Source organism: Psittacula echo (assembly GCF_963264785.1).
Source record: "Psittacula echo genome assembly, chromosome: 2".
Classification (NCBI taxonomy): domain Eukaryota; kingdom Metazoa; phylum Chordata; class Aves; order Psittaciformes; family Psittacidae; genus Psittacula; species Psittacula echo.
The window spans coordinates 137,761,798-137,905,976 of NC_137737.1; the positions used below are offsets into that span (position 1 = coordinate 137,761,798).

General features: G+C 41.0%; 2 protein-coding genes across 2 annotated transcripts in view; both read left to right on the forward strand.

Moving 5' to 3' along the window:
• Positions 1-8,727: 8,727 nt before the first annotated feature.
• Positions 8,728-68,501, forward strand: LAPTM4B (lysosomal protein transmembrane 4 beta). Its single transcript, XM_080639682.1, has 7 exons — positions 8,728-8,838; positions 25,433-25,544; positions 32,488-32,561; positions 33,164-33,286; positions 42,895-42,993; positions 50,563-50,658; positions 67,963-68,501. Exons 1-7 carry the CDS (start codon positions 8,743-8,745, stop codon positions 68,035-68,037), a joined length of 675 nt encoding a protein of 224 aa, XP_080495808.1. The 5' UTR covers positions 8,728-8,742; the 3' UTR covers positions 68,038-68,501.
• A 24,910-nt stretch (positions 68,502-93,411) lies between these two features.
• Positions 93,412-144,179, forward strand: part of MATN2 (matrilin 2) — a gene marked incomplete at its 5' end in the record, with an annotated part of 61,514 nt that continues 10,746 nt past the window's right edge. The window contains 21 exons of the mRNA XM_080610714.1: positions 93,412-93,478; positions 107,329-107,898; positions 112,105-112,227; positions 116,775-116,897; positions 121,317-121,439; positions 126,785-126,907; positions 131,276-131,398; positions 133,502-133,624; positions 135,361-135,483; positions 135,643-135,765; positions 136,115-136,237; positions 136,331-136,453; positions 136,667-136,789; positions 139,153-139,275; positions 139,370-139,492; positions 139,598-139,720; positions 139,893-140,015; positions 140,207-140,329; positions 140,470-140,592; positions 140,759-140,881; positions 143,036-143,449. Coding sequence (XP_080466840.1) covers positions 93,412-93,478; positions 107,329-107,898; positions 112,105-112,227; positions 116,775-116,897; positions 121,317-121,439; positions 126,785-126,907; positions 131,276-131,398; positions 133,502-133,624; positions 135,361-135,483; positions 135,643-135,765; positions 136,115-136,237; positions 136,331-136,453; positions 136,667-136,789; positions 139,153-139,275; positions 139,370-139,492; positions 139,598-139,720; positions 139,893-140,015; positions 140,207-140,329; positions 140,470-140,592; positions 140,759-140,881; positions 143,036-143,449 — 3,265 coding nt within the window. The remainder of the gene's footprint in view (positions 93,479-107,328; positions 107,899-112,104; positions 112,228-116,774; positions 116,898-121,316; positions 121,440-126,784; positions 126,908-131,275; positions 131,399-133,501; positions 133,625-135,360; positions 135,484-135,642; positions 135,766-136,114; positions 136,238-136,330; positions 136,454-136,666; positions 136,790-139,152; positions 139,276-139,369; positions 139,493-139,597; positions 139,721-139,892; positions 140,016-140,206; positions 140,330-140,469; positions 140,593-140,758; positions 140,882-143,035; positions 143,450-144,179) is intronic.

Here is a 144,179-nt window from a genome sequence, read left to right on the forward strand (position 1 = left end):
GCCTGTAATATGATTTACAGTCCCAACGCAGTAATAGACTTTACATTGATAACCTGTATTGGGGGACACAGCAGAAAGCAGTGTCATTGTGAGATGTGTTTTTGAAGTGATGTTTACACGGCTTTTGGGGATCAGTTGCCGAGTAATGCTATTTCAGTAGAATTATATTGGTATTTATGATGCCATTTGCTATACAAAGTGGAGGATGAAAAATTAGGCATATGATTTAAACTATCAATGTTACATCTGTCATGAGGGATCCTAGGAGGACACTGTGGACATTTGGAGGAGTCTATGATGAAGAGAAGCCAAGAGTGTCTTTGGTTTCTATAATTAGAAGAGCATTAGCAGCCTTGATCTGAGTCTCTTTAGAAGAGACAATATAAAATATACCGTACTAGAGAGCTTCAGTCTCACATACTCATGGTACCGGTGGATTCATCTTATGCAGTTTTTAATCTGAATTTCCTAGCTGCATTTCCCAGTACATACAAAAGGTTTATAAATTGGAACAAACTTCATCCAATTAAATTTTCTGCACCATCAGCACCATAAAGTATTTGCCTTGCTCTTGAAGTCTGTGCTGCATCTCTGCACCTCATGAAGGACATACCATAGGCCTGTAATTATAAATAGTGTATATAGAAGGACTGCATATAAATATATAAAATGTTGCATGTACAGTACTTACAGTTTGCCGCTGCAGGAAAAGGCAAGTACTGGCTGTGTCTGAATTGCTATCATGTGCTCAGCAAAGCAACCATCAAGGGGATTCAGGACAGGATGCTGAAGGGTGCAAGCACAGATGACATTTTTGCATTTAAAGCCACCACCTCCTGTGGCATGTTCTGCAGGCTTGGCTGACAAGGAAGTGAACATCACTGGTGACTCCATATTAACCAGTAGATGGGTGAATTGGCAGAGGATGTGGCACCTGTGAGAAAGTAGAGTGTTTTTCTTATCACAGGAAAACAATAATAATGGGTGGGACTAAAAGTTTCTGTAAAGCTCCGTTTCAAACCTCTGCCTGTGGTGAACACTGGTGAGAAATGCCCTGGAGTTTGCTCAGAAGTCCAGCAAACTTGAAAGAAAGCAGGAAAAAATAGCTCCATAGATATTCATATTAATATCTAGCAATAGATGGTGATGCTATTCACTTTCTTCCAAGTTGGTGATAGCTCAAAGCTCAGGTTTTTGGCTCATATGGCTTAATGTGCTAAACAATAAAGTGCATCTGGGGGAAAGTCTGAGCAGGCCTCTGAGTGAAATGGTGAGTTACCTCTTGAAACCTGACTAGCATCTAAAAACACAAAACTGGGAAGTGTTTGCTGTGTAAGTTACAGGCAGTAATAAACCATAAATCACAGTTATGGAAAATGTGCTGGTTTAATTCATCTTGACCATACTTAAAAATCAGTGTTGGTTCTCAATAGGCTGGAAGAAAATGATTTCTTACTAGACTGAGACTGATAATAAAAGACAAAATGATTATGACTTTTCATAGATATAAGTAAAAAAAATAATCTAAATATGTAAACAGATCATGTTCCATGAGCAAAACGGGGGGTGGGGATTATCTACCTTTTTTTAAAAATGAGCTTTTAAAAGAAGGGGTAAAACTCATACTTGCATAATGAGAAAGGAAATAAAGTCTGGCAACATTCCCAGAATTGAGCCATACTCAAATGAATCCATAAATTAAACATTAACTAATCTAACTAATGGAACTCAAAGGAAGTAAATGCTATTTGATGTATATTAGCTTTTCTTAGAAGGTCTGCCTCTCCTATCAATCAAAGACCTCTGACATCTCTGACCACAGACTCAACACAGTATTAAAATCTGTCACTGAGATTTCCTCTGCTCAAGCAATCTGGCAAGCAGTGAGACACTGCTGGCAACACAGCAGCTTCTTTATCCAGCAGTTCCATCTCATCCTCATATGCTGTATTTCATGTTCTATTAACTGGCTACAGACTATGGATAAAATGTCCCAGTTAGTTTAATCCTGTGTCCAGCGTAAGAATTCAAGCCAAAAAAACCTCCAAGCGTGACCTTCCACTGGGTCTCTATAGTAAAATGTCAAGTGTAAATCCTGGGATGTTTGAATATGAGTAGTGAAGAGGAATGGGGGGTACAATCTCAGTACTGGGTCCATTGATTAAATAAATACTGTTATGCCTGATGCCTGCCATTCTAAAAGCTTTTACAAAACTGTCTAGATCCCCACACTAGTAAGAGAAGCAATAAGCATACTTAAAGGACTGGAAGCAGTGTCTGATGAGTAGAACATTAATTCATTAGTTTACTCAAAAACTTGGAGAAGACTTCACTGTAGAGCAGAAGCTACTAGGATACAAGTTGCTAAGGAGCTTAGTAGCCTGATGGAAGAAAAGAATGAGTTTGAGTTGGATACAAGACACTTGTATTGTATATATACTGTGGTTATCAATTTGGTTGATAATGGCTGGAACCAAGCTGCCAAGATCGGTGGTGGTGTCTCTGCTTTTCAGTGTCTTTAGGCATGCTAAGCCAGTGGAGGGGAAAAGCCAAACCTCTTCTGCTCCCTTGGGCGTAAGGTGGGGTACAAGGTTCACTAGCTCTGTTCATCTGGGAAAACTGAAGTTATTATAGGAATTTGCAGACTTTTGAGACAAAAGGAGAGAGAATTTATTGCTAAGGTCCTGGTTAGTGGTGTAGAAATGCTACAAGGTAGAAAGTTTCAAAGAATAAACATGCTCTTAACACATCATACTCCATCTTCAGATGTACTTTTCACACTTTGTTTGACTTTATATACTTTAATTTCATGTATTCATCTCAAGCATTTTTACTAATATCAGTTTTCTTCAGTCAAACTTGCATTAGCACTTTTAAAATTTCCATTAAATCTGCACATTATCGCTAACCAAAAATTATTCATGAGAGCAGGCCACAGCCAGTGCCAGATGGCTCTAACTCCCATCTTCTGCACACCAAAACTTCTAGTGAGGGGAGCTTGTGGCAACCACGGCAAATGTGCTTAAGAAAAGAGCAGGGGCAAGCAAGAGGAAAAACGGAAGCGACACAAAAGTGTCACCTGAGGAGAAATGGAAGGCGACACTGTTGGCAATGTGATGTACTTTTGAGAGGAAGTGCTCCATGCTGGAGCAGGTACACCTCTGAGGAGACTGCAGCCCATATTGTGTCTGACACTGAAGGAAAGTTTCCAGTACATGTTACCAAGTTGCAAATCTGCTGCCAGACAATTAGTGAGATAATCACCTCACCTATTTTTGAGGTTTCTAGTGAATGCAGCACAGATGGCTTCTTATTATCCAAAATGTTAACACTAATCTTCAAAGCTATCATGAATGGGAAGGCCAGAAGGAAAAAGAGCTGGATCTCAGTGTACTTCAGAGTTCACCAGCCTTCTTGTGAGCCCTCTCTCTTTACAGCAAAACTGAAAGGCTTTCAAGTCAGTAAAGGGGAAAATGAAGGAGGCAATAAGATGAGCTTCTTCTTGGAGAACATTTGAGCTCTTGGCTTTTCCAATTAACACAGGCAGCTTATCCAAATATTTTACTGATATGTTGTTTTAAAATCAGCAACTTTAAAACACAATTATGAAGCTGTGAACCAAGGAAGCTAGAGTTACAACTGCAGTTTACTATCATGAAAACTAAAATGGGTAAGTATACCAGTTGTCTAAGAGATTAGAATTGCTATCTTCTATAAGGCAAATCATGACAAAATATCCCAGAAATGAGCTAAAAAGGTCCAGGCATTTCTCTCAACAACTTCTTAAAGGTCAAAAGAGAACTTCGAAAGAAGGGGAGGGGGGATAAAATAAATAATCCCAAATCCACCCAACAAAAAAGACCCCAAGCACCATTACCACTCACCCCTACCCCCTCCCACCTCCCAGTTTCTCATCCACTGATACTGAAACATGAGAATTTGACTAGCTCTGTGTAAGCAGTTGCACATCAAGCTGAGTCTTCACAATGGCTCTCTTAACAGGCTTCTCAGGCTTTTAAAGTGTGTTCTGACATGCTGGAGAAAGATACTATTCTCATCCTGATCTTTTTTACACAATCCAGGAGAATGAACGACCTCTTTAACCCATTTTGAATTGTGGCAGTAGCTCTATTCTACTGCGTGTTGGCCAGTCTTTGTGGCAGAGATAGCGTCAGACATTTACTGAAGGGTTACTTTTTTGAGAAAGCAGGATGTTTTTTAAACTCTGTTGCATTAAATGTTTCTGTAGCCCTGAATATGTGAAGCATTTGCAGCCATCCTGAAACACAGGCTCTGAAGCAAGCCAAACAACAACTTCCACTCTTAAAATGCCTCTTCGCTACAATCACAGTTTCCCAATGTTGTCACCACCCTGCGCCCAAGGACAATACCCAGACCTTGGTTTCTGGACAATGTTTAACCTTTTTCTTATCTTGTCTTAACCTGGCCAAATACAAAGCAATTAACAACTTCTTTGCTCACTCTGGAGCATGCGGCTAATTCTACAAGCAGAAGATGTTGTTCCCTTGAGCTGCCCTTTAGTGTATGTGCTGTGGGTAATGCTGGGCAACAGTGTAATTGAATTATTCAAGGCCAAATGAACCTCCTCTGTGGACTGTAAGTGCAGACAGAAGGTGGGAATGACAGGCAGCTTCCAAGCCACCAGTCCTCCTGCCTTGGTTTCAGCCTAGCCGATAACTCAGACCCACGCAGCTGCTCGCTCACTCCCCCCTTTTCTTTCTCCCCCTGCTCCCGGAGGGATGGAGAGGAGAATCGAAAGAATGTAACTCCCACGGGTTGAGATAAGAACAGTCCAGTAACTAAGGTATAACACAAACCACTACTGCTGCCACCAATAATAATAATGATAAGGGAAATAACAAGGGAAGAGAATACAACCACTCATCACCTGCCAACCAATACCCAGCCCAACCTGAGCAGCAAACTTTGCCGTTCAGGGTAACTGCCCCCAGTTCTACATCCTGGGCATGATGTACTGTGGTATGGAATACCTCTTGGGCTAGTTTGGGTCAGGTGTCCTGTCCCTGCTTCCTCCCAGCTTCCCCTTCTCCCTGGCAGAGCATGAGACTCACAAAGTCCTTGGTCAGAGTAAACATTACTGAGCAACAACTAAAAACGTCGGTGTTATCAGTGCTGTTCCCAGGCTGAAAGTCAAAAACACAGCACTGCACCAGCTACTAAGAAGGAGAAAAAATGACTGCTACTGCTGAACCCAGGACACCTCCTCAAGCAGTCTTGCTCAGATAGGTATCAAAAAGGTTGGAAAGAGGAGTACCAATAACGAATTTTAATGAAAGCACAGGAAAAAGCCAAACAGATCAGAGCATCCTCTGGCAGAGAAGTTGTACCCTGGAGTGAGATCATCATATCATCATAGAGGATACATGAGCAGCATGAAGTACAGAGCAGCAACAGGACACAGGATACAATAGATTTTCTTAACAGCTTGCAGCACAGAGAGTTAGCAACAGACCAAAGTTGGGCTGGGTCCTTCTCCAGCTGGCTAGCGCAGCTCTCGGCATGTGCTGCAGCTGTATGAAACAAGCTTGGTGATTTACAGCTCTGCTGTAGTAAGGAGGGGCATGAGCCATGAGTCTGCATTTCTCTTCTGGATGCAGACTACACAGTGACCTATGGCTGAGCAAGGGCTCTGGTACCTGGAACACCACCTCCCTCCCTCTTCATGGGGAGTCTGCAAAGCTGTTGCTGTCACATATTCCCACTCCTCTCTCCAGCTGCGGTTTCTCCTGTGCATTAACTTTTCCCCCTCCTTAAACATGTTATTCCAGAGGCGCTACCACCATTGCTGAAGGGCTCAGCCTTGGGCAGCAGCAGGTCTGTCTAGGAGCCAGGTAGCATTGACTCTATTGAGCACAGTGGAAGCTTCTAGCAAGTTCTCACAGATGCCACCTTGTGGCCCACTGATACCAAAACCTTGCCACACAGACCCAATACAGTTGGGTTATAAATCAGGAGTGTTACATGAAGCCTGATGTTTCGTGATCTTTCCCATCAGGCTTTTTGAATGGAAATTAATAATTATACGGGAAACTGCTCTGGAGTAATTAGTGTTCACCTTCTCGTTCTTCCTTCCTTTTTCTTCTAAGGATATCCAAGTTAAAGCCATTTATGGGAAACGGTAAGCAAAAGAAAACATGCAGTTAATTTCTCCTTACAGAGATGAGAGCTGTGCTGAGAGATGTTACAAGCAGCTACTGCCTCCAGCAGCTCCGGGGCCCAGGGTTCCTCCAGCCTGGCTGCTGGAGCCCAGCTTGTTGTGCCCATTCCGGGCTAATGGATGTGGCCACTGCTTTCCTGTTTGCAGGCACAGGACACCAATGGGGATGGCTACGCAGACGACCACAGGCATGGTGCTGCCTTCAGCTGGACTTCTAGAAGACCTAAGTATAGACCAGCCAGTTCAGCTTGACCTTGGCAAGTGAATACCACATACACACCCAGTTTGGGCAGGTACAGACTCACATCCCCCAGCAACCAGCCCCAGGCACACAGGCTATGTGTGACCCCTAGTCCCACTCCAGACACTGGCACTGAGCCCTTTGCTTGCCTCACACCAATGCCCGAGTAGCTGGCCCTTACTCCTTGCAGTCCCTCCACCACCACGCTGTGTGGAGAGTGAGACTGCACAGAGGAACAGTTAAGAAAGATTTTATAAGAAGAGAGGGTGATCAGGCACAGGGCTCCATCAAACAAGTGCACTTTACATGAAATTGACCCCTTTTATACCTTTTTCTGTCTGATTCCCTCCCTTGCTCCTTCCCCATTCTCTTCCTCTAATCATTCCTCCCTAAGTTTTGCAGCATATCCCTCAAGTATCTCCAATCCTCATGTTCCTCTTGTTTGGCCCTTCTTATCAGTCACAAATTCCAAGTGACACTCTCCAAAGCTGTGCCTGGAGCTCTTCAATGGCTCATCAATCAGTAACCAGAGACTTTTGGTCTTTGGCATTGTCTCAATTGTCACCTGTCCAACAGATTTGCTCTGTGTATCCTTGTTTATCGCATCCCCCTTTGCCTACTATTGCCTTTGTTTTGAAAAGGTCAGCTCCTTGATCAGATAACCTTCATGAAGCACATTCTCTTACCTTCCGTGCACATTTACAAGGTGTATATACAAGGGTTTAGTCTCTGACTTGCTTACTTTCTGGTGTGACAGGACAAGGTCTCTCAAGGTTACCAGTGAGATAATCCAGACCACATCGTTTGGGATTTTCCTTTGGTCTCTTGAATTGCTTTGCTAATGTGGATGTTTAATTTTACTAGAATTTTATTGTCATTTTTGAATATGAATCTTAAAAATACAATATTTGGCTTATGCATACAATCTAGTCAAACTCGTAACTTCAGTGCCAAGTGGCTTTTCTTTTTATGCACAAAAAACCTCCAAACAACCCTGAAAGTTTTATAAGGACAAACCAAGAAGAAAGGTTATGTAAAGTTCCTACTTAGAGTATTTTTAATTTAATTTACTATAGTGGCTTTATGTGTAGGGATAAGGCACAGTTAAAAATGTTCCTCCGTGCCAAATTAGCTTTTATCTTGGAGTTCCTGCTCTGTGCAGATATATATATGAAACAAAGAAGAGCCCCAAAGCAACCATACAGGGAAACATTTGAGTAATTTCAATGTTATATTTCGATGATAAACTCTGGGATTTGGTAGGAAGCCAAGATAGACGGCAGTAAATAAATTATTCTTAGGGTCAGGCTGGGCATACAGATCTCCTGGTAGAATTTTCTTTGTTATTTCCTCTAGAGAATCCTACAAGTCTCAGATAAATAAAGTATAAAAAAAGTCAGCTGCTTGGTAGGAAGTTTAGCTTCTACCCACACACATCAGTGCTGGAACACACTGGAGAGTCCTTCCCCCTAATGCTGTTTCCCCAACCTCCATCAGAGCATTAACTGCAGGTAGTAACAATGAGATTAAAGTTAACTTGTGTATCAGTTACACAAGGCGTTTCCAGCCTCCTTAATAGCTGCAACTTTGGGAATGGACCGGGAGAGCACTGTGAAAGACGATAAACCATAGAATCATGAAATGCCAGGTTGGAAGGGATCTCAAGGTGGTCCAACCTTTCTAGGCAAAGCACGACTTGTACTAGATATCCCAGCACCCTGTCCAGATGAATCTAAAGGTGCCCAACGCTCATGACTTCAGACTATGGGGCAAATCCAAAGCATTCCATGATCTCCTCCAATATTACCTTTCTTTCTAGTGAAATGGAGTGTTATTTCTGTTGATTTGCAGTCGAGTTATCAGATGAGCTAGAAGCTTTCCTAAGGAAGCAGTCTGAGTCCACTCTCACCACAGGAACTTCAGGCCCAGCGGTGCCTGGGAAGTGCAGCAGCACACCGCGAGAACTGCGCTATGCCACTACCGCGCCATGCCGGGGACAGGCAGGCCAGGCTGGCCGCTCCCTCAGTTCTCACAACTCTGTGTTAAATCCCTTCCGTGCTTTGCCGTGACTGCTCCCGTGCTCTGGGGTCGGTGCCTGTGCAGGCACAGCGGCATTTGGAGCCAGCACCACGCTCGGCCCTGGGCAATCCCCGCCCGCCACCACAGCCTGGGCCGGGTCCCTCCGCTGTCGGTCCCGCCCGCCGGGAGGGGCGGCCCCCGCCCGGCCCTGCCCCGGTCCCGCCTCCGCGGAGCAGCGCGGTGAGAGGTGCGGAGCGGCGCGGAGCCCAGAGGAGCCGCGGAGATGCAGAGCTCGGCCTGGGCACGATTCTACTCCAACAGCTGCTGCCTCTGCTGCCATGTCCGCACCGGCACCATCATCCTCGGAGTATGGTACCTGGTAAGCGCCGCCTTCGGCTGTGCCCGTCCCACGAGGGTCCCCTCTCGGCACCGGCTGCAGCCTCCGGTGCTTCTCCGCGGAGGAGCTACGGGGAGGGAGCGCCCGCGCTTCCACGCTGTTGTCCCACGGGTGTCCCCCGGCGAGGTGTTCAGCCTCTGCCCGAACAGGGAAACGAGCCGTGCGTCTGGTTAATGGCCAGGGGAGGGGGGCATGAGACAGAACACGGGCAGGCTCAGCAGGGTATCGTGCAAAGAGCTCTTTGGGGGATGAAAATGTAAGGAATGAAGTTCCCTAGAGAGAGAGGTTTCCCCCAAAACTTCGGAGCGGTGTTTGTCGACTGCAGCGCTGAGACCCCGCTGCTGCATGAGCCCCAGCAAGGCTGCCCGGACCCTGACCGCGCAGCGCAGAAAATGTTGGTTTATCATTTCTGGCCGCTGCTTCTTGAAGTTGGGTGTTCTCATCATTGCTGTCCCTTGGTTGTCAGATAACTGCTTGTCAGTTGTATCTTGGTCTGTCTGGCAGGGAGCTCTGAAACCTTCCAGGCAGTTGCTATTCACTAGAAAGACTTCTTTCCTCTGGCAGGGCTATAGGACATGAGTGAGGAATGGACCCTTGAGGCAGAGTTTTAGTGCGTTACCGTCGAGCTGAGGGGTTGTTCGACACCCTGTTATTCAGCCAGGGCAAAGACTTGGTGCAGAGAAGGCACATTAAGCCCTTGATTCCTCTCCTGTCTTTGACAATCATTCCTCAATCCCTTGGGTGGCAATGCAGGAAAAGCAGCTTTCCCAGCCATAGTCACAGGATTTGCAAGTGTGGCATGACAATAAAAAGAGTGGGTTCATGGCTGTGGGTTATGTAGATGCAATCCTCAGCTTGCTCAGTCTCTTGGTATGAGAAATCAGTCTCCGTCTGACAGCAAGGCCATGAAGAGCTGTTTGCCAAGCATCATTTTTCAAACAACTGCAGACGGAAGCAGATTAGACCTGGGTTTATTTGCTAACTACTGAAATTCCCTTCAGAAGCAAGTGAAAAACGCAGGGCTGCCCTCCATTGTAGGACAGCTCATTAAATAAATTAGATCAGTGTAATAAAAAGGCTAGGTTGACGTTTATGTCCTAGACATCATATAAAATGTTCCATGTCCTATAAAATACATCTTTCACCACTGAGAAAATGGTGCATTAGTCAAACCATTTCTTGCTCCTGGTTTAATAAAATAGAGTTAAATGCAATATCCACAGCCTGTGGTATCTGGAATACTGGCAGTATCAAAAAAGAAGCCCCTCTTTGCCTGACTGCAGTGAAGTTTCAATAAGTTTTAATATGACCTGAAAGGTTTTGAGCATTTCTTCTAGGATGCTTGTTATTTCTTTCTGCCTTCAGCTGAATGAAGCCCTTTCACATTGGCTCCACAAAGGCAGGGATACAGATAATTCAGCTGTTCAGTGGACCTAAAGATATTTGAGAAGAGGGAAGTGCATCAGCTGGCCTTAGATAAAAAGAAGAGACTGACAGCTTTTTAGACTTTGTTACCTATTGCATTACTAACATTTAAATACCAGTGCCCAACTTCACACAGTATTTTTCTGCAAAATCTGCTTTTAAATTCTCTAGCTAGCAGGTATTTCCTGATTTACACCTCTTCCTACTTTGCTTCTTTTGCTTTCATAACTTCTTCAGGGTGGATTTCTCAATGACCTCAAACTGGCAATAACTCATAACACGTCAAGGTGCACGTTTCTTTCTGCACTTTCTCTACTATTGCAAATATTTGTGTTTTCAAGGTTAACTATTAAGAATAGAAATTTAGATGCATATTGATAACAAAGGCTGTCTTTTTGCCAGCTTACAGAGTTAGGAAGCAGATAGTAAGGAAGGGGTAGCTACTTGAATAATAGCTACCCTGGCTGAAAGGACTGGTTTACAAAGTCACATAAAAAAATATTGCTTTATATCAGAAGAGCAATTATGATTTGATGTCATGTGCTATCAGAGGTTTACATAGAAATACATGCAATTTTTTGCATGCATTTTGGGTGGTTGTGTTACCCCAAACCACATGTGAGCTATGAACATTGCCTCAAATAAAGTTCAAACAAAAACCCCTTTGATTTTTCACCATGCATGCATGTATTCTTTATACTGTTTGAGATTAGGCTTTACAGGAAATTACTTGAGGAAAAGGCATCTGTCTAAGAGAATGAATAGTTTTGGCAGTCTTTTAAAATAACATTTTCACACGTTGACTGTTTTAGTATAATTTCAGGAGGCAGAATTTCATGTCTGAGTAAATGTGGAAAAAAATAGTGCATTTCTCCAGAATGGCATTTTCGCTCTTTAGTTTTAATGTTTTAATTGGATGTTTGGGATCCAACAAATAGTGGAGAGAGTGGGGAGCTGAGTGCAGTTGGCATCATCAGGGCTGCATGATGAGAGCACTTTCCCTCACAGGTAAGGGGAAGGAACACTGTGTGCACTTCCAGCACAGACCCAGCAGGTATGGACACTTACAATGGTCTCGTAACGTATCAATAGCTGGGAAATAAATATTTAACTTTGCTCTATTTTAGAACATAATGGACCTCAGAATGCTAATGTTTCTGTAGCTATTGTGTTTCAGTAGTTTCTTCCTGGTAGAGCCATAGCTACTCCATCTAGAATATTATAATACAATACAGCATTGGATGGTAGTGCAATGTAGTATGCAGAATACAACGTACATGTTCTCGCCAAGCACTGGGGTACTTCAGTGTCAAAAGGAACTTGCAAGGGGTGGAGAAGCCAGGGGAAATTCCCTGAAAAGAATATCTCGTCAGGTTGCGGAGCAGCCCGCACTTCAGGAACTTGTGTGCTGCCTTGAGGAGGAAAGCTTAGAAGAGAGTGCTGCAATGCTGAATGCAAATGTTATGTTGAAGGTTAAAATAGCAGTAATAAGGCTGGCTGAGGGTAATATTTATTTCAAACCCTGAGGACCAATTTGGTTCCTCTGGTTATTTTACTTTGGTCTGTATCCCATTGGCATAGACTTTAATGTATTATAACATGAAATCAAAGGTCTCAAGTAATAACAGAGAAGGCACAAAAGTCTTACAAATGTCATATTATTAAAAAAAAAATAAAAAAGGAAAATTAGAAAGTCACTTCCAGCGGCTTAGGTTTTGTTCCAGACAGTTGTATCAACATGCTGTTCCAGGCAGGGACACCACTGAAATGAGCCAGCTTCAGTTCTGATCTCCCCTGGCTGCCACAGTACGGGAGAAAGCCAGCATTTTTGTCATTTCCAAGTGACCCAATCAGTCCTGGTGAGTCAGAACAACATCCTCGTCGGTAACGGCATTTATAAACACAGCATGTCTTCTTCCTGAGGAAATGGGCTCCACAATCTTTATCTAAAACACAAAGAAGGAACAACTCCAGACATGCTGGCAGTGTTATGGAAGGATTTCCCACTCTCCTGACACATGGCAGTGGGGTTTATGCACACCCCAAGACCCCACCAGCACCACCTGGGATAATGGGAATTATTTGCCATTGACTTGGATGGGAAGAAGATGAAACTTCAAGGCATCAGCTCAGGAGAAAAACCCCAGATGTTAAGAGCTTTAATTTTTGATCTCTATGTGCCCATGCTGCTGGCTGCAGCAGTGCCCTGGGCAAGGGCTGCTCCTACCATGATGCCCCAGGAGCATGGCAGGAGCCACAGGAGCTGTGCAGCCCTGCTGCCTTCCCCAGGGCCCCTGCAGTCAGGGGCTAAAAATAAAACCCTAATGGACAGCCGAGAACCTTTTTATAACCACACGTTACAGCATCGTGCAGCTCCCTTGCAAGGACGTGCGGTAAGCGTGGAAGTAGAGTGAGCAGCAGCTCTTAGCCAGGGCAGCTTCAGCATTTGAGCTGCTATTTGTGGGCAGCTCAGCATCAATTGCTGGTTGTGGCATGCCAGTTCTGGGTTTCTCTGAACATACAGTTGAAAGTGCTCATAATTTCTGTCTGCATCCCAGGCAATTTTTAATAGAAGAATTGAATCCTAATGGGTGAAAAAATGTGCTCTCTATATTGTAAAGTGAAGGAAAAGCACTGTTTGCTGTGGCCTCATTGATTCACAGGTTGAGCACCTTGCTGAGATCAGTAAAGTACACTTGACCTGATGTCAGAAAAAGACTCAAAAGTATATCTTTTGCAACTTATTTATCTTTTTCAAGCCCCGTGCAAAGCGGCATTATGGCAATGTGTTTAAATACCAGTTAGAAGATTGCTGAAATACTGGCTTACTTGGCAGGGAGTACAGATCAGCTCATGTAAGGAAAATACACCTACGCTGGGATCCTTCCAAGTTGCTCTGTTCCTCTTTCTGCAACCTTTGCACTGTCTGAAACAGCTCACATCAGGAAGGAGCTGTAAGTGGAGGACTCATAAACAGGGAGGAAAAGGCCCTTTCAGGGAAAACAAAGAAAGTCTAAGAAAAGGTGAAGTTGTTACTTACTTTCAAACATGTGAGAATTGGGAGATTTTGAAAAATTAAAAAAGAACTGGAGTTGTGAAAAGGGAGAAATTGCAGCATAAGAAAACTTGATGTTAGAGGGAAATGGAAACTTTGTTATCTGAGAGCCAGGTTGTGGGAATTTGCATAAACACAAGTATGAAGCCTTGTGTTTTACTTAGAAAGTTAGTTTTCTTTCCTTTTATATAGAATGAAATGGGCTAAGAATAAAGGATCTCCAACTTTATCTGCATATGAATGGTCATACTATATCGGCCAGCTCACTGAAGGCTCTGCAGTGACTGAGTATTTATGTCCCAGTGCCATGTCTATACAATTATCATTACTTTTTCTATTGTCTGTACTTCCTTTCGTAAGATGAAAGCTTTAGATCTTGAAAAAACCAGTAGCATTCTGAAGTAAATCATCGGAGACTTCCTGTGCACATGCTTGCTCTTAAGGAGAGTGGAGAGAAAACTTGGAATTTATTATGAATAAAGAAAAATATGAATCCGCCTTTCAAAAGCTTCCCTGTATAATTGAGGTACATGTTGAAAATCCAACTGAGACTGAAATCAGAGGAAGTTCAGAGCATTTGCTCTTGCAGTGGATCACATCCGTTTCATTATCTTCTTCAAGACCAGCAGGAAATAAATGACTGATCCTGCACAAATATCTGCTTAGGGCCTGCATGGTATTTCCTTAAGAAACTGAAAATATTTTAGGTGTGATAGAGCAAAGAATAAAGACCTGCACTAATCATTAGCATGAACACAATGTATCTTGTCTGAAGGACCGTCTCAATAACTACATTCTGATTGTACCTTATCTAGAGGGACAGAATTAAATAACATTACAGTTAATTACTTCAAGAATGGCTTCTGGAGAACTTAAAGAACTCCTCCCCACCATGCATGAGCCCAGGTTGGTTTCTGCAATGCAGGGTCTTCTCCTGCCTCCTTTCTCAAATTCATGCTTCAGGCCCTCTTCAGCTAAATTACAAAATACAGTACCACGTGGGAGGAATGTGAATCGCACAATCAATAAGAGAGCTTGCAAAGACTGTAAATACCTCTGCATGACAGAATTGATCCATGAACAGCCCATAAAGACTATCTGGAAAAAAAAAAGGGTGGTTTCATCGCTACATTTCCCAAGTTACGTTTGTGCTTTCTGTTCTGAATGAAACCAGCCAAGTTTATACCTGCTGTGTTGCAGAGAGGAGCAGAAACAGCACTCTGTAAGTCTCCAAAGACTCTGTCATGCAGCAGTGTGTTTACTAATATTTTTGTTTTAAAAACATTTTAAGTTGTTGGAGGGATAAAATTTCTTGTAAGAATCTTCTGGACACTCCCTGCATTTACTAAAATGTTTATTAGTCTGCAGCACAACACAAGGATTTCTGTAAACGTCTTTAAGCTCTAATCCCCTTACATAGTCAGTTTTTCTTATATCCTCCAACACCGCACTGGGATTTTTCACAGAGTATATGACTCTTTGCAATGATAGCTGATAATCTGCATCAGTGGTGCAGCATAATGACACAGTTATCAATTCAGAAAATGCAAACCTTTGTTAAATACCCTTTTTTCTTAGTAAGGCCTTCAATTGGATAATAAATTCGCTGGGATCACAGGGAACAGTTGTCTCCCTCCAGTGAGAAGACAGATGGTTGGTTGTAAGAGGAGCAAAGTTTACATAAATGCTTGTTAGAGGAAAGAAACCCACGAAGAGTCCAGTATGCTATAATTAAATTTGGGGTTTATACAAAAATCATGAATGTATTTATGGAAAGGAGAGGAGTTACTGCATTAATCAAGTAAAATATGTTTAGAAGTTCTGCTGAAGGTTTAATATGTATCTCCTAGTGAGCCAAAGGAGAGCACATTAAGCTTCGTAAACTGATCGTTGATTAGACTGACGTCAGTGAAAATGCAATTAGTCTTATATATTCCTGGACGTATGGAACGGATGTTGCAAAATAGCCAGGAATTAATTTCCTTGATTGCTTTCTTTTTCTCTGGTTTTATTGTGAGGCTTACACCTTGACTCTAAAACTATGCAAGTTTAAAGTACCCAAGGCTTGAAAATGTGCACAGGAGCTACTGTGCTGTTCTGCAGGTGGGCTTAAGGTTTAAAGCCCCAAATCTCCAAACAGCAGAAGAAGAAGAGAAAAACCATGCTCGTTGCTGAAGGTGCAAGAGAGTGCTCCTGGTTGATCTGAGGTAGTGAATCTGCCGAGAAGGCATCACTGAAGAAGCAATCCAGACTTGAGCCTTCCTGGACCTCCTGTGGGTCTCCCTCTTTTGGATGCCTGCAGTCAGCTCTGACTACCCTCACCCTAGTCCTCTGCCTTAGAAGAGGTTTTTTAAAGTGCTGTGGCTGTTTCTCATTTCATTGCTGGCTTGTGCTGAGCAAGGCCTTGTTCTGTCAAGAGATATATTAAGCTACTTAAAACAGACAGGACAAATGCTTTGGCAGAAACACAGGTTTGTGTAACATTTTCACCTTGCAGAGGTGCATTTCCCAACTGTGAAACAGCTGTGCCCAGAAAAATCGGATGCATGTGATCATGTTGTTTACTCTTTCAGTAATTATCTGTACTGTAACATCCTTTGTGTGTGCCCACTTCTTCCTTGCATAACTAAATCCCTGCCTTGGGTTACAAAGTGATGGAAGGATGCAGTTTATTACTGACAGCCTGTTGTGGTTTAAACCCAGCTGATAATTCAGTACCAGGCAACTGCTCACTCCCCCTACACCCCTGGGCAGGATGGGGAGAAGAATCAAAAGAATGTAAAACCCACGGGTTGAGATAAGAAGAGTCCAATAACTGAGGTAGAATATAATTCTACTAATAATAATGATAAGTGAAATAATAAGAGGAGAGAATAAAAAACTGAAAGAGGAAAGGAAAAACAAACAATAAGCCCAAGTGATGCACAGTTCAATTGCTCACCACCAGCAGCCTGACCTGAGCTGTGATCTGCCCTTCCAGGTAACTGCCCCAGTTTATATACTGGGCATGATGTGCTGTGGTATGGAATACCCTCTTGGCTATTTTTGGTCAGGTGTCCTGTCTCTGGTCCCTCCTGGCTTCTCATGCTCCTCCTCACTGGCAGAGCATGAGACTGAAAAGTCCTTTATCAGGGTAAGCACCACTTAGCTAAATCACTGCTGTGTTATCAGCATTATTCCCAGAATAAAGCTGAAACACAGCACTGCACCAGATACTAGAAAGAAAATAAACTTCATCCCAGCTGAAACCAGGACACAACTCTGGTCCCTTACATGGCTTCTGTGGATCTTGGCTGTGGTGACTACGTAAGAATAATTGAGCAAAGGTTTGGTGTGTTTTGGTGGTTGGTTTGTTGTTTTATTTTTAATTAAATGTGCATATGCGGCTTGCAGTCCAAAGGTGGGGCACACTCCTCCCTCACCAGTAACACGTGTCCAAAGTGGCTAGAGGTGAATCTGAGCCCAGATAGCATTGTGGGCTGGTGTGGGTAAGACTGCTGGCCAGGGCCATCTGCCTTGGGCAGTCCAGCATACCCACTTACAGCTGCGTTGACTGGCCCTTCCTCTGTCACATGTCCCCACTAAGGTTCAGAGCCATGGAAACTGCCACGACTCCCATCAACGTCTGCCCTCAACCTTTCACAGTCACCTGCAAGACTCAAAAATCCCTTTTTGGAAGTCAAGGGCAAACGCAGAAAACGAACAAATCCCAACTGACTGGTCTGAACAACCCTTTTTCCAATGAGGTTTTAATGCATACCACTTCTTTGCTGTCTCTCCACAGAATCTGAACCCAGATGTGCTTTGGTAGAAATTGTGAGCTGATCTGGCAATGTTATAACTTGAACATTGGTATATGACTGTATTTCCCCGGGGCTGGGCAGAAGACCTCAGCAATCATTTTCAGGACTTTGCTCAGATACAGTTTCAGCTTTCTTTAAATACAATGTAAAAATAACAAAGTATCCACTGATTAATCTGCATAAAATATCATATTTCCTTAAACTCTTTAAGGGCAAAAATTAAGTATATAACACATTAAACTCTATCTCTAGGGAGGCAGAAAACTCTAGTGGGCATCCTGCGCAGTCGGTCCATCTATTTTTTTTCATATAAATGAAGTAATTACCATATTTCATTAATAACAGACCTCTTGTGGTTTGGGTTTTAGGGCTGTTAAAAGGCTGGCAGTAGGCAGTAGTTGAGTCATTTGTATAGAGGAGTGCTGATAAATTATGCTGGACTTCCTATATCAATTTAATCAGCATAGTCTTTAAAGTTCAATGCCCAGTGTCATTATAATAATCAAAGTTGAAATTATGTATAAGTATGATGAAAATATCTTATGCGGCTTTCTATTATATGCTCTCTGTAATAGGCTAGTCTGAGCCTGCCTGGATCGTTCTTTGACTTCTCATGAGTATAGAAAAATAAGCAACAAGAATTGCAGACTCTAGCCTGTCTTCTCCAGATTAAAGAACATGAAAACTTAATTGCTACTTCTGATCTGCCTAATGCAGTCCCTATTCCAGTGCAGTATTTCAGGTAGCAGCCAGAAACATATGCTTTGAGAAACCACACAGGTAAGTAAGAAAGAACAACTTGTGTCGGGACAACATTTTCTTTTATTCTACTGTTATTTTAAGGGTGGGCAATAACGTGAAGCAGGAAGGCTTATGTTTTGTTTTTAAGAGGCTTTGTAATACAATTAAGCACTTGCATTGCCTGAATATACAACTCATCCTTTTCTGTATTCCTCCAACCTTTTGGCTTCAGTAATAACGTCTGATAATGAATTTCACTGGTGAAAGGGATGAAAGATTCTCTTTTAACCCAACTTTATGTGGCCATCTTTCTGTTCAGTCTTCAGACTCTTATGTTTCGTTTGGGGAAAGATAACCAAGCGTGGCTGGGTTTTCTTCTTTGGACTATTTGTTAATTTGTGCATCACTAACACATCTGCTGCTTGTCCCCCAGCACTGGAGAGTTGAAGCGTTTTCAATGATATGAGGCAGAAGGCTTACATAGCAGAGAAGAGGGGAGTATCTACTCTTGACAGACAGGGTTCTCTTGCTCCTGCTTTCTAAAAGTTCAAGCCACTGGCCGAGACGTGCTCAGATGTAGCTCGGGATCCTAGTGCCCTGAAGAGGAAGGTGACTGAGTCATTGCCATGAGATCTGTAAAGAAAGCTGGGCACACAGAGGGGACACCTCGTTCCTTCTTACATTGTTTGCCTGCTCTCCACAGCAGTCAGACAGCTGGAAAACCTTCTTTGCTAAAATTGCCTCCATGTTTCCTCTTTAATCAGAATTCAGGGAAAAAAAAAAATAAATCCATCAACCCAGCAGACTTTGCCTAACAGAGAGAGAGAACAGATAGAAAAATCTGCCTATACAGGGTAATAGTTCATAAAGCTTAACTCATCATCAGTGCTAACAGAGAAGTTTGGGAAAGGCACCCCAGATAGTGCAAATCTGCTCTGAATTCTTGAGTTAAACCCTGAACTTGATATTTTTTTTTACCTTCTGTAGGGTTCTTGTGTCTTTCTGATGAACAAGTGTTCTTGCTTTTATTAGCATCTCCTATGCTAAAAGAAAAAAGCAAGAAAAATGCAAAGAACATGCCAAGTGGAAAGGCAAAGGTGCATGGGGAGAATTCAGGATGTTGAGATAGCTTAACTATATATTTTCTGTATGTTTTACTTTCTCTAACAGTAATACTAACTTCAAATATCCAAGTACTATAAAGTATTCTTCTGTTGTTATTTAGTTTCAAGGGGCAAAAATAGTTTAAGACTGGGCTTTTGTTTCTACAGGTTCTATAAAGAATGAGCACCTAGAGTAATAAACTTACCTTGAGTTTTTTGAAGGGAGATAGATGGTATGGGGATTTTGCTTGAGACTTTATTCAGTTTTATTGAAAATATTTAGGATTTCTTACTAGTAAAATTAATGCCCTTGGTGATTTGCTTCAATAATGACTCTGTAGAGGACAACAAACTAAACACTGCAAGTTTTTTTGGATATTAAAAACACATTAGTGTTGTGTGTGCCAATTCAAAACCTGGCCAAGGTTTAGGAGCCTCGGTCAGCAGCACCCCAGGATGGGTCACTGTTCAAAGTCCATAGAGAAATCTGCTGTTATTTGATTCTCAGTTACAACTGTTTTTGTTCAGAAACATCATGTCATCTTTCACCTGGTAGCTCAGATATGGGACTACAGAGTAAACTGCATTGATGTTTTTGGTAACCCGCTGTCCATATCAATCACTATTATAATTCACTAGTACAGATTACAGAAAGTTGGGGGGTTAGCCCAGAATAATTGTGTTTTCATTAATGGCTTTTTTATTATTATTGTCTGTATCATTAAATCAAAGTTTATCTTTGCAGTTTTCTATTTTTCTCCCCTTACCTAAAAGTATCGGGGTTCACTCTCATTAAGCCAGCTCTCTGTCTCTCCAACAAGGAGCAAAGGCAGTGTGTTAGTTGTCCACCAGTGCAGAGATTTAAGGAGTGTGCTTAAATGGATTTATCTTGAGTTCAGTGAGGCTGAAAATAGACTCAGAATTGAAAGTGTACGTAAATATTTCACAACAGAGACAGCATCCAGACTATTGAATGCATGGCTTCAGTTATAAGTTGAATCTTCAATATGAATAAAGTTAAGGGGGTTTCCTTACTTTTTCCTACAAATACAAGGATCTCACTTCACTACATTGAGAAGTCTTGGAAGAACCATAGTAGAACATTTGTAGAGGGGACCTTCAATAGAAACATTGGTGTATTTTTAATACAGTATATGAAGTTAAAGTAAGCTTAGTATTTTCTCTTCCAAAGCTTCTTTATCACAGCAATTTTATTTCAGCTCTTGACTGTAAGCTGGAGGAAGGCAGGGGAAAATTAAGCCATTATAACTCCTGACAATCTTTCAGTGTTTGCAGATATCTATGTAAGTTGCTGGCTCGAGCATTTCGCTGCTTGAAGTAGGAATTGCCTAAAGATCTGTCAATTGTATGCTCTTAGGAGCTAGTGGAACTAATTTTAGTTTAGATAAACTGGGATAAATACCATGCAGCTGCATTCCTGTGAAGAGTCTGAAATTACAGTGGTACTCAGTTTCTCAACACTTGTTGACGCAGTGGTTCCTGACACCTTCCTTTCCCTGCACTTTATCTCCATGGGTGACCACAGTTCACTTGTGATTTCTGGAACAAATGATATGGAAAAGACAACTCACTTGTTGGTAGCAGAGGTGTGAATTTTAGTGCACAATACAGTTTCTAAATGCTGGATGCTGTCTGTGGAAGACATGAGGTTGCTTCCTTGCATCCTAAACACTACACATTCCCTCTAGGAGAGCTGCCTCACATCATACATAAGCTGCTGGTTCTTTTTTGTGGTAGAGATGGTAGCAGCAGCAGTGGCTGGGGGTGCCAGTCGAAGGCTCAGCACCTGCTGCCTGCATGCACCTTCTTTCACACAGTTGTTGCTGTTTAAAATATCTTCTACTTAAATCTGAAATGGTGTTTGTAAGCCCACAGCAGGAAATCCAAGTAATGCTCCAGTATTTACACTAGCTATCTCCTCCATAATATTTCCTGTTTTCCCCTTTTCATTATACATTCTAGGGTCTCTACAAAGCAGAGTTATTTTCCTCTTCTATACTGATGAGAAGGTGGATGTTTTCCAGCTAGTTGCCAGACAAGCAAGATTTGGGGATTTTTAAAATTATTATTTTACTTCTGTATCAGGGTAAGAGGACAGTTGGGCATTTCTAGGGCTTTCTGTGGGATCTTTGTCCAGTCTTTTGTTGGGGCACTCTGGGCACCATTCTTCAGGGGCTGAGCCCAGGTGTAGGTCCGGGAGCTGATAACGGGGTCCACCAACAGCCCCCAACATGGCAGGTGATGAGCCAGGGCCAGGGGCCATCCAGGAGGCCCAACTGGTGCAAAAGAGGATGAGACCAGGGGCACAGCTGTAGACAAGCTGTAGAGAGGGTGCATACAAGAGGTACATCCAGAAAGCTTGGCCGGAGACTGGCACTCTCGTGATACCACTGAGACTGACCAGGCTGAGCTGAAATGGGGTCCTGGGCCATGGATAGGGGTGTGGAGAGGTCCATGGTGGGACAGGGTGGGGTCAGTAAGGCCTGTTAGTGCCCCCAGGCTCCTCTCCTATCACTCTGGGTAGCACTATGGCCCTAACAAGCAGCAGGACTCAATGGTTACAGTTCTGACTTGATTGTGCAAAATCTTGCATTGTATTCTTACCAATGAACACCACCCTGCTACATGTTCATGATCATGCTTCTGTTTCTCCATCCGTAAAAAGGAGGATGGCAGGTCTCATTGGGAAGGTATAGGGCTTAGCTGCTTACTGGAACTTTGCATAATTAAAATACTTTCTAAGCATTGTTAATTAGTTATTACAGTCCTTGTTGCTGATGGAATAAAACATCTTGAAGGGGATCTTGGCCCTGTTGAGAGAGCAGAAATATCCCTTTCCTTTTCCTAGAACAGAAATTTCAACTCATACAACTGCATATATCTTCAGGGAATCTCTTTATGCTCTCATCCTTGATTATGTGTCCTTGGAAGATGCTCTATCTGTAAGTTTTTAGGCATATTAGTTTTATGCATTAAAACATTTTTTAAAATTCAATTGTGACATCAGTTTCAAAGCAAAAGGAAAACCCTAATAAATAGAATATACACAACTGTGCACACATTTTTGTCTGGAGAAAGAGGATGAGAAATACACATGGTGTATTTCACTTGCACTGCTGACAGCACAGTTGGAAGGTGCTTGGAGATCATTATGAGGATCTCAAGAGAACAACCTGATAAAACAGAAAAGTGATGCACTAAAGAGCATTAGAGGGATTCCTACTGACTGCAGCAGACTTCAGATCAGGCAAACACAAATCTGTGTCTTAAATAGAGACTTAGAGGCAATGCTGACAAACACGTAATCTGAGTCTGGACATAGGTGGAGAAAGTAGAGTGCCTAGGTCAGTATTTTATGAATCTTCCTGGCTATGTCTGTACAAAAGATTAAACTTTTATGCCTTTAAAATAGCAACACTATATATGTTTATAGTTTCTGATTGCTGGGTTATGTTCAGTACTTAAGTAACATATTTATTACTGACATATGTCCTCTAGCTTTCCATAAAGCAAGAACTGTATCGCAATATAAAGCTGTACATAATGTTAAATAATGTTATTTATTATTTTATGCATACATAATGTTAAAAATTTGTAGCATTTATAGAATGTAACTTTGAATATTGACAATCATCTGATCTGTCTTCAAAGCCAAGATGAGCATCTATGGCTGCAGTCTTCCCAACACAAAGCCATTTAACTGTTCTGTGGAAAAATGCATTAATGAAGACCTCTAAGCCCCTCCAGACAATCTCTTCTGCTATCTGATTGTTCTTATTATTCAGCAAACTGCCTCACCTAGATTTCCTTTTGCTGTAACTTAAATCTGTTACTTCACTCATTTCCCAGCAGATCTGGAGGAAAGTCTATTGCCTCCTTTTCCTTGTCTTTCTGAACAAAAAGACTGAAAGCATCTCCCTGTGCCTTCTTCTTGCTAATCGACCCCAGTTTTTTCCCTGTCAGTCATACTTTCCAGGTGTCTGATCACCCTGTGTTCTGTGCAGGATTTTCCCCAGGGTTTTTCTTGGAACATTTCAGAAGGACTTTGAACTGGACCCTTTCTGCAGAGGCCTTGTGGAGGGCGAGTGGGAGGATGAGTTGTGTGTCAAATACCCTTGTTTCTGCAGTACTGCCCGCCACCATGTAGCTGCAAAGATGAGCTCATGGGATGGCACTAAGTCACATTCAGTTTATTCATTGTCATACCCAGACTCCTTTCTGGGGAGTAACTGAGGAATTGTTACCTACTGAGTTATTTCTCCTCTTCTGCAGCTGTCACAAATGTGATGCTCTATGCTTATTGGTACTGAATTGTGCTCTACTGTCTGAATTCTGCCATAGCTGGTCAAAATCTGTTTAATTTTACCTCCTAAAGTGCTTACAGTTTGGCATTGTCTGCAAATTAAAGAAAGGTACAAGTCACATGTGACTTGAAATACCAAGTTTTTCAATGGTACTGGAAAACCCTAATAGATACATCTTCCGTACTGACTGTGAATCCTTGACAACTATTCTTTCATTGCAACTATCCAGCTGGCTGTGCACTCACCTTCCTGCACTTTCAACCAAACCCCATTTTCATAGCTCATTTATGAGAATCTCATTATGTCAAAAGGCTTGCTAAGATGCAAAGAGATGAGCACTACTGCTTTTTCCCTGTCCACAAGGCCTCTGAGCCTGTCAGAAATAGAAAATAAAATGAATTTAATTACAGCTTGTCCTGGACAAGTCCATGGTGACTGTTGGTTATGACCATACAAATTTGAAGTACTAAAATGGGGATACTGCTTGATTGTCTGTTCTTGGTCTTATTTTATCCTTAATTGTCATAATCTAGCTAGAAATTCTTTTACATGGCCTTCCTGCATTGAAACATAATAAACTGCTTGCTCATTCCCCATCTTGTGAACCCAATCTATTCTCAACAGTTTTTCAAAGACAATTACTAACAGATCTGGTGTCAGCCAAACTTGATGGAATTTGTCTATCAAAAAGCACTTGCCTTACCCTTGAAATTCTCTACCCTGTTACGTCTTATAATAGCCTGTGTTCCTGCACCTTTCTGTTGCTGTTAGCAATCTGTGATCAGATTGGGATGGCTTCAAAGTGAGAACCAAAGCAATGAAAATCCATCTTTCCCAGCATACTCTTATTATGCCAGAGAGAGAGACTCTTCATCGGGGACTGTAGTGATAGGACGAAGGGTAATGGGTTCAAACTGAAGCAGGGGAAGTTCAGGTTAGATATAAGGAAGAAGTTCTTTACTGTAAGGGTGGTGAGGCACTGGAATGGGTTGCCCAGGAAAGTTGTGAATGCTCCATCCCTGGCAGTGTTCAAGGCCAGGTTGGACAGACCCTTGGGTGGCATGGTTTAGTGTGGGGTGTCCCTGCCCATGGCAGGGGTGTTGGAACTAGATGATCTTAAGGTCCTTTCCAACCCTCATTATTCTATGATTCTGTGATTCTATTATCAGCTTTCTTCTCTCTGTTTTTCTGTTCATCAGTTATCTTCCTAGTTCTGTAGAATAATCTTTTAGCCAGGCTGTGTTATTTCACACTGAGCAATCTTCTTTTCTGCAATTAGCCCTCTTCGCTTAAAGCGATATGAGCATTTTGTTCAGATTTGTTTTAAAATATAGCTCTTGGCTACCTCTGTGTTCGTCTCACAGCTGATACTTGACAATCCGCTTCTACTGAATCACTTGATACACAATTCTTGTGTTTAATTCACTTACTTCATTTCATAGTCAAGGCCTCAACATATGTGATTGCCTGTCTTTGCCATATGACACAGGAGCACGTGCATCAGACATAGGGCTCACATTGCCACCTACTCCTGTCCCCACAAGGCCTCCTCATTTAGCCGCTCATGTGAATTAGCTCATCACTCATTTAAATGATTTAACCTCTTAAAAAACAGCCTCTTCCATCAAATCAGGTCTTCTTTGATCTTCCTGCAATTTCACAAGGCTTGTCCCCTATTACAGCTCTGCCATGCTAATAATCCTTGACTGCAGCACTCATTTGTAATAATCTCAAAATGATTTGTTTTGATTGATTTTAGTTTTTGCAATGGAACAAGCTGAAGTGGATGTGTTAACGTTTATAATCTGAAAGAGCAGTAGTATCTTTTCTGATGCTGTGGGGAAAATAGGAACAAAAAGGGATAGTCCACATTTTGTTTCATTTTCCTGCCATGGCTTGGGAAATAAATAGGTCCTGTTTACACAAACCCAGTAAAAGTAATTGCAGCATTAGTTGCAATGTACAGTTGTATGGTTTGTACAGTACTGTACAATTGTACAGTTGTACAGTTTGAAAATGGCATTTGCCGTGGTTGGCATGAACTGTGGTGGGTATATGTTATCCAGAGTTTTTTCACAGATAACTTGCACAACCTGACCCTTTTCCCTTTTTTCCTCTCTGTAGATTATCAATTCAGTGGTATTGCTGATTCTGCTGAGTGCCCTGACTGATCCTGACCAGTACCATCTAACCAGTGCTGAATTAGGGGGTGAATTTGAATTTATGGATGATGCCAGTAAGTACAAATTGCCTGAATACTAGCACTCATTGTTCCAGTTTTATGCAACTGTCCTATCATTTCATAATTACTGTCCTTTAATTATTGCTTCACCTTGTTATCTTAAAGATATTTTCATTGTGAAAGGTGTATTCATTACCTACTAGTAACCTTATCTGCTACCTATTAGTAATCCATGTGCTCCTGGCTTGGCAGAGGCCAACCCTTGACATGGAGATGTTATCCCTGAGCATGATGCAAAAAGCCCCAGGGGGATTTTGCTAGACACAGCATGATATGGAGTCTCTGCACATCCCAGAACCATGTCCTGTAGTGCCTGCACAGGCATAAGAACCCATACTGCTTCTTATGTAACTGGCTAAATGTGTTCATTCATATTGTACATATTTACACACCTCCCATGTACACATGGCAGACTTGCACAAGCCTGTTGCAATAGATGGAAGTATAAATATTAACTGTATGGTCATAAGCATATTAGCAATAACACAGGGTGACTTCCTTCTCTCATCAAAGGCCATAATAGAAAATCTCCATTATAGTTTCCGGGCAGGGTGAACTAGGCCATTTATGTCTCCTGAAAAAACTTCCTATCCTTTGCAAATGTTTCTTTCTTCCATGACTGTTTCAGATTATTTGGTGATGTTTGGTCTGTTGATTTGCTTTAACCATTTCATTTGTATCCAGCAAAGTTCTCCCTTAATGTGATTTTGATATTTTTATTTCTGCTCACAAGATATTGTTACATTCAACATTTCTCACAGTAATCTGAAACAAGGTCTCTTGCTAATTACACTGGTGTCTTGCTGCTCAGAATCACACCCATCCACAGCAAAAGGCTCTAAGACCTTCAGTAAGAATATCAGTAAGAAAAGGAATGGCCCCACACATGAGAAAAATAATTGCACCCATAGTGGGTCAGAGCTGCTGGGTATTAGTTAAGGGCTGCTTATTTCCACAAGGTCTTTAGTGCAGATATGCCTAATTCAATTTATTAGAGGGCAATTGCTACTTTATTGTGTCTTTATTGAAAAACTACCTACGATTTCCAACTAAAAATCTTTTTATATAACTGGATTTAAGAAAGTAAGGACCATAGCAGATACAGATGGGCTCCTAGCTGATTCTGACATATTAAAACTGACTGCCTTGTCCTAATTCTCAGAGATTAACCTTGGTAATGACTGTCTGTCAGTGTGGTTTTATATAGCTGACGTCAGAGGCCTGCCAGTGCCCAAGGCTTTAAAATTGTAATTCTGTTTTGTAATGCAATAGCTGTCAGATCAAGTACATTGGGGATTTCCAGCTACACTTGAAACTTGTATTTTCTTTATTATTTTTTATTGAGGCTTCTGAAGTGAACCCTGCAAGATGGTAAAAGGATGGCTTGTGGGCCAAGTGACCTCATTTCTATTTGGTAAAGAGAACATTTTGCAGGCGGTTAAATTACAAATGAACATTTGAATTAATGTCTCCTTTTATTTTTTGACTCCCTCTGGTTTAGTGCCTTACTGAGTAAAAGCAGCTGAATCAAGTGACTGGCTTTTATAGTTACTGGAAATAGCTGTCAGGAGATAATTCTGTTCTTTTCTTCTTCAAGTATAACTATATTTGTTCAAATCTGTGGAAATGCTTTCTGATAAAACAACAGGCAAACTTCCACGTGCTCTTCACTTGTCCTACTTTTATTTGTCTTTTTTCCAAGAGTTTCCCAGGTTAGCTGCGTGTGCTGAAATTCTTAGATGTGAAACCATGTGTATGAAATACAGGAAGATACATCTATTTTTATGATAACGAATGTCCCAAAGTTGTTATCTATAGGTACTTGTGTTGACAAATAATAATGATGGAAATATTAGTAACCATTATTACTAATTTTGATGCTTCTGTCAATAGAAAGCAAAACATAATTACAATTGCCTGTGAAATTGTCACTCCCTTTCCCTCCTTCCTCAAGCAGGCTCCTTCATAACATAGCTGAAAATATGATCTGGAAATAAACTTATCAGCTGAGTCACAGTAGTGGAATTACAGCTAACTTGAAGTTTATGACAGATTTCTCTTGACTTCCAAGAAACCAGGATTCCCCAGTATTTGTATTCATATTTATTTCTGGCTGTGCTCAGGCATGGTTTATGGAAAATAGTCCATTTTCTGTTCCAGCAGTGGGAGAAACTCCTGCCATGCATAGAGCCAGAGCCAGTGTAGTGCAAACTGCTTGAAAATATCAGCGCAGCATCAGTTCTGCTAATGGCTGCTCAGCCTAAATTTCAGTATTTAGCATGGTTGCCAGTATGTTACCAGAGGCTCCAAAATGCCTGTTTCAATAAGGAGAGAAGGAGTTTACCTGAGCACTTAGAAAAAGCTGTAGGTTATAGCTTTTCACCTCTACTTTAGAAAAGGAAACAAGGCGGGAGGGAGAAGTCTGCCAAGACTTGCCATGCGGCAGATGGAGGTACTGGAAGACACCAGTGTGTGTGGTTTGGCTGGCTCTCTGAGATGTACATCTAGGAGCCAGGGAAAACGCTGGGCTTCCTCCTGTGCTGCATATTCAACTAAGCCCATTTAGTCTCATCTTTCTTTTTATTATTTCCTTAGGGCCTGGGGGAGTTTATGAACTAGAAGCTGGACTAGGAAGAAATAGAAATGTCTGAGCTGCCCAGTGTAATACTGCTGCTGTTAAAAGACTAGTAATCTCTGGTCAGGAGATGGAAGAGCCCTATAAATTGGTTTGACTCCTCAGAGGGTTTCACCTGAACCTCCTGCTCAGCTTCTCCAGATCCTGACATGTCAACAGCCCAAACAAGCAGTGAATGTTGCTTAGTTATACTTACTGCTGTCACAGTTTCACAGATGCGTGTGATACTTCATAAGCCATATGAAAAGGACTGAAATCCTATGTGTGCCCTGTCCCATGTGTGCCCTATAGAAACTGAGGGGAACTTTGATGTCAGCAACTCAGGCCAAAATCCACCTGTGTCCCTGCCCTGGGACAGGCAGATGAGACAAACAGAGGTTGCAGGGCAAGGTAGTGCGATGGTCTCTCTGCTGAACATGACATACATCCAGAGCTTGAAAAGATTAATCAAAGCAGATAAATTTAATAAGAAAACCTACAGACAGCATGCTTGGACTTGTGTTGGGGGTTAAATGGAAGTGGTAGAGGAGGTACCCTTCCTGCCCCAATCCATCACCACCACCAAGGTAGCATGAGCTCTATGTCACACACAGGGAGGGGGAAAAAACTAGTTCCCTGCTCCAGTATAGCATATTCAGGGCTGCATCTTCCTCTCTAGCTGTATGCCCTGGAGTAAATGAGCTGGGTTCAAAGGTGCAGCCAACTCTTTCCTTCTCATTGGCCTCCTTCCTTTGCTGGAGGGAAAATGCCATCACAACACGGGTTGTGACCCAGGAGGCTACAGGGTGGCTGGCAGCAGCAGGACTGAGCTTGCACAAGCAGCTTGGAGGAGAATGAGGTAGTAAGCCTTAGCTGGCAGTAAGGAGGCCAGGCTGCTGGATAAATAAGGCTAGGAGGGTGGGCAAGACTGCCTGAGGATTGCAGGCTGGTGATCAGCAGCTTTCTGGCCCCTGCTGTTGGAGCTGTGAGCCAGTGATTAACTCCAGGGCTGGGGCAGCTGATAAGCTGGAGGATTTGAGATCTCCGTCACTCTACACAGGTCCTGGCTCAGGGACTGGCCTTGCTGGCTGTTCCTCTGTGTCCCCGCAGCACTCACTACCAGCCTCCTCTAGACAAGGAGGGAGTAAGGCGAGGAAATGCTTGTGAGATGGGTTTGAGGGAGTTCCAGTTGCAGAGCTTGCTGTGCACACAAGCACCTCATGGCAGGAGCTCTGCCCAGCCCCAGTGTGGTAGGAAGGATCTCACTGCAAGGTATAAAAAGGAAAAAAAAAAAACCACATAAATGTTTTCCTTAAGCCCAAGCAGAAAACTCAAAAACTGTGTAGGACAAGAGGCTGTATAACCACTGCAGTGGTCCAAGTACAGCCCTTCTAGCCATAAGTGCAACAGAAAGTACAGCATGGCTAGAAAAGAAATCACACACCTCTGTTACTTCTCATTTAATGTGCTAAGTATCTAGTTTTGTTCTGATTAATTGGAGCTGACACAATTCAAAAATCCAATGAAGCCTTAAATAAGAAAGTGCCAACTTAAGCCAACTAGTACTTGACACGGCGGAGCACAGCTAGAGGGACAGTGGGGATGGGGAACATCAATATGTCAGACCAGATCCTCAATGTCAAGTTTATCACAGTTTGCTACGCTCTGGCTCTAAACCAGTACTGCTGCATTCATGAGCAGGGTGAGGCCTGTGACTGCTGCATCTGCTGCAAATGACAATGACAGCAGCTTGGATACAGTGAGTAGGTGGCTGGGATTAAGAAGGGACAGAATAAATACATGAGCAGTGCCTTCAAACTGGTGGTTAGAATGAAAATATTGATCCAAAGAGCCTCTTTTACAAGAGGTTCAGTTGAGGTTATTGGCTACAAGCAGCTATTTCCACTTCTCTCCTTTTCTTTCATTACCACAATTGTACTTGCTCTATTCAAAATCATTTTGATTTCACAGGATGTACGTGGGTAGCCAGAGTAAAAGACCACACAGTTAAGTGAAGAGGCTTCAGTACTTTTTATTGATACAGGTTTCTTTTGTGGGTGCTTCTTCCTTTTGAGGGCAGAATTTAGATCACCTCTAACAAGCACAACACATCTGTATAGCTCCTAAAAAGATGGCGACTGGTTATGGCAATGCAGCTCAGATGCCTGTGCTGGATTGTCTGGATTCTCTACACAGTTGAAGAGGAGAAGGAGGTGCCAGTGAAGAGCAATTTGGGATGAAGAGCAATTTGGGATACACTGAGATGTCATCCCCTCCTGACTTACGAGCAGGGAGCCCAGCTGCCTCTTAATGGCATTTCCAAATAACCACAAGCCACGCTGCATAAAGCCACCAGGTAGGAAACTGGGTGCAGGGGTGTAGCTAACCTCAGCACTGAGTGCTGATGCCTCTCCTGGGTGAGACCTTCTACTTTTGACCGTAAGACAAATATTCAAGCAAGTAAGGTCATCTGAACTTCAGGCCCTCATCAGACGACAGTGATTTAAATGTGGTCCTCCAGGGACCCAAGAAAGGGGCCCCATCCATTAAATTAGGAAGTAGCGCACAATAGGGCTTCTTCTGTTGCATTTGAGTCCCTATGCAAGGACAAAATTTGGACGCAAGAGAGAGAGAGCAAGAGGCCTGAAACCCAGACACAGGAAGTGTCTTGGAAAAGAGGAGACCTAGGTTCCTAATTCCTTGATCCTGCTATTGGTAGGCATGGTTCGCAAGGAGCCTGTAGCCCAACATACATAAGCACGTTATGCTGGATGATGCCCTTGCCAGCCTTTTGCTCGTTTTCCTGCCAGCTTCACAAGTCTCAGGATCCTCTCTGCATCAAGGGCTGTCAGAAATCTGGTTTAGTGCTGGTAGAAGCTGTAAGATAGCGCAAGGTTTGTGTACCCTCAGGCAGAGGGGGATCAAAGTCTAGCTCCTTTGCTTTTCTACATGCATGATTGTACTGGTAGGCTGGAAGAAATGACAGACAGGACTTAGGGTCTAACCCTCCTCTTCAGCCATGAGCTGGTGAACCTGCACTGCTGCCTGCTAGTGGTAGGTCCAACAGCTGCCAGATCCGGACATTCGATGGGACTTTGATGAAAGCTTCAGGGCACCTGCTCAGAACCTAATTTTGATGTAGCCAGGGAGGTGGAGGTACTGTCCCATGCTGTGAAATGCTCCTCATCATGTGCTGGAGTTGGATTTTGTGTCAACTCTGTGATCAAATGGAGGCGTCTTCACACTTCGAATGCCTCCAAAGTCAGGCAGTGATGGGTAGTGAGCAGCCCGAACATTGTCATGTATTTGTGTGTCTCAAGTCCACCATAGGTCTCACAAGGCAGGTAGTTTAAATGCACCTGGTGGCAGCAGTGTGAACAGCAGGTTCCTCACAGATACCAGAAGGTGGGATCTCCAAAGTGATGTCCTGTATACATCAAATCCTCTCTCCTCTTTGTGCACTGGCTTAGCCTCAGAAAAGTAATTGCGATGTTCAGTTGCACTCCCAAGCTCACTATAAGGTTGGACTCAGAAATATATTTTTGGTATCCTGTCTATGGCCCGTAATAATGTTATCAATGATATATGAAAAGATGAAACATAGATAATTTTTTCCCCCCAGCATCTCCTTCCAGCAGTTTGTGGCTTAGGAACTTCTTCTATCTAATGAAAAGTTCATTGAAAGCTGAGCAGCAATAGAAGAAAATCTGTCCTGTAATTACTCCAGCCAAAACCTTAAAGAATATTTTCCTTCCTCTACTACTTCACCTTTCCTGACAGTTACACATCTTCATTAACAAACTGTATATCTCTGTAGTATTCTTGGTTGAAATATAAATTTCCAAGATGTTATTTCTGCTCTAAGATGCCTCTACCTGCCAGTTTTGCTTTTAAAAATTTATTTATCCTTTTCCAGAGGTCTTAGAGATATGTGAGCAAAGATACACAGCAGCTATTAGTGCAAAACCAATTTGTAGCATAGGAAAGCAGACACTTTCTGACTACAGATATTCTCATCACCAGCAAAATAGTTTTCTTGTCAAGACTGCTGCTGATTTTTTTTAAAATCCTCAGAAAAAACAAACCATTCATGGCATCTCCACAACCTCAGAGAGGCTGCAGAGTCTTGCACAGTGTAATCGCTGTCTGTGCTTCTCATAAGAGCCACAGATTTCCTCCAGCAATGGCTGAATATGCACCTGACTCCCATCTCCACTCACTTTCCACCCTGCTCTTTGAGATGCTCTGCATCAGGTAGAGGGCAAAATAACTGAACCAAGCTCTGAATTTATCTGCAGTCATTTTGATGTGTTTCTCTTCCAGATATGTGCATTGCCACGGCAATTTCTCTTCTTATGATTCTGATCTGTGCAATGGCTACATATGGTGCATATAAGGTAATTTATTATATTTGATGAAGACATGAATCAAGTGAAATGTAGAACCCTGTAGAAACAAAATTAAGAAAATTGCTTTCTAATGATGCCTTGCTTAGTTGTTTAGCTGAAAACTGAGAAGGAAAAAAAAAGTCAAAGAGGCAGCAGAACTGATTGATTAGATTGATGGTATCCCATGGCCTTGTGCTGCAGGCAGGAAGGGTGCCCAGTTGTGTTGAGTGTCTCCAGTTTCAAGTATCAGTAAGCTCTGCGCAAACTGGGAATTCAGAGAACTGAATCTTGTACCTACCAAAGTTAAGGGATTATTATCCCCATTCACTTGCCAAGCCTGTGCTTTGTCCCAGTATTATTCCTATTGATTAGGGGAGAAAAGTATCATGTGGTTTCTAAATATCCTAGTATAATGAGTTGTGGGCTTACACCACACATATTACGGCAGTTCAGCAGCCAAACTGACTTGGCCAACCTTTTTGGCCGAATACCCTGTTTCTTTTAGCTGATCTAAGACTGCATTGTGTCAAATATTCTTCACAGTTTAGTGCAGAAAGACATACATTGTTCTATTTTAACTTGTGGCTGATTTTGTTTTATTTCATTTTTAGCAACATGCAGCTTGGATCATCCCTTTCTTCTGTTACCAGATCTTTGACTTTGCTCTCAACACGTTGGTTGCCATCAGTGTACTCGTCTATCCCAGCACAATTCAGGACTACCTCCGCCAGCTGGTAAATCGCTCGATGTTCACAAGCCTTTAAGGTGGGGAGGAGGGGGAGAAATGTGCAAGGTGCACTGTTTGTCCTCTATTTCTAGCCCACAATTTGCTGTTAACTTACTATGCAGTCCTCGAAAGTCCTCTCAGTCCTTGCTAGTGTGTGTTCAAGATCCCTTGCAAGGTTACATTACTAACTTATTACAATATTTGTGCAGAGCTCTGGAGTTCTGCAATATCGTGGAAGCTCTCGACACCACTTCATTTAGAATGAGACTCATATTGCAAGACATAGATAATAAATAATTGCTTTTGGATTCAGAGTTATTGTGTTCCTATACATGGCTTATTTTTGGTACTATTTCAAGGATGTTTTATTGCTCCTTTTAATTCATTTTGTGGCTTTAATGCAGATTTCATTAGGCAGGAGTTCATTTCAATGCTAAAAGATATGTTTGGATCCTGTCTTAGGGACAACCAGAGGCTCCCTTCTTGCTGTGGTCTGCTTTGGCCAAACATCCATAGCCATTGTGTAGACTTACAGGGTATGATTATAATCACCTAAAGTAAAGACAAGAGCCCATGACCCTCTGTCTCATCATAGGATCACATGCCATGTCTAGCAGGGTTCAGGTGATGTCTCACTTCCCTTGAGAAGCCAACACTGCAGCTGTCTCTGAAAATCTGCCTTGAGAACCTGAATACAAATTATCTTGGCTGTGAACTTAGTTATGTGGATGGAAAACTAGTTAGGGTAGTATAAAAGGTGTTCCACAGGTGTTCCCCAGGGCTCAGTATTGGGGCCAGTTCTGTTAGTATCTTCATCAATGATCTGGACAAGGAGATCGGTTGCACGCTCAAGAAGTTTGCAGCTGACATCAAGCTGGGCAGGAGTGGGCTTGAGGGTAGAAAGGCTCTGCAGAGGTGTCTGGACAGGCTGGATGGATGGGCTGTGACCAATTGCATGAGGTTCATAAGGCAAAGTGCTGGGTCCTGCACTTGGGCCACAACAACCCCATGCAATACTCCAGGCTTGGGGAAGAGTGACAGGAAAGCTGCTCAGTGGAAAAGTACCTCAGCGTGCTGATTGACAGAGCTGAACATGAGCCATCAGTGTGCCCAGGTGGCCAAGAAGGCCAAAGGCATCCTGGCCTGTATCAGCAATAGTGTGGCAGCAGGGCCAGGGAAGTGGTTGTCACCCTGTACTCAGCACTGGTGAGGCTGCATCTGGGTCCCTCACTACAAGAGACATTGAGGTGCTGGAGCAGGTCCAGAGAAGGGCAACAAAAGCTGGTGGTGGGTCAAGAGCACAAGTGTTATGAGGAATGGCTGAGGAAACTGGGGTTGTTTAGCCTGAGAAAAGAAGGCTCAGGAGGGACCTTATCGCTCTCTACAACTGCCTGAAAGGACGTTATAGTGAGGTGAGTATTGGTCTCTTCTCCCAAGTAACAAGTGACAGGACAAGAGGAAATGGCATCAACCTGTGCCATGGGAGGTTTAGGTTTGGTATTGGGAAAAATTTCTTCACCGAAAGGGTTGTCAGACACTGGAACAGGCTGCACAAGGAAGTGGTGGAGTCACCATCCCTGGAGTTATTTAAAAGATGTGTAGATGTGGCACTTACTTAGGAACATGGTTTAGTGGTGGACTTGGCAGTACTAGGTTAACGGTTGGACTCAATGATCTTAAAGGTCTTTCCAACCTAAATAATTCTGTGATTCTATGAATAACAGATAATAAGAAACAGGAGCGTGACCAGCAGGTCGAAGGAGGTGATCCTGCCCCTCTACTCTGGTCTTGTGAGACCTCACTTGGAGTATTGTGTACAGTTCTGGTGTCCTCAACATAAAAAGGACATGGAACTGTTGGAACAAGTCCAGAGGAGGGCCACGAGGATGATCAGGGGACTGGAGCACCTCCCGTATGAAGACAGGCTGAGAAAGTTGGGGCTGTTCAGCCTGGAGAAGAGAAGGCTGCGTGGAGACCTCATAGCAGCCTTCCAGTATCTGAAGGGGGCCTACAAGGATGCTGGGGATGGACTATTCATCAGGGACTGTAGTGATAGGACAAGGGGTAACGGATTCAAACTTAAATAGGAGAGATCTAGATTTCCAATCTAAATTGGAAGAAATATATAAGGAAGAAATTCTTTACTGAGAGGGTGGTGAGGCACTGGAATGGGTTGCTCAGGGAGGTTGTGAATTCTCCATCCTTGGCGGTGTTCAAGGCCAGGTTGGATGAAGCCTTGGGTGGCATGGTTTAGTGTGAGGTGTCTCTGCCCATGGCAGGGGGGTTGGAACTAGATGATCTTAAGGTCCTTTCCAACCCTAACTATTCTATGATTCTATAAGTAGCCACACATATCTGCTGGAAGAGGCAATGTGTCAAGCCAGAGAGAGCTACGATGTGTCAGAGGCCTGTTATCCTTCACCTTATTTAACACTTACCCGCATTCACAGCTGCTGGTATGAATAAAGAAGAGCAGCAGAGGAATAATTCAAAAGGTTCTCAGAGATCTGAGTGGAAAAGAGCAAATTATGGCTACATCTTGTCAAGTGCTTGAAGCTGGCACTGCCACTGGCTGGAGCCCTTCTGCCCATCCTTTGCCTGCAGTTGCTTGCTTCTGCATCAGTGCCAGCCCTGCTCCTGTGGCAGCACAAGCATCTGTTTGGCTGCAGGAATTCACCCCTCTTCAGAGCAGGAGTTGTAACCAGGTTTTACTCAGTCTTGGTTACTGTGGGAGAACATGAGGGGTGCAGGAGCAGTCTGGGAGCTATGCACCAAAAAGCCCCTGCTCTTCTGCTGAAAACCTAGTGCCACATCTAGAGCTGGCTCACTAGAAGGGCAAAAAGCAGCGGATTCTCCTGAAATGTTTGCTAAACATCAGTGTTGTTCCTGCAGATAGAAGAAATAATAGGCCCTTCTCTAGCAGACCTTAGAAGGTATTTGAAACAGTGCAGCAGAGCGCAGTGTGAGCCACGTTGCCGCTCTGGAGCATTAAAATCTCGGGTTGCACAAATCTCTGTCTTGCTGTTGTAAATCATTTTCTGGACTGGTAATGAAATGCTGCAAGACTTCAGGAGGGCTAAACTGTCAGTGCTCAAAAAGGCAAGGGGGATTTCCAGGATAATTATAGGCTGATTAGCCTGACATTGCTACCAAGCAGAATAGTAACAGGAGGGCTGAGAGGAAAGTCAATTGGTAGAGGATTAGACCAGAGGAATATGATTAATGGTTGCCAACATGGTTTCACAGAAAACCAGTCCTGCAGGCAAACTCATTTTCTTTCACTGACAGGATTACTGTCTTCGTCAATAAAGATGGGCAGGGGCATAATAGACTTCCATAAGACATTTAACATTGCAGCATGATGTTCAAAGCAACAATAAAACACTAGATCGATAAAGGATGTATCAGATGGATTAGGAAAGTTTAGCTGGCAGACTGCAATGGGTTATGGTCAAGCTGACCATCTGCCGAAGAGTTTCTATTTTGGGTAGAGGAAGGTCTCCAGGAATCGGCAGTAGATTTCATGCTGACTTCCATTAATAAAGTTGATACCAAACAGGCAGTACACAAAGGCTAACGTCAGCCTAGGGAGAGCTTCCCCACGCTCACTGTCTAGAGCAATCAAATTCTCTAGCTGGAGATTGCGAGCAGGAGCCTAATCTAACTGTTCTGCGTCATCCTCTGAAAGACCCTATCCCTGCATTGCCCGAAGTGAGCACACGGGCATTTCGCAGAGGCTGTACTTGTGAGTTTTCCCAGCAAAATCACCTCTGATATAACCCATGGCTGACACAGAGATTAATGACAAAGTAAATAACAGTAAGAACAGAGCCATTAATCAGTGAGTTAGAGTGACTGAGGGCCTGAATTCAGTCACTAATGGGTGCTATACTGCTAAAAGCAAAGAAATGTGAAAACATGAAGAATACAGATGAGCATGCTATGGCAACTGTACCTGGGATGCAGTGACCCTGTAAGTAGTCCAGGGAGCTAAGTGTCAAAACAAGAGTACCCAGGTTTTTTTTGCTGTTTGCAGTATTTGTGGACAGATGAAAACCAGCAATTAATAGTAATAGAGACGAGACTTCCTTTCTCACTTGGTGACATAGGTTTTGTCTGTCTATTTATGGTGTCTGTTTGTAAAACAATGCTTAAAAGTTAGAGAACATTTAGAAAAGTTCCTCCAAAAACTTTATAAAATCTGGATACATTGAAGTATGATGGGAGACAGTCAGCTTTTCCTGCTTCCTTTACTGAGAAAGGTGACCAAGAGGTGGTGCCATTAGAGTTTTCATATGCAGAATAATGAGGCATTAAAAGGCTGTTTAACTTAGATGTGAGGCACAGTGAGTAGCTAAAAACTAGTCCAAATTAAGTTCATTTAGAAACAAGAAGTCGTTTCTATTTTACCATTCACAGTGGAAATTAGTGATTGGCAAAAACTAACAAGAGCTGTAATGAATTTTGTACAGTTAATGTCACCTGTTAAAGTTTTAGAGCTGTTCTGCATCTTCTTTGAAGCTGTTTATGCCTCATGTGTCTTAGCTGTGGTCCCAAGCACAAGCAGCTCAGCAGGAACCCCTCATACCCTTACCTGGAAGGGCCACATCAGTTGGCAGAAGGTTGTTGTGTTTGATTCAGAGCAAATACACTGTGTCTAAGGCGGAAAAGCAAAAGGGAGAGAAGATCACATCCACCAGTATCAGATACTCACACACACAATGAGATGAAGCTAAAACAAAGCTTTTCAAACTTTAACCAGTAATGCCATCATTGCAGTCCTAGCACTCAAATGTTGTTAAACAGGCTTGTACCCATGGACTTGTTTCCATACCTTTTAGTAATGCTTATGGTAGATAAGTTTGTCATCTGAAACACCATGTTTAGAACAAGGCTGCAGTCAATACCCTTGTACCCATAGGTGAGACCTGAGTCATGCCAGTTGGGTGTGATCCCTCCTGATGATTTATAAATAAGTCCTAGAGTGATCTTGGCCTCACCCCCTTTGCAGAGATCTGCCAAGGCAGGCAGAAAGCAAGGGTTGTATTTCTTCCTGGCATTCATACAGTTTTTGTTCCTCTAAAACTGCTTTGAATTTGGTGCGTGATGTTTTAGGGAGCACAGCTTCATAAGGGAAATGAAAAATCCTGATAGTTCTTCAAATCCATTATTGAATATCTGGAAGAAGGTATGCATTATGTGATGGAATGTATTTGGCAGTCTTAGAAGAACATTTCTTTCTTGCTCAAAGGTGAAAACCCCATGTCTTTAACAGTTTCTACTTCCCTCTATTAGTGTTTGTGGTTATGTTATCTATTCACTTTGGTGCACATCTCCTAGATTTCAGTCTACCAGTGATGAGTTACAAGCTGCTGCCAAACCCTTCATGTACCTTTAGCAAGATGACAAATAAGTACTTATCAATAGGTGAGACAGAGCCCTACCTGAAAATGTTGCAAATGTAAAATATAGAACATCGTGTTCATAGGGTATTTGGTAACGTCAGCCTATACTGGCTGCTGATTTCAGAGGCACAACTTTTTGTTGCCTTTTAATACCCAATTGAACACAGGTGTGCCACATAATTCCCATAAATTGCGAAAGCATCTCAGCATGAAGGGTCATGTAAAATAAGTAGATGTTATAAACTTATAAACCTCACATTTGAAATGTGTGGCAATGACATGATGAAACTTTCTGAGGGTTATGTTGGACATCTTGGTCATTATCGCTGTCACTAGAAAATCAAAAACCTTCATGCCTGGTAAATCCAGAATGCGTAAATCAAAAATTATTTTGGTTCCTGCAGCAGTAATGGTCTAAAGCAGTTTGACCTAAAGCACATTTCTTTAGCCATGCTAAATCTTTGATATATGGGATTTCCAAAGTCTTCAAATTAAACACTTTACCTTCTGTCAACTGATAACAGTACATGAAATGAATTGAAGCAGAGATGCAGGACAGGCGAGTCTGCAACTGAGTAATGCAAACTTGGTTTTTATTAAAGTACAGGCCTATGACAGTTCATCTAAAGAAAATTTTAGAGTATATTAAATAGCTTTTCTTTGGGACTACCTCCAGTGTTACTGTTTAACAATTCAGGTGGTCTCAGTCATGCTTTTAAATCCTAGGGGAAATATTTAGAGAATATGAAAGACATTAGACCTAAAGAAATGTTTCCTATAAACTAAAGCTTAAACAAGGAATATCCTTTCTGACATTCTTAATACCATTTTAGAATTCCAAAGAAGTAACACTAACTTCTAGCAGAGCTTTAAAAGTTCTGCAGACACGCATTACCGTTTTCTTTCAGGTTTGTAAGATGCGAATACTCAGAGGACTGTAACTGTTGAATGAGAATCTGTACCATCTTTTTAAATGGATTTTTGTAGTCCGAGGGAAGAAAAGCATTATGCAAGCAGGCTGAGGGAATGACAAAGTGCTTCAGCCTTGAACTTTTCTTCTTGTGCATTTCTACAATATTGATGCTGTAGAAATATGATCCCCATGCAACTTTTAGATTCTTTTTAAGTCCCTAATACAGCTTTTCTATGTATAATTTTTTTTAATGGAACGTTTACCAGGTATATTATGCATGCTGGCCTCTTCATGTCCATGACAAGGTTATAAATGACGCTTTAATTATGAAATTAGCATGCCAGTGCCACACTACTGCAACGACCTCTTGTTTGTATGGAAAATTTCATCATGTCCTGCTGCAAAATCACTCCTATATTTCCAGTGAAGGGCTTGATTTTTCCCTCCCAGCTGTATTTCAGTCTTAGCTCCATCAGACCTTGCACAGGATTTGACACTGAGCTTTTCCCAGATGTTGCAGCACTGAGCCCTGTGTCCGGGGCCTTCCAAGCAGCAGGATTTCAAGTACTGGTCTCCCCACAGAAGAGCAAACCCTGAGCACACAGGCGGAATTTCTCTTCCCAACTCATACACCTACATTGGTGTTTAAGCTTATCGCTGAAGTCAGCAGAATTCAATGGGTCTATGTTTCATCTGAACCACTGTTGGCACCCATTTTCCATGAGAGTGAATGTTATTTTTGGAGCAGTTGCTGCTGTGGGAGGATCCCAAGGGCCTCCTGAAGGTACCATCTCCATGGTGCTGCCTGAGCCAGGTGAGCCTGGAGCCAGCCAGGATGCTTCCCACCATCTTTCCTGCTTCACAAAAGCCATAGGATTTATAAATTACTTTTCCTACTGCACTGAAGGGATTTGTAGTTGTGAATCAAGATCAGACTGCTCATAGGCCAGCCTGGGCAAGCCAGTGTTAGGCATCTTCTGGTTGGCAGGTGCCACCAGCCAGGTTAGCAAACAAAGGGAGTTTCTTCCATGTTGACCTGATGCCCTTGGGCTATTCACTGAAGCTGTGAAAGCTCTGTCTCCCACACAGCAATCTGGGAAGCTCCAGGAGGGACTGCTTCAGTTTTCCAGCCCTCACCCAGAACTCCTGGGTACCTGTGATGCAGGTGACCGCTGCATGGCTGCAGCACCTGCCACCTTGCTGGGGCTTGCTTAAACCTCGCATCACTTCAGGACAGAGACTCAGAGAGCAGAGCCTGAAGGGGACAAGCCACAGCATTTGTTCCTCATGTGCTCTCCTGGCTTGTGATTCTAGTGCTAATTTATTGTCCTTTCACCTGGAACACTGGTGCTGTAAGGAAGGGCCAGGCGCTGCTCTACAGCACATGCTGCTCCTGGCTTATAGCTCATGGCTCCAGCAGATGTTCCTTCTCTTCAAGGTAGCAGGAACTTTCTTGGTCATTTTCCTGCCCTCCTCTTGGCCCCATGCAAATCCCAGTCGAGTTGACATCTGGAAACAGGCCTTTAGGTTATGGCCAAGACCCCAGCATGCAGTCATCCAGTGTTTGACTGATGACTGGTTCCCAGAAACCAGCGTGTAGGAGGACTAAAGCCTGACTAGGAGTTTGGATTACATTCACAAACTAGTTTGACTAGTTTTTTAATGGTCAGTCAGTATAAAAAAATCATTTCAGAGCAGTTTATTGTAACTGTCCTTAACTGATTAGATTTTCTAACCACATGCATGGCCTCCCTCCTGCAAGCAGGAGGGCAAGCTGTGGTGTTAATACTTACATTTTCTGTATATGAGGTTTGTGTTTATTTTTCAGTTCATCTTTTCTTGGCATATACTCTTGCTTTCTTGATCTCTGGGTGACCGCATCCACTATATTTAGCTATAACCCTCTGTCAAAAAAAAAATAATTAAAAAAAGAAAAGCAACTTACTGAATTATACCAAGCTAATGTCTTACAAAAGCTGTAGCTCAGCAAAGAAGATAACATGATAAAAACTCCAGCCATGAAATTCAGTACAGGAACAGAAACATTGCTGTCAAGAAGTGGAAAATGTGCTTATGTAACCTTATCTGCAAACAGTTACAGCTGCTGTTGATGTTAACCACTCTGAACAGGTCATGGACACGCTAAACAAAGAGCCATTCTCCCTAACAGCTGTCCACAAAAAGAGATGATTTCCTGATTCACTGGGCTGAGTGCTGGTATAAGGGGTATTAAGGGGTTACTCTGTATTTACATCGTCTTCGCCAAGAATACAGTTATAGCTTGGTCTAGTTAATTGTCCTGACAAGGATGCAGAGCTGGCCTGGTTAAGTAATTAGACCTGTAAGGGAAAAGGGAGTTGTGCGTGAAAGGAGCTAATGCATTCAGTTATAATGAGCTACCGTTGCAGCAAAGCTATCTTTTGTGAACAATGGTTTATTCTAACCGAAAAAGGAACTTGTGCCTTGCAATATTTCAAAACGATTTGGAACATTCATTTTAAAGGGTGTTTTCTTGAAGTAATAACAAGAATTACAAGACAGTAAAACATCTTTAGAGGCGGTTTTTCAGCCAGCGATCTTAAAGCGTTTCACAATTATGAATCACTAGAGCCTACGCTAGGTGGGAAGATTAGTTTTGTTACCTGCATTTCGTGTATGAGATAAGAGAAGGACCTGGGGCACATTTCAGTTTGAAATCATGTCATTGCTCCACTGTAGGACCCATGCCTCCTTGGGACATGCACTCAGACAGCAGCACTAACAAGTGTCCTGGAGAGGCAATCCAAATTTAGCCAAAACAAGATGGAGCAGAATAGACCAAATGTCTTTTGATCAAATATTAGGTGAAAGGATTGCACTGTCCTGCTTTTCCTGCTTTGATTTTCTGGAAGGAACTGCCACGTTGGGAAGCAGTGCCAGTATAATGATTACTTAGTAAGTACGGGACTTGCCTGCTATTGCCCATCATGGCAGGTTTTCTGCTGCAAAGCTCCCCAAGAGATGTCCTTTGCTAGTTTGTGTCAGATACAAACCCAGTGTGCAGAGAGGAGAAGACAGCCCGTGCCACATACAAAGCAAAAAGTAAATCCTCAGCCCTCCAGGAAATGTTTGGCAGCTGAGCCTTCCCACAGTGTCCCAGCCAAACTCACTGAAACTGGTTTTTGGTGTGGCGAGCTCCTGATTTAGTAGATCACAGAAAGTTTTGTAAGCTGTTAATTAGAGAATGCACCAATTGAATGGCTCCTGAATGACTTGTGAGATTAACTTACAGTGGTTTGCTTCTTTTTGCTTATGCAGCCCACCAATTTTCCCTACAAGGAAGAGATTATGTCTGTGAACCCTACGTGTCTGGTTGTGATTATCCTCCTTTTCATAAGTATCATTTTGGCTTTTAAGGTAAGTACGTTACTGTGTATAATGTCTACTTCTGGTCCTGGATGGAATGTCCCTTGCTTGGGAGGCCTAGCTTTAGAAGAGCAGGCAGCCTGACAGCTGTACAAAGCATTATGGAAAAAAGGCAGAAAATCTCATAGACAAACACATGAACATATAGGCCTCAGTGGAGAAAAGTGATGCTGTAGGGGCAACTCATAACATAAATCCTTTGAAGGAGCAGGTTGTGCAGTGGACAAGGGAGAGCCTGTTGATACGGACTTCTTGTTTTTTCAAAAGGTCTGTGGCAGAGTCTGTCATCAAAGGCTTTAAAGACCACTCTCAGGTGTGTAGGGACAAGAGAGAAGGTCATCTCACAGACCACAGCTAGGAAATAGAGAATAAGGATAAATTATTGTTTTTTACAATAGCAAGACTCATGCTCATGGAAGATCTGGGAAGGGGAAGGAAATCTATAACAACACTTTTTTGCAATGTCATTCAAAACGGAGAAAACAGTCAGCCAAGAAAGCTGTGCAGAAAGAGCTCATGGCACTGAGTGACTGGGTACTGAAATGGCAGAGAAGCTCAGTGATGAAAAATTCACAGTGGTGGGCACAGAGGAAGCACAATCTTGTTTTGCAGACACTGCAGTAGACTCTAAACTGAGCATGACCACCTGGAAAAGGGATCTCATAGCTGTAATAGCTGGACCTGTGAAAATATTAGCTTACTGCTCAGTTCTGATCAACTAAGTAAATGCTAAGAATATTAAGAAAGCAATAAAAACCCCAGAAATCTGAAGATTTCTTTGCCAGTTTTGATGCCTACCACCTCTGGAAGTATGCATTTACTTCTGGTGCGTTATCTCAAAAAGGATGTTGTACAGCAGGTAAATAGATCCAAACAATCCCTGCTGGGCTGGACAGTGTAAAGGACTGTCACACCAGGCAGCAAAAGGACACAGGGAGTGATGATTTAGTTGCTGTTACATGAACCTCATGGGTGAGGCTCTAGCTGTGGTAGATACCAGATAAAGGGGAGATGTAGCATCACCCAGCACAGCCAGAAAGGGCTCATGTGAAACCACTGCACCCAGGTTTCTGGTCCAGCAAGGTCCACCCCCACCTGCTGTGCAGAGCAGAAGTCCAAAAGGAGCTCAGAATAAGATCACACAAATCAGCATATGAAAAACAGCCACCTGTGGCTCAACAAGTCCCTGAGCCTTGGACCTCCCACAAAGTACACTGGTATGTTTGCCCTCTTTTTTGCACCCTCCTGCAAGTTTCTCACAGTGCAGTGCTGCCACTCTTGTATTTCTTGTGTTGGGTTTTGTTTCAGAAGAGTTGTTGCTCTTTCTCTGAAGAGCAATTATGCATTAGACTAGAGAAGTCCCAAAGAGCCACAGTGACACCGGGGATGTTGCTTCCAGACAACACATTTGACAACATGAACAGGGAAAGTTATTGTGACAAAAGAGGTAGATTAGATTATTGAAGACACTTCAAAATTGAAGGAAAAGAACCCCAAACCAACAAACAGGGTATTTTAAGGTACTGTTGGAAGTGATCTTCACTTTTTTTCTGTCATTTAGAAATATAATTTAGCCTTCTGGCTTTATGTGTTCACAGCCATACAGCTGATTTTTTTGCACCTTTAAGAAATGCAAATGAATGTGATAAACATGCAGGTGTGTCAGGTGCCACTAGAGATGTGCTCTTAAATTTGTCAGATGCAAGCATTAGCTCATTTTTACCCCAGGCTGGTCTGGTATTTTGTTGACCTAAGTATTGCAGGGAAGTCCTAAGCTTATAAAGAAAAAGTGGAACTAAAATTGGAATGGTAAAAATACTTACTACAGAAGAAAGAAACCTAAGAAATTAATAGCAAAAAAGGCTAGTTTTGTTTTAAAGTGGTGAACGCATGTTTTATGTTTTTTCCAAGAGTATATGTGGTTCATATAATGCTCATTCTAGCAACGTATTATCATGCAAATGAGTCACAAAAAATATGACCCATGCAGAAACACATGCTAAATTATAGTTACCATTTTCATTTGAATTTCTTGTGTTCCCAGAAGAGCTGCTATGCAGATTTATGTAATCTGCTCCATGAAAAGAAAGCTGGACACTATGAGATGCATCACACTTTATCACTGATAGACTTAACAGATGGTACCACATTTATACATTGAAACTGAAAAGGCACTGTGCGTAAAAATATGCTTGAGCTCCCTCTCCCTCTGGAGTTCAACTAGAAATAAGGAGAGAAACCAAAACATTGTAGCCTAGGAAAAGCTACAGTAGTAAAAGCTGCATTCAGCTGGTGGGAAATATGAAACAGAATCACATAACTCCTTAGAAACATTTGGCATCATTTTGCTTTTGTTTTGAGTGAAGCTACATGTGAAGGAAAGCACTGTTGAGCAGAAACCAAGATATAGCAGTATAATATGGTGGTTTTGTGCTTTGCAGTAATAGGATTATGAAAAGGGAAGGGGGACAAGAGAGGGTAGCAAAAAAGGGAGTCAGCTAGCTACATATAAGCACTTGTCTTTTTAGTCCTTAGGATTTACTTCGATCTGAAGCAGCTGATGAATATTCCAGGTGCTTTCATGCAGAATCTTTTTCAGGGTAGACCAAAATGTGTTATGCCATTTACTGTGTTTAGAAACTGAACCAGAGTTACATACCATGAAACATATGTGTTTCCTATCTGGCTGAGGAAGGACATCCAGCAGCACAAATGTATTTATATACATGTACACAGGATTTCAAACAGCATATGGCCAACACAGTGGTTTTTGAATCATGCCTTCCTCTGCAGCCGGTTTGGAGAACAGGGGTTTCGTTTCCTCTGGCTAGTCCCAGCTGCTGAGACAGAATGGTTGAGGCCTCAACCTCTCCCTCCTCAACCTGGGCAAAGATCCCCAGGCCCAAATGAGCTAAGCTCTGGTGACCACAAACACAACCAGAACAGGTTGCCCTGAGTACTCTGCAGCTGCGGAGTATTGGACTCTTCTTTTCTGGCCTTTCTTTTACTGGAAAGGAGATAAGAAGTAGTTGCCAGTGGAACAGCTAAAAGGTATTCCAGTTCAGTGAGACAGGCTGGTCTTCAACAAATGCAATATTAACCCTGATCTCCATAATATGCCTATAACTTGCATGTACAAGGTGTTGAGCCTGGAGATGAGACCACTCTGCATGTTCTGGTGTCATCAGCAGATGGGAAAGGGTAATGTAGAATGAAGTTCTGTGCTCACCCTGAGACATTTCATGTCTCAGCCCAAGGAGGATGGCTTCTGGCAGGGAGAACCCTGACCTGCAGCACATCACCTCAGTGTCTGCTACCTTCCTGCAGCAATGATGGAGTAGCAGTGGGGACACAAACACAGTCTAACAGCCAACCTCTGATCCCTGCTCCCAGGAATGGCCAGCACAGAGCCATGACATTACCACCTGTTCTAAGAAAGCCTGGGATGGGTCCCAGCACTGGCTTGCTGGTGGCAGGGTTCTTATAGGAGAAGCATCTCTAAAGCAAAGGTCATTTGCTTTAAATCACATATGTGTATGTGTGACTTGTGAGCCAACAGATGATGTCCTGGCCCATAACCGTTGCATGCCAGTGGTTTGACATCATTAATTCTTGCATTTCTTTACAACTGCAAAGAAATGCAAGATTTGCAGCCTTTTTATACTCACAAGATAGTGAGAAGATAAGATTTAATTGCAGATTTCATCAGCACAGCAACCCGTTGTTTCTCCTGCAGCACCAACATGTGAAATACCCATGGCCGACTGGTCTGCCATTAGCATTCATCTGAAATCTTCATAGAAATTTTGTTTTGTGTAGGAATCTTTATCTCATTTTCACCAGTTACTGCAGACCAGCCCAGCTCTGTAAATAGAAAATTCACAGCAGATGGAAGAATAAAATGGGACTTGGTGCAGACAGCTCCAAACCCAAGGGAGCTCTGTCAGGTCTGTGGCGTTCACCCTGCTCTTGCTGCCAGCGAGGGAGCAGCCCAGAGGGCTGCTTTGACCCAGATAGGCAGATTTCTTGCTGTGTTACAAGAAACAGAAGATACAGCAGCCTCTAATTTCCACATAGATGCTGGTCAGTCATATGGGTGGACACATGTCTGATGAACAGAAGTTGTGCAGTACATTACTTCATTATGCTGCTTAACAAGTGCATATGCAGTAACAACAGCAAGAGGCAGGGTTAGAAATTTTTGTGGTTTTCAGTTCCTGAGGGGCTCAAGTCATTTCTCACCATTCAAAGGGGAAGACTGAAATGTAGCAGAAGCAGGCACAGTGCCTGTTTCCACATTTAGCCCTTCTTGTGCACCCTTCCTTTCACGTGGTTGCTGCTTGGGATTGCCCCCAAAAGGTGGCTGTCAGCAGCCTGTGCCGTGGTATGCGGAAACACCTCTAAGGGCGGATTAGGCTGCAGTGATTTAATGCCTTTACACAGGGCCTATTCCAAATGTGAATATTGGTCTCCTGAGAGAAAAATTGATATATACTGCATGTCCAGCCACACATTTTAAAGCAGTATTTGAAAGCTCAGCCAAGTTTTTCAGGAAAAAAATGGTAACTGAGCCAGCAATCCCATATAACGGTGCAGCAGCATCAGTAGAAAACAATGATTAGGAACAAGTTTAAAGAAGATACAGGTTGAGGAAAATGAGTTTCCATGACTCATGATTTGCAGGCCAAAGCACTTGGACGAGTACGTGCTCCAAAAGCTGCTGCTGCTCTCAGCTGTATGTGGGTCACTGTCTCGGAGCCAATTAACTTGGTGTGTGCTGGCTATTGACCTCTTTAATTCAAGGGCTGGAATGGACCTCACCCACTGAGAAACAACCCATGTATGCAGGAGCAGGGCTGATTAGAGCTAGTGCTCAGAGCTGGAAGAGCTGTAGGAGTTCATTGTGGGGTTAAATGTTTTATTCACCACATGTAATGGAATTGGAGCATTTAAAAATAAATCTCCTGCTAGCGTCTCCCAGATAAGACTGTGTTTTCTGAAATGGGGCTTCCCTCAGTCTGGACTTTGACAGAAGGAATATAGAAATTGGTCTGCAAATAGGGTAGGCTTAACGTAAAGGGTGTCTTACAAAGTCAGGCTATATCCCCACAGAAGAGTACTGTATTCAGTCTCTGTTCTGTACTAGTTCTCATGCCTTTCAGCACATAGTATCTGAGCATTGAAAGCTACTGAACTTCTTATTACTATTTATAATTAACAATGGCATTTTATTTAATTCTGAAAAAGATGCAGTTTTCCATGCCATATGCATTTGCTCCACTTGTTTCAGTAGCCTGGGGCAGGTTTTAGTAGTCTACGCTGTAGAGCCAGTCTCACCTTCCCTTTGGTGCTCTGCTGCTCCAGAAGCCTTTTGCTCTCCCCATTTGATGGTCAGAAGTACTGTGAAGTCTGCAACACCTCCAAGTCACCCAGGGTCTGTAAGATGCCATAGAGAAGAGGAAGCAAACTTACTGGATTTCAGCCAGCTCAGCCCTGGCTGAAAAACCTTCCTGATCTGCAAGTGAGCCATCAGTGAGTCATGTGGCGTCCTGAAAAACACAGCTCATGTGTGACAGCTCTGGAGAGGGAGGAAGCACAGGGCAGCTCAAAAGGATAAGAGGCTTTTGGAAGGTCATCAGTGCAAGTGAGTCATAGAAGTATGACTCACTCAGTGAAGCACAGATGCAAATCCAATCAGCGCTGGCAGTTTAATTTGCACGCGCTAGGTTTGTGAAAGAATTGCTATGCAGAACCTACTAAGTAATAATGTAAGTTGGGCGCTATCAAAACACGTTGTCCTCCTCATCACTATCATGTGTGACTACATGGGAAGCAGAGAGCTCCAGAGGGATCTGCTTGGTCCCATCAAGCCTTGTCTCTGGCATGCTGAGAATCTGATTCCTGCCCCTCCGCATGTGTTACTGCTTCCTGTCTTTCTTCCAGTCACTTTGCACACCTCTGCTGGCCAAACTGGAATCTCTCCTGCTGGTGAAGGAGGTGATGGACATGAGCACTTCACCCAACCAGTTCCAAAATAAGTGGAGACAGCTAGTTGTTTGCCAGGGAGCAGCCCCACCCAGAGCCAAGTGAGCTCCAAGAACAAAACCAGTGAAGTTTATGATTCTGTGGTAGGAGTATTGCTACAATAGCAGTTTGTTTTGCTTAATAGTGAGAAAAAGGACAATAATTTGTAATAGTGGTTAAAAGGTTAGATTTCAATTAAAACTTTGACACTGGCATGTTTCTCTAGACAGGCAAGAATAGGAAGACCCCTGACCATTCCAGTCATATGGAATACATTGATTTAATGTCAGATTAAGTGAAACAGAGTATTAGAATAATCAGCTGATATATAGGATCATCACATAGTCGTTGGCCAGGTCATGCCAGGCCAGAAGACAAGGAGGGTTTCCTGTAATTCGCTAGGTGATTCTTCGGTCCCCAGCATGCTTGTGCTCTTTTTACTGAGGTTTGCTTCCCGTTTCTAATACTGTTAACCCCTGGTTGATGGTATTTAAACATCCTTCCCATGGAGGAATCCAAAACTGATTTCTGTTTACTTTTTGCTGCTGTCCCTGAGAATTCTGCATCTGCAGTACCACCTCTTTTGCCACAGTCTAATTTGTGCCTTCATTTTATGTTGTAAAACTCACCCCTGATGGTACTCAGCGTCCCATGCACAGTAACACAATGCCTGACTGAACTAATCTCTGTATTTCTAGAGAGGTGTAAGAAAGAAAGACAGCATATGTGACCTGCTCATTTAAGGAAAGTGGGGGTTATATGCACAAAATGATGCTACTTTAGCTATATTCAGGCCCAAAGAAACCTCTCCTTTTCAAATCTATTAGTCTACCTGAAGAATATTACTACTACCTGTAATATCAAATATCTGGAATAGTAAATTTCATTCAGGTAAGTCTGGGTTGCTGTATCTCTGCCTAGATGGAGCAGCTCGTAGTGCAACATAAGTATCCATAATCACAGAACCATATAATCACAGAATGGCTTGGGTTGCAAGAGACTTTTAAATGTCATGTAGTCCACCCCTCTGCTGTGGGCAGGGACACCTTCCACTAGATAAGGTTGCTCAAAGCCCCATCCAGCCTGGCTGTGAACACTTCCAGGATGGGGCATCTGCAAATTCTCTGGGCAACCTGTTCCAGTGTCTCAACCACCCTCACTGTAAAAAGTTTATTCCTTTTGGCCAGTCTAAACCTTTTCAGTTTAAAACCATTGCTCCTTGTCCTGTCACTAAGGACTTGGTAAAATGTCTCTCTCCATCTTTCTTAGAAGCTCCTTTTATATATTGAAAGGCCACAGTAAGGTGTCCCTGGAGACTTCTCTCAAGGCTGAACACCACCAACTATAATTATGAGTAACAGTGCTGGATTACTCACAGAGCCCCTACACGTACTTACAGTCAATGCAACCAGTGAAGTGACTGTCCCTTGCTTCTAGCAGGCTCATATTCTTATTTATATAAGAATAGAAGTGCTGTAACAGAAAACTGCATAGTTTATTTTTCTGCACAGAATAATAAATCCCTTTTCTTTTCAGGGTTACTTAATAAGCTGTGTGTGGAACTGTTACCGATACATTAATGGCAGAAACAACTCAGATGTGCTGGTGTACATTACCACCAATGACACTGCGGTAAGGATGTTAGATCACAAACATTTGTCTAATATTATATATTTAATAGCTTTATTTTACATTAAATTCTGACTCCTTAGTTAACCAGATTAATTCTTTTGAGAGTCCTCATCTGTTGGTTATGTTTAGACTTGAGATTCAACAGACTGGTGTACTGTGGTTACAAATCACATCTACTATTATAATACTGCTTTTATTTTATGCATATAATCTGTTAAAGAATCAGTGTTAAGCATAAACTACAGTTTACCTTATGGCCACAGGAATGGCCCCCAGTTCTGAGCTCTTCAGCTGTGTGATGGTCTGGACACTGGTGGGGGGGCTGATTAGGACCCATGGGTGCCATAGTATACACGTGCTGTGAAATATGGATTTCACTGTAGAAACTGTCATTTAGGACACTAAAGATCTGATGTAGTGCTTTACACACTCACAAAGAGGAGCTAAAAGGCAACAAAAGTTCAGGGATTCATCTCCCAGCACATGATGAGCTTTGTATAGTAAGGAGGCAGAATAAAAAAGGAGATCAACATGAAAGGAATGAATAAGCAAGTTTTAACCTCAAAGAATGGAGGGTATCAGTTCATTTTGTAGTAGGTTAGTTATGACATGGGTACATGCAGAGCTTGACTGCTAAGCAAGGTCTTGCTTGTTGCAGAAGGTACTGAAGAACAGAAGAAGAAAGAGTCCCTGGAAAGGGCTGGTTCTGTTTGCAGCCGTATCTCTGTGGAGCTGCTCTGTTCCACCCAAGCTACACACTGAGAGCACTGTGCCAAATCAGTCCCTGGAGTTACTCCGCTGGCTTATGTAATGAGGGTCTTTACATCATTTACATAACAGAATGAGAACAGCATGAACTCAGTCCTTTGGATCATCTGGGTATGCCTTCCTCAGGTTTTCCTAATCATGGGTGGTCTCCACACACTGAGGTATTAGACCTCAACTTTAAACCACTGGAATGAGTATTCCTTTGCAGCTGCAAAAAAAAAAGCCACTTAGAAAACTATTACTACTTTTGCATGAAAGCTGTAACTCTTGCATAGTTTTTTGTCTTCAATACCTGGAGCTTTAAGAAAAGCGTAAAAAGTTTTACAGAATATGATCAGAGCTGCCAACCAAGACATTTAAGGATAAAAATACAGGTTTATTGAAAGCTAAGAAGTATTACTACTTTCTTTACTGGGATTTACTTTGAGTAAAACCAGGAGGTTTATGTGAAATGATTTTGATAGCTCTTTTTTCAGCTTGTGGGTAGCTGTAACTCATCTTCAAACACTGCTAACTCTACAACCCACAGAACTGGCAGGCTCGGTGGTGCGACAGTGTCAGCTGAATTATTTTGAAAACTAAATTTACTAAGGCTTTTTAAAAGCTACATTAAAACCACTTGCTGCCTTGGCAAAGGAAAATACTTTGGTTTTCAGAGATGCCTGGTTAACAAAACCCCTTTTGGCACTTCTGTAGTTAGTAATCACCAAAGTGCTCTCAGCTGCCTCCTCATCTTTAAAGCACTTGTGTTTCTGTGCGAATGGAAGCCATTTTATCCCATTTACAGATGACATATTCTTGCAGTGATAGTTTAAATGAATTTTGCTTATCTTGATCTTACAAGACAGCTACAGAAGAGGCAGGTTTTGAGAAATGTTGTGCATTCCTAGCTAGTGCCCTGACCATTTGGCTCTTCTTTGCTTAATATTCACACTTCCTTAATTTGAATACAGCCTTGCATTCAGGTATGATGCATCTGTGGTTCATTCTTTCTACATCAGTTAAATGAGATGAAATTAGGTTAAATCCTTATCATTCTCCACTGTGAATCCAAAGATTGTTGTTCCATTCCTTCGCCCCCTCAAATTAGATTCAAAAAGATACTTCTTTGTCTACATTGAGAGACATCAGCAAGAACCCCTCTTCAGATGACTGTAAAAAAGTAAGCTCAACACAATGGATAAAAATTGTTTCAAAATGAAGCGTAGAAGAATAGGGCTTTGAAAGTTGAGTGCTGAGGATCTTTGAGAGTTTAGGACTCTTGAAGAAACCTCGTGAAATTTTGAACTGCTGTGATAGGTCACTGCTGTCTGTTGAATTGTATTGACTTGTATTGTGTTGAATTGAGTTCCTCCAACACTCAATTGTACTTTTGTATTAAAACAATGTTTTCTTATTTTTATTGATGCTGGGAAACTTCTTTCGGTATGGCTCCTTCACACCGACATGCCTCTGAATTCTAGACTACTGGGTTCTTAAAAAATGTGGGTCAGTCTCTGCTCTCGTTTTGAAAGAAACGTCTGACTTTTAGATTCAAAACTGCTACGTGAATTCCAACAGAGCTGCAGCTCATTTCTGCAGGGCATATTCTGATCTTCAGGGATGTTTTTTTGATATATACTTATCATCATCATTGCTGCAGGAATACCAATCTGTACAAATGGAGGTCTCTTTCTTAGGAAAGTAAGAAACTTCTTTAATATAGAGCACTAGGATTTGGTTCAAGAGAGTTAGAAGTTGTGATTGTATATAATTGGTTCTCCAGTCCAGGAACCTGTTCTGAAAGTAGTAACTGGATTATCTTTTGGTTTACTGCATTTCTTAATTTACCACTGGCAAGGTGTGTAAGCAAATTTACACATCACATTGGATGTGATTTGATTAGGAGAATGGACAAGTCCTTAAGCACAGCCGTGCAGGCCTGCTTTTTGTTCCTTGGCTCTCTGCATTCAGGAAGTCTTTGGGTGGTCTCACAATTAGTTTCCCCCATTTCTGTCTAAAGCAAAATTGTGACTCCGTAAATTCCTGTTGGGAGCGTCTCAACAGCAGTATTCATCTGTCATCTTCTTGGCTGGTGGCGTGGTGGAAATCTACTGATACGTCCTTCCAAGAGCTGAGCTTTTGTGTTTTCTGTCCTCATAAAGCACTACTCTCTGCCAGCGCTGGTCGCTGGCACTCTGCTGCATCTGTCGTACCTTCTGTCATGCTCCTTGTGAGATGCTCTGTATAGACCCCTCTCTGTTACCAGACCCCAATTCAGTAATACTTTATTTTTAACAATATTCAGCTGTCTCTGCCTTCCTACTGACTGTCCAATTGTCATACCACTAAAAGCCATGGGAACAACTCAAGTGTGGACTGAACTAGGGAGTTCCCCCCAGACAAACTGGTTCTTATAAATAATGCTCATAGATCTGAACTGTAACTAACCTAAGAGATATGGTTATCAGCTACCAGATAATCTGATTTTTTTTTCACTCAGACTAAGTGGTTTAAGCCATCCCTTTTGCAAGTATGCCATATGGAAGAAAAGGGCATCCTCCCCACTGCAGGCTCTGAACGGGATATTCCTGCTGCCCCTGTTAGGTGAGAGGTCGTCCTCCTGTGGTCCTTGATCAGAATTCAACATCACATGAATGTACCTGTCTTTGCTCAAAAAACAGACTGTGTTTGTGGATGAGGGGACCAGGAGGTACTGGGCATGGGAATGGACCCCAGCTGGTGGGAAGACATGACCTCCCTAGTGCTCCTGGGGCTGATAATGCTAGGACCTGGCTACCTACCAGCTGTGTACCTTAGTCACAGCAGAGCCTCTTAAGAGATATGGTAACATCTACCCCCTCTAAGTGTTTTTCCAATATTACTCTCCCCTCATTTTCTGGAGGTATCTGTAGGAGATTTTGGCATGGCAGAAAGGTAACTCCCCTGCAGTGAACCGTAGTAACCTGAAGATTATTTTTTTCCACTTTCCCAATCTGGGATTGCTTTTTCCTGCCAACTGCTCAAGCACACCATGGATGAAGATTAATTTTCTGCACTAATTTAAACTGTGACAGCAGTACCATGGAAGTGTTCATCTAATTTGGTAAATAATGCCAGCTTCTGAGCTCAGAAGATAACCCAAAGTCAGCCACTTTGTTCTCTGGAGCAGGAGCAGCTCCTTTGTGTTCCTGGACAGCCAGGGGATTTCATTCTGTTTATTTTTAACTCTCACTGAAGCCAATCAATGGAAGTTTTATCTCCGGTCATGCTGCCAGTGGGGATAAAACGTAAAGCCGTAAATCTCTCTTCAAAGTGGGATTTAGATCCTTAGGTACTTTATCAAATCGCTGCAGTAGATCCTATCTGACATAGACTTAGCCACAACAGTTAATAAGTTACTTGTTTTTTTCAATGCAGATGATATCCTTCTGTGGACATGAGATCAGCTAAGTAGCCTGTAATTAATCTGTCAACACTTTTGTTTGCTCTCTGTTTCTCAAAGCAATAGGAAACCTATTTGAGAAGTGCAGGGTTAGGTCTTTCATTCTTGCTGGATAATTCCTCTGAGCAGAGGAAAAATATTCTTTGATAAGGTTGGAAAAACTATTCTTTGTGTTATTATGTGTGGAAGACGATTAGTTTGGCTACTGGAGCCAAACTACTGGAGCCTACCCTTAGACTCATGCCAATTAAACAGACTGAAATTGAGATGGCACCCAGAGACAGACAAACCATACACAAGATGATAGACCCTTTGGGAACTATGATTTCCAACTACTGAGCCAGTTTTGGGATGGTACATGTTAAGAGTAGAAGACAACTTGGAGAAGAATACTGCTTTAAAGATAACCTTCCATAATGTGGCATAAAAATCCTACAGACTTGGCAGTGTTCACCACGTAGCTGGTCTTGTGCGACAGTTTGTATGCACAACATTATTACTGAGCCACTAGATCAGAGACATCTTTCTCCAGTGAGTAGTAACCATGAGCATACTTTAAAGTGAGCAAACACCACAAATGAATACCCCTGGCGTGACTCACTCTCTGAGCCCTTCTCAGGGCCTCCAGTTGAGGCTAGGCAGAGGAGCTCTGACCTTCCTTAGTGGAAGCTGTCTGGGTAGACCTGCAAGAGGGAAAGCAGGTAAAATTGGAGGCAGAGAAGAGGAAGAAAAACCAGGAGCAGGACTACCCAGAGCTGGAGGTAAAGGAGGTGGTTAGTAACCACATGCGATAGTCTACATGAGACCTGGGAGTGTGGTTTAAATGCTGGATCTGTTTTTCTGCAGAATTGTGCTTGTAACATTCCCATAGCAATGTCTTTAACCTGAGAATCTTCTTGTGGATGCCAGCTTTCATGTCTTGCTAGTATGCATGTGCACTTCCTCCCCTGCTGTTTCTCTTTGCATTGCATAAAAGTATCATGACAGTCTGCATCTGCCAACAAAGAGCTATTCAGCTGCTCAGCTGAATGTTCTACCTCTAGTAGGTCCCATCCCATGTCAGTTGTTCTTCAGTCTTAGCAAAGAGAATGTTTTTCTTTTCTTTCCTTTCCTTTCCTTTTCCTTTTCCTTTCCTTTTCTTTTTTCTTTTCTTTTCTCCTCTCCTCTCCTCTCCTCTCCTCTCCTCTCCTCTCCTCTCCTCTCCTCTCCTCTCCTCTCCTCTCCTCCCCTCTCCTCCCCTTTCCCCTCCCCTCCCCTTCCCTCCCCTCCCCTTCCCTTTTCTTTCTTCTTAACTTTCCCACCTTATCATCTATACTCTGCTCTTTCTTCCACTGCTTCCTGATTTACGGAAGGATTTTGTCCTAAAATCAAGCATTTCCTGTGGTATGAATTGCTTCATACTGCCCGTTTGCTCTCTTGGCTTAGTGCTATTTGCTATCTTGTTATGTCTCACTTATTACTAGGTAGCTGCTGTCAGGAGCCAGCTGTGCTGTTTGGAACAGGCTGTTAACAGTGATAACTTGGAGCAAATACCCTCTTAAATTTAAAAAAAAGATTTCCAAAACATTTTCATTTGTCACTACAGTCATTAAATTTACTTACAAGTTAAATTAAAAGATCAAAATATACATTTTTATCTATTTTCCACAGTAGATTTTTATCTTAAACACAAAAACTGTATTTATGTTTGCAGCTCAAATACTGGGATTATTCTAATACATGAAATTCCTAAGAGATTTGCAATAGGAATAGACAAATCTGTTCTCAGTATTCATAATTAGATTAAAAGGAAGACATTAAATGGGGATGTGTAATTTAAATCTTCCAAATCTTTTTGGATTCACTAATTGGGAGTGTTGCAATGTGGGAAGAAACAGAATGTTTATAAATTTGCAGCATTTCTTTACAGACCCTTTTTTTCTAGCAGGGTTGATTCATTACCATCTGACAGCTGCTGTTTTGTGGGCTTCAGAAAACGAGTCAAAGTCTTCAGTATAATTCAAAGGATATGCATCAGTGCTGCAAAAGCCGATGACAACTTAAATCCCTGTTGCCAAGGATGTATGGGTGTTAAGCTGAGCCATGTGTGAATTTTTCAGGTCAGGCTCAAATTGTAGTTACACTGTGCAATGAAGGATGGGGGAAGCCTGAATTCACTCAGGCAGGTATTGCTCAAACATGGAAACACAGCAGGTTGCAAGAGGCAAAGTCTCTGCAGCAGTTAGCCTTGTTGTGGCTTTCTACCATATAGTTGGCCCAAGCTAGAAGCCCTGCCCTTCTGCAGAGTGGCTCTTCCCAAAGGCGGTCCTGCCTTCAGCTCCAGCACAAGCTCATCTGGTGTCTTTGCATCAAATCCCCTTGCACAGCGCAAGCCTGGCCTTTGCCAAGCGGAGGAGGAGCTCCTTACACATCCCAGTCCCTCCAGCCATGAGCCTCACTGCTGAAACTTACCCAACACCACAAACTAGGCAGATGCAGAGAGAACGTCAGCCATCAGTTGGATGGAGGGAGCTGCTGCAGCTGGTGGTTCAGTAGGTGGCATTGTTCTCTTGGATATAGCGTGAAAGTGATGCGCAACTCCAGGGAGGAGCACCCTGCTGCGGTTGTTTTGCTAAGGATGTGACAATAATGGGGAGGTCTGGCTTCCTGTGGTTATTGATGGCTTCTGGGGATTTCTGAGCCATTCTTTCATCCTAATTTCAATTCACTTTAGTGGCTCCCGTAGAGCAACTGTGCTATTCCCAAGCATCCCTCAGGGCTTTTTGTGGACTGTTGGCTGCGGTCTGTCCCATACTGCAGAGCACTTGTGGTTTTGGTCCTCTGTCTTATGAGAAGTGAGTAAAGTAAGGTCTGAGTTGAATGAACTCTGACACTCAGCTTCAGAAAGAACAAGGCTGAGTGGGTGTTGATCATAGAATCATAGAATAGTTAGGGTTGGAAAGGACCTTAAGATCATCTAGTTCCAACCCCCCTGGCATGAGCAGGGACACCTCACACTAAACCATGCCACCCAAGGCCTCATCCAACCTGGCCTTGAACACCGCCAAGGATGGAGCATTCACAACCCAATTTAGAAGATCTTCAAAAGTGGGAGTTTCTGGTTGACAAGTGCTTTACAGATGTGTTTTACTAACATTAACAGATTTTTATATAAATATAAGACTTTTCCTTCAAGCTGTCAGTTCATCACTTTTTGTTACACTTGTCCTGTGTAGTTTTAACACACTAATAATTTGGTTGTAAACAAAGGCATTCAGCATTCACTATGAAATGCCTAAATACATTGTGCAAAAAAACCTGTGCCATTTTATATGGCAGTATTATGCCCTACTTTTTAATAGTGATACCAAAGGAATGTGTTTGTTTGTTTAAAAATAAAAATTAGTTGAAAAATCTATATGGAAGACAGAAGTAGAGATTGATCATCTTAAAATCCCAGATCTTACTGCTCCCAAATGTTATAATGAGACTTCAAAATCTATCATCAAACTTTACAACTGGCCCATAATCTCTGGTGTGGGTCACCCAATGTCCTTAGGCATGTAGATAGGGAAGAACAGTGCATTTGGTGATATGAAGATAAGACAGAAGGCTTTAGAGCAATATCTGTAATGCAAGCATGGCTGTGATAACCACACTTTAGGGGAGATAACCATTCCTATTAAACCATTTGGCTGTTCTGTGTGAGCTGTTCCTAGGAGCTTGTGTTGTTTATTCTTTTGTGGGATACACAATGTAATCATAAGAGGAGATGAGGTTAGAAAAAGATGCAGGTTAGTAATTAAAAAGCCTGTTGGAAGATTAGTGCTCTGACACAGTCTCTGCACTCAGGATAACACATGACCTGTTTGTTACACAAAGGATACTTCAGGTCTTCAGTACAGATGACATGCAGGCAAGTACCCCCTGCATGTGCTCATCCAGAAAACTGTCATTTTGAGAAAAAGTAAGGAAAAATTGAAAAGATAAGTATGTTCTGTCCATACAAAATCATGATGTGCAACTAGAGATGCAGCAGTAGAGGGCTGGCCAAGATGTAGGAAAGACTTATGCGGCCTGAGGTGGACTATCCCTCCATGCCTTTGAAGGGAGAAAGTAATTACACCATTATTCTGCATGACTTTTATGAGGTTGCACATGATGGAAAAATACAATAGCTTCCTGAATCCAATTTTCTTCCCACGCAAGGGTAATCACAATCTGTCCCTAAATATTGCTGTGTCGTACTAATATATACATTTATTCCTGTATCTGGAGTGCTGAAAACATTGTGCTGCTTTGTTACAGAAATCCATAAACTCTTGTAAAGTTTCTTAAATAGTGTTTTGGAGAGCTGGTGGCTTGGAAGCTTGGCAGCTTGGTCAAAGGAAAATAAAACATACCAACTCTAACTTTGCACAGATGGTTTTGCAGCATTGAGGCCTACTTTGCTGAATGGGGTGATAAATTATCTCAGAGTTATTCTGCTTCCAGTTACTCCATCTGTAATCATTCTAGTGTGGTTTCAAAAGGAAATGCATGCATATAAACATGAAAATACTTCCTGTCCACATTGAGGGGAAGGTTTCTTGGGATTTATTTGACAGACAACATATCATGAAACCCTTAAATTGTAAGCAACTAGCACATTTTGGACAAACTTTTCAAGCAAAAGCGTATGTGCTTAAAGCAAAGTAAAACATTTCTCATTTCAGATGAAAGATGATTTGGCTCAGATATGAAGCTTTGGCTCTATACCCAGGGCTTTTTCATCTGGGGACAGGGAAAGGAGAAAAAGAAAGATGGGAAAGGTATTTTGTAAACATTTCTCTCTGATTTTCTCAGAAACAGTTGCTTTGACTGGACTCATTTGACCAGAGCAGCCATTTACATTGTAAACAGCCACCCCTGAAGCATATATTTATAAGCACTTATTTATAAGAATTGCTTCTAAAGGGCACTTGATCTCATCTGGAAGAACATCTAATACTTGCTGCCCTCCTGAGCAATGAAGGAAGCTTCATCCAAGTGGAGGTCATCTCCCTTCCCAGCACCCTCCTGACTGTGATACTTCTTCACATGCCTGGTCTTGGAGCTCTCTCTTCAGCCCGGACCCAAAACTGTTTCTTTGTATGAAGAAATTAACTGCGAAATACACTACAGAGGAGCAAGGATCTTTAGTGGAATGAAAGAGGGGCAGAATAAAAGAGAACATGATAGAGGTCTTTAAAGTCATGAGTGGCAGAGGAAGTAAAGGAGGAACAACTGCTCACCATCCTAGCAGAAGAACCAGGGTAGATTCAATGAAATAGCTAGTGGCAGGTTTCATAGCAAACCAAAGAAGGTATTTCTTCATGTAACACCTAGATTAGCTGTGGGACTGCTTACCGCAGGACACTGCAGGTGCTGAAAGTCAACATGCATTCAAATGCAGGCTGGGAAAATCAGTGGAAGAAAAATTCCTGTAAGACATGACCACTGATTCAGCAAGTCCGTGACATCCAAATTGCTAACAGTTTGAAGAATATTCTGGGCATGTCGTGACTGTATATGTTTGTACTGCTCCTCCTTAATTTCTTTCATTGTTCTGGCTTACACTTCTCTTTCTCATCATCCTTCACTAATTGCTGTGATCTGGATGGACCTTTCACCTGATCCAGTAGAGCTGTCCCTGCATGCAAGTGGTTTAGCTGCAGTGTGATGAAAGCTAATCGCTACTTCTTTCTTCAGTGCTTATCTTGTTTGCAACATTTGAGTGCTTCTCACCACAGAATAATAATACTAGTATTAGTAGTAGTAATAACAATACTGCTACTACTACTAATAGTTTCTTCACTACTAGGAAAAAGCTCTTTCTTCTCCTGAGGCCTGTCAGTCTTCTCATACAGTCAGTTTAAAGTGTGTCTTCATGTTAAGGGGTTAAAGAGAAAACTGAATTCTAATGGATTTAGTTTTAATACTTCCTAACTGTTTCAGTCAATCTCTCCCGTTGAATGTACGTGATCTACTGTTCTTCAGGGCCAAATATTACCTACTTTTCTGAAGTTATCTCGGAGATGACCAGATCAGATGACCCAAAGGTGCAGTTTGCACCTCCATTTTATGAACTGAATTTTTAAAGTATTAAATATTAAAGGTAGTGGAAGACCTTGGGTGAGTCACTTCTGAGTCATCTGAAAAGCCTTTGGGCTGGAAAACTCTTGGGCACGCATTATAGAAAAAGCACATTTCTCCAGAAACTCTGAATAAACGTGATTTCTTCCCACTCTACATACAGAAAAGTTAGAGACTTTAGAAGAATGTGCCTCAATAAAACCAGTATATATAGTAACTTCCAGAAAATTTGGTACAGGAAATAGAACATGGCGTACATTAATAAGCTTATTTCTTTTCACATAAAATACAAAATTAATTATGTAATCAGTGAGTCCAGTGCTCTTTGTTATACATACTACTGAAGGAAATAGCTGCCACCTGGTGCCTTGGTTCTCCAGCACAGAGCTGTGCTGAGATCTGGATTTCTGAACATTTTAGTCAAAAAACACACTTTAACTTTACATCTTCCTCTGTAATGTCAGAGTTCTCACAAGAAAACCACATTGTCAAACTTGACAGGGAAACGTTGCAAAGACAGGATTACTCTCAGCCTTTCCTGCATACAGAGTGAAGCCATCAGCCAGCGATAGTTGTTTATGCACACAGAAATCTTCTGTTTTCCCCAGGTGATCTCCATAATATTTGCACAGTCAAGAACCCAACAGAACACGAGGGCTGTTGGGACTATTTTGAACTGGACAGGTGGTCACACCAGCAGCCTTCCCTCCAGAGCTGTCTGTAGGCTCACTGCTCGCTTCACTGCAGCTGAGCTGGATTAGGTTGCAGTTAATGGCTCCTCAAAGCAAAGAAGCTGTGGGAGGAAATTCCACTCCTCTTGGCTGTGTGAATGACATGAGAGCAAGGAAGTAAACATGAAATTAGTAAATGTGATTGTGCACCATTACATGCTTTCCAAAATGGTATTGGATTGGTACAAGTCGGTTGGTCTCATGGAATCACTGAGGTGAAATGAACCCAGAGTAGAGGACTGGTGCAGCTAAGCATGTGGTGTTTAAAACCTCATCTTTCAATTGTGTTGTCTCTGAACCTGGTGCATCAGCGCTGTGCTGCACCAAGGAGAAAATTCTTCCTGAATTAGAAGAAGAAAGGCATGTGGTGACTCCTTCAGCCTGCAGCTGTGCCAGCATTCGTCCCATCACCAGGCCGGGGGCTGCATGTGGGACGGAGGCTCCTGGATGGGGAAATAGCTGTGGTTCCGCACTTTTACCTGTGAAACAGTCCAGCACTGGCTTTAGCATGCTCTCACCATCTGCTTACCACTATTCACTCTGTGGTTACTCTCTCTCCCTTTTTAAGTAAACAGAGTGTAAGGCCTGAACCCACTGACACTTTGTATGTGAGCTGTGTGAAAGAAAAGGCTCCTTTTGCCCTCTCTCCCTTTCCTCCCCATGTATTCGCATTGGCATCCCATAAAGATTCCTGGTAGGGGTTTGGGTGTCTGCAATGCAAAGATCACTTCTGCAGAGGAATGATGTGTAATGCATACATAGCTGTGGTGAAGAGGTTGGGGCAAACATTTCCAGGCATAGGCTGAAACTTCTGCAAATATATATTTAGTTCATAAGTATTTCCACGATTTAGTCCCTGTCTCATACAGTCATAGGAAAGTTTCATCCAAGAGAGCTTTAAATCTGTCTTAAGGTTTCCCAACACCTTTTAAGATGCTTCAAATAACATATCCGATTCACAAATAGGAGATCTTCCTAAACACAAAGTCAAGCACTTTGACAAAACTCGAAAGGTCAGTGACAGGACCTGTATTAAATTGCAGTGGTGATGACCCTAATTCCTCTCAACTACTCATGGTCACCTGTCCCTGTCTATATACTGTGTATTGACGCAGCAAGAAGTCCTTCAGCGTAAAGGACTAGAGTTTTATTGAAAAGCTAAAGTTTGAGAAAGCATCCCGAACACTCACTACAACAATCCACACCTTCCATAGACATTTTGAATCTGTAGCTTTTTTGGCATTATCAAATGCGTTTCTGTTCTAGAAGGTGTGAGAGGAAAGTATGCTAGAGCTGTCTAGCAGCGTTTGTTTCTAACGAGACATCAGCAAGGTGTTTTGCCATGGGGACATATAGCTGCCAGACAAAATGCTGTTCAAACTCAAAGCTGCTATGTGACAACTACTGTTCTACACAGTGAAGAATACAAATGGCTGTGGAAAGAAGTGATCCAAAGCTCTCCGGTGACACAGGAAGATTTCTGTTGAGTTCAGTGAGTTTTGGATGAGACTATCAAGAATGTAGAAATAATCAATTAATCAAATATTGAAATTTACTCATACAGGACTAAGCACATTTTCTTTACAAATGTCCTAGATACCAAACAGATCTAAGAGTTTGAGTTCAAACAGCAATAATGGCAGCAATATGAGGAAACTTGTACGTAAGCTGAAGAAAGAAAATTTTCTACTGGAAGTTCAGGTAAATATGGAATCAGCTGCAAAGGTATAGAGTGACTATTAAAAGTCAATCCCCCTCGAGAAAAAAACACCTTTGGGCCAAGATTAATTTCAGACTGTTTGCATGTACAAATATTTGCCTGTGTTTCTTCTTAGGCATATTTCTAAGCAATGTTTTTAAAAACTTGTTCTCCAAAACTGGATTAACCAGGATGTAGAAAATAAATGACAAATGCTTATATTAACTGAATATGTTATAGCTTTTGGCAAACCTGCATGGTAATTATTTCTTCCAGAGAAGGTCATCATGTATCATGTGGTTTATAATAGAGAGATGCTTATGTAATACAATTATTCAAACCACTTGGATGACAACAGCTAAGTCAGGACCAGGATTCCTCCTGGGTCAGTTCTGGATTATTTCTGTGTATTATACAACAAGACTGCTTAGCACAAAATGCTTAAATGGTATTGGGAGCAAAGCCCAGCACCCAGGACTCCCTGTCCCACTTAAGCACCTAACCTGTCCATGGGGCTGCATAGTCACACTTTTCCTATTTTCTTTCTTGCACACTTGGCTTCACTGTGACAACGGGAAGGTGGAAAATGGTTCTTCCAACCTGACTGAAAACCTTGTGTCTGGAGCATTCATATGGCAAGAGCTGTGGGTTGAACCCTCTTGGTTTGGGAGCCCCTACAGCTCTGACCTCAAGAGTCTCTGTGCAATGCTTTTATCACCAAACAACTAGTCATGTCAGCTCCTCCATTGGCTGCGTATTAAAGGATGATGTTAAAATGCTACATGGTTCTTAAATACAATTATAGGGGTTGTGAAAGAAGTCAGGAGCTTCTGTCCTTTCGATTTTAGGCATCTTGTAGTCCTGAGCCCTGCAACCATCTAATCTTCCAAACTTGCTTGCTGGTCTACTGATAAAAAGGCAGAATGTCTTTTCGCAGGGATCACTGAGTTCCAAAAATGGGGGTCCTTCATACCTATGTTTTGTAGTAACTTGCCAGTGACAATCTCAAACACACTGTAAACATTAGTCCCAGAGCATCCAGGGGAACTAACATGCAGTTTTCCCAATTCACAACAAACAAGCAAATGTAGTGCCTAGGAAGCAAAATGCATCAGTTGCCCTAGTGGATGTTGTACCTTGGGGATACCATGGACCTAAAATATGCATATTTTTGTTCTTGATGAATTATTTTAGACTGCATCCATTCTAATTAGGTTCTTATATAAGACTGAGTAGTGAGTTTCGTTTTATTCTTCCAGTTCCTGAATTCACCCTTCGGCTCAGTGACTGGCTTCCATTTTATGTGTCTGGAGAGCATAACATACTGCCTGAGTAACTGTGCTCTTTTATGTCCCAGGCATTTACCTGCCTCCATTAAACCATGCTGAGATTTAAAATTAAAACAAAAGAAGAGAAAACCACTCTGATCCAGATTTTCATATCAGATATTTTGGTATACATTCAATGATTAAAATTCTAATGGAATTCTCTTTTCCTTAAGATTTTTGTAAACTGTTAACCTTTTCAACAGTGAACAGTTAAAAGCTGAGATAATTCAGGTTTTATCATATTTTTCCCTTTTGCCAAAATTAACTTAGAAAAGTTGATTTAATTGAGAAAAGATGGAAAAATTGTTACGGGAAAGTAATGCCCTGAAACTGGTTTTGTAAAAAATAGTTAAAAGGTAGTCTTACAGAGGCAGAGTTGCAAGATCTGTAGTTCTAGAGTGGTTGCAGAGTTATTCAAGCTGTCGTGGAAGCTGAAGGATGATTATTTAGACTTACAGTTGACAAATAGATTAAGTAACAATAACAAAACCACACTGGCTGAAAGCTGAACAGTTAAATTAGTTTAAAAGACTTTTACTATACTAATGACGTGAGATACTTGGGGTCCCAGCCATATATTCCACAAACTCTGAGTGCTTTCTTCCACGTTTTATCCAACATCTTCATTCACCTTACCCTTTGTTTCCTTGTTATCCTGGTGATAGTTTCTTTGTCTAACTCAAACGCTGTTAGGCAAAGGTAGTAATTTTGAATTCTGCTTATTCTACACTTACTTTTTTATCACTGTTGTGTTCATGTCAGGGAATGCAAGATCAGGACATTGAAGTATTTAAACACAAGAATGTGTGGGGAGTAAGCCTGTAGAGTCATCACTGATAGAACTGTTCAGACAAATAACCTTTGCCAGCAATAAAGTGACCCTAAACCTTACAGACATTTGCAAATATTTGCACTGCAGATATTTCTTGTGATAAGGCGTTGTTCCAGGGTTCTTGGGGCCATGGACCCATGTAAGAGCTTTGGGTCCATAGAGCAAAGCAGAGTGCCCACCTCCGAGGAGGTAAAAGACTCACCAGAAAGCTGTTCTACTACCAAACAGATATTGTTTCATACTGGAGTGAAGGGAACGAAGAAACTTACTCATGTCAGTAAATCCTCTCGTAGACCTACTGTGAATGACAGCAACCTCAATGCTGAAGTAATAATACTGATATAACTACAGTAGTCTTAGCACACACTGACTTAAAAGAGGATCAGAGCTCAGGAAGAGGTATTGTCCTTTATTAACCAGCTCATGGACTTGGAAGATGGACAGCTTTTTGGATTGCATCTGCTGTCATTTCTTATCACACCTGATGGATTCTGAACCTGAAAGAAATGGACCACAGTTTGGGACTTAGGATTACAAGAGTGCAGTAAGACAGCTAAATCTTCACAAAGTGAGCTCAATTCATTTTCAGAATCATCTGTAGAGCAGATTTAATTACAAATTATATTGCTTCATAATCAACTAATGAACATGTTTCAGTACATTTGAGAAACTAGTGCTTTTTTAGTAACACAAGGATTTTACTAGAAACCCTGTTATTAAACTAATGATCAGTACTAGGGAGAGGCTCTCAACTGTACTGTTTTTCACAGTTTACATGCTCTAGTGGTTTGATTCACCGAAGTTACATTGCAAAATATGTTTATTATTTTTTATCACACTGTTTATTTGAAGTTCTCTGTGTTGTCCTAATTTCACTAGATTAGTCTGCTGTGAACTGTTTGCACCCTTTAAAGTTAACATAATCTATTAAATGCTGTTCAATACAAGGGTTTTTTTGTTATATAGTGTGCATACTGTATTGTATTTACAAGCTCAAACATATGGTATTAATAAAGAGTGATGGCCTGACAATTTCCTTTTCTAAATAATTAAACTTTTTTAATTAAGGGCTGAAGAAGCCAAGGTAGCCATTCTGTAATCTAACAAACGTGCACAGATGTACTTGAACACATGCTCATCAACACGTCTGTAAACTCACATAAGCATAATTGTGAACTATCCTACAAAACCATGGAACTATCCTACAAAACCATGATCCAAAGTCTATTTAAATCTATAGAAAGATTCCCACTGATTTTGTTATGTTGTGGATGAGGTCCAAAATGGATGATTACAGATGCTTCTTTGCAGGCAGGTTTATCAACTTCTTTAGGAACGGGTGACAAGCTGTCATGGTGAAGCTTCCATTGACTTTATTGAAATCAGGATTTTCCCTATGCATGTTTAGACAATCAGCTTTATGTACTTTTCAATGACCAAGAAGCAATAATGATAAATCTGGAAATTCCATCATGAATAATTGATCTTCAGCCGCATAAAATAGCTCTGCCAATGCATTACAACTGATATTCTTACACAATATTGAGATATTTTAGGGAACATACACTCATTCTTCATTCAGGCATCTATTTTATCCTCAGTCCCTGCTGGGATTCACAGACCGAGTGCTCCTTTGCCTTTTCACATGCAAGCTAATTAATGTTAGTGCTGGTGCCATCAAAAATTGCATAATAGCTAGCTTTCTTGCCTAAAGAAGTAGAAATCTTGGTTCCAATCTCTTCTCTGCCCAGTGTGGCCTGAACTTGCATCTCCCATGTCCTAGGAAGCTGGCTGGACTCCTATGAATGGGGATGATATATGATTAAAGCTGCCCTAATTTCTATCAGATGTTTAAGCATTCACTGAAGTGCTTTTGGGAATGTAAGTCTTCCTTCTTATGGCTGAGTGCCCCAGAAGCACAAAACTGGAGATTTATTTAGACATTGTGTAATTTGTTCTCCATTTTCTTTTTTTATCCCCTCCCCAAAGTAATTATTAGCTATCCCAGGGAGAGCTCAGGAAGAGAGGTTTTCGGGACTTTTCTCACTCTGGCCTAGCAGTTCAAGCACTCCTCCAGAAGACATAATTTAAGCACTCTTGACAGAGGAGAGCTGCAGAATAAGCAGCTACTGTCACTACCAGGCTGAACAAATTCAGGTACCATCAATGAATGATCTTTGGCTGAAATCAAGCTGTCACTGGAGTCAGTAAGAAATGAGGAGAAATCACATTTTCCTTCATAATGAAAACAGTCACACAAATTGAAAAGGAGGAACTTCAAATTAACAGTGTAACTGTCTGCTCCTGCTTACTAATTGACTCTTTTTTTACTATTTTTTTAGGCCAAGGCCATAAGGGGTTTTTTTTTCTGTAAATTTTATCAGATAGCTTGTTTTTAAAAAATATAACCTTTTTTTCCTTTCCTGCAGGTCCTGTTGCCACCTTATGATGATCCTGTGAACGGAGCTGCAAAAGATCCACCACCACCTTATGTGTCAGCATAAGTGAGAGAGTGCTGTGTACCTAGGGAGGATAGCTTTACTTTTCAGATATTGGAGCAATAGTTTGACAATTCCACTTCCAGGATACAACCTCTATGGGTTATACATTGCTGTTTTGCTGACATATTGAAAATTAAATTGTATCATTAAAATTCTGTAGATAGTTTTACTAATTTGCTGCAGTAGTGTTTCAGAAACTAGTGAACTAGTTTCAGAACAATTCTTGGTAGTGCTGCGGTTAGGGTAGTCACTGAATAGCTTTTTCCACCATGTCTGACATGCAGTGATTGATAGAGAACATAGAACTTTGCATTCCCAATCACATTGAGAGTGTAACTTACTTTTTTTTTAATTTGTGAACCTTCCAAAGTGTTACAAATGTGTTTTTCAGATGCCCACTTTCACCTTTAGAATACAGACCAAGTCCAAAACAGTGACATTCCACTTCATTCCTGTTCTGCAGGGATTTATTGTTACGCTACAAAGGATGATGATTGCAAGAAGAAGAATGATTCTTATGCACTATCCATACACTTATCAACCTGGCTAATGGGAAACAAATTTAATTGGGAAGAATAAGTATGGGAAATAAGAGTAGACAAAGCACTCAGTGATGTGTAACAAGCCAGAACTCGTGGTCTGCATGGACTCACCTTGTCCCAGCCTACAACCATTTTAACACTTGAAAAAAAAAAGAGTTCTTACCAACTTTTTGTAATTTTCTTTTCCTGCCTGTACACCTTTTTCCTTCCCACGAACCTCACAAATAGTATTTTGAGGTCACAAAATCCCTACTTTTAAAGTCCCATGGTTAGGTGACAAAGCTGCAACTTTCACACTCAATATGCAAATGTTTTCCCATTGGAATGTGCCTGTAAATATCACAATGTTCTGCTGAGTGTGAACTAAATTATGCAGATTCTAAGATATATGTTCCCAACCTATGGGAAATTTATGCATGTAACTTCCTCAAGTATCAACAGAAATGTTTTGCATGTTTCTCATATACATCAGCATGGATATTTCGGATTCCTTTTACTGAACTGGTTGTGCTGGGAATCTTTCCCATGGGACTCATCCATCCATGAATGCTTGTGTGAGGTATTTATTTATTCCCCGGAGAAGTGCCTCCTGCACATGTAACTTTTTGTTGCTGACATAGGTTCTACTTTTATTTGAAAAGGAACAAGGAAGGGAATATGTGTGTCTCTACCTCTCTTCGTTTCCCCTGTGTTGTCTCCTCGGCATTTGGGGTGACTGAACAGGTTGAAGCTAGACTGATGCCACCACACACCACCCCAGGTAAAGGGCAGTGCAGAGCTGAGCCACAGTGCGGAGGGGCACCAGAAGAAACCTCACTGCTGTCTCTCTTGTGGCTGGGTTGGCATGTGAGTTCACAACTTCCCTAAGGAGGACATGCATTCTCGCCCTCAGTGCACTGACTCCGTTGTGCAGACTGAACAAGAGTGCGATTTTTCCTGCCTTTTTCTGGAAAAAGAGCTTTCCAGGGGAACACAGGAACAACAACTTCTCTACATGGAGATTGCAAATGTGACCTGTCCTTGCAGAGGCCAGGGAAGGGCCAGACTCTTTCTGCCTGCCTCTTCCACACCCCTGGGAAAGGCAGATCCCAATCTGCTTGTTGGAATTTTACTTTGGGGTTCATCTACTTTGAGAACAAACTAAGTAATGCTTTTGACTGAACCAGTCCTGAAGTCCATCCATTGACCTCTGTCACAGTCCTATTGCTTCCTTCAGAATAACTCCATGTATTATTATCTCATTACAGTTATCTTCAGGAATGAACCTGAATTTGGGGGTTGGGCTGGCTGGCTGGGCTTCTGAGCTTCATTTTCTTTCATTCTTGACAGATTTGTGAAGGATTTTAAACAGTCGTGTGCTTGAGAAAAGCCAGTTGTAAATACATTGCGTCTGTGTACACAAATTTCTCTACAATAAAAGGGTGTTTCCTCAAAACTATGGAAATCACTTTGCTGGTCTTCCAAGCACAAACATACGCAAATTCCTTCCCAGTCAATCTGACATGGTAAGATTTTCTTTGTCAATGACCTAAACAACAGTTTTTCAGTCTACTCACCAGTCCATTCACCAGCTTTCCCTCCATTCTGTATAAATGGAGAATAGATCAGTAAGTTCTATAATTTATTGTACAATAAAACCAAGAGATAATTCAAGCTTTTAGCTCACTGTCCAGAACTGCAGGCAGTTTTCCAGGTCTGATGAAATGTGTGATGCAGAACAGGGCTATACTGAACTGCACAGAAAGCTGGGGCTTTTTTTTCTCCACATCATTATAGCGATAATGTTGTGCTAATTCACATGAAATTTATGTAGGCTTTAGCTTGTCTTACTAAAGAATCAAGACTTCTTCATACATACCATACGTGCGTAAGTGCGAGTATATGTGACCTGCCAGTACTCCTAAAACCTTTTGGACTTTGTCCAGTTTGAGTTAAAGAGGGCAGGAAGGCTATGGTGCCAAACCATGACCTTCCTAAATGTACTGTAGATAGACAGCTGAGGCAGCTGGTGACAGGTAGGAGGGAGCTGATAAAGTAATGTAAGTTCAGCTGTACAGAGGACCCATGTGGGACATGAGTTCCCCCTCTTCCAAAGAAAAACTAGGTTACCTGTGTTGCATGAAGAGACATGAAATCCAGCTGAAGGTTTTTTATCCTCAGTTGTTGAATTAATTTTCCATGTCTAATGCTCGGAAATTCACACCACAGCTTTTTCTGTAATTCATTTTTAATAGTCAGTCATCTGTGGCACAGAAACCCATTAAAAACTTGGCTTCTTAAGTTTCCTTGCTTTGGGAACTGCTTGCTCCTAAGAGTGCTTTTTCCAATATTCCTTGCATTTTTTCCTATCTCCCAGATACTAGGAACACGTGCTTATCAAAGTCTCTCCTGCTTTCCTTATCTTCAACTCTGATACAGAAATAATTTATTTCATTAATAATTTCTAGTAACTTACTTAAGAGTGGAAAAAAAATATTTTCAAGATCTGTTGACATGGAACATCATAAATATGGGGGAAAAAAACAGCAAGTGGGAATCTAAACCTTGATAGTGCCAGAAATGTCAGTAGATCTTTGCTGAAATATTCTAAATTTTTGAAGTATCCATTACAAGGCACTGAAGGCTTCGCAAATCTTACACATACTAAGGCACAAATCTGTGCCTGATTTTCTTGTTCCTGATGCAACAATGCAACTTCCGTTTGCTGTACATTCTTCCATGCATCACATTGGAGAAAGCAAAGGGGAATCAGTAGTGGCAGCCCAGCACTGTATGACTCGTGCTTCTAAGTACATTCCATTTTCTAAAACATTATTTTAGGTGCCAGCCAGTCTGTACTTCTTCGGGAAAACCTCCAGTTGATAAAAACAATCCAGACTTGATATGTTACCAAAGGCCATATCAGATCGATTTATGGCCAGAGAAAAGCTTGGCAAGGAAGCAATAACTAGTCTGAAACAAATTCTAAACTCTCTGCTTGCAAAATCAGGCATTCCTATGGGGCCTGTTGGCCAAAGTATAGCAACTAGAGGGACATCACAGACAGTGTTAACAAATTTTTGGTAATGTTAACAAGTCTGCACACTGATACTTGGGAATATGCAAGATAGAAGACTTGGCTACTGGTAAGGGCAGAATGGAGAGAAGAGTGGCACCAGGAACAGAGCATGGGAGGGCAACATTCATGTGTGTCTTCTAAACAGCACAGATAGCCAGATGTCATTGCATTGACAGGCTTTACTGCTACAAACCCTGCTGGGTCAGGAGGAAGTAGAATTGCTCCTGTAACCTCTTACATTAGCTGCTACACCAGTTCTGTTTCAGGTTTCTGTTGCTGTAGTGGATGATACCTTGGTCTCACTTGTAAAGCAAAGACATCTGCAGATGTATTTTTTCAAACCTGAAGGAATATTGGTTAAATTCCTGCCACACTGTCTAGTCTGACAGACGAGTCCAAGCTGCTTCTCTGGAGCTGCTGTATCCTTAGAGGCTGCTCTCGTTAGAAGTTTTCTCCTTACAGGCTACTCGGCTACTCTCCTTAGAGGCTGCTTCTCTGGAGCTAAGTTATACCCTTCCCATTTACATGTCTCTATTAGCTGCAGAAGTTGCAGTCAGGCACCATCAAAAAGCATTTCTTGCAAAATCTCAGTGTCTATGATAATGGAGGTGTTCCAGCACTATCTCAGCTCACAGCTCTGAGAAATCCAAAACAGCAGCCATGGTTATCTGAAGGGAGGCTTGGCTCTGATAAATCAGGATTAGAGTTCTTTCAGAGAAGGACTCTGCTATTTGTAAGTGATGTCTCCACACCCATGGACTTGACCCAAAACAGTTCTGCAACGTGGCCAGTTTTTCATCTAAATAGTTCAGCAGGGTGTGGAAGCCACATGTGTGACCTTCTGCCTGCAGCCTGAGTCTCCTCCAGCAGAATACTGAAGCAACAGGAGTGAAAACCTCATTATCACCCAGCCAGCAGATACAAAGTTATTTCAAAGCAAAAAGGCAGTTCTACAACTCTATCCTAGACAACAAGCTACAACAGTAGTTTATTTTAATGAAGAACTCTTTTTCTTTCAGATTATTCAAACCTTTCTAACAGGAGGGGTTTTAGAAAGTCATGAAAGGTTCATAAGCGTAGCCAGGACTGGACTTAACTAATTAGTGGGAGCAGAGGACACGGGGTCGCTTGGAAGCCTGAATAAACAGCAAGGAGATGAATCAGGCATGGAGCAGGGCTGGCTACTTGGCTTACAGGAGAAGCTAGGGAGCCAGCAAAGACAGAAGAGCTGTGAAGCTGCTGTGAGAGAGGGAGTCATGGCAGAGTCTCTGCAGCCCTATCAGAGGACTTCTGTTTGCTCTTTGAGGTCAACGTGACCAGCAATAGCAGGGATGAGCTTTTAGCTTGGAATCTGTGCTACATTACAGTACTTAAGTGCATCCCACTAATAACACTATCAAACAGATTTCTGTTTTCATATAAACCTTGCCCAAGTATCCAAATGCTTCTGGGTTTTGGAGGGTTTGAGAGATTTTTTTTGAGATTCCTTCTACTTCCTCATCAGAAACTCCTGTTGATCACCTGTAATTTTGAAGCTGTTTCCACCCTCCAAAGTGCTCAATTTCAGGTCTCTTCATTGGAGCAGAGGCAAGGATGCAATTAGAGACAGAGGTCCAACACTGGTAGACTTTCAGCATCAAATCTTTTGAGTACCTTCAGTGTCAGGATGGGCAAAGTGTTTGTAAAAATACAGATGCCATCCTAATAAGACAATCTATGGATCATGCATCTTTCAGGCTCCTCTCTGGGCCAGAGGCAAGCACAAACAGGCATCCTGTCTCTTATGGAGAAAAGGTGACTGGACAGACAATTACTTTTATAGTTGTATTTTGTGCATCACCAGTATACCAGTGTAAGACTGCCAGATAAACAATAAATTGGTGGGACACTCTGAGAGATTGGTACTATTTATTTGAATGCTGTCATTCTTGGCAGTATCAGATGCACTCATTTGAGGGCAGCAAGGGCAATGAAAGTAAAGGAACAAAGGCAAGAGCTGCCCATTAGTTACAAATATTTATCTTTTGTGAGTTCATAAAGGCTTCTCCCCATCAGACTGTTAGAAAATTGGAATAGGTTTCACTTCCTTCACTGCATTAGAGCCAAGGATGAAATTAGCTTTATCAATTGCATAGGCCAGCTTAAATTTCCTCCAATTGTGTGATCCTGTTTCATCCTTCTCATAAAGTCAAAGCAACTAAAGAAGTTCAAAATGCTTTTAATGAACCAGACTAGTTGTTTTCCTTTTTTTTTCCTCCAAAAATATTGATATTTGCTTCTTTTTTAATGCAAATGTTTTCCTTTTAAAAATAGATATTTAGGTATCTGTCATATCTGTGGCCATATTTTCATCTTAGGCTGATTTCTGTTCCAAAGGTATATTTTTTTTGTGCTTTTTAATCTTGTGAATCAGCATTAAAAAAAGCCCAAAGCACAACATATTACATCATTAGCTTTTGGTTGCTTTTTCGTCTCCTTGCAATTCAATTTTTCAGCCTGGATAAAAAGTTCCAACACAGTAGTTTGAACAAATAAAATACAATAAAGGCAAAATATCATTATGCTGAACAGACACTGTAAACTGTTTTGCTGGAGCAGGTGCAAAGCAGGGCAACGGAGCTGCTGAAGGGTCTGGAGCACAAGTCTTATGAGGAAAGGCTGAGGGAACTGGGGTTGTTTAACCTGGAGAAGAGAAGGCTCAGGGGGGACATTATTGCTCTCTACAACTGCCTGACAGGAGGTTGTAGTGAGTAGTGAAGCAGGGGTCAATCTCTTCTCCCAAGTAACAAGCGATAAAATGAGAAGCAACAGCCTCAAGCTGCACCAGGGGAGGTTTAGATTGGATATTAGGAAGAATTTCTGCACAGAGAGGGTGCTTAGGCATTGGAACAGGCTGCCCAGGGCAGTGGTGGGATCACCATCCCTGGAAGTGTTCAAAAAATGTGTAGATGAGGCTCTCAGTGACATGGTTTAGTGGTGGCCTTGGAAGTCCTTCAGTAAATGTTGGACTTGGTGATCTTAAAGATCTTTTCCAACTAACTTGATTCTATGATTCTAAACACTCCAGGGGTCTAGAAAACCAGACCCCCTGTGAAAAACTGAAGCTCAGAAAAACTTGTCTGTAAGTGCCCCGTTCCTATTAGCACTGAGCAACATAACAAATATATTTCCATAATTGCCGCTGTGCAGCAGCAGTATTTAGATGTGGGCTACATTTACCAGCTAGAGCTGCGTTATGCCCTTGTACAAAAGGCTGCATGGGCAGTACAGTTCCAGTTTTGCTGGGACCAGTTCATTCTACACAAGCAGCCTGCAGATGAGCTACAAAAAGGGGTGTGTGAGAAAAGGAGGGAGGTGAATGTTTGAGGAAATATGGGTTTGCCTTAAGGATTATGAGAGCAGATAGAGTCAGAAGCTGGGGATATTTCAAGATGTGATCCTCCATCATGTTTGTGATGTCTACACACTCCCAACCTATGGTGTCTTCTCTGGACATTTTTCACTTTCTAACTAGCACTCCTGCATTATACTTATCACAGATAACAAAGTAGATAGTTGATTCTTCCTTGCTTTTGAAGCAAAAAAAAAGTTTATTAATCTTTTTGCGAATGTAACTTTTCCCTTTGAGTTGAATTCAGTGGCAGTATTAGCAGTATCCTTTTACTACCTATCCAGGTTTAACAAACTGTACCCAGGTTACTACTACTTGTCGAGATGTTCTTTGGCACCTCATCCTTTTTCTTTTACTGCAATTTTGTTCTGATGACTTTTTCTCTGAAATACCATCTTACATTTGGATGGATTTTCCAGATATCTGGGGGCAGGAAGGGTTGAGGGGTTTTTTTTAACATTACTAGGAACACCTTAAATTATTTAAGATATTCTATATCTACATTTTCTACTACTATATCTAACAGTATTTTCAAAAAGCCCTTCATCCTTTGTCAATACAACTTCTTTTTCAAAGTTTTCTTCCTCTTCGGTCTTTAAAAGCATAGTGATCTGGTGCAGAGCCAAAACAGTGGCAAATGCTACCGCCACCACTGGTGGTACTCAAAAAACATGTTTTGGAGAGCTCCTGAATTAAAATGTTTAGACTTTAGGTGTAACAGAAGATGCATCATAAAAGGCTATACCTTAGGGAGGCTGAACACCACCCTTGGGGATTTTTTTAGGTCACTTCCTGCCTACATTTTCCCATAATTCTGTCATTCAGTGCATTACTCAGAAAACTGATAACAGAACACAGGACAGCTTGAGGAAACAGACTTTGTCAAACTATCCTTTTTAAAGCGGCTATGAAATGCAGCAACATGGGATCAAGAGTAAACATTACAGACGTGGATATTCCTTAGGCACTTTACCTGATACAACACAGTGTTTTGACTAGGGAACTAGAATGATATCACAACAGCACTGCATATATGAAATAGATTACAAAACAGCTGATCAGCCTCTGCTGTATGTGAGCAAAGAACACTCAGTGTGTGAGTGCGTTTCAAGAGAAACTCTGCAAGGATCAGGTTTTGATTCCATGGTGCTTAAAATTCTTCATCCATGACTTTAAAGAAAGCATAAATCATCAGTGAAGGAAAAAAAAGGATTCTATTTTGCCTATACCTTAAAGCTGTGAATAATTCAAGCAGAAAGTTTAAAAAACCTTGGAATGGTTTAGCAAAGGGCTGAAAGAACCATTAGAGAGTTGGAAAACATGCCATCAAGTGAAAAACTTGGGAAACTCAATGCCTTTAATAACTCAGATTTAGGAGGTGACTTTAGGACACCATATAAGTACAAAACTTCAATAAAAAGAGCACAGGGTGACCAGCAGAAGGACTCATAGAGAGATGAGCAGACCTGCTGCCCTTCCTCAGCTCCCAAGGTCCTCTCCACAGCCCTGGCAGCAAGGACCAGACTTCTTGTCTTATGGGTGTTGGAACAGGGTTGGCAACAAAGGGAATTAACATTTACATTTCCTTATGCACTTCATGACACACCATTTTCCCACTGCCACAAACCTAGGTGTTGCAGGACCAAATTTTCAGAAGTCAAATATTTTTTGAGGAGATGATTTTTTTTTAGAAACCACCAAAACTTCTGAACACGTTTAACTTTAAGACCATAAGTTATCTTTAAATCAAAGTGCAGGCTTTGGTACCTCCTATTAACTTCTCAAAATAGTTCATTCACAAGCCAGATTTAACTAGGAGTCACCATCATAGCTGTACCATAGCCAGCAGAAGAGATGCTTCCAGTATGCAACATTTAATCACCACCAAACTAGTTCATAATAGCGACAGTTCTCTGTATTAATTGACACACATTACTGTGATAGCCTTTTAACAGAACGTATTTCAGCTGGGTCATTAACAGCCAGGCAAGTTTCACTAATCATATTTTCTATATTAACTTTTCCTAAATGCAGACCAGCATATGCGTGTAAGTACTGTGTTTTTGTTGATATTTGCTGTGAGACAGTCTGCTTCCTTTATAAAGTAGTAATATCATCAACTAATTTTATTAAAGATGAAATCAGCGTAAATCTCAAGTCAGGACTGATCAGTCGACAGTTGTTTCTGCTGCAGATGATACCAAAAAGCACCCAGGAATCAGGCTGGATATGCTACCATTTGGTTGCTTGGCATCTGAACCATCAAAATTTAAATGTTGATGTTGTTTTCACTTTTTAATCTTTGATCTACATAGTTCTGTACGAACACTGTTAGGTCAAGAGCCAGACTGCCTAAATTCTGCCAAAGTTGTAGTTCAGATGAAATTTGTGTGCCTACTTTGAGCACAACACAGACATTACCTAAGACTCATGAAGAACCTTGTTGTTTTGCTTAAGATCCAGACACAGGTGAAAATTCAAACACATCACTACACTTAGCATATTCTTCATTGTGCAAGGACTGATTCAGAGCTAGCAACTTGCATGCTTTCTGGATCACGTTGTAATATCTAAGTTCAGTTCCCTGTATATGTGATCCCAATTTTGTCCCAGGAACTGAGCGAAAAAAATACTGTCTTGGATTCTGAAGGAAAGGAGAGTTGATTTAAGCATGGCACATCTTAAATTACTAAGGGAAATGCTGAAAATGCAATTTTACTGTCCACATATTCAAAGTTACAGCAACAGTAAAGCCTGTGAATATACTTAGCAGAGTAGCTATCCTGGGACAATTTTTCAGCTAGTTAAAATAGGTGACTGCTGTCAACAGGTGAGTTCAATATGCATTTTATCAACAGTATGTAACTTCATTTAGTCCCACCTGTCCTGGGTTCAGTAGCAGCAGCAGTCAGTTTTTCTCCTTCGTAGTAGCTGGTGCAGTGCTGTGGTTTTGACTTTCGGCCTGGGAATAATACTGATAAAGCCGATGTTTTCAGTTGCTGGTCAGAATGTTTACCCTGACCAAGGACTTTCTGAGTCTCATGTGCTGCCAGGGAGGAGGAGAAGCCGGGAGGAAGCAGAGACAGGACACCTGACCCAAACTAGCCAAAGAGGTATTCCATACCGCACCATGTCATGCTCAGGATGTAGAACGGAGAGTTCCCGGAAGGGCTGGATCACGGTGGGGTGGGGGTGAGGTACTGGTCGGTGAGCGGTTGGATTCTCTTCCCTTGTTATTTCCTTCATCATTATTGGTGGCAGCAGTAGTGATTTGTGTTATACCTTAGTTATTAAACTGTTCTTATCTCAACCCGTGGGAGTTGCATTCTTTCAATTCTCCTCCCCGTCACTCCAGGAGCTGAGGGAAGAAAAGTGGGGGGGGGAAGCAGACTGCGTGGTTCTGATTTACGGCCTGGGCTTAAACCACGACACCACCTCAGATGATATCATAGATCACAGGTTTTTTCCCTAGTAAACATTGCCCAGGACAGACAGTAATCATAACCTACACATATACACATATAACCTACGCATATAACCTAAACATAACCTAACACAATTCTTCTGAGGAAAAGGAAGAAAGGATGTAACCTGTATAAGAGGCAAATGTTTGCTTTTCAGGTACCAGCTGCAAGAATTCTTATTTTCTTCTTCCAAAATATACTGAAGAGCCAAATGGAGTTTCTAAGAGAATTTCTGTAGCAAAGCATTTGTTAATTGCAATATCTGGGCTTCAATAAGCAAAGCCTTTCCCTTCTGCCCATTTCTCTAAGCCACTGCAGGTAACTTTAGCTGCTATCCATGGCACAGTAAGGTGGAACTCTGCAGTGAGACAACAACAGCAAAGCAGAAAGGGCTGAACTGAGGCTATATGATGTTTGGCCATGAACACCAGTGAGTTATTTGCTTTTTTCAGATGCCTTAAGTATAATAAGCCAGTCTTAGAATTAAGTAGAAAGCCAGCCAAGATCCTAATCCTCAAACATCTCTAACTAAAACACAGCAAAATCAACACAGAAGTGTGGGAGAAGAGTAAGTGCAGGCTCTTTACAAATTCATAGTCCATCAAATTCTTTAATCTGTTTCAGTTTCACTGGGTTTATGTTTATATAAGGAAGTTCACAAACTGTAAACCATGAACATTGTTGTGCAATTCATGTATCATCAGTCCATCACTAACACTCAGGTGAGCCCTTTTTACCACAAGTGACAAAGAAACTTTGTCATTCATCTGTGTTGAAATCTTTACTGAATTTGTTTTTAACCAGCAGCATGTTCCTGGAAATACGGAAAGTGACAGCTGAATGGAAAGGGTCTGTGCAAGAAAATAGTATGGGTTTTAAAAAAAAACCCCATTTTTTTTTTAGAGGTTATATAATGTACCCTGTACAAATTAGAATCATTTTAAGTGTCAAGGAGGTGGCTAGCTGTGGAAGAAATGCTCAAAACAGTGAAGAAAAGTTATGTGCATGCCTGAAGTAGAAAGGCGGAAATAGCAAAAGGATAATGTTTTTTGGGGGGAGATGATGAGATAAAACACATTATCTAACTATTAAATAAATAAATAAAATTTATTAAATAAATATATCTATTTCTTCAACAAAACAGATTAGATATAGACTTGGACTTTATATCCTTCTCTTTTATTTCACAGAATAGTTAGGTTTGGAAAGGCCCTTAGGATCATCTAGTTCCAACCCCCCTGCCATGGACAGGGACACCTCACACTAAACCATGTCACCTAAGGCCTCATCCAACTTGACCTTGAACACTGCCAAGGATGAAGCATTCACAACCTCCATAGCCAACCCATTCCAGTGCCTCACCACCCTTACAGTAAAGAACTTCTTCCTTATTTCCAATCTAAGCTTCCCCTGTTTAAGTTTGAACCCATTACCCCTTGTCCTATCACTAAAGTCCCTGATGAAGAGTCCGTCCCCAGCATCCTTGTAGGCCCCCTTCAGATACTGGAAGGCTGCTATGAGGTCTCCACACAGCCTTCTCTTCTCCAGGCTAAACAGCCCCAACTTTCTCAGCCTGTCTTCATACGGGAGGTGCTCCAGTCCCCTGATCATCCTCGTGGCCCTTCTCTGCACTTGTTCCAACAGTTCCATGTCCTTTTTATGTTTAGGACACCAGAACTGCACACAATACTCTCAAGTGAGGTCTCCTGAGAGCAGAGTAGAGGGGCAGGATCACCTCCTTTGACCTGCTGGTCACACTCCTCTTGATGCAGCCCAGGATACGGTTGGCTTTCTGGGCTGCGAGCGCACACTGAAGCTGGCTCATGTTCATTTTCTCATTGACCAACACCCCCAAGTCCTTCTTCTCAGGGCTGCTCTGAATCTCTTCTCTGCCCAACCTGTAGCTGTGCCTGGGATTGCTCCGACCCAGGTGTAGGACCTTGCACTTGGCATGGTTAAACTTCATAAGGTTGGCATCAGCCCACCTCACAAGCGTGTCAAGGTCCCTCTGGATGGCATCCCTTCCCTCCAGCGTATCAACCGAACCACACAGCTTGGTGTCATCGGCAAACTTGCTGAGAGCGCACTCAGTCCCACTGTCCATCAGTGATCAGTGGAGACAGCTTCATTTCAATGAGCACTGGGTCCAGGAAAGGGTGTATCTTCTAATTATATAATTAAGGATGGTGCTTCCATTGATAGACTCCAATTCATATATGCATTGGAAACTCTACTTGATTAATTGCAATGCAGTGTGGCTTATAAGCCCTATGAGTTAATATTACAAATACATTATAACATTTCCAGTCAAAAGGCTGTGGGATACAAACTTTTGAAGTGATTTAAAAAATATAGTTTGATTTCTCTGATCAGTAATAAAGACAATAATAAAGAGTAATAAAGACAATTGTGTAACAGCTTTACGATCTTATTTGTAAGCATTTCAAACCTTGCATGTCAATAAATAAAAAGCTACATTCCTCCACTGGCAAAAGCCATAGATTTTTTATTGAACTAAAAACTATTATTATGTATTTATTTCAACTGTTTTTTACAAAGTTCTAAGTATTTTCTTGTTTGCAGTACAAACTAAAAGAACTTTTATCTAGGCCTTTGATAAACATGTCTTTCTTCTTCTTGTCTACCCAATGCAAAAAAACTTTGCTATTTTTAAGTATTTTATTATAGTCAACACAGACGAAGGCAGGATAATAAGCAAAAGCAGCAGCAACTACAAGCAAGAGACATGAACTTTAAAACACGTTCATGTCAAGGGGAGCAGACAATTTCCATCCCAAATGACAGCACAGGCATCACACCAAATTTTCTTAACAATTGGATTGAGGCAGATGGTGCCCAATGAAAAGCAATTGGAACAACTTGATTTGTTCAAATGCCATCTCAGGTTTTATTCTTATCCGTGTAGTAATAAGAACCTCAAAACAAATTTTGAAGCAAAGAATAATTAAAGATGTTGCAAAATAAGTGATAAATGCAGGATTAGCTTCCCAACATGAGGTTGTGCTTATCTAACCTGCTTTTTTTAGGCAAAGGAAATACAGTAGACCTAATCTATCTGCACTTCAGGAAAGCATTGCCACAGAGGAAATTACTAATTGAAATCGGAACTAGGAGAGCTAAGTATGGACCTAACTCATGGATCTAGCTCTTGGCAATATGAAAATGGGTGAGGGTGCATTCAAAGGGGAAAGTTAGAGAAAGTTATTTACAATTACTGAAAGATCACTTTGAAAATCTTATTTAACTTTTTAATTAATGAAATTGGCTGGCAAAAGTGGATTTATTTTTTTTTTTATAAAACATATGAGATTCAATAGGCATTGTACACAAGAAGGAGGACCTCATTTGGAAAGAACCAAATGATCTTAAGAATGAAAGAACTTCAGGAGACATGAAATACCATAGTATAAAACGAAAGATCATGTATCAGGTAGGATTTATCCACTGGCAAACAGGTGCAGCTGCACACATAAACTGAACACAAAGATGACCATCAGCCATTAACGGTAATGAGGCCACTGAAAATGATAATGAAAACCTAGACCACATCAGGAAAAGTATTTTCAGTAAATAGAAATCCTCTGGTGAGAGCTCGGATGGTGTATCATGTTCAGTTCTGCCACATGCACTCACAGGAACTGGCTCAACACATATACGGCGACAGCTTGCTTGTAGAGTGAAACGAGTGAAGGCTGAAAGAGAAAATTATTGCTGTCACTAAGTACATTAAGCAAGCCTTAAAGAAGAAAAAGAGATATTTAGGTTGAAAGACAATGTTAGTACTAGAAAACGAGTATAAAATGTTCATAAATACATTTAGGCTGGAAATTAGTAGGAAGTGTCTAATGGTTGTAGGAAGGTCTGAAACAGACATCTAACAGCAGGAGGAAAACTAATTCACTGCTGTTTTACTAAAGCACCTGCTTTTAAGATAGAATGTACTTTCTGAAGTATGTTTTTTACATTATGTGGTTGCCTGTGACAATTCAAAAGCAGCCTACATCACTGTGCGTTTCTCCCAGACTGAAAACTATCCTGCCAAGCACTGAGAGAAAGCCAGGAAAGGAAGGAGGACTCAGAAAGCTTCTGGTATCCTGTTAGTAATCTTCAAGAAACTTAATGATTGATTGCAGATCAAAGCACTGCCTGATATAAGCCTCCAGCTTTGTATCTTAGTATCTTCCAACTTTCCTCTACACATCCTCCCAAATGTTGACAGACTGAACAATGTCTCTCCCAAAGCAAAAAGAAGTCACACTGTGGGAGTGGAAGACAGAAGCTCATCACTTGAGGAAGGACAAGAGGCAAAGAGACAGTGAGAGTCTGTAATGTGTAATTATATATAATATATATATATATAAAAATATATAATATATATATTATATAATATAATATATATATATAAAAATATATAATAAAGAATACACAGAACTTCTGGTATGGCATTAAATAAAAAGCAACGTTGATTAATAAAGTGAAATAAAAATCCCTCCATCCTCTGAGCTGTCTTTTATGAGGCAAATAGATGTTTTATCAAGCTTTCTCACTGCCATCATACCCTTTCTTGCAATCTCCAGCTGGGATACTTGCCATGTGTTCAACCTGCCAACAGCAGCAGGCTGCATGGGCTCTGGGAAGAGCTAGTGTTAAAATTTCTTATTGATAAGTTGGAACTGAAGCCACCAAGCCAAGCCCCTGCAAATTCACATCATTTTCTCACCACAGCACATTCTCTCCTTTTGTCTTCCTCTGACATCTCAGCTGGTGCCTCAAGCCACTGTGAAATTCAAGCACAGTGAAATCTTCAGGGGTACAGATTCTGTATTTTGAGCTGACAGAGCATTATGGATCGTGGCCTATGCTACATTACAAAGGATGAAACAGAACAGGTGAACTATCTTGCACTTGGCTTTGCTGGGTTTGCTATAATGTCTATCAGTGTTCACCTGCCTTTTTAGTTTTCCCTTTCTTCTAGATACAGAAGAGGTTCAGGAGCCAGGGCTCAGAATGAAAGATGGGGTTAATCCAGCCCCTTTCAGTCTGAGATTTGCTCATCATTTACACCCCTCTTCTTAAGGATTAGATTTTGTACACCTGCCTCACAGACAATTAATTGTGTCTTGGAAAACTTACCCAAATTAGCTCTGCAGATTTCCGCAGTTTGTTCACCATCCCAGCAACTCTGGGAGATACAACTCTCCTCTCTCAGACCATGATGGCACCTAACCCACTGGTTTGGCAATTTTATCCCTTTCTTACTGGACTTGACAGTAAGCCTGGCTCACCTCTATCATTCGGAATGCCTTTCACTGATGTTTTTTCCCAGAAAACAGAAATCGCAGGAACAAAGCAGGAATTTTACTTTTTCTTCTTCATACACAATGAAAGTGTAAATATTCATACAAACCCCACAGTCAGCTTTTTCCACCTGAACTACTGAGTGCACCGCTGCTGTGACAGCGTGTTCCCCGTGTTCCCCGACAAAGACTTCGGAGGCTCTCCGCGGTGGCAGACTCCCGCATGATTCACCGGGGACTGTTTGCCTTGGCCGGGAGGTCCTTGCGCGGGGAATGGGATTTCCATTCCCCAGCGTTTCCCTTGGTCAGCTTCCCTGTAAGGGAGCGCGGGCCCGGCTCGGGGAGCACGGCGCTGGCCGGGGAGGGATGCGGCCGGCCTTGCCCTGAGCCGCCACACCAAACCCACACCGCTCTCCTCTAGCGGGACCCGGCGGCCGGGGCAGGCACTCCCCCGCAGCTACAGGAGCTGATTCGCAGGGCAGGGAAAGGTCTGATAGGGAGGAACCGGCGGCGGGGCCGAGGTGCGCAGCGGGTGCGGAGCGACGGGGCCAAGACGGGACTACTGCATTCGGGAGCCTGGGGAGGGCAGGAGGAGCGGGGCTTTCGGGAGGGAGAGTGTCCCGCATCCCTCGGGGACAGACGGGAGGGCGTGGATCCCGTGAGGGCTGTCGATCCAGTTTCGTCCATAACGGCAGGCGGGAGGGAGCGAAAAGGCAAGACCGTGTCCTTCACACGGGACAGGCGGGCAGGAGCGGGACCGCGTCCCTTACGCCGGGCCAGAGGGACGGAGCGGAACCGCGTCTCTTACGCGGGGCCAGCGGGACGGAACAAGGCAAGAGCCCGTGTCTCTCACGGGCAGACGGGAAGGAGCAAGACCGCGTCCCTGACAGTGGCTGAGGAGATACGGACGACTGCGTCCCGGGGCCGTGCAGGGGAGGGCCGGCTTTGGGGGTCTGGGCAGGGCAGCCAGTGTCTCCCTAGCGGGCCGCCCCTTCCTTTCCCTTCAGTGCAGCTGAGCCGGGCTCCTGCCGCTCGGGGACGGGGCTGGCGGGAGGCGGTAGCTTCCCTCAGCTCGCAGCGCTCCCGGGGGGGTAGGAAGGGGAGCGCTGTCCGGAGCCGCGCCGAGCAGAGAGGAGGCGCTCCCGCACTCGCTTCTGGCCGCCGAGTGGAGCAGCCCCGCCAGCCCCTCAGGTAAGCCCGGCTCTGCCGCTTGCCCTGCCGCGCCCCGCCTCTGCCGCCGCCAGGCCGGCCCAGAGCGCCACGCCCGGGGCGCAGGCAACCTAGCTGCCTCACTTGCTGCTCGGCGGGGCTCGCATCGCTGATACCTCCGGGCCTGCGGCAACCCCTGCCCCGAAGGCCATGCCCCGCGGCGGCCGCACCCCGGCCGCCCCTCCGGGCGAGGGGATGGTCGGGGAGGGCCCTGCTTGGGTGGAGGCTGCAGCGCGGGCGGCAGGGGCCTGGCGGGGAGCGGGGGGCCGAGGCGAGGGGCCGCGGCGCGTTCTGGGACTGGGTTAGATGCTCGCTGGGTCCCGCTGGAGAGGTTTGCTGCTCGTGTTTCAGCAGCTGGGGAAATGTTTCGCCTTCCTTTGGACTGCATGGTCTGAGCAAACTCTCCTTCTCGTGTATGTTTCAAGAACTCATTTAACAGTGTATGTGCTGTAAGAGAAGAGCACACTATATTTTAAAATCAGTGCAGAATCAGAGCCAGACTACCTAGACCTTTACCTGAACTTCACCAAGACCTTTACCTAGACTTCGCCAAACTTTACTTTTTTGTTACTGAGTGGCCTGCAGGTGTATCTTTACCAACTTCCAGCAGGACGGGACGCAGTTTATACCACCTGCAGGTAGCTGTCCACTGGAGTAGTCACCTCTGCCACACAGGTGGGAGCTGCCTGGGCTTCCTGAGAGCAGTGTGTTTGCTGGAGATGGGAGGAGTGGGGATGGTTTGCTGCATCTGATATACTTACTCGTGAAACCCAACCTAGATGGTGCTCTTTAATCTCATAAAACTTGCTGTGGCATCTTTAATGATCACGTGTTCTTGTTTCAGAAGAGTTCTTTCCATGTCAAACTGGCTACTGTCACTGTTTAACCATGGGTTAGTGTTGACTGAGAGGGATGAATGCAACATCCAGATTTATATAATACTTCCTAAATGCCTGGGTTTTCTTTTGGGGCCATTACTCAAGGGGTGAATGGTTCTGACTTAGACCTGAAAAGGTGACATGCTGTGTTACGTGTCACAGCTGTGCTACTGTCAGGCAGCTGACTACTTCAGATGAAATTATCATACTGAATCCCATCATAAATTCTCTGTAAATCAAGCGCTTAGTACCGTACGCATCTGGCTTTTCCATAAAATCCTACAAAATCTTTCCTGAGTGATAAACTCCTCATAGAGATGTGTCAGCTTTAAGCACCAGATTTTAAAAAACTTTTCCTCTGTAGTGTATATCACTATGATTATATTCATCAAATTAAGTTTGATTTATTTAATATCTTAAGAAAATGTAGCACTCAATTACACAAGGCTGCAGCTAAGATCCTCAACCTCGCGCTCAATATTTCGCACTTAATTACTTTACATGAGTTTCCATTGACTTCACTGGGATTTCTCATGGCAAACTAACACACACTCTAGTGCTTATGAGCTGGGACCCAGCTGTGTAATAGTAAAAGATGTTTGAATCATCTAGGCAAACTAGGGAAAGGCTAATCAGATCTAAATACTCCCCCTTGACTTACAAACTATCTCCAAGGAGAGTAAAACACTAAGCACTGCTATTTAATTATAATCTGGGCATCATTAACAAGCTCCTTTCATATTTTATACTCATTGCTGGGCTGTGTTTTCATTATGAGCAAGGAGTATTTGGAATGGAGTGGGTTTAGTCCCTGAATTATTATTTTACACTGGTGCTGGTACTGAGGTCAGTGTGGGTTTGCAGATAAGTTTTAGAACTGATGTATTGGGTTTTGTTAAGAAAAAAAAAAGCCTTTCCATTTGCAATTGCTAGTCTGTTATGGTTTGTGACTGTACTTCACAGACACAAAACTAAGCAGCCCACATATGTATTATATGTCATATAATATATGCTTTCATATAAATACCTACTCTTCATGGTAGAACTGAAGTTTCTCAGTTTTCTCATGCTACTCTTCTGGGAACATTGTGGAAACTCTGATGTCTAGGTCAGATTTGGAACCAGAAAGTGCAAACGAGTCTTCCCCAAAGATAATAAAAAGGCCTATTGTCCAAGTGGCAACTGAGAAAAATCCTGACATGGAGATTGATGCTGTCATAAAATAAGAATTCCCACTGCTAAAGCTTGCTGTCTGACCACTGGAAACTATGCAGAGTAAACCATACTATGGGTGCACTGTTCTACAGCATCACTGTTAACTTGTATATGGTTAGTGTCTGAAGTGACTGAAATGATCGTCAGCTTCAGCTCTGAGCGGGGCTTGGACCTGATGACCTACAGAGGTCTGTTCTAAGCTTCTATGATTTAGTGGTTTCTAGTTCTATGACAGTGATAGCAGGAAGTCTATGATTTAAATGAGTGACTTACTTAAAAATAAGTAATGGACCCCTTAATGCTCTTTATTGCATTACTGCTGTAGAAAATTAAATCGTAGTAGTACATATACACTAAGACCTTTATATAACTGAGTCCATTTTGTAGAAGTCCTACTATGATATTTACATCTCACAACAAAATTCAGTGCTCATCTTTGCTCTTTCTGATACATTCTATGTTTCAATGTGCAAATTCATAAAGATGTATGTGTGCTTATCTGACCTCTGTGCTTGGATAGGCAAACTGTTCTTCAGCCATCCCCAGTGCTCTTCTAATGACTTCCAGAATGTGGTTGCCCTCCGGTATCCTGTAACACCTTCAGCTACACTCTGCATATGGGTACTCATGTACAGTGTTGGCTTTGTGGAAATGTTTGGCTGACTACCAAATGTTGTCATTCACCTCCCTTCTAGGAACTGCTCTATGCATTTTGGATCTTTCCTTTACTGTTTCAAAGTCTAAGTTAATTTCCATTGTCACATTTGATTATATTACTTCAGGATACGACTCAGCTGAGAGCATTTGTAGCAGTAGTCAGAATAATTAGGTACTGATGGAGTTTCTTTCAATTGCAGATCAACTAGTACAATGCAGAGGCACCTCTCTGCATAGTACAGAGCACTGGAATAGCCTTTTAGCTGCTGAGGTAGGAATACGTGCTGGATGAGGAGGACCATATGAAAGAGCAGGAACCAAAGGTGGAAGGCTGTGAATCTATGGTTGTCATCCTGCCCCATCATTATGCAGACATGTCTGGAACAGGCAAATTACCATCACATGCTAGGATTGTGCCCTTTTGCAGACACAAAACAATATGTTGCTGTGAAACTTCCTGTCAGGAAGTAGACCTTCATGGACCCATTCGAAGAATTTGACCCAGTCATCTTGTGCTGGAGTATACAACTTCTGGTCCTTAACCCACTGTAGATTTGGATTACTCTTAGTGTCTGGACACTCATTATTTTAGATTGATAAAAGACTGATGTTGGCAAGTCAACAGTTATATTATTGTGGTGGCTTGCTCTATTATGAAAGCTGCTTGCATTTGGGTTGTCTGCCTAAGAGCACACCTGAATTAACAACTGACTTTGACATAGTGAGTTTCTCAGATTCATCTGATACTATTGATAGCATGAATAAGTTAGACTCTTAAAAGGAGCAAAAGAATGTGTTAACAAGGACATACCACTCTGCTTTGCAGGACTTGGTGCAGTAGTGGGTTGTATGCTCATGTGCACATAGTACCTGCCATCAGGGTTGAGGAGCAAATAAGGAATTTACGAACTTGGAGCACCTGCAGCCTGTTTTCTTCTTCATGGTTTTTGGTTATTTGGTTATCTCACCAATGATTATTGGTGAGATGCCGCTGACAACCATGATTTAGGGGAGTTCTACCTGTCCTGTGTTACTGAGCCTGGTGAAGCCCTCTTTGTGCAGCAAGGAGTTGCAGAAAATCCAGTGTGTCGTTTGATAGAACAGGATGGCAGCAGAGTGCTCCTCTGTAAGGCTGAAGGCAAGATGGTGCTTCTTGCAGATGTGCTAAATATCCTCCTGATTACGGCCCCCTGCCCCAGTGCCATACCTGCATAGCTAGGGACAGGTATGATATTGGACTCTGTGGGGCTGTATAGCTATTTTTCAGAAATGGAAAATGCCTGTGTCAGCAACTGGTCCAGAAAGATGGAGGAAATTATTAATACTCTATGTCCTGTTACCCATACCACACAGAGTGATTTTATGAGTAATGGACTAGTAATGCATGTACTGGCTTGTGGATAGTAAAGTACCTTGGAACAAGTTGTAACTGATAGTTAACAGAGCTTTACCGTGCCTGATGTCCTTGGGTTTGTATAATTTCTGAGGTGATGGGATTGAGAATGAGATATATTGTGGCTTTCACGTAGTAAGAGCTCATTATTTTTCCAAGTAACTCACTGTGCTTGCGAACCTGGGGACACAGACTCTGATTTTATTGGCTTGTACAGATCACTTGCTGTTCCTTTAACTTCAGTAAAAGTCTTTTGATTTCATCACAGTTTCTTAAAAATGGGTACATAATAAGGAGTGCTGAAAGAACTTCAGAAAGTTTTCCCCTTTTATGCACTTACATTTTTTATAACTTAAAACCACTGAAGTTAGATCTGCTGACAGCTTAATGAAAACAAATGGCTGTTTCTTTCAACTATCAAACAAGGAAAACTGATGGCAGCTTCTGTGGTGGTAATAACTGCTGCCTCTGCTGGCTTTTCTTGTCTTCCCTTTCCTTCCCATCTATGATGAGAAATTATATAGGGGTCAAGAGAGGGGTTATTATCTGCAGCTATTAAAGGTGTTGATGAGGTAACTGCTGAGAATTTCTCCTTCTGTGCATTGCACCAGTTTTGATGGCAGACGGAGAAGGTGGAGATTTAGGGGTTTGTGGAGTTCATGTTTCTGATTCAGCCTTGGAAGGGAACTTGTACTGCAAGCTGAGGAAGGAGACCACCCAGAAGAGTGGGAGACATGAGCTGAAACATACTACTATGTTTTTCCAATTTCTTCTTTAGCATGATCTGCCCAGCAAAAATAAGTACATTTTCAAGGTACCTGAATGAAAAAAAGGTAGCCTTCCAGACTAATGGGAGGGTTTCTGGATTCTGTGTGAAAGAACTTTTCCTGAAGTAAGAGGTGGAAGGACACTGACTTCAGCATAAGCTATAGAGCACCTCTTTGCTCTTCACATTATTTGAGAGTTATCGTAGTGAAGAGGACAAACCTTAATAACATGCACAATGCAGTGGAGAAAGTCATTGATTTATCACTATTTACACTGAATATTCAGTAGTGTCTCTGTCCAAAACAGCTATCAATCCATTATGAAAAGACTGCCATGGACAGATATTTGAAAGAGTAGAAATAGGCTTCTGTTTTCAAGTGCCGTCCAACAAAGAAGATAAGTATTTTAAAGATGAAGTCCTGATTTCATTTTTCAGTATTCTTACACTGTACTTCATGAAAATAGAAAATCCATAAAAAGTATTCTGTTGCATGGGTGTATAGCTAAGCAAAGCAGAGGTAAAATTGATAAGAAAACACCATGGAGATATCTAGCTCTTGACCAGTAGTCAGTCAGGGAGCAAGAGAAGCCTGAAAAGAACAGGAGAGTCTGTGTATTTACTTCCCATCTTCTAGGAGAATCTCCTCCTTTATATCTTCTAGGTAGCTGCAGATATTGCAAGCAGCCCTCACCAGATTGTACTGTGAGCAGCAGTTACTTGTTCTCTATTAGCAGCTTTTTCACATGTCCAGTAGAACAGTGTGCTGCACTGGCTACTCCAAGCTTGCTGTGAAAGCCCTGCACAGAACCCTTATCTTCCTCTCTCCATGGGCAGAAGCTAGTGGAAGCCACTGCATCTGGTGTTTAACCTGGTTGAGCCCTATGGACTGTCACACCTCTTCTTGGTGTCCTTTGCTTTTGAGGTATATGGGAAGCAGTTAACTCCCAGTGGTGTAATACTGAATAATCCTCCTATGGCAGCTGGAATTGAAGTGCTTGAAGGTAGCCACAAAAGTATGTGTTTGTAAGTCTGGTACTTTGGAAATGTGTTCTTGACTGGTAGAGCAAGGGTTAGCCAGCATGTGAAGGCTGTGCCAGCAGCCTGGCTTAGCCTGCTGAGAAAATGAGGTGTTAAATACCAAATGTGGTGCAATAAACACCACCCAACTTCTAGAGTGAAGACAGAGGACCTTGCAGAAGACCCAGAATGTAAATAGAGAACTATGGGAAGACTGTATGTGGAGAAGCTGTGCAACCACAATATTCCTGGTCATGTAAAAATGTGAGCAGCAGTGGACACGAATATGTACATGAAATAGAGCAAAGTACACAAGTCCAAACTATCATCACCTCAGGAAGGCAGCACAGAAGCTTTTGGTGTGGATGAAAGGGTACAACAGGCTTGGATCAGTGTCAGCTGTTATCACATACACAGCCTTTGGCTTTGGGAAGGAGGGATGAGTTAGGGAACTAATAACTATGTAACAGCCAAGAAGCCTTCTTGACCAAACTCTCATTCCTGGTTCCTGTGACAGAATCATAGAATAGTTAGGGTTGGAAAGGACCTTAAGATCATCAAGTTTCATCCCACCTGCCATGGGCAGGGACACCTCACACTAAACCATGTCACCCAAACACCACGACAGCCTTGTAAGGAGCATATTTCTCTATGCTCCTTAGCTCTCTGAGCATGGCTTCTATGTTTCTGAAACATTGGTGCTAAAACTGGCACGTGTCCTTGAGGTCCATTTGCCTTGTGTGTTGAAGGAGCAGGCCAGACAGAGAGAAGGACCCCTTGCACAGCGCTGTGGTTGTTGATGATATTCTGGGAAGTGAAGAGACAACCTGGAGGAAGTTTTCATTGGTAATCTCCAGCAGTAACAACTGTTGCCTCCAGCAGAATTTTGTCCCATTTTCAGTGATGCGTGCTGTTTGCAGTGTCCATTTGTTTCTGACTAGAGCACTTGGAAATACTCTACCAGTAATACCATCCAGGTGTCCATGCTGCTAGGGCTCCAGAAATTTAATTTTTTGTGGCCACTATTATAAACACCAACTATTTACATCTCTTTCCTAGTTTGAATATCCTTAAATTATATATTGCCTGTTATTGGATAATATTGAATGTTCAAGCAAAGTTGGGCATTTTGAGTGCAAAAACTCAGGGCATTTTGTTCTCTAGCATATATACTGAACCGTGTGCTCACATTTGGGGATGTTGAGTAGGGTACACAAAAGGAAAAAATAGATTGATAGACCAAAAAATAGATCAGTCTGTAATGGTTGTTTGGGACAGACTGGAGAATAATGTATAAAACCTTTTTATTAGACAGAAAATGTTTACTCAGAATTTTCTTTTCTTCACTGGGTACCTCATGGTGGGAAAAAATAAATTCTCTGAACAGCACCATTTAGTTGCCTTCTGTTACAGATCTGTGATTCTGTCTGCTTTTCCAGAGTAGGACACTACTGAAATTGTTTTCAGTGTATTAGTTATTTAACCAAGAATTACTGTTAAAATTTCTACCGCTTCTAAAATTTCCACTCAGTTTCAGGTAGAACAGTTCTTTGTTGTGAAAGTAGGTAGTTTTATTCATCTCTCCTGTTAGATCCTGTTAGATAGGAACAATAAAGTTTTGGGGGAAGGTAGAAGGAATCACCATCTGAGGAAGCCCACCAACAGGGGACATGGCCAGAAGATGAGCCTTTAGCATGTCAGTCTTAGCTTTCTGTTTGTGGGCAGGGTCAGCTATGACTTTTGATGGTGTGTTAACCAACTCCTGGGTGGGAATCATCTCTTAGTGTAGGAATTTTGCCTGTCACTTTGTTCTTCCCTATGACAAAATTTCTCCACAATCTGTGGCAAGCTCATTGCCAGTCCTCAGAAATTTCCTTGAGTAAACAAGATTAATCCTGCACTGTTATCTTCATGCTGGCATCTATGGACAGTCTCCTGAAAAGGAAGCATGAGCTGTCACCAGTTCGTATTTATAGTTGCTGTTTCTGGAATATATTCCCTTCTCTTGTTCTAATTCTCCAAGTTTCTCTGAAGCAGGTATCCCTCAGGCTACAAGGACCATTAAACTTCTGAAAAAATGCAAAGGAGGGCTGAATAGAATAATGAAAACATATTTGTGTCCTCCTCAAGCCTGTTTATGCTGACAGATTGACCGAAACCAGGTTTCTTTTCTGCTTTGAAAATACATTATTATTATGAACTTTTTATTATGTAGATCTTTCTTGACAGTGTAGGTATTATTCAAGCCAGTGTATCTGCATGTTTGTATGTGATGGGAGGGAAGCAATGCAGCTGAGTGGCTGACATGGTTACAGTGAATCTTTTTGTGTAATCAAAGAGCTCATCTCCTCTCCCTTATTGCAGTTTCACATCCTTGAATGTCCTTCTATTTTCCTGAAGATGAAGAAAAAGATTGTTTGCTTCCTTCTGCTGTTTGGACACACTCTGCTTTCCCCTATCTTTGTCATGGCAAAAGATGTCCCTGGACGACAGTTCACCCAAAGAAGGGATGTTAACTCACAGTCTTTACTAGGTAAGTTACAAAAATACCCCCAAACCAACCCACAACCAAGCCAAACACCAACACCAAAAGCCATCTCAAATACAATGATAAAAGGCATGAGCAGCTGGCGAAACCTTGGCTGAGTTAGTTAATAATAAAAGGAGATTGCCATTTGCAATTAATGGAATATGAGGAAGTTTGTTGACCAGTTAGCAGCTGCTGAAAAAAGGTGTTTACTTTTGGGGTACTAGATCTACTTTATGCAAGTGGCATGAAATAAATACATACAGGACTGTTGTATTGGGAAAAAAGACCTTATTTTCACTGTTTAGAGAAATTACATATTGGTCCATGGAGACTCTGTCAAAGCTGCCTTATACCATGCCAGCAAGTTTTAGATGTCTGTATGTATGTTCTCTGCATAAAGATAATTGAATGGAACTCAGTGGCTATTGAAGTAAGGCTTGTCATTACATGACTTGTTGCTAATCCCTTCATTTTGTCAGGCTAATTTTATTTATAATGAGTAGCTAATTTTTGCTAATTTTTTCTCTTTTGTCAAAAATCTGGGGATAGGATCTAGCAGTTTTAGCTTGCAGCTGTCATATTTTAAAACATGAGGTTCATGTCTCTCTTGTTGATCATTGCCTGTTTGTCATCAGGCAGTTTGCTGGTCAACTTTTTCAAGCTATTTGTGGTCCCTGCATTTGGAAAATTCTGGGTAGCTGTTCAGTTTGCCATGTACAGGATGCAAACAGTTCTGGCAGCTCTGGCTGGAAGAACCTTTTCAAGACATTAAATGATGCAAGAAACCTGGGACATTCTCTGGTCCAGCCCATAATAGTATGTGGCAGTTTGGAGTCAGACTCTTAGGCCTTGTGTTCTTTTACAATAAATTAGGTCACCTGCTTCAGATTCAGCAGTGCATATGAACAGTGACATGGTGAAAATGTGCATCTCTGTAAAGAACAGAATGTGTAAAATGCATGCCACTGCTGGAAAGCTGTAGTGTTCCTTAAATTACATGAGAAAGAACTGGGCCAAACCATGATCTCAGTGGCATTGAGTCTGTTAACTTAATAAAATCACTACAGAATTACAGTAATTTAACAGGCATTAGAAGCTGTCCCCTTCTACATAATATGTATATTATAAATAGTGGTGATGACAATTGCTGCTGTCATGGAAAGATGTGGTTGGCAGGCAGAAGTGAGCAATAGAGCTGCAAAGAACCAACAGATACCTGGAAAAGTAATAGAAGTTCAGGTTGGGGTTTTTTTAGCTTTGAATGGAGGTCTCTGTTTTTAGGACTAAAATGAAGGAGTATGCTATGCAAATATTAGTTAGCATTCAAATATTATTTATTCATTTTTTCTTCATTTTACCAATTTTTAAAACAAAAGCATACTGCTGTGATAACTGTTTACTGGTAAAATATTAGTAGTGTCCATGTAAAAGTCGTTGCTCCAGGAAACTGACAACATACAGAAGCAAAATGGAATGGGTGAGAAATCCCATGGAATTGTCCACACAGAGATAAAAGTACTTTGAGATGCAGCTTTAGGTGGACTTAATTTTTTGGCAGCCATGACCTAATACTTCATAGATTTGTTAATTGCCTTATTAGGACTAATAGCTTATACATTTTAATGAAGGTTTCAGAAGGAATGAGCTTCCCTCTGTTTTTTTTATCCCAGTCTTTCTGCTAAACCTCAGTATGTGTTGTTTTAATTTAGCAGATCTTTGCAGAGTTTACTGTTTAAAATTGTTATTGCTGTATCTAATTATTTCCATTAAACATCTGAAATCTTTTGTGCAAGGATTGATTGGACATACAGGTTTTGGAACTCTTTGTATGTGGCCCTTGAAAGCTAAATTGCTTTAGAGGTTATTCTTTCTTTAAACACGGAATTAAATTCGAAGTATTTAAAGGTTGTCAATCATACTAATTTAATTAAATTTGTCATTATTTTCTTAAACATGTGCAGTTGCTTTAGAGATAGAAAGTATATCTATATTTCCCAAAATAACAGGATTTGTATTAGATTGCTGGAAAATATTGATTTAATGTCGGTGTACTTATGTTCTAAAGGATCATTTCCATAGTTTTGCAAGATCTTGTGAAATAACAGAAAGAAATAGGATGGTCCGTTTGTCTTTCTTGTAGCAGAGGGTGGTTGCCTCTCCCCTTCCATGATATATGAACTAAATTGCCTTCTCTTTCCCCTCATCAGTAATTTAATCCTGAGTACTGGATCTTTGGCCTTACAGTGATTCTGTAAAGGAAATTAACCTTTTGTTTTAGCATATTCTCTTTTAAAGGCTTTATCAGTGCTCTGAAGAATTTTTACTTAACTCTCTGATAAAACCATTGCTCCTGCTGAGCACAGCTGCTTTGTTAGATTATACACAGATCACTGAAAGCACATTTTGCCAGCTTAGCTTTGGTTTTTGGATACTAAAGAAAAGCAGTAATGGAAATATACTTGCTACGTGGTTATAAAGATAAAATTATGTCTGTTACATTAACTAATTCCGTTCAGATATAACTGAAATGGACTTCTGCACTGAACAGGCTGGTGAAGACTGTCAGTTACCCAGAGTGGTGATTTACATACCATGAGTTCAAGGCCGTGGTCAGAGGTCCACAGCATCTTTCAGCAGGTTCCATGTTCAGAAGCAGTGTGTGCCCAGTCCTTGCAAGATGTAGCTTTTTTTGGTGTTTGATGTTGGGAGGGATTTTAGTGGGGCCGATTTAGAACTTACGCGTTACTGCATCTTAATCAAAGCAAACCAAGATTTCAGCGCTGTGGAAAAAAAATGGAATAACAAGTTTTTGTAGTTTAGGTTTTTTTTTTCCTCTCAGTGAACTCTGTTCTTGTAAAAACTGGGCATGTATTTTATGTCACATGGGCATATTTTTTTGAAGAGCTCTGATGTGGATGCATGGGAATAATTGAATAAGCTGTAGAAAAATATTCTATATAATATTCCTTAGGAAGGAATACCTGGTTTTGAACATAATTATGTGAGAAGAAAAGCTAATTTAGGGGATGTTCTTTTAGATACTTCATGATACCAGAAAAAAGAAACTACAAGAGATTAACTGATATAGCAAAAAATCGAAACAGAGAGGAGAAAGGAGGAAATGTACTTGGCTCCTGTTTAGCAGAAACTGCTGCTGAATGCAAATGTTCCTGCATGTGTTTAATTATATTTTGCAACAAAATATATAATGATTTATCTCTTGGCTGTACATATATGATTCCACTAATAACATAAAGGGAAGCAATATGAAGTACACTGAGTGCTCACTAAATTTATGAATCACTCACTACAGTCAGTTAAAATGATTCCAAACGTTCTTCTATCATAGAATCATAGAATGGTTTAGGTTGGAAGGGACCTTATACATAGTTGAGTCCTAACCTCCCTGCCACAGGCAGGGACACCTTCCGCTAGACCAGGTTGCTCAAAGCCCCATCCAATGTAGCCTTGAATGCTGCCACGGATAGGGCAGCCACAACTTCTTTGGGCACCCTGTGGCAGCGTCTCACTGCTCTCACAGTAAAGTATTCCTAATATCTAATCTAAATCTCCCCTTTTTCAGCTTAAAGCCATTCCCTCGTGTCCTGTCACATGCCCTTGTAAAAACTCCAGATTTCTTGTAGGCCCCCTTTAAGGTATTGGAATGCTGCTCTAAGGTCTCCCTGGAGCCAGGTTAAGCAACCCAGTTCTTAAGCTTGTGTGTGTGTAACTTCAGTACTCAAGAACAGTATCAGGTTAACCATTCTGGGTTAAATTTACAACAGAAATCAGAGGGCAAGTATGTGACAAAAGCGAGTCTGGTCCATGAGGCTTGTGTGGAGTGCAGATAAGATTTCTGTTTAGTTTTGGTTGCAATCAGTGTACGTTTGTACACTAAGAGCTGGCTACAGATCTCTAAATCCTGCTAATGTGGACTGTTAAACCAATATGGGATAACTGCTTTAAGAAACTCATTCATATCTTCAGCATATGTGTATACGTGTTATTTCCTCACATAAATGCAACCCCGTCAAGTATTTTGTCCTCAAACATGTTAAGTGGACTCATAGTAACTGAAGTCTGCATTGCAATTGAAGTCAGAATTGTATCTTGGTAACTGCATTGCGTGTTTGACATACTATGTTGGTATACTATTTTAGGGCCACAAAAATTATCAGAGGGATGGAGCACCTCTCCTACAAGGAAAGGCTGAGAGAGTTGGGGTTGTTCAGCCGGGAGAAAAGAGTCCAGGGAGATCTTATTGCAGCTTTTCAGTTCGTACAAGGAGCCTATAAGACAGATGGGGAGAGACATTTTAGAAGGGCCTGTTGCAATAGGACGAGGGGTGATTGATTAGTTTAAACTAAAAGAGGGGAGATTCAGGCTGGATGTGAGGAAGAAGCTTTTTACCATGAGAGTGGTAAAACACTGGCACAGATTGCCCAGAGAGGTGGTGGATGCACTGTCCCTGGAGACATTCAAGGCTAGCCTGGATGTGGTTCTGAGCAACCTGATCTAGTTGGAGATGTCCCTGCTCATTGCAGGGTGGTTGGACTAGATGACCTTTGAAGGCCCCTTCCAACCCAAACTATTCTGTGATTCGATGACATCAAAACTATTTCAGGCAGTAGATAAGGGTAGGAAGAGGTTGTAAATTACATCTTTTGAATAACCACTTATTTAGTTAAAATATAACCAAACATTTATAAAGATAAAAGGTAATCAAATGTGTAGCCATTTAGAGTCTCTCTAATCAAAACGTGAAATTGCCATATTAATAGAGATGTGTTATATTTGGAAAGAGAGCAAAGCATTTTAGCCTGTGAAATCACCTGTTTCTTCCTTCTGAGGTGTGTAGGTGCATCTTACAGTCATTGTGCCTCAAGGCAATATTAGCAATTGAGCGCTTTGCTTCCCAGTAGTGGTTATCCCAATAGCTGAGGGGTCTCCCATGGATTTTGTCCCCTATCTTGAAACTTCAGCTTTCATTGTAGTCTCTCAAAATAGCATTCACTTTTAAACCTCTTAATGGGCTATTCAGTAATTAATGTTATATGGCATATAACTCTCTAGCAGCACAAGAAATTTTGTTGTATTTATTTTCTTTATTTCTTGCCTTTTCTTTATTTTGTGTTTCCTCTAACAAAGCCTTCTTCCATCCTTCCTTTCTTCTGTCTTCTCTCTTCTCTTTGCTTTATTTTCTTATCTTTTATATCTTTTACCTTCCCCCCTTTTTTTTTAATTGATTTGGAAGTTTTCCACAAGGAGTAAAGAATAGCTGCTGCTACAGAAAAAGAGTTGTACTAAATTGATAATGCTCTTTGTATTTCTGAAATTGTTTGCTACAACCCCCACATATTGCTGTGAAATACCAGTTTTGTTTGAAAAAGTTTGCCTTGACAGTAATTCACTGAGTAAAATTACGAACTGGTTTTATGTGTGTATTCTCAAAGAGCTCAAAGCCTCCTCTGTGTATTTTGTCTTGAAGGAAGGTCAGGCCAAAAGAAAGAATACTGAATGCTCAAAAGTGAGGTGGTTTTGGCTTCATTGTGAGTACTTTAGCTTAATAATTAAAAAAGCAGATATGTGCAAAATTAACTTGAAAATGCTGGAAAAAGCATTTGCATAACTTGAGGAACATCTCATTTTATAGGCATGAGTGGGTAATAGGACACTATTGTGAATTAAGACAACATGCCTTTAGATTGATTTGGCAGCTAGAAGACACCGTCTACTTACTTAAGTACTGCTGAAGTGGTAGAACAAATGGTCTGCCAGTGGGCGTGATGGACCACATATTTTGGGGCGAGGAGGGGATGGCATATGTCACTATCCTATGGTGCTGTTTCTGAAATTATTCTGGAAAATAATCTAATCCTTAGACCATTACCAATGGATAGAAATATGAGGTGTAAGGTCAGCTGATCAATGAGTAATATTGAGGTTGCTAACAGCTTTCCCTGTAAACAAAGTCATGGTGACTTCAAAAAAAGTATGGATAGGAGTTTTTAAAATGTTAAGCTAATGCCCTGAAAGCAGAACAGTGCAACCTCATTGAGGGCACATATTTTCCACTGAATTTTCTACACTGCTACCAACAGTTATTTACTTCATCTGTTTGTTCCTTCTCTAATAATTTCTGTGTCCTTCCAACAGCACCCCAAGTAGCTGTAGTGTAGATGTTGTTGCTGCCAGCACTGGCATGGTGGCATCAGGATGCTTCATCCTTCTGTCCAGGTGTTCCCTTGCCTACAGGGGAAAGCAAGCCACTCCCTGGTCCTCCTGACCATGAAAGCAGGTTTTACTCCTATCAGGAAACCCAACAGTTTCCATCTCAGAACAGCCGAAATATGTAAAAAGAACTAAGAGACTAGAGAGTATCCCTACACCATACTTTGATTTATGCCAGAGATGGCACCAGTCTCAGTAAATAAATGAGTAATTACTAGGAGTCAGTTTTGGGACTATGGAATTAGAGAGACTTCATGTTAATAATGACTTTGTTAGTTTGGAAAGGATGACAGGGAAGGAATAGAAATAGTGAGGTGAAATGAGAACAAGATTATGGACCCTCCTGCAGTGACTGATAATGAAGCATTTGCATGTAGAAGGAAATGGGAATCTGTAGGCAAGAGTCTCCTGCTGTACAGTTCTTCCAGAGGTTTTGGAAGTTCAGGAAAGATTTTGTCAGATGCAATAAGGAAATGTCTGGAGGCTCTGTTGCGTTTAGAGATGGTTCCCAGATGAAGAAATTTGTAAGGAGGAATGGATGAGCTGCAAAACTCATGATGAATCTTTGTGTTGTGGCCAGAGGCCTGTGAGTGTGGGGAAAGACTCAGAGCAAGGGTGGGGCCAGGGAGTATGGGGGCAGGTCTTGGACTCAGGGTCTGTCCAGACCTGGCAAGAGGTGGAGTCACCTGCAGAACCAAGTGCAGCATGTGTATGTGCCAAGAAAGGGGTACTAAGCAGTTTCTAATGTTTGCTTCAACACCCAAAAACAATACCCGAAAAGCACCATACCATCCTTTGAATTAAAATGAGAAAGAAGAAAAAGAGTGATAGCTAACTTGCACAAAATGTCTCACTAGAGCCAAGAAATGCTTGGAATTACTGCTATTCTTCATTTACTCTAGGCAACAACCACAAAATGTGTTTTCTAAACAGGAGCAACGTTATATTAACTGCTGTGTACTTCATGCTTGATCTTTGCAAAAGAAGCTACTGCAGTTTCCTAGAAGGTGTATGTAGGTAGATATAGATATGTCTTTCTTCCCATCTTAGTGTTTTACTTTTTGGTATATTTATGAATTAATAGCAAATTTGAGTATTCTTTGCTTGTATAATTGTAGGGTAAGAAGATTAAACCTTTTCGATGAACTAAGAAATTATCTGGAAATATCAGAAAGCCTGTCAAACTCAATATTTCTGGCTGGATATTTAGCTACAGAAAACCACAGTTCTGGAATTTAAGAACAAATATTTGACACCCAGCAAGTTCATACATTTTGAAACAAATTTGGTAGGAGTTATACTGAGATTTATAAAGAAAGAAGTTCTAAAGAAAAGAGATGCAAATAAGTTTGAGGGCTAGAGGGGGAAAAAATGGCAAAGAAAGAAGTTTAAAAAGAAGTTTTATAATGTGCTAGCTGGAAGAATAGTATTTTTATTTAATTCTGAGTGAAGGCTTTTTTCTGTTACTTAAAGATAAAGTCTAAAAATAAACCTGGTGTTATTGCTGGCAGTGTTACAGGACATGTAATTTTTTTGTATATACATTACTGTGAAGTGAGCTAAGACACACAATATATTGAGTCTTAAAATTGCCTTAATACATTGCCTGCTCAGGCAATAGTTCTTCTATGATCTCATTATTTCTTAACTGATCTCATTCTTCCTTTTTGCTTAAATGGTCTTACTCTATAACAGGCATCTTCATGGAACTAGTATTTACTTGTTATGAATTACTTTTTCAATGTCTTAACTTTCTTGTATTATTTACCGAACTGAGCTAACCTTTTGCTTTGTGTACAGCAATAGCTGCCTTTAACATCTATCTATTCACATGTATTGGGATAAAGTTGTACATAGCCAAATAAGTAGTAACCAGACTTAAAAAAGTATTAAGGAGTCATAAAGATGTAGGACAACAACAGAAAATAACTCAATTTTAAACAACGATCCTTTCAAGGGAGCTGGCTTGCAAAAACTTTTGAAAAATCACCATCTGATACATCTGGGTCCTTTGAGTATGTTCGGTTTAAATATCCCAAAATGGAAATGTTTCAGGAAGTTAAGCAGTGCTAGGGGACATTCTTGGGCATTGGGATTCCACTGTTATTGTTGCTGTTTAATTGCCGGAGCTGTCTCTGGCTCCCAGTGATTCGCACTCCCCAAGCAATTCCTTCCTGTGGTTCAGAGGCTACAGGGGGATGGGGATTATTCCCAGTAGACAGTTTGCAAATAGCCACTCAATTTTAGAGGAAAGGTGAGTTTAATATTGTGAATGCAGGCCAGCTGGCTTCTGAGCGTAGCTTGTATCTTAAACTGCTCTCTGGCACTACACCAGTGGTTTGAAATGGTCTGCTTTGGTACTATTAAATACCCTGAGCTTACAAAGTGTTTACATCCACGTTGCTTATTAGAATTGGTCCCTGGCTTGTGCCCGTATCATGCCTGGGGATTGTTTGAGAAAATCTTAATTGTCCCAGGACAAACAATACTAGGAACTCTTCTAATGATTTTACAGCCTAGAAGAGTCAATTCCAATGCCCAGGAAAACTCCCTGATGCTGCTTTAGTTATATTAAGGCAATGTATCATTAGTTAGAAATAAGCTGAGAGGGTACAAACACACTCTCAGAAAGAGAACCTTCGTGGATGAGCAGAGTCAGAGCAGTGAGAGCTTTGTCAAAGCCAAAGTAGGTGTTCAGGACTGCATGTAATTTGCTTTGAAAAAAGAGTCAAAGGAAACCCACAGGAATCAGGGAAAATAATCTAATAGAATTTTCAGCTTTAGAGGAAATTAAGATGTCTAATGTGAAGTATTCTTTTAAGCTTTATGTATCTGTCTATAATTGGATCCAAACAGGATTCTTCCAGGTAGAACTGAAATTTCCTTGCATTGTTAATTTTGCAAAGGTGGCATCACTGTAACTGTCATTTACAAACAGGATGTTGAGTGGGGAGGAGAATTTATTTACTATTGATTTGACCTTTCCTTGCCTTGCCTCTTCTGTCCTTGTCTTGCCTCTCCTGGTCTTTCCTTTGGATAATACAACTCACACTGAGGGTTTTTTTTAACTTTTGTGGCAATACGAACCCTCTGATGGCTTAGAAGCAGGCTTATGGATGAGTAGCTCTTCCAATGAGTATGTCACTTTTCATAAATAGAGTGGAAGTGAATAACTTTTGGGTATGAGGATGTTTATAGAATCATAGAATAGTTAGGGTTGGAAATTACCTTAAGATCATCTAGTTCCAACCCCCTGCTAAGGGCAGGGACACCTCACACTAAACCATGCCACCCAAGGCCTCATCCAACCTGGCCTTGAACACTGCCAGGGCAATTTCCTTGAGCAACCCATTCCAGTGCCTCACCACCCTCTCAGTAAAGAATTTCTTCCTTATTTCCAATCTAAACTTCTCCTGCTTAAGTTTTAATCTGTTACACCTTGTCCTGTCACTACAGTCCCTGATGGAGAGTCCCTCCCCAGGATCCTTGTAGGCCCCCTTCAGATACTGGAAGACTGCTATGAGGTCTCCACGCAGCCTTCTCTTCTCCAGGCTAAACAGCCCCAACTTTCTCAGCCTGTCTTCATACGGGAGGTGCTCCAGTCCCCTGATCATCCTCGTGGCCCTGCTCTGGACTTGTTCCAACAGTTCCAAGTCCTTTTTATGTTGAGGACACCAGAACTGCACACAATACTCCAAGTGAGGTCTCCTGAGAGCAGAGTAGAGGGGCAGGATCACCTCCTTCGATCTGCTGGTCACGCTTCTCTTGATGCAGCCCAGGATACGGTTGGCTTTCTGGGCTGCGAGCGCACACTGAAGCTGGCTCATGTTCATTTCCTCATCGGCCAACACTCCCAAATCCTTCTCCACAGGGCTGCTCTGAATCTCTTCTCTGCCCAACCTGTAGCTGTGCCTGGGATTGCTCCCACCCAGGTGTAGGACCTTGCACTTGGCATGGTTAAACTTCATAAGGTTGGCATCAGCCCACCTCACAAGCGTGTCGAGGTCCCTCTGGATGGCATCCCTTCCCTCCGGCGTATCAACCGAACCACACAGCTTGGTGTCATCGGCAAACTTGCTGAGGGCGCACTCAATCCCACTCTCCATGTCACCGACAAAGATGTTGAACAAGACCGATCCCAACACCGATCCCTGAGGGACACCACTCATTACTGGTCTCCAGCCGGACATCGAGCCATTGACCACAACTCTTTGGGTGCAGCCATCCAGCCAGTTCTTTATCCACCGAGTGGTCCACCCATCAAATTGATGTCTCTCCAATTTAGAGACCAGGATGTCGTGTGGGACAGTGTCGAATGCTTTGCACAAGTCCAGGTAGATGACGTCAACTGCTCTGCCCCTGTCCATCAGTTCCGTAGCCCCATCATAGAAGGCCACCAAATTGGTCAGGCAGGATTTCCCCTTAGTGAAGCCATGCTGGCTGTCACCAACCACCTCCTTGTTTTTCATGTGCCTTAGCATGCCTTCCAGGAGAATCTGCTCCAAGAGTTTGCCAGGCACAGAGGTGAGACTGACTGGTCTGTAGTTCCCTGGGTCATCCACTTTCCCCTTCTTGAAAATGAGGGTTATATTTCCTTTTTTCCAGTCATCGGGAACTTCACCTGACTGCCATGATTTTTCAAATATGATGGCCAGTGGCTTAGCAACTTCATTCACCAGCTCCTTCAGGACCTGCAGATGGGTTTCATCAGGTCCCATATGCTTATGCATGTTCAGGTTCTTAAGATGGTCTCGAACCAGATCCTCTGCTATGTTTGCCAAAGTTGTGATAAAGTTCCCTGTTTAAAATGAGAGCTGGTGCGAGGAAGAGGTTATAGTTTCAAGGGCGAGTGCAGAAGCATGCAACTGCTTAAAAGGTGTCACTGAAAGTTTATCTGAGAGGATGGGTGTTCAGATCTGTTAGTCATTGCTGATTGTCATCCCTCAAAAACTCCAGCTGGAGTTTTGCTTAAAAAGAGTTTTTATTTTTCATGAAGCCCATCTCAGCTATATCAGCTTTGGTAATTACAAGGTTATTAAAAATTACCACCAAATCAAAGTTTTTAAATACATTTTGGAAATGTGTCGTATTTCTATAAATAGAATTTTGCTGGTGAAAGCAGTTTCTGTATTATATTCAGACTGATTTTTCTTAAGTAATTTAGCACAATGGGGTGTGTTTCTGAGAGTACTATCCACTAATGCTGTCCAAGCTTTTTCCCACCAAGATTCATGCCTGATTTCAAAATATGTAACTGAGTCTCTTCAGCCTGGGATCCATATCTTTATACTCAAATTAAAAGGATTCAACACCATGGGTCTAGTTTCAACTTGTTTTAAGGGAAATACAATAACAGTCATTTTACCTTTCTCTGTCTTTCCCCTCATACACACACACACATTCTTAGCCTTTTTTCTGTAATTATCTTTCTTTCCTCTTGCTCTGCTCCCACAAATCATATCTTAGTGTTTTCTTTGTATTAAAATTGTGCTGGAATATTGCATGTTATATTATTAAAAATAATTAATAATTAGATATGCCACTAAGATATTGAGATAGAAAATAGTTATGTCAGGATATCTGTATCCCATTAGAACTGGAATTTTGTTTCTGCTCAATTTGGCTTGCATTCAATATCCTCTGCTTTTGAAAGAATGAGCAACCCGAGTATATTCCTACGCTTATGAATAAAGCCATACTGTAGACTGCACATGACTAAATCCAGGCAGTCATTTGTATTGTCATCAAAGGACATTTTTATTCTATGCCTACGAATGTTCTTGGTAATCTATGAAAGAGGCTTCTGACTTAGCAAGTGAAAACAGGCATCTTTCTCATTCTTTTCCTTGGCAGAAGTACATGACTAGTGTTCAGCAGCAGTCACCAGTGAACCCATGTAAAGGCTTGTTAAGTCTTTGATTGGCCCACTTGTACGTGTGCCATATGACATGACCTTTAATTACACAAATACTACTTTTCCACCAGGCATTTGCCTCATTTGTTGCATAAGATGGATGAGAGTGAGCTGAGAATTGAATTAGGTTGGGCAATAAAGGGAGATTAGTGATTAGGGCTATCTCAGCTTAGTAAAATGAGGACACCACTGAAGTTTGATGAGCAATCTTTCCACCTTTTATCTTTCAAGCCAGGGAGACAGCTAGCTACCTCACAGGTTTGTTTGCAGCCATAGAAATTTGAGAGCATGAGCAGAGACACTGATTGGTCTGTTTAACCCAGTGTCCCATCTCTGACGGCAGTCAAAAGCGGTTGCATATGAGGAACTTTAAGAACAAGACAATACTACCTGCAGGTACTCTCCCAGCTGCCATGCTTTTGTGGCTCAGGGATTTCCTAATCTGGAGGGGTCTTCGATGTGCTAAACCTCAGTTGATTTTTCATCACCAGTATCCCACTGAGCCCTTTAAAGTCCATTTAATCTTTTGCCACATGCTGCCTTCTGTGGCACAGCTCATGGCTCACTTCCCCTTGCTTGCCTCAAGCCTGCCGTGTGCTGGCTTTCTGTGAATGGTCCAGACAATGAGACCGTAGTCCATTCTCATCGTGCAACTCATGCATAAGTCTTACATTTTTTCAAAAAAGAAGGATGCTAAGCAGACACCAGAGGATGCAAAGGGGGTCCCAGAAAGCTGGTAGTATGCCCAGAAAGCACCCAGCCTTCACTTTTGCTGTTATTAATGGTAGCTTGGACTCTCGGCCTGTGCAATAGTCAGATATAGACATACCCTGTATGAAGTATTTCTGCTTCAGTGGCTCTTGGAAACAAAAAGACTGCTGATGGCTGAAACAGAAGATTTCAGGAAGTGTATGCGTCGTCTTTTGGCCAAGTTGAATGCTGCTGTAGACAACAGGATTTTCTCTCTGATGCAGCCACAGAATTTCTGTATGAGATGCCAAATTAGTCCAATATATGAGACTTTTCCCAGATGGCCATTAATTATGTGTTTGAAATCATAGGGTTTGATTTACAGAAGTGCTGAGCACTCACAGCTGCAGTTGATGTCATTGAGAGCTGTACTTTGAACATGCAAAGTACTGATTAATGCCAAGTTCCCTGAAAAATCAGACCCTTCACGTCTTACATCAGTCACTGCAATTTGCAGATGCTTTTGACCTGAATTTCTGTGTGTTCTGTTTTCCCTGTTTGTTGTAGAGGACTGATACCACCCTGACTCATCAGAGTGTTAGATTCTAAGTTCTCAGGCACTACCACAAAAAGCATCACAGTGCATCCCACTCAAGTTGTAACTATGTAATTCAGAGGGGGGTTCCATTCTGTGTGGTGTATCCCAAGCAAAATGACATAACAAGGTACAGCACAAATATCTACCCATTCCACTGCCATTGGCTATTCTGGGGACTGATCTCACAAAAAAAGTAAAATATGTAACATATACTGATCATATAACAGGCAGCTTTTGCTGTTTACTAGAGGAGAAATTTGTATTGCCTAAGTAGCTTTAGTGCTGGCATCTCCTGTTTTTCTTGTATTTTCCCAGCACTTGTTGTTATTGAGACAGCATGCTTGAAGTAGCAGGTCAACCTAAACTGACTTGCAATTTGAAATTTTTGTAATGTATTTTTGTTTGCATTTTGCCTTCCAGAAAATACTTGCAACAACAAACGCCTGGACCTGGTCTTCATCATTGACAGCTCTCGCAGTGTACATCACTACGACTTTGAAAAAGTGAAGGAGTTCATTTTAACCATCTTGCAGTTTCTGGACATCAGTCCTGATGCCACCCGTGTAGGCCTGATTCAGTATGGCAGCACAGTCAAACAGGAGTTTTCACTGAAGACATTCAGGAGGAAGCAGGATATCGAAAGAGCAGTGAGGAGGATGATGCACCTGGCAACTGGCACCATGACCGGACTGGCCATTCAGTACGCAGTGAACATTGCGTTTTCAGAGTCAGAAGGAGCTCGACCTCTGAAGCAGAATGTGCCCCGAATTATCATGATTGTGACTGATGGGAGACCACAGGATCCGGTGGCAGAGATTGCTGCTAAAGCACGCAACTCGGGAATCTTGATTTTTGCCATTGGAGTGGGAAGAGTAGATATGAACACGCTGAAGTCTATTGGCAGTGAACCACATGAAGAGCATGTGTTTCTGGTTGCTAATTTCAGTCAGATTGAAACACTGACATCTGCATTCCAGACTAAACTTTGTGGTAAGGATTTTACCTATAGTTTTGAATGCAGAGATGAAAGTAAAATATGGGAAAAAATATGCATTATAACTAAGCTTTTTTTTTTACATGAAGTCTTGTCTGTTAGAATTTACTAGCTAGGCAACATTCAGGACAGCAGTCATATATATGAGAAAAAAATAATTCTGCTGCTGTGTGCCATAAAATGTGATCTAATTCCTAGTGGTCATAAGCAGTGAGGCAAACACAGGTATCATGGTTTTCCTGTTCGTTGCATAATAGCAATAAATTTACAGCCCTCTGCTATTTGAATATTAGATAAGTTGTTTCATCTATTGATTTTAAATGTGATCTCTCTTAGTACTAAAACTTCAAATTGATAAATGGTCTTTTGGTTATTTAAATAAATCTCTGGAGTGCATGGATTCCTCTTCCAAAGCTTACATATTAATTCTATGCAAACAATTACCTCTGCACATACCTAGTGACTGGAAGTGAGACACAGAGACATAGTAGTTAATGGTTCTATTCCATCCATTTTAAATATAGAAAATAAAGAAAAGGCATTACAGTGATACCATTTATTCATACAATAAAGTAAATGTTTTAATAGGTATTAATTTACAACACAGAAATTGCTTCTATCTGTAATTTCCTGATAAGAAATTATCTTTCACAAATACCATGGCATACGTAATTAATTTTATTCGAATCTGAGCACTTAATATACCTTTTAATTTATTTCTGAGACAGATCTCAAAGATCTTCATGCAGATTTGGCATTAAGCTGAGACATTTTCAGCAGAGTCCAGAAAAAGAATTCCTGGTGGGACTGAATGCTCACTCATCTCTGGGGATGGTTTTGCCAAAAAAGAACTGAGACTTATTGTCGGGGTAGTCTGGAGAATTTTCATTACTTGGTCTTTTCCAAAATTGTTTCAGGCTAACAGGGCTCCAGCTGAACTGCATCAGCACAAAACTCCATCACAGACATTCATCAGATAATAGATTTTTTTTTCCTGTTTCTTCTTTGCTGTATAATTAGCTGGCGTAGTAAGATACATTTAAGAACCAAGAAAGAGTAAACTAAACATGGGTTGAGAGTTGAAATGTAAGGAACAGCAGATGCTTCAGAACTTTATCTTACTGAATTTTTTAATTGCATTATTAGAAATAAATCTGGTGCAAATACCACTTACTCATTTTTTCTTTTCAGACTAGGCAGTGTCCAGTAAATGTATTAGAGTTTTATAAGTCAGTTTCAATCCAAACACATGTGATCCTCAATAAAAATACCCCCCCACAGATGAAGGAGTATGGAGGTGACAAGGATTGCTGCTGCCTCCTTCTGTCAGGTAATGCCTCCACTACCTTTGCTGTGTCAGGAATTGAAAGTGAGATTCAAAAATGCACTTGACCCAGGCCCAGATGCAACAGAGAATTTAAGTTCTTAGATTTTTATGGATTTTGGGTTAAGGGGCTAAATTGCAGATAGGATCCTTAATATTTTATTGAGTCTGGGCTGTGAAGCAGCGTTCTGCTTGCTGAATTTCAAAAGAGCAATCTAAGAATCCATAGCCTCTGCTTCCTAGAGCACCTACATTCCTCCTGGGAAATGTGGTTAGTTTTATTAAGTCCTCCCCAGTGTGGACCCAGAGGCAATATCATTGTAGTCAAACGTCTGGACACCTTGTGTCTTTGCTGGAGCTATTGAATACAATACTCTGGTGAAGTCTTCTGGCATGCAGTCTGCTGTGCTTCATGCTGTGAGAAAAGGCCATGGCACCCTAGCTTTCCTTGTGTCTGGATTGCCCTTATGCCCATAGAATGTGTCTTCGTGGTTCCTGTGAAGATTCCAGGTTTCTGGCCAACTGATGAAGCTCTATGGGAAAAATAAAAAGCAGACCAAGTTAACTACTGCTTACCTATGTGTGGCAGAGATCACCCAGTGCCTATCAGCTATATTCTCAGAAGAATCCAAATAAATTGTCTGTGCTCCATCCTCTGCTAAGTCAGACTTTCCCTACAGTTGCTGCATCTGGCTGCTAAAGATGTAGGGGTGTCAGAAACAACAGTTGAAGCCAGGGGAAACCAGCAGCCTCTTTTAATTACCAGTCAACAAGGTAAAAGAGAAGCAAACAGTATCCTGGGAAATCAGAGGCATGAGGAGTGAGATGAGAGTGGAAAACTCAAAAGAAGATAAACAGAAATGGGGATGGATCAGTCAGGAGTATATAAAGTCTCTATTAAATATTCTTCTGTAAAGTGGTGTCACCCCCATTTTATGTTGGAGGAACACCATTGCAACTGAGAGAGCTCTGCATTGTTGCAAATCCAGATACAGGTGTACCTGTGTGAACACATGAATCTCACACTGAATCTGTGAAGGTTGATGCTTGCTTGAAATGTTAATATTATTGTCTTGCTCAAAATTAAATAAGGACCCTGTGACATAGGCAGAGCTAAAATCTGATTCACAAGGCTCGTATTCAAATTCTTCAACTATGAGAACACCCTTTCTAATACTCCTGTCCACTGCTGAGTCCTCCTGCAACAAATGAGGTTGCACAAATGACACAGACTGATGACCGGAGTATCACTGATTCTTTGAAATAGGTGCAACAGAGACACTTTGGAAAAAATTTGTGGTAGTGTATCAGAAGATTGCTAACAGATGATAACTAAATTCTCAGAAGGGACTGAGTAATTAGGATGCCTATTATTGAATGCTTCTGTTTTCCTTTTTCATTTCCTAGTACTCTGTTTTGCAACCTTATATTCTTTTGTTATGGGAGGACTGACTTTGCAGTAATGTTCTATAGATTTACACTCCATAGCTTTAGTATATGGTGAGATATTCTGATGCTTAAACTACTGAAATGAACATATTTTTCATTTGTCATATTTGAAAGTCCTTCTTTGGTCATAAAAAGCTGTACCTGATGTTGAAAGCTAGTGACATATAGCCAGGAGGAAATGTCTGTTTAGGGAGTATCCTCTGATAAACTTCATTTTCAGAATGGCAGAAAGATGAAAAGAGAAGTCCAAGCAGGTCTGTATTCACATAAATAAAAGTACTTGAGAAGTTTTATTATGGCAGAAAATCATGAGATCCAAAAAGCTGATTAAGAAATGGTGGTTTGTGTATTTGTATGCATAACTCTGTTAACCATTCCAAAGACCACATACTTTTGGTATGTATCTTAAAACCACTTTTTTTTTTTTTTTTACCCCCACAAGTACCACACATATGACATGTTAAGTTATTTATCAGGCTTCTGTTGTGGCTCCTGGAAGATTACTGTTAATGTCTATTCCATAAATTTTGAGCTTTGTTGGCCTAGCAGAATAAGGAGCACATCAATCCCTAATTGTTGTTGTGCAAAATAGATTATTTTCCACGCAGTGTTCCCTGTGAAGTCATTCACCTATATTACAGCAATGCTCCTGTGAGAAGAAAAAAAATCCAGGAGATTTCTTAGTTCCCAACTACTGAAGAAAAATAGTTCAGCAATGAATTTGTCAGAATGAGCCCACTATTCTTTTTTTTTTTTACTGTCTCAATCAGTTGCTTTTTATTACTTGCTGTTTGAGACAAAAAATACAAACATTAAAATTAGACTCTAGATTGTAGCTCAGCTCAGTTCCCATTTACTGGAGTGTGGAGGTGCATGACCTCAGTGTCACCATATGTTGCTTGTATGTTTCTCAGTCATTTGATGATTCGTCATCAAGTTGTTTTCTAGTTATTCTTCTTTGGTATTGTGCTGTGTGGTGATTTTCTTCATTCAAGATATTGAATGTCCACTAGAACAGTTTGTACTTAAATTCTACTTATTTTCTACATTTGAATGTGGTAGGTTTGTTTCATTGTCTTCTTGGGACCAGCAAGTGATTACTGTTTCCAGATACTCTACTGTATATTTTTATTTCATTTATATCCCCATTTTACATGAAATTTAATGTCCAAAACCATGTCACCAATGTCAACCAGACAGAAGATATCTAACTTCATAGGGTTTTTTTAAGGAATTAATATACAGTACTGTTTGTTAAGGATATTTTTTGTAACCTTATAGGCTTAAGCTTCCATTTTTGTCTTTACTGTCAACTCTTAGTTTGAAAGTTACAAATTGCTTCAGTAAAATCTTCTGTACTTTTTATTTATTTTGGTTGTGACCACAAGTAAGACCAGCAGTTAATTACGTTTTACTTTTTTTCTTTCAGTGCCCCATATGTGCAGTATAGTTGAACATCAGTGTGATCACTTCTGCATAAACACCCCAGGCTCCTACCTATGCAGATGTAAACAAGGATACATTCTGAATGCTGACCAGAAGACTTGCAGCAGTATGTTATCTTTCTTAACTTTTCTCTTTCATGCTCTGAAAAAGTGCTTAATATTACATACCCTTTAGGGACTGAGCTCAGTATATAATTAATGTTAATCATAAGCAAGAGTCTAAAAAGGTGAAATTGTAATTCTTTTTCTTGTTTTGGATCATTGAAGTTCTTACAAACCTTTCTGAAATGCATCAAGCTAATTTTTATAAACAGCTCTTCAGAGGTAGACTGAAATACAAACGCCCATAGCATGGGAAACAAACAAGAGGAATTAGAGATGTGTGCAGGACTACGGGAGTATGATATAGTAGGCATCACAGAAACATGGTGGGATGGCTCCTACGACTGGAGTGTTGGAATGGAAGGTTACAGGCTCTTTAGAAAAGACAGGCCTGGCAGGCGGGGAAGTGGAGTTGCTATTTATGTTAGGGATAGGCTGGAGAGTATGGAACTCTCTCTGGGGATGGGTGAGCAGTCGACAGAGAGTTTGTGGGTCAGGGTTAAAGGGAGAGCAGCGATGGGGGACATTACTGTGGGGATCTGTTACAGACCGCCTGATCAAGAGGAATCTGTGGATGAAGTGCTCTATAGGCAGATAGGAACAGCCTCACGCTCACAGGCCCTTGTTCTCATGGGGGACTTCAACCACCCTGACATCTGTTGGAGTGAAGGTACAGCCTGGCACAAGCAATCCAGGAGGCTCCTCGATTGTGTGGAAGACAGCTTCCTTCTGCAAGTAATAGAGGAGCTGACAAGGAGAGGTGCCATGCTTGACCTCGTGCTCTCCAACAGGGAAGGGCTTGTTGGAAATGTGACGCTCCAGGGCAGCCTTGGTTGCAGTGACCACGAGATGGTCGAATTCGAGATCCTCAGGACAGTGAGAAGAGCGTGCAGCAAGCTCACTGCCCTGGACTTCAAGAGAGCAGAGTTTGGCCTCTTCAGGAGCCTGCTTGGTAAGGTTCCATGGGATACAGCCCTAGAGGGCAGGGGGGGCCAAGACTCTTGGTTGTTATTCAAGGATCACCTGCTCCAAGCTCAGGAGTGTTGCATCCCAACTGGAAGGAAGTGCAGCAGGAGGGCCAGGAGACCTCCTTGGATGGATAAGGAGCTGCTGAGGAAAATTCAAAGGAAAAAAGAGGCTTATAGAAGGTGAAAGCAGGGACAGGCGGCCTGGGAAGAATACCGGGATGCTGTCCGGGAAGCTAGGGACCAGGTGAGGAAGGCTAAGGCCCAGTTAGAATTGAACTTGGCTAGGGATGTTAAGGATAATAGGAAGGGATTCTGTAGGTACATAGCGAGTAAAAGACAGACTAGGGACAACATAGGCCCCCTTCGGAAGATATCGGGAGAACTGGCTACCCAGGATTTGGAGAAGGCTGAGGTTCTTAATGACTTCTTTGCCTCGGTCTTCACTGGCAAAGTCTGTGACTGCACCACCCAAGTCTTGGAAGGCGAACACAGGGACTGTGAGAATGAAGACCCTAGGCCCACTGTAGGAGAGGATCTGGTTCGAGACCATCTTAAAAACCTAAACGTACACAAGTCCATGGGACCTGATGAAATCCATCTGCGGGTCCTGAAGCAGCTGGTGAATGAAGTTGCTAAGCCACTGGCCATCATATTTGAAAAATCATGGCAGTCAGGTGAAGTTCCCGATGACTGGAAAAAGGGAAATATAACCCCCATTTTCAAGGAGGGGAAAGTGGATGACCCAGGGAATTACAGACCAGTCAGTCTCACCTCTGTGCCTGGCAAAATCTTGGAGCAGATTCTCCTGGAAGGCATGCTAAGGCACATGAAAAACAAGGAGGTGGTTGGTGACAGCCAGCATGGCTTCACTAAGGGGAAATCCTGCCTGACCAATTTGGTGGCCTTCTATGATGGGGCTACGAAACTGATGGACAGGGGCAGAGCAGTTGACGTCATCTACCTGGACTTGTGCAAAGCATTCGACACTGTCCCACACGACATCCTTGTCTCTAAATTGGAGAGACATCAATTTGATGGGTGGACCACTCGGTGGATAAAGAACTGGCTGGATGGCCGCACACAAAGAGTTGTGGTCAATGGCTCGATGTCCAGCTGGAGACCGGTAACGAGTGGTGTCCCTCAGGGATCGGTGTTGGGACCGGTCTTGCTCAACATCTTTGTCGGTGACATGGAGAGTGGGATTGAGTGCGCCCTCAGCAAGTTTGCCGATGACACCAAGCTGTGTGGTTCAGTTGATACGCTGCAGGGAAGGGATGCCATCCAGACGGACCTCGACATGCTTGTGAGGTGGGCTGATGCCAACCTTATGAAGTTTAACCATGCCAAGTGCAAGGTCCTACACTTGGGTGGGAGCAATCCTAGGCACAGCTACAGGTTGGGCAGAGAAGAGATTTAGAGCAGCTCTGAGAAGAAGGACTTGGGGGTGTTGGTTGATGAAAAAATGAACATGAGCCGGCTTCAGTGTGCGCTCGCAGCCCAGAAAGCCAACTGTATCCTGGGCTGCATCAAGAGGAGCATGACCAGCAGGTCAAAGGAGGTGATCCTGCCCCTCTACTCTGCTCTCAGGAGACCTCACTTGGAGTATTGTGTGCAGTTCTGGTGTCCTCAACATAAAAAGGACATGGAACTGTTGGAACAAGTCCAGAGAAGGGCCACGAGGATGATCAGGGGACTGGAGCACCTCCCGTATGAAGACAGGCTGAGAAAGTTGGGGCTGTTTAGCCTGGAGAAGAGAAGGCTGCGTGGAGACCTCATAGCAGCCTTCCAGTATCTGAAGGGGGCCTACAAGGATCCTGGGGATGGACTCTTCACCAGGGACTGTAGTGACAGGACAAGGGGTAACGGGTTCAAACTTAAACAGGGGAAGTTTAGATTGGATCTAAGGAAGAAATTCTTTACTGAGAGGGTGGTGAGGCACTGGAATGGGTTGCCTAGGGAGGTTGTGAGTGCTCCATCCTTGGCGGTGTTCAAGGCCAGGTTGGATGAGGCCTTGGGTGGCATGGTTTAGTGTGAGGTGTCCCTGTCCATGGCAGGGGGGTTGGAACTAGATGATCTCAAGGTCCTTTCCAACCCTAACTATTCTATGATTCTATTTATCTAACGCTTGGATGTCCTTGTAGCTCTTTTATGATCAAATAGTTTCTTTATGTATATATTTTAACACTTTCTAAATTAAACAGTGCAGACAAGATGAAAGGAATGTACGTAAAGTTATACTTCGTTTTCAGTCTTCTATTCGCTTTTTTTTTTTTAACATTGTGAGGGTACACCATATTAGTATTCAGTTCTTAAATAACCTTAACCAAATGGCTTCAATCAGCAAAGAACTGACAACTTATTTTTAGGTTGGAAAAAGGTACATTTGTCTTTTGAACAGATGATTGCTTAGTTCCTTGGCACATTTCATTATATCATTATTTCTAAAAAAGTATTTCCTTGCATTGAAGAAAGAAAATCTGCCATACCTGTGATTTGTTGAAACATTCTTACATTTATTTCATGAAGATGTTTTGCATCCATGCAAAGGATGCTTCTTTCACATACTCTGGTCTAACTTCTAGAGAAGAGTGGTTGTGTCAGATAATGGCTATTCTTTACTCATTACACCGTATTTGTTTAACTTAATCTCTTCCATTCTTCTCTAGAGATGTTCAAATCTTACATTAATACACAAAACAGCACAAAAGAGGAAATGGAGCTGAAACAAGCTGAAAAATTATCTATTTGTGGGTGTTTATACTGGAACAAGAGAGTTAAACGACTGTTTATGCTGTTCATCATGCCGCTTGATAAGGAGTAGACAGCTATAAAAGAAAATTCACATTTGCTTGGCTAGTTTCCTAAACATGTTCCAAGAGCCTTTTTGTAACTCTAAAAGACCACTATGTGTTGAGCAGTCCTGATCCTGAGTAACACAAAGTACTCTGCTTTCCAAAGATTTCACTGGGGAAACTCAGAGTTCTCAGAAAGCTTTAGTCTACTGAAATGAAAGCCCAATGTGCTTCATTTGGCCAGATGCTGAACTGACCTCATTTATCATAGTAACTTTTCTAATGAGATCTTTTGCTTGGGAGGGGTAACTTGCTATGGTATTTTACAGAAAATTGAAAAATTATGAAACTCAGAAATGAAATACCCCCAAGTTTTTTGGTGTTGTCTTTTCCTTCCCTTTCCAACCTTGCCATCATTTCTCTAGGAGGGTTATGCAAAAAAAGAATTAAAAAAAAAGGCACAATTAAACACAGTTATTTTTTTCCCAAAAAGCCCTGAAGAATGCCCTTCAGACTTTTAGAGAAACACACAGTCAAGCAACTCTGCTAGGCACCACTGGTCCATCAATAGTTGTGCCTTCAGATGAAGGAATGAGCTCCTCAGCTTGGAGTGGTTGTTCCTGCTGGCAGAAGACTTTCACTGTGTGACAGAACATTGGCATGTTCTGTGTTAGAATGAGCTTATATATAAAGAGCTGTTCATAGCTTCCTGAAATTTAGCTTTGATTTATAGTCTGCATGTATATTATAAAAAGTCAAAGAATTTCATACTCATGCAATTATGTTTTGTAGCTCAGGACCTTTGTGCTGTGGAGAAACATGCCTGTGAGCAGATTTGTGTGAACACACCTGGGTCTTATGTCTGTCAGTGTTATGAAGGCTATGAGCTTGATGCAGATGGAAAGAATTGTATTGGTAAGTATGAGTGTAGCAATTCACATTTACCTCTTGACACAAACCAAAGGGAAATTCAATATAAATCAATATCCAGTTTAGCCACAGACATTGATGTCGATGGGAAGCTCTCTTCTCTGTGAGTGGTAGATAAGGATGAATGTATATTGGCATGTTTGTAGGCCTTTACTGATAATGAGTGGTGGCTTGGGAAAATGGTTACAACTAATTTCACACAGAAAGTAACATTGGTATTTTGAAATAACACACCAGATGTTTTATTCTAGATCCATGTAGGTGGCCAGCAATGTACTGGCATGATATATGTGGCCATTAAAAACTGAACAAAGCCAGACAAACTCAATTACTCCTTTTCAGACAGAAATTATACATGACAAAACTTGGAAGTAGACAATTTCTTGCCAATTCCTACTTGGTTTTGTGGTCATGCCAGGAGAGATTTCAAACTCTTTTTGGGAAGATGACTTTAAGCAAAGTTTAGCCCCCCTTAAGAACCCATCCACTATGTGCCTTTCATTTTTGCTATGGGCAGTAAAGAAGCAAACATTAGCTCTAAGAAATACAACTCAAAATAGTGAGTGTGGAAATACATTATAATAATTGTTTAACACAAAACTTACTTCTTTCTTTATTACTATATAAGTATCTCACACTTCTTCCCCATTTATATACAGTAAATACTTTTGGTATAATCTTTTCAACAAGTCCATTAGCCTTCTCATAAGCTTTTCATCCTATGCTAGATTTTGGGAAAATACTTGTAAGCTAAACAATATTTGAAACTGTCTGCTCAGTGATAAGTATGGCTGGCAGAGCTCTTTGCCTTTTTAAACAGCTTTTCATTTTAACTGCCCTCCTTCCATGTGAACAAAATCCTGCCAGTTAAGGTGTATTGCTAATAAGCCATTCTTTCTCCATCATGCTGCCGGACACTGTCTCACCACCTTCTTGGTGTTGCTGGACATGCTGTCCTCTCTTTCCTGGCACTGGTGCTTGACTGTCTCCATATTACTGCAGCTGTTGGGCTTTGGATCTCCTCTCCTGACAGGTTGTTGGCACCTCTCTGCAGTCCTGGCACCACTAGATTTTTTTTGGCTGCTTTCTAGATTCTTAAAAGTCCTTCGTAACTCTGCTCTACTCTTCCTCCACATCCTTTTTCATTCTCCTTATGCCTTTACTTATTCTGTCACCTTTTCTTTCTACCCTTTTCTTCTGCCCTTCTCCTTAACTTACTTTGTTCTCCTAAGCCTGAATAACCTATATAAATATCAGAGGAGTAAAACAGCAATGTAAGACAAAGGTGACCCATGCTGTCCACAGTTCAGAGGGGGCAATGTAAGCACCTAGAATGCAGAACTGGTAACTGGAAGTAAAAGATGGCTCTCATCACTTAAGAAAAACAGGGTGGAAGAAACATGGGGAGATGACAACTGAATTAAATGCTTGCTTACTAAAAAGGTCATTAATTCATCCTTTAGAAAAGCTTCTTATTGAAATAGGCATGGACTAACATTAAAAACAGTGAGATCTCTACATGTTCACGTTCTACTGTATGTCTCATGACTCAGTACAGAAATACGAAAATAATAAAACTTTAATCAATTAGGAAAATATTCTGCTTTGCTGTTATACAATCTGTGTATATTTTGTGCATGCCAACTAAAGGATTACAGTACTTCAATATAAGAAATACAGATTTATAATTTTTCTCAGTCTTTTCAGGAAGATTTAACTCCATGGACAACTTACCTACTTGCTGACTGGAATGCTGTTGACAAGTTTCCCTTCTAAGCAAGTACCACGGAAATGAACCATAAACATAAAAGTGAAATGAATTTGTAGGTCAATTAATAGTGCCAGTCTGCAAGGCTAACCTTGCCTGAAAGTAGGGCAATTTGTATACAAAAATTACTGAAAGAGGGAATACTTAGCTCCAAAAGCAATAGTCAAGCTAATGTTCTCACTTCTTAATTGTGTTACTGGAAAGGCATTATTTAAATTGATATGCTCATTATTCTTACAGGCCAACAGATCTACTTTTGTGAGTAAGAGGCCCCTTAAAGGTTATAAATGGGAAAAGAAAGCCTGGAAAAATTAGTTACCTGTTTTGTTGTTGGGCTTGGTTTTTTTTCCCTTTCTGTCCACAGCACATTAGCAGCTGTATAGCCATAAGAAGGCACAGTTCCTCCCTCCAGAGATTGTAATCTTAGAGTGCTCAGGTTCATAGTTGCTCAGATGTTGATAATAAAGCATTCTAAGGCCTATCTCAAACAAAGCTGGTGAAAAGGCTTGACAGAGCAGCTGTTGACTTTGGGTTTGTGTAGTTTCGGAGAAATGGACGCTGAGAGGTGACCTCATTGCTGTCCACAGCTTCCTGAGGAAGGGAAGCGAAGAGGGAGGTGCTGAGTTCTTCCCTGTGGTGTCCAGTGGTAGGACACGTGGGAATGGTTCAAAACTGAGCCAGGGGAAGTTTAGACTGGATATTAGGAAGCATTTCTTTATGAAGAATGTGTTCAAACACTGGAACAGGCTTCCTAGAGAAATGGTTGATACCCCAAGACTTTCAGTATTTAAGAGGCATTTGGACAATGCCTTTAATGACATGCTGTAACACTTGGTCAGCCCTGAATTGTCAGGCAGTTTTACTAAACGATCATTCTACTGGATGTTCCAACTGTTCTATCCTATCTTACCCTATACCATCCCATTCCATTCCATTTCAATCTATTACAGTCTAGACTAAACTTTATAATCATTGTCAGGCAGTTGCAGGTATTGTGGTAGAAATGCATGTTGTTTGAGTTTAAATGCAGAGGAGGAGGTGACTTTATGTAGCAATCCATATGGGCTGCTTCCCAGCTATGATGCAAGATACAAAAAATTATATATTCTTTGGCCTACTTATTCCTTAATGTGTCTTTTAAAACACGTGTAAATGTACATGTGGTCAGAATTAATTTAAGAGGAAAACTGAGTAATTTTACAACACATTATATCCTTGAAATATATATTCAATAAATATGTTTTTATATTAAGCTATTCAGTCTGGAAACAGGAATGTGCTTGCCAGGAAAATGGTCTCACACAGTAGCTCGTAAGAGGTCTAATTTGACTTGATTCAACACAAATATTCTGAAGGGTTAAAAGAAGCTCTTTCAAAGTAGCTAAATGGATTATCTGCTTTCCTGACTGATGGCCTTGACCAAATATCTTAGCACACCTGAGTATACTCATGGTTTGCAAAGGCAGGGCTACTGAAGAAGGAACTGATTTCATTAAAACAAATTATTGCCTCTAAATCCTAAAAAGCAATTCAGGAGGCTCAGCAGTATAAAGTAATGAAAAAATTACTCAGTTGGCAGAGAAGGGAACCTGTCTTGTTAAATGTCTGTGTGAAGCTGAGCACATTACTGTTTTCTGCAGAGAAGGGAGCCTGTCTCATTAAATGTCTGTGTGAAGCTGAGCACATTACTGTTTTCTGCAGAGAGTCAGGAAAACTTGCCTAATGTGGGACTGGCAGCTCTCTGGGGATAGAACACCTGCTTTGTGACTAATCTAATTTTTTCTCAGACTTTCTTTGTGATGAAACAGCTTAACCTGCAAAGAGGAGTTAAATGTTCTGGGGTTTTTTTTCTAGCACTTTTTAATGGGCTTTTCTGAGTAAACTCAAAAGCATTACCTTACTACCCTTTGGCAGTCTATCTTGTAAATACAGGTTTGTGCAATAAATGATCAAACTTATTAAATAAGGGACCAGACTAGCTATGATATTTTATTTCTCTAATACAAAAAGTGTTATATAAGCAAAATATCAGTGTTGAATACTAGCCTGAAGCCCTCAGGCTTCATAGCTGCAGCTGCTTTGTACAGGATGAATCTAGAGCATATTAGGGGGAATAAGTGTACTGTGACAGTCCTCATTGTAGAAGGTATTGCCATGGGTCTGCTATATACTTAGGCTATGGGAATAGCTCTTGAGAAGTAATAACAGAGGGAATCGAGGAAAAGTAGAGTGATTCCAGGACTGGGACTGGAGAGACAGAAGGCAAAACTAAATAAATTAAACATTGCTATGCCTTGGCCTACAGTGTGAATATCTGGACAAAGTTACTGGCTTTCAAAGTTACTGAGTTTCCAGATCTGAGAAAGTATGTTGAGAAGGCTCCTGATAATCTGAGAGTTGATAAATGTTCAATAGGTAGGAGAAATGATCCAGGACGCACATCAAATCTGATTTGCCAGTTGGTATTGAAAGTGCACTAATTTTTTTCAGAAAGGCTCTTCAAGACAGAAATTATACCAGGTTTTCCTTTTTTTTTTTTTTTATAGGTACAGTGTGTAACATATACCACAATATCTATGCATAATTGTTCTAATTTTGTTTTTCTAATTGTACCTGTTGGTCTTGTTCTTTTTCAGTTGTAGATTACTGTGCTTTGGATAATCAAGGTTGCCAACACGAATGTGTTAACACTGAGGACTCCTATTATTGTAGATGCCACCCAGGGTTCATTTTAAATCCAGACAAAAGAACTTGCAGAAGTAAGTTGTGATAAAGTTTAATTATGAACATAATTATAATAATAATAATTCGTACTACTTCTGTCTTCGTCTCAGCTATAACACTCCCACTGATCCTGGGAAAAGTGGGTAATGAATCAGGTATAGAAAATGGCGTGCCCTGGAAGCCATAGGTCTTGAAAGCATTGCAAGTTGTTTTGGGGGGGCAGGTTTTTTTTGGGGGGAAGGCTAAGGATAGGGATCCCTCCTATGAGGAGGAAGCTTATAACATGAAAATAGACTCATTTTCAACAATGAAAACCCAAAAGTTTGTCTTGCATAGTCTTTTTGATTATCCAGACTTTTCAGTTAGAATGTCATCTCCCTAGCTGGGTAAACAAGTCTGTACAAGAGAATTTATAATCAGCTTGGTTTGTAATATAAGCTAAAATTAAATAGAGCAGTTCCACAATCAGAGAACACAAACGTTGCAGTCTATTTTCCCATGGATTTTTCTCAAGAGTGAGTTTTTTGATAGTGAGCTAAAGTTCTGGCAACCTTAGTATCTTCTACCAAGCTTACATGTTTCCACCAGGTTATAATAACTTCGTGACTTTGCTTGCTTGTTGTATGTCAAATTTGATTGATACCAGGCTAACATGCTCAAAAATTACCAGAGTTAGGAGTGGATATAAAGTGGAGGGACTGACAGACCAGAAAGTACTCTTGCCAAAGCTTCCTGTAATTGGCAACACAAACTAAAACCTCCACAATGTTTAATGTCATAACTCACTTTCAGGAATGTGAAGCAAAAACCTTAATACACCTTCCTAGTTACCTTTCTTCATAAATATGGGCTTTGCTAAAGAAATGTTACTATTGTGTCTGTAAGCAGACAAACTCCATTAGTTTAGGTGAGTGGAACTGCTGATGTCAGTGGTGAATTTAATCCGTATCATTGAAAAGTATGTTCATACGTTATTTCTCAAAAAAATACATCAATATAGAACTGCATTTCTGTGCCATTAACAGCGTTGCGAGCATTTCAGTGTTTATGACGAGAGACTGTGTTAAACCAGAAACTGTTTTGTGTATTAGGCTTGGTACCTATTTCATTTAATTTTAATATTTAGAAAGAAAGCATTTAATCCAGGCTGTAGATCTGACCTTACAGTCATGGAAAAGAGACACACACTTCCCCAAGGCCAGAGTACAGTTTGTACTGGTTCAAGGTGCTTATAGATTGTATGAAGTTGCTCATTTGTCAAGTATCTGTCAGCTAAGGGCTGGCTAAATTCTCTTACACTTACATGTTCTTGAAATCTTATAGTATAAGTGCTTTCCACTCCCCAAGCACAAATTTTTGTTAACTCATTCAAACTAAGTATGTGGATCTTACACAGTGTTTTTTCCCCAAGTTTGAACTGAGCAAAGACCTTAAAACTACATAAACATTTTATATGTCTTGAGTGGTTTAACTTATGGTCTAGCTGTATGAATTACTTTAACCTTTTTAAATTGGTGATCCACCGAATGATGGAAGCTGAGAGAGTAGCAGGGAACATATTATTTTATGCTTGTCCTGTCTTTATCCTCTTAGATATCTATTGCTTGAGATAGCACATTGGGCTATATAAACTCAGTCTAACCATGTGCTGCTGTCTTTATGTTGGAAATATGGACAGGATCTCTGGAAGTCATTTATTCTAGCTTCCTGTTCAAAGTGGAACCACCACAAACTGTAGATCAAGTCAGCCATGGTTTTGTCTAGTTGAGTCTCACAAATCTCCAGTGGAGAGTCCAAAACGTCTGTGGGCAACCTCCTCCACTGCTGTACTATCCTTCTAATGGAAAACATTTTCCTCATGTCCAGTGGTAATCACCCAAGCCACAAGTGGTCACCACTGTTCCCTGTTACATTACGTGGCACTAGCAAGATGGTTTTAGTTCCAACACCTTTGCAATGACCTACAAGAAGTAATTGTAGGCTGCAATTAGATATCTTCCTTTTCACCAAGCTTATTAAGACCAGATTCCTCAAGTTCTCTGCACAAGTCAGATGCACTGTGTCCCAGCAGCAGGTCTCTGTTGAGCCCTCTTCAGTTTATTCCCTTTAACTGGGGGAGAAAGGGAAAGGATTATTCCAGAACTGGACTAGTTATGTCAAGTGCAGTCTCCAGCTGGCCTGGCAATAGCCTTTGTTGATCCAGAACCTGAGCTGCAGACTGACTTCTCAGCTTGACCATGGCCTTCCTTGCCACTGTGAACCTGCCCAGCAAAAAGATGGGCAAAAAGACAAAAGCCTATGAGTTGAAGCCTTCTGCTCCCTGTTTGTACCCACCTTTTGGTCAGTGGGGTAACAGACTCCACCACCACATTCCCATTGCCATTTCCCATCTGATCTTGACCAGAAACTCCCAGCAGGCACATCTATGGTTTCATATTGGATCTCTGTGGAATGGAGGAGATCTTTAACATGAAACACTAAAGTGCGCTGCTCTGCAAGGGGGTGCAGTCTGGGAACTAAGGATGGCTACAAGACAAGAGGGCCAGTAATCTCTCTGACAAGGCCTTTGGTCCCACAGTATCCAAAGAAGAGGAACAAAACGGGGCTTGTGACAGTAAACAGACTCAGCCAACAGTCCAGTGATCACCAGACAAGTCCATAGTGTCAAGAGAGGTCTCAGGTCAATTCAAAAAGTCAAGTTAGCCAGTCAGCATATCATGATCAGCAAAATGGAAGGCTAGGCACAGGCATACCTATAACATAGCTCAGGCAAGCACCAAGGGTGAGAGACTGACATTAAATGCAGCTCCCAAGCCAAGGGGCAAGAGGCCACAGACAGGCTTTTCACAGCTCTGTGCATCTCTGCCATGTTAACTGAATTCTGGTTTGGGGTTTTTTTTTTGTTTGTTTGTTTGGGGTTTTTTTTATAAATGCTTTAAATTAATTTAAAGTTAAAAAAGTTAAAAATTTCATCAGGTTGCAATTAGGGAAAAATCAAAGTGACTGGACATGGGAGGCCATAGAGATTGATTTGAAGGAGTAGTCAGGGAGAAATGTCAAATCATTCTCTTTCAAGATGCATGTACTGAATATAAGCATAAATAAAACTTAGTAAGCAGTTTTCCTTACACTTTATAAATTCTGTGCCTTGCTAATAAAATAAAGTGTGAATGAAGGAACTGTGTAGATCTTAATTCTGTGAAAGTCAAGACAGCATGAGAGCTCTTCAGAGCAAAAGTATGCTCTAGCTCCCGTATGTTATGAATCATGATGCCTCTGAGTCAGCATAAACTACATGAAGAAACAGATTTCAGATCACTGGATTTAAAACGTTTGTAAATTTAAAACCTTTAACATAAATTTCTTATGTTTGGCTTTCATACTGAATCTCAGGGACCATTGCCAATTAGCCAAGACTCACGCCCATGCCAGATCACATCTCTGCATCAGCAAGCAGTCCTGGGTCTGGAGTGCCAGCTCAAGATTATTTCAGCATCCTGGCTTTCTTTTCTTAAATAGAAAGTAAGCTTTCATGCTTATGGCTACAAAGAAAATCTGGAAAATGTCAGTGTTATCAGTGTGGTCATGTGTATCTGACAGATGTTTTCCCTGGGAATTACTCCAAACTTCTTACAATAAGATACAAGGTACAAGGCTCATGAGAGCAACCCTCCAAACACCAGCAGAGTACTCTGTGTGTAGCTGAAAGAAAGCAACAAATTCAGATTATCAGTGAGGCAGGAAGAGATCATTCCTAGCTACTACGTTAACTATTAAGAGGTCTTTTGCCACTCTTGCTGCTCCCCTCAGGAGGACAGATGTAAGCTTCTGCTTGTACGTAGGGGTGCTGAGCCTCAACTGTTCTTCTTTAGGGAAGGCCCCTGTTTGAGTTGTGGGCAGGTTCACATCACCTGTAGCTTGTGGAGAGGCCTTCTGTTAGCATACTTAATGGACTGTCTTAATGGTGCCCTGTGAAATGTGTTTTTAGTGTTCCCAGCATAATAGCCTCAAGTTTACAACAAAGATAATAATACATGTTTTTCAGCTCCTTGTGGTCATCTTCAGAATCAGTTACCCAGGAAAAGTGTGTCCTGCACACTTGAGTTAGCAGGAATTTGAGCAGGTAACTGCAACACAGCACTGAGAAGGTCCGGAAGGCATACAGCTATATTCCACTTGGCTTTATGGTTTCTGTCTCTCCAGTGCACTCTTGAACAAGCCATATTTTCTAATTTATTGGGGTTTTATTAAACAGACAAGATCCCTGTTATGTATGTGCCTATGTACATATGCTGTCATAAAAAGGTTTGGTAAAGGATATGTTTTATAAATATACGTAGAGTTCATAAATGTTAAAATACTCCTCTTATGTTCTCTTAGAAAGTCACATTCAACTTTGTCCTGAAAATACAGGTGGTTTATTATTGCTAAGGGCTTTCATCATATATAAAGGCTCAATTGCATTAGCCTGCCACATACACGAAAGAATAATTCCTGCCTCAGAATGCCAATTACCTGTGAGAATAATAATTAGCCTCTGAATGTCAGTTTTCAGTTTTCAGATTGTGTAATGAGGTGTTCAAAAGTGCCTGGATGTCTTTAAAAATGGGACTTGCTTGATTTGTTACTTATTTATCTATTTTTAGCAGTGCTGGGGGGTTAAGACCATTCTTTCACTGGTATAAATTAATTAACTCCACTTATATAAAACTAAGTGATGGCCAGACACTGCATCTAAACGAATGTCAAGTTCTTTGACTTCATCAATAGTAGTAAACAGTATGTGGTAAATGCCACAGTGCTTACTGCACAATTACTTCCCTTTTTAATGTATTTTATATGCAAGTTGTAGCTGTTTCGAGACTTTGCTAATCTTCTCTTTCATGAGCATTTTAAATGAAAGAATTGTGTAGGAACACCCAGAGCTGTTAAAACACCAATGCTCCCGATGACCTAATAATGCTGTTTTGGTCTTATGAACAACATTCAAAAGCATGTTTGTGCATTTAGTACATATAGTATCAAACTTGCTCTGGGTAAAATAAAGAAGCAATTTTGATAAGGCAATGTATAGGACTTAGCTGCAAAATGTTAAGGAATATTTAAGATTCTAATTCCTCTACTGAGTGTAGTACATGTGTTCTCAGAGAATTCAATGAAGTACACATATTAGGTATACCCGAGTACAGCAAATACTTGGAAAAAAGAAAGATTTTATTTTCATCGTTTGAAACAAAATGGCAAAAAGTCAGAATGGTGCCTAGGAAAGAAAAAGAAAGAAAGAAAAGGCTAAAGAGAATAAAACACAGTAGCTGGATTCTTTTACCTAAATTATTTCTGAGGAATAGTACTGCTCGCTGACAGTTTTTATCTCATTTAGGACCAGACTATTGTGCTCTTCAGGACCATGGCTGTGAGCAGGAATGTGTTAATACAGACAGTTCCTATTTTTGTCGATGCCAAGAAGGGTTTAGACTTAATCCAGATGAAAAAACATGCAAAAGTGAGTAATTCTTTGGACATCATAAAGTTCATCTGCTTTTATTCTCAAACCTGCTGTAAATGGTTTCCCTTCTGAGGGGATGAAAGGTTTCTCTATAATTAAAGTTCAAACAACTGTTTCTTTATAAACTTGAAATTTAATTGAGCCAGTCATGCTGGCAAAATACACTGTTGCTATTTTGTAGACTTGATTGTATATTAGATGTTTTCTGAAGAGATTTATGGAAACCTGAGGAGTAACACAGGCGTGGCTCAAAGCCAGTAAGTTCATTACTTATTTGAAATTTTCTGTCCTTGTCTTGTAGTGACATAAACAGCTGGAAAAAGAAAATAATAATAATTAACCCTGCTTTGCCCCATTGGCTTCCCCAAGGACAGATGTATTTCATTAACTTGGGAAAGTGCTGGGTAGGTAGTGTAGCTATTAAAATCAACTTAATGTCACGCATGAAACCCCACAGTTTCCTAAAACAATTGTAAAAACAGCCTCAGCAATGTAAGGGTTCTAAACCAATCACACATACTATTTACTTTAAAAAGTCTTCTGTGTTACAGCTCTTCTTGAGTGGGGGCCTGGAATCACAGTAGATTTTCAATGTAATATTGTTAAAGTTTAAGGAGGATATGTTCAGTAAAATGAACTAGCCTGATGTGGTGACTCAGTGCATGGAGGGGAGAAATGTCTTGCTGATATTTTACAAATAAGAAGCTTGCCTGGAGCAACGTAATTATATTTTAGATGCTCATAAAATTTGTCTGGTTTTGGAATTGTATTTTCTTTCAGTCTTAAAGGCTCGTTCTCATGAAGCATCTTTGTCTACACAGTGCTGTTTTTACATCAATCCATACTATTCTGGTTTTTATTATCTATGTGATACTTTAATACATTCAGGTTCTTATAGATTGGATGTGCCTGGGTAAGTACAGGAAAAAATGAACAGTGTTGTGTAAAGCATTCATTGCCAAGGATGTAGTTGCAAACTAAAGGCAAATTATAATTCCCATTTCAGAATTCTTAACCTTAAGTGACAATTCCAGGATTATGCTCCTATTCCAAATCTTGTTATAAGAAGGCTCATGTTAGATAAGTTAGGAAAATAAAGCAGAACATTTGCAAATATGCCCTCTTTATAAATCAGGGAGAATGCATCACTGGTGAGTAGCACCAAGCATTCCTCCTTCACCATGATGCATGGCTTCTGATGACCTCACTTGGAGTATTGTGTACAGTTCTGGTGTCCTCAACATAAAAAGGACATGGAACTGTTGGAACAAGTCCAGAGGAGGGCCATGAGGATGGCGAGGGGACTGGAGTGCCTCCTGTATGAAGACAGGCTGAGAAAGTTGAGGCTGTTCAGCTGTTCTGCGTGGAGACCTCATAGCAGCCTTCCAGTACCTGAAGGGGGCCTACAAGGATGCTGGAGAGGGACTCTTCACTAGGGACTGTAGTGATAGGACAAGGGGTAACGCATTAAAACTTAAACAGGGGAAGTTTAGATTGGATCTAAGGAAGAAATTCTTTACTGAGAGGGTGGTGAGGCAGTGGAAGGGGTTGCCCAGGGAAGTTGTGAATGCTCCATCCCTGGTTGTGTTCAAGGCCAGGTTGGACGGAGCCTTGGATGACATAGTTTAGTGTGAGGTATCCCTGCCCATGGCAGGGGGGTTGGAACTAGATGATCTTAAGGTCCTTTCCAACCCTAACTATTCTATGATTCTATGACTACAGGAGCAGGTCTAAGGGAGCCAAAGTGAAGTCATGTATAGCCAAGTATTTGCAATCCACTCTCAGATCCTTAACTCACTATCAGCTTTAACGGGTGTCCAAAGAACAGAATCCAGTGCTGTTTAAGAAAAGTGAGTTTTTCTAAGCCATTTTACTTCAGAAACCCTCATGGCTGGTTTGAATTCCTCACTGTTTTTCTCTCCACAGAAGTAAACTTCTGTGCTAAAGCATGGCTGTGAACATGAATGGGTTGACATGGAAGAGTCATTTGTATGCAAGTGTCATCCTGGATACGTCCAATGACATGATGGCAGTACGTGCAGAAATGAGTGTGTCTCATGAACTGCAGTGACAAGTTACTGCAGTGGGGCGAGGTGTGAACAGAATGAGAAAATGCTCGTGAGTCCCTGAGCTATGCAAACCTATGTTATTGTAAAGTCCACCGTGAGCCAGGCCTAGTGAAGTAATGCTATAGTGAGATCCCTGATCCAATAGAGAACTAAAGCATCATCTTTTCCAATCCAAATGACTGTGAATATGTGTTCAGCCAAGGTGTCTAACACAAAGACAGTGTTGAACATCTGCATCATTGCTATGGGCTATGTAAACTGCAGCACACCTGATACAGGTGTATGCTAGTATGTGGAAAGATGTAGAGACTTCCGCCTTCTATATGTTTATGCTTTCAGTGATCTGTTTGATGAAATGTCCTCTTTTAGTAAGAATGCTACTAAACAAATGGTCAGTGTTGCACCAGAAAAAACAAACAACATTGCCCACTTGACATCACCCAGTTTATTGAAGGTACTTTTATTGCAGAGAATCATTCTGCACATCATCTAAAATACCGGCAGCTGTTTCCCCTGATACTTATGAGATGTTTTTTCCAAAGGAACACTCATTACTGAAATTAAAAAAAAAGTTGATAGGCCAGGGAGTAATTATTTCTAAATAAAATATTTGTGATAAAGCCAAATTTAAGGAAACTTGGATGTGTTGCAAGAGCTCAGAACTTTTTAATAGTTATGGTTTTAGGCTATTACAAGTTGAATATCTAAAAATTAATATGTCCCAAGACGCTCATTGTTTTTAAAAATACTGAGCTTTCCCCTGTCTCTTTCCCTTCTTACGTTTTTTTTAACACATGTAATGAAGCACACAAAATGACCAAATTTACAGTATACTAATTTCTAAAGCCTGATATTTAGCACCTTTGTGATTACACTACTCCTTGAAAGGGTGTGTTAAAAGATTCTCCATGAGAACCTGAAGTCTTCAAATGTTGAAATTCACATTAGTCTGGGTGATTGCATTATAAAAGGCGATGCCAAACAGATGCAATTTTTCACAGAAAATACTGGGGGGGAAGTAAATTTGGGGTTTTCTCCACATTTATTTGTGCAGTAAGAAGTTACACAAGCCTCTTCATGATGATGTAAACTCTTGGAAAAAGGAGAATGTTCCAGCTGGAACTTGCTTTACCTAGTAAAAACTGACACCATGGCTTCACTTGTTCAAGCCAACATTATCTTTATGTATAACAGTAAATCTGGACCTATTACTGCAAACTCATTGCTTAGTTAGATAAACTAATAAACAGCAATATTTAGAACTAAGTAATTTTACATTAAGTACAGATTCTTTTTTTTTTTTTATGTAAGCAAAAGCTTCAGACGTGCCTGTTCACATCTGTAAATGATTTGCAAATAGAGACATATGAGACTGAGTTTGTGTCTGAGGGACCTCCACTACTTTTGATCAAGTTCAGCTAAAGTGATTTTGGACTGTATAACTAAAAATAGCCATTAACAAGTCAGCAATAAAATATTATGAGGAAGTTCAGGATAAAGTTTTTTTCCTAATATATGCTTTTTCTGTACTTATGGAGTCAGCAGATTACACAGTACGTCTGCAAGTGCACGTATCTCACACTACTGCTTTGCTGTCCCTTCTGTGAGACAACATAGTTTTTAATTCCAGTTCACCTCTCTCTCTGTCTTCCCCTACCCTATCACACAACCAGTTGCATAAAAGAAAAAAAAGAATCCATTTTATCTTGGAATAGGAATAGGAAAATCAAAGAAAAGGAACCTATTGAGACACTCTCACACTCATCATTTGTATCTGTCCCCCACTAAGCTTTAACTGCTTGAACCTGTTGGCAGGTTAAAGCTTTAAATTGATGATTTCTCATCCTGTTGAAGAAGAATTTACTGTTTATGAAATAATCTAAAAGCCATAATTCCTATTTCAAGAGTTACTAATATTCATACTTTCCCTCTGAGAAAATTTTATAGTCAACAAAAGAGAGTCTTGCTTTGTAAAGCAAGCAAGCATGATTCTGCGGGTAAGAACAGGCAGGACTTCAAGGTTCTCCCTTCACATTAGATTCCTTTTGTGATTTTTGGAAAGCGAGAGCTGCACTTCATCAGGTTCATCATCTGCCAAGTGGGGTGGTTGTGTTCATTTCACTTAGGTGTTCTTAATTAACTCAGGTTACTCAAATAGGTGGGGGTACTGCATAAATAAAAAGCTGTACTGATATTTTTCCCTTGCTCTGCAAAGGCATTGTGTACTAACTAGTGTCATAGTGCATGTATCTAAGGTTCCAGTGTGATTTCTTCAATTATTAATACAAATCAATAGGAGTGGACCACTGTGCTGAAGGCAATCATGGCTGTGAGCAACTGTGCCTGAATACTGATAGCTCCTATGTCTGTCAGTGCTCTGAAGGATTTGTCATCAACGAGGACCTAAAAACCTGCACTCGTAAGTGTTGTGAGAACTTCCTTGATTTCAGCTCACCTGGGAAAGGTTTCTGGTTTTGTACAGGAAAGAGAATGCACCTTCAATTTGTTCTTACAGTCTGCATTTTGAAATACTTCAATAATTGTTTGAAAGCAGAAACAGCCAAAATGGACTTAGGAGAGGGTATTTGTCAAAATAACTGTAAATCCTTATGTAGAAAAGTTTTGGAAGATCTGTTTATCCCCAGGTGTCGAGGAAAGTTTTTCAGTCACATGGCAAATGTGTCTGACTGACAGGTCATCTTGACAGCAGCATCCCCAAGCAAACTGCATCAGCTTATCTGGGGCAGGAAGAGAAGCGTGAGTCCCACACTGAGCTTTTACATTTTGCACTGGAACCTTTAATGAGTGACCAGAAGTTGTCCTGACAGCTTTCTACCCTTTAAAAATCTAATGATCATTGAGAATCATTGCAGTTTCACAAATAGCTGAATTGCCTCCTTCACTGGAAAAATAATATATAGAAAGTGCCAAGAAAAGAGGAATGGGAATACATTTTGCCTGTTGACTTTTCCTGGATCTCTTTGATGAGACAGTTTGGCCGTTTTTTCTACAGATTTTAGAGGTATGGTATTTTTCAAGCTTGTTGAGTGCTGGAGCAGCTCCAGAGTTTGCTCTTTTTCTTACACTCAAGCAACACAGTTTTAATAGAAGTCAAACTGCAAGTGCTCAGTCACAAAAATGATCTAGTGAGAAGTGAGGCAAATCAGCAAAGGCAGTTTCTTTGTCTTTAACCTTGTCTTTGCCTCCATACTAGCCTTTTTAGCCTATCCAATACCTTGACAGACTTTGCTTCTTCCTGCCACTGCAGTTCCATAGATAGGGACAGATGGTAATGCAAAAGGAAAACTACTGTGCCTGTAACAACAGTGTCTACTAGAAGCAATTTGTCTAGACATTTAACTGAAAGAACCACTGGAAATTTAGAAACAGACGAACTACGGAGTTTTATCAACTTGCAAATGGAAAATCCCATTTCCTGTATATTAAAAAGAAATGGGTTTTTCACTTTTGAGTTATTTTCCTCCAGGCAGTAGTTGGAGACCTATCAGCAGCACTAGAACAGTGCTGTGGCTTCTGGAATCCTTCTGGGCAATGAAACTGAGCCATTTTGAATAGCTCCTCTTCTTGCCAGCACACCCCTCTCCTCATGTATATTTGGGAAAGAGATTTGTCCTATTCCTGAGCACCAGATGAGCTGTTGAAACCTCATGGCCATTTTTAGGCTATCATTAAGAGAGTTTGGGCACTTTGGGGTTTCCTAAATGAGCAGTTGAATGGAAGGGATTAGCATTTAACATATCGCACTCCTAATAAGAAAACATCTGGGAATTACTGTTCTAGTGTCATACACAGGCACAAGTGGGAACACCTGAATGGTAAACGGGTTTCTACTCTTGACAGCTAATTACAAAAAAGAGTGACACTGTATGTGTTGCCAACAGACAATAGCAAGTGCTGCCTGCAGGATCCCAGGGGTCCTGTGTCTTTGTATTACAGAGAAGAAATTTGAGATGAAAAATAGACTGTATTTGACAGTACTTGTCACTTGCAGTTCTTTGCAAAAGCTTGAGTAGTCTAAGCCAAAGCCCACTGAGGTCCCTGAGAGGTTTTCTGCTTGCTGCCACAGCAGCTGGGTCATGTGCATGAGTTCTGGGGACTGCCATCTCCACAGTTGGACACTTAGAGATTGTATTTAAAGAAGAATATTCACAAGATTGTTTGGCACTGTCCTATAGAAAATCATTGCTAAAGTGTTTTTCTTTGTCCTTTTTTTAATTCCATTTTTAAGTACTGAGATGTGGACTCTGTTGTGCCGTGTCACACATAGGAAAGTATGATTTTTTTAACTGTGCTTAAAGTAGCCAATGGGAAGTACATCACAAGACCCTCTTACATGTTATTGAAGCTGTATGTATGTTATCAAATAAGGAACTGGACTGTTAGTTAAGCAGTTCAATATATTTTTATTTACTTGCTTATATGCCATTCAAATACTAAAGATGAAATAATAATTGATTCATTATTTGTTAGATTTTTTTAGTAACTTCATTTGCTCCTACAGGAGTTGACTATTGTGCTCTGAATGATCATGGCTGTGAACATTTGTGTGTAAATGGTGACAGATCTTACACTTGTCAGTGTTTTGAAGGATACAGGCTTCGTAACGATGGAAAAACATGTAAACGTAAGTTATTATTCTCAAAGTTAGATTTTTATTACACATATAGAAGAAATCTGCAAGGTAAGATTTAATTGCCTAAATGTTGCTGTTCATGCTCAAGAATTCTCAAAGTTCATAGTTTCTCCCTTGGTGTCATATTTGCCAGTAGTATGTCAGTATCTTGGGTATGCTAAGGTGTCTGAAGTGGTACCGGATACATACTTTTAGGGACCTGAATCATACCCTAAATGTCCGTACCATTTAAAATGTAGCCTAAAACTATTCTATTCATACTTACATCCTGACATTAGACAACTGTAATTTTCTTCTCAGGACAGGGCAAAAATCTATAATGTTTCTAAAGTCTTATACAGCCTGAAGCTTGAAGCATTATTAATAGAAAGTTCATTTTATCCAGCGTGGGATAAGGATGATTGCAATTCATGTAATTACATCACATATTTGACTACATTATGCAGTTATGTTGAGTGGCAGATATCAAGAAAAAATTAATTGCAAATTTTCCTCAATTTTTATATCTTTGATCACTAAGTGATCACTAAGTGATCAAAGAAGAATCATGGATAAATCTCTGAAAACCACACAGGTGTTAAGTATTTTGTAACTGTAATCCCAATAATATCCACAGATCTTATCAATATCTGCTGTTAAAAAACATCTACAGGGAAAAAAAGTCATCCAGATATTATCATAACAAATGAAAAGCTCCTTAGTCACAGTTTGTGTATAATAACTACACCATACTGCAGAGACTAATTCTGCTTGACTCGGAAAGTACTGACACTAAAAGCAAGTGAAATGTTCTGTCCATGCAGAAGTACAGAGGGATCTAGATAGACTGAAGCACTGGGTTATGGTTAATGGGATGAATGGAAACAGGCTTTCTAGAGAGGTGATTGATGCCCCAAGCCTGTTGGAGGTTAAGAGGCATTTGGGCAATGCCCTTAGTAACGTGCTTTAACTTTTGGTCAGCACTGAATTAGGCACTTGGACTGAGGATCATTCTACATCCCTTCCAACTGTAACTAAACTGTTCCGTTCTGTTCTATCCTTGAATGAAAATAAAGGGTGTTGGGAAGAAAGTGAAAGCAAGATTTTCGTTTATCTAATGTTAATTAATAGATGTTATTTTATTTTATTTTGAAATATGAATTGTATCTGAATTCTGTATCAGAACTGAACATCTGTTTGCCCAATCATAGCTGACAACTTTCCAGAATTTTACAATAGATAGGATCATATAATTTGACTTTCTCACTATCCTTGAATACTACGTACACCAAAATTTTGTAATCCTACTTTACAGAAAAATGGTAAACACCTTCTGAACTTAAGCACAGAGAAAACAAGCATAACTATTTCAGGTTTGAGCAGGTTCATTACTGAAGATAAAAAGATGGTGATAGAAAGATCTGTTTCTCACCAGAAATTTGAAATGTGGATGTGGGATTTAGGTGCCTTTGGAAATCCCTGTGGGTCATGTTAGGGACATGTGAAATTCTGCGAACTCTAGAACTGGAACAGTGAACTTTTCCTTAATAGTGAGGTTGTAAAATTAGAGGACAAAGATATACCATTTTGTTACAACAACAAAAAAAGACATCAGGTGCTATAAATGATTTGCAGGATTGAGTCCAGTATATTAGCAAGGACAAGAACATTCAGTACCTGGGAATTGTAAGATTTAGACCATCTTGCTCTTAACTAACACAATTTTTAATCTTTTAAATTATGCCCAGGTAAAAATGTCTGCAGATCAGTCAACCATGGCTGTGAGCATATTTGTGTCAGTACTGATAATTCCTACATCTGCAAGTGTCGTGAGGGATTCATATTGAGAGAAGATGGCAAGACGTGCAGGAGTGAGTGACCAGTATTTTTGCATGTGCATCTGGCAAGTAAAGAACTGGGGGGGGGAGTGTTCCACTTTTTACTGGGAAAAAAACCCACTTTCTTTTGATTTCTGTATCTTTTTTAACATGTTTTCATTAAAAACGTGTATTTATATCAATCATTCCCAGGACGAGACATCTGCAAATCAGTCAGCCATGGCTGTGAGCATATTTGTGTTAATGAAGATGACTCGTATGTTTGCAAGTGTCATGAGGGTTTTCTGCTGAGAGAAGATGGGAAAACATGCAGAAGTAAGTACTCTAATAATTATTCATAGACTTTTATCTACAGTATGGAGATTTGTGGAAGTGTTCTAACAAATGCAACAACAGTTGGCTGTTGTAATATAGGAGTAGTATCGGTATACCTACCAGGAGTTTGTGAGAGACTCTGTGGACAGACATAGTATATTTTAATAGCCAAAATGATGAGGTTGGAGACAAAAAAGACTCAAATTCCAAGAGCTGTAAGTGTTTGCTGCCTAAAATTTTGCCCATTTCTTCCAGTGGTATCAGTAGACCTAATAAAAGCTATTACTTCTCCCTGCATGATACATTGGCTATAGATGTGCTTTAACCAAATACCATCAACTGTTCTCAGATAAAGACATTTGCAGTTCAGTTGACCATGGCTGTGAACATATTTGTGTTAATGCTGATGAGTCATACATCTGCCAGTGTTATGAGGGATTTGCACTAAGGGAAGATGGAAAAACATGTAGAAGTAAGTATCCTTATCTTTAATAGAATATTTCCTTTTTAATCTTTGTATTCATAGACATGTTTTAAATGCTGGCAACCTTGTATTTTTTTCCAGATAGAGATGTTTGCAATTCTGTTGACCATGGCTGTGAGCATGTTTGCGTGAATACTGATAGTTCATACATTTGCCAGTGCTATGAAGGTTTTATACTGAGGGAAGATAAGAAAACATGTAGATGTAAGATATTTTATGATACTCTATTTTTTGCACTCAGAGGTCTACTCAAGAAACATATTCTGTTAGAGGCAGGTCTTCCTATAGGGGATTTTGCCCGACAAAAAAGGAGGGTAATTTCTTTATTTACTAGGAGCTAATTACTTTTAATCTTTAAAGTATTGGAAATTTTCTTATTCATCAAACTGTAGTAAATAAAATCTAAATTATTCCTAGATAAGGACATCTGCAAATCAGTCAGTCATGGCTGTGAACACCTTTGTGTGAATAATGAGGATTCATACACTTGCCAGTGCCATGATGGATTTGTACTGAGGCAAGATGGGAAAACATGCCGCAGTAAGTATCTTATGAATAAAAAAAGAAATTTTGTTTTCCTGTTATTAGGACATTATTCACTGATTCATAATAGTCAGAATGGAATATTGTTTTCTGTAGATCATAAGACTTCGGTGAATTAATTACTGTTTGAACTGAACTGAAGAAATATTTCAGAAAATTATCCAATTTTAATGCTTGAATGTAGCTTTTAAAATGTTAACTCTATTTCTAGATTGAGTATATTGAGTTTCAATCTTGAACGTAGGATGTTGCTGCATTTTACATTGATGGGTTGAAGTTGTAATTGCCACTGTGTTGCTCTGTGTGTGTTCCTGCAGATCATGACTTAATCTTTCCTTAACCTCTTAGCATATTCTTTTGTAAAGAATAAGCAGATGAAACTCGTTCAGGCTCTTTATATGTTTTCTAATCTTTTTATAAGTCTCTTCTGGCTCCTCTAAAATATCTGCTATTTATCAGCATCCTTGAAGGGACACCAGAGTGTTAGTTTTCTAGAAGGAAACACACCATGTCCAAGGTAGAGGAATTATAACCCATCTAATTGTTATTTGAATCTACCTATCTTTTTTTATCTTTTATGGGTTTTTTAATCTATTTTTTAATCCTTTTTTAATTAATCCTTTTTTTTAATATATCTGCTTTTACTGCTAAAGATAGCAGTAGGTCTGTGACTGACTTAAATATTCTGCTTCCTTGGAGTTGTAGGAGCTACTGAAAAATAATGCTAAGCTCTTTTACAACCCTTCACTGCAAGTTATCTGGTTTAAAAATGTATGTGTTCAGTAGGTGCTGTGTGACCTACTCCTCAGCTAATGAAACCCTTCACTCCAACAATATCATCAGTGGCTTATGAAATATAAATTCAGAACTGAATGCACTATATATTTCTAGGATCTGTAAAGAATGGCAATTCTACCATTTCTATCAACTAACAAAACATTATTAAAATGCTTTTTGTTCCTAATTATCTTTAAATATCTTACTCATACTATCCTTATTTAGTTGGCCATGCGCACCTTTGACCTCTATCTTATTATTTCAGTGTTTTCAAATTCCTGATATTATCATGTTCAGTAAATGCTTTGAGCGTGCCTTTCTTTCAATCATTATTCAAATCTTACAGCTGATTTCAGTTTCAATTTCTAACTACTTTGGCATTCTTTTTAGATTATAGGATTACATTTTTGAAGGGTATCTAGTAAAATAACCTTAAACAGTGCAATCATTCACTTCTTTTATTCATTTTTTTATTATTATTCCCCACATGCCAAAATAATCAGGCTCATATTTGCCTTCAGTTATGTAAAATTCATCCTTTTGAAGTATAGCCATATCTGGTGCTGGTTTATATTTGACACTGTTTATAAACAATAAGTGGGTCTGAGTTGCACACAGCTGTGTATAAGCAGATGCTAATTTTTACTTACATTATAATTTCTTTTTTATGTGCTATAATGGGATCCAACTTAGATTGCCGTGTCTTAAATGTAATGCTTGTTGAGTTAGAAGATTGTCCTCTTTAGTGGTCTTTGGAATTTTTGTACTGGCATCATGAGACCTCCAGATAACTTTGCTCAGATTGAAGTTCTTGTAAAAATACAAATTTTTCTACCCTACGCATAAAGTATTTTGCAGAAAGTTCAATCTGAACTTGGCTGTCAGTACTGTTCTACTTTCTATGTAAAGGTAGTTCTCCATTAGCAATTGAGAGTATTTTCTTTAGTGTTGCAGTGAAAAAGAAATAATGAATGCTGATGGCTCTCTTTCCTTCTCTACTTTCTCCCTATCTGTCCTTGAAGAGGTTTTAACCAACTGCTTTTAGCATTGCAGTCAGACAAATCCTCCCATCAGTTTTCAGCAACACCAGTTGGGCTATTTATCCTCTTAAATGGAGGATAAATAAAAGATAAATAAAGTTCCTATTCTTCTGGGGCCTGTTTATGCAGACTCTTGGCAGTGATGTAAGGATGTTAAAGAATTATTTTGCTTTGTGTCTGTGCTGTTTTGCTTAATTTTATTTTTACAAGCATGAATTTGTGCTGAATGACTACACTAAATTATTCCTTCCTTTCACTCTCACTGCTCTTAATATAAAGTCTTCCTCCTTAGTGTAGTCAGATTAATCCTAAAATGACTTATTGACAGTGGGAGGCCATCCAAACCATGCAATTCTTTCTGCTCAGATGGTAAGGAACTCATGCTCCGTGTAAGCTAAGCTGTCTATCATTTAGCTAGCCGGAGGTTTGCTTTCAGTTTGCAAACTTCCATCTTTCTTTTCCCATGGAATTACCCCCACAGTCTTGTATTTATAAAAAAGTTTAACTAGCAAACCACATTAAATATTATCTAATTATTCCCAGGCAAGGATATTTGCAAATCAGTCAACCATGGCTGTGAACATGTTTGTGTTAATGCTGGTGAATCATTTGTTTGCAAGTGTCAGGAGGGATTCCTGCTAAGAGAAGACGGAAAAACATGCAAAAGTAAGTAGGCTGATATTTATCGGCATACTTTGTATCTGCAGCTCCTGTTTGTGTAGAAATGCATTAACCAGCAAGAGCTGTCATCTGTTTTCAGATAAAGATGTTTGCAGATCAGTCAACCATGCCTGTGAACATCTTTGTGTTAATACTGATGAGTCATATATCTGCAAATGCCATGATGGGTTCCTACTGAGAGAAGATGGGAAAACCTGCAGAGGTAAGTAGCATGAGAACTTAATTTGATGAATTTGATTAATCTGATGAAAACATACAATCAAGGCTTCTGCTGATGCATTCTGACTACCAACTCTTCCATTTGCAGACAAGGATGTTTGCAATTCAGTCAACCATGGCTGTGAACAGCTGTGTGTGAATACTGAAGATTCCTACATCTGCAAATGTCATGAAAAATTCATACTGAGGGAAGATGGAAAGACATGTAGATGTGAGTAGCCTGAGCTATAAAAGTGTATATTTATTTGAGGCTTTTAAGTCTTGTGGCTGTCAGTATTTGCACACATGTATGTTGGTGAATTCCAACTGTTTGAGCAGGTTAGTAAGAGATACTACCTTTCCCTAACAAGCCTCACCTCACAAACTCCATCCACTCTCCTCAGATCAAGATGTTTGCAACTCAGTTGACCATGGCTGCGAACATATTTGTGTTAATACTAATGATTCTTATATCTGCAAGTGCCATGAGGACTTCATACTGAGGGAAGATGGGAAAACTTGTAGGAGTAAGTTGTTTAATCTTTGTTCTATACTTCCTAATCTGTTAATGAAACACACTGTGCAATTTGTGTTTTTAACATAGAATCAACTTCTTGGAAGGGAGCTCCTTCATAGAAGATTATTGCAATAATTTTTACATTTTGTGAAAGTTATTGACGTAGACAACGGTGCTAAATATTATTTTCATTATTCCAAGGTAAAAATATCTGCAAAGCAGTCAACCATGGTTGTGAACATGTCTGTGTTCCAACTGGCGATTCATACACGTGTCAGTGTCACAAGGGCTTTATATTGAGGCAAGACAGGAAAACATGCAGGAGTGAGTAGCTGAAAACCTTTATGGAAATATGTTTTTAAGTCATAAAAGAAATAACAGACTTAATTTCAATCAAAGCTTGTTCATGCCGGTTTTGCATTTGAGAAATGGTCTAATAAGGAAATTCTCTTAACAATTCTCAGATAAAGACCTGTGTAAATCTATTGACCATGGCTGTGAACATGTGTGCGTTAATAATAACAATTCATACAGCTGTCAGTGCCATGAGGGTTTTGTCCTGCGACAAGATGGGAAAACATGTCGAAGTAAGTAACTCAGTATGTTTGTCAGCCACTCTTCTCTGGCATCACAACATAAACAAAAAAAGATGTTATGTCATACATTTGTCATACATTATTCCAGTATCATGTTTGGAGTCTTTGAATTTATAAATATGTTAAATACAACACATATAAATATTTCAATTTACAGATAAAGATGTCTGCAAATCAGTTGCCCATGGTTGTGAACATATTTGTATTAATAATGATGATTCATACATCTGCAAATGCCAGGAGGGATATGTATTAAAAGAGGATCAGAAAACATGTAGAAGTAAGTACATTTTATTTAGAAAGCATTTGTTTCTTTGATTTCTAAAATGCTCCACCTCACTTCAAAAAATGCCTTACTTCAAACATGCTACAATATTTGAAGGCCCAAAGCATGTGCGAGTGTGATGGAAAATGTCTTGAATAATTAACTTGATGCTCTCATAATCAAAAAACTATCCAATTGGAACAGTTGTTTGGTATAGCATCAAGTATGATAATAATAATCTTCAAACATGAAGAAAAAAAGCCAAAGTGAAATCTTGTTATCAAGGAATGTGCACTTTAATCAGATTTATATACTGTGTTGCTTTTACATTTATATACTCTATTTTAAATTATTACTATTTCTATTTACTTATTTTTCTGACATGACATGCTTAGAGTGTGATATACATTTATCTTATTGCCTCTTAATACTTGGAGGAAAAAGTCTTCTACCGGAACACAGTAAAAACCTTTTATACTGCAAAAATGGATGCCTTAGTTGGGGACACATTACCAAAAGAATGGTTCATGGCTGATCTCAGTCCTGAGTAAAACCATTCACCACAAACTGCTGCCCTATCTTGACTTCTGCAATGATATTGAGGTGGCTCTGATACTCATATTCATTGCATTTTTATCACTTTACTAAGCATGACACATCTTTTCCTTAGACTGCAGAAAGGAATTCTTGGACAACAGTTTTAAAATAGAGCCATTGTCCAAGATGAAAAGGACAAGCTTTAAAGCTGAAAATTCCTTATTCCTACACTGACTTGCTAACAGACATCTTCAGTAATTTCTGCAGTCAAAGTAATTTTTACTGCACAACTTTCTCTTGTATAGTGCTTACAGTATTCTTACTATACAAACATCAGAGATGAGTGGAGGTCAAAGTTTCTTTGGTCCAGACTAAGATGCAAATGGTGCATTCCTTAGTATGACAAATTCTCCCTGGAAGTTACATTGATCAAAACAGGAGTTCAGCATCTCTGTAGCACAAGCCTACTAGTCTATGCCTGCTGGAGGCGATCGCTTTCCAAAATGAGGAACACCTGACAGAACGAGTCTGCAGCTTTCGAGACATTCTCCATTCCCTAAATTCCCTAACTTTGTCACAGATGCACAGTGCATACAAACTGCTTTGATTTTTGTGTGTGCTTGCCGAAAAGTACAAGAACTCCAGCTTTGTCAGTCTCCTGACAAACTCCCAGCTTTAATGGGTAAACCAGAAAAGGTTCATTTCAGCAATACGTAAGTCTTCTAGTAACAAGATTGTTAGAGAGTTATAAGCAAAAAGCTTATATAAACAATTATGATCCATGTTTGGCAGCTAGGCGCATTTCTAGAATTTACTCTCACCTAGTTTTTTAGTTGGTTTTCTGACATGAGAGATTTAAGTTTGTGCTATAAAAGCATGGGCATTGTCTGCCTTTTGTCCCCAGACTTGAACCTCATCCTAGGTTGCCCCTAAGCTCTAGGGCAGCTGCCTAACCCTTCTCTTCTTGCTCAGTTTTCCCCAAGCTCTTTGGCTTTTGCCTCACTGTTCCCTGCTATTCTAAATATGATGCCTAGATTTTCACCTTACATGCAAGTGTGGCTTCACTGACTCATTTGCTTGTACCATCTTTACCTTTGTGCTACTTCTGCAACACAGATGCAGCTCAGTAATTCTCTTCCGTGTCTCTCAGTGCTGGTCATCTACACAAATGTAAAGTTAGCATACTTTACAGTATACAGGATATATAGTATATATATATACACACACTATACCGTATACAGTACTTTACAGTATACATAATTCCAGGCCTATATCTGGAAGAAAATGATGGCAACTCTGTCTCTATATCCTAGCTGTGTACCTCAGTTATACAGTTCTCTCCACTTAAGTCATTCTTAATTTGCTGATTATTGCTGTATTTAGTTGTAGTATTCTGCAAAGCAGTATGTCTCGGTAAGTATTCATTGTCATGGTATTTTTGTTAAACTGTTGGTCATGGGTGCACTCTTAGTTTTCAATAAAGACTATACAACATCTTTAGACACACTGGCAAAGATGGATGAACCAAGAACAAGATACTCTACATGATCTCTGAGTTTATGTGTATCTGGATCCCTTTTTCAGCTTTGTGGAGATCTGTCATCATCTGAACATTTGCTGCTTATTTCACAGGATGCACTGAAGGCCCATTGGACCTGATGTTTGTGATTGATGGATCAAAAAGTCTCGGAGAGGATAATTTTGAAATTGTAAAACAATTTGTCTTGGGAGTCCTAGATACACTTGAGATTTCACCCAAAGCTGCTCGAGTTGGTTTGCTTCAGTATTCCAGTGAAGTTCGCACAGAGTTTACATTAAGGCAGTTCAGCTCAGCCAAAGACATGAAGAAAGCTGTGTCACAAATGAAATATATGGGGCGAGGTTCCATGACAGGACTGGCTCTGAAGCACATGTTTGAGAGAAGCTTCACAGAAACGGAAGGAGCAAGACCATTTTCAGCACATGTCCCTCGAATCTCCATTGTGTTTACAGATGGACGAGCCCAAGATGAAGTCTCTGAGTGGGCTGCTAGAGCAAAACGAAATGGTAAGGGCATATGGTTTTGATTCATTCTAAAAGACAAACAATGTTAGAAATAAGATGTAGTAATATTATGGATGTGCTCCAGCATGTGCTAATACAGAGAGTGTTTGCCATAGCAGGCTAGCTAATACGGTGACCACTGTAGCAGAACATTGGATCTTTAGTGTTCTCGAGAGCCTTTGCTACAAGGTACATATGTCGTCCCTAGTGTGGGACCCATGATGAGTGTCTCACCACTGAAGTTCCATGCCATCCACAGTTCGTGCTACTACCCACCTGGCATGCCATGCAGTGTTCCAAACATATCCATATATGGTGGAGTCAACTCAAAATTTTCAAACCTTTTCAAGAAAAAAAAGAATCCCTTTTTCCTTTGCAAAACATTTTCTATTTTATGAGAAACTTCTTTAAGAACAAGGGCTGATGGCCCACGGCACACAGAGAATAGCCAGACTTTAGAAGATGCTGCACATCTTTTTTTCTGTTCTTGTTTTATTGACTTGATATATCAATCATAACTCGATACATGATTAGTATAACATTGGTCAGGACTGATACTTCTCTGTAAGGAGAAAAGGGAAAAATGCTGAAGGATATGAGAGGAGCATGTACTAACAACGGTGTCATTACAATGAAATACAAAGTGTTTTTAAAATATTAAAACCAAATGCAAGGATTTCTACATGAACTTGTGAGAGCTGGGAAAGCACATTGAGGATTTACAGGACTGAAA

Coding starts and splice junctions, on each gene's coding strand:
- LAPTM4B (XM_080639682.1), top strand. CDS start 8,743: ATGCAGAGCTCGGCCTGGGCACGATTCTACTCCAACAGCTGCTGCCTC. Junction 8,839..25,432: donor TCCTCGGAGTATGGTACCTG/GTAAGCGCCGCC, acceptor TCCTCTCTGTAG/ATTATCAATTCAGTGGTATT. Junction 32,562..33,163: donor CTACATATGGTGCATATAAG/GTAATTTATTAT, acceptor TTTCATTTTTAG/CAACATGCAGCTTGGATCAT.